Raw genomic sequence first — 143,667 nt, forward strand, 5'->3', positions numbered from 1 at the left:
CAATAACCCACGATACTGATAAAGTCATACAGGAAACCATTATTTAAAGTTATTACTGATAAAAGGTGGTTCTACTGAATTATGGGGTGTACTTAGTTTTCACAGCACTTTATAATATAAACACAGTTTAGCACTAAGCACAATCACAGGTGATATTTAATAGGAATGCTTCTGCTTTTGCAGACATTTGGTTGTAAAGTTGCAAAATAGCCGAAAAACCTAAATGTTGACATAGTGATGGCGTTCAGGGGAAGAGCAATGGTATATCAAACTCTGTTAAATGCTGTAATTAGAAAATCAGTGCTGAATTTCAAAATGAAAGCACTGCAGAAGAAAAATCAAATTTAAAATGTATTAAAATGTTTCTTCTTTGTTGTTCATATTAGTAACTGGAAATATCTGACACATAGACAGACACATCAGAGATCAGTATCTAACCACTGAAGGCGGAAGTAAACTGAAAAACACCCAAATAACTAAGAAATTAACTGGAAGAAAGTTAATTATATGTGAAATGAAATGAAAGATTAAAATGCAGTCAAGGCTCAAGGTTCTTTATCTGACACATGCATAGTTATACAAGTATAACACACAGTGAAATGTAACCTGACACACTCCTCGACATGTGCAAAAATGGGGAGGGGGGGGGGGGGGGGCTAGAGGAAGAACATTATATATATAGCATATACATTAGGTGAATGTTCAGTAGTAGCAGCAAGCAGGTCATTCTGTACATTAATAAGAATAGACAATCTTACTATTTTACAGAATAGACAATATAAACATATTTAAAATTAAAGGAATTTGAAATGTACATTGTGCCTGGGTTTAGAGTGTCTGGAAGAGAGTCCTGTCTCAGTCAATTATAGATAATGTGAGAGGGCGGGTGTGTGTGTTTAGGGCCCGGATGGCTTGGGGATAGAAGCTCCTCTTGAGTCTCTCTGTCCTTGCTCGGAAGATGCGGAACCTTCTACCAGATTGCAGAAGTTGGAACAGTTTGTTGCCAGGATGGGACGGGTCCTTCAGTATCTGCGCTGCTCTAGTCCGGCATCTCCTGGTGTAGGTGTCCTGAAGCGGGGGGAGAGCAATCCTGCAGCAGCGTTCTGCTGTACGGATCACTCTCTGGAGAGCTTTTTGGTCCTTCACACAGCTGTTCCCAAACCAGGATGTGATGTTCTGTGTGAGGATGCTCTCCACAGCGCCTGTATAGAAAATCCTGAGGATCTTTGGAGAGACCCTGAACTTCCTCAGTTGTTGTAGGTGGTACAGGTGCTGCCTAGCATTTTTGGTCTGGACCTGAATGTGGGCAGACCATGTCAGGTCTGAGGAGATGTGGACACCAATATACTTGACTTGACTTGACTGCACCCTCTCCACTGGAGCTCCATTGATGATAATGGGCTTGTAGTCTCTGTGCTGACTCCTTCTGAAGTCCACCACCAGCTCCTTGGTCTTGCCGACGTTCAGCTGGAGGTGGTTGTCCTGGCACCATGATGCCAGATTCTTCACTTCGTCCATGTAGACCACCTCATCGTTGTTGGAGATGGCTCCCAACACCACTGTGTCGTCAGCAAACTTCACAATGGTGTTGGAGCCATGGGTGGCCACACAGTCTGAAGTGTAGAGGGAGTAGAGCGGTGGTGAGAGGACACATCCCTGTGGTGCTCCTGTGTTGATGGTGATGCTGTCAGAGATGCATCTACCCACCCTCACCACCTGAGTTCTGCCAGTGAGGAAGTCCAACACCCATGCACACAGACGGCTGTTGAGTCCCAGATCCCTGAGCTTTGTGAACAGTCTGCAGGGCACTATTGTGTTAAATGCTGAACTGTAATCAACAAACAGCATTCTCACATAGTTACCCTGTTTCTTGTCCACGTGGCTGAGGGTGGTGTGCAGGACGTGGGCGATGGCATCCTCTGTGGATCTGTTGGGTTGGTAAGCGAACTGCAGCGGATCTGTGGTGTCTGGGATGGAGGAGGAGATGATGTTCTTCAGCAGCCTCTCAAACACCTTCATTATTACCGAGGTCAGTGCAACTGGCTGGTAATCGTTCAGGGATGAGGGTTTGCTGTTCTTGGGCACAGGGATGATGGTGGATCTTTTGAAGCATGTGGGGACCACAGACTTCGCCAGGGACTCGTTGAAGATGCAACTGAACACACCTGCTAGCTGGTCAGCACAGCAGCGCAGCAGATGGCCGGTGATGCCGTCTGGCCCCGCCGCTTTCCTTGTGTTCACTCTCCTCAATGCCGCTCGGACGTCATGCTCCGCGATGCCGGTCACCGGTCTCTCGCTGATGACGTCACCGTCCTCGGTAGTCAGGGAGTAGATAGCATTAGCTGCCTGGCTAACCTCGAAACGGGCGTAGAACTGATTCAGCGGTTGGTGAATGCAGAGTCGGCGTTGATAGGCGCAGTGTCCCTGGCTTTGTAGTCCGTAATGGTGCGTAGTCCGTGCCACATGCTCAATGTGTCTCCCTGGTGGAAGCGGGACTCCACACCCTCCCGGTACTGGCGTTTGGCATCTCTCACCGGGCGCCGCATGCCGTATGAGGCCGCTTTGTAGGCGCTCATATCGCCAGTGGCGAGACCCGCGTTGTAGGAGGCGGTCCTGGCGTTTACTGCAGTGCGGATCGATCTGTCCATCCACGGTTTCTGGTTTGGGAATGTGGTGACTCTCGCAGTGGGGATAATCTCCTCCGCTAGCATATTGACGAAGCATACTGCTACTTCCGTAAACTCGTTGATGTCGACTGCGCATGATCTGAACATGTCCCATTCGACGTCGTTATGTGCGTCCTGTATCGTAGCTTCTGATTGGGCAGATCACCGTTTCACCTCCCTCGTGGTTACTTCTTCCCTCCGTATGTTTTGTTTATACTGGGGAATGAGGACTTCCCAAAAGCCAGGTGTGAGACAGCTTTGTAGCCCTGCTTGTATGGCATGTAGCAGTGATCCAAAATTCGATCCCCCCTCGTTGGACACAAGACATGCTGGTAAAAGTTTGGCATGACTTGTCCGAGGTTCGCTTTATTAAAGTCTCCTGATACAATGAGGGCTGCGCCCGGGTCCTTGTTTTGAAGCGAACTCAGCACATCATGTAATTCGGACAGAGCCATACCTGTGTCCGCTTGGGGTGGGATGTAGACCACTGTGGCGATGACCAAGGTGAATTCACGGGGAAGATACAAAGGGCGGCACTTAATGCTCAGGAATTCCAGATGTGGCGAGCAGCCGTTGGAAAGAGTAGAAATGCTCCTGGCATCACACCACTTTCTGTTTACCATGAAACACACTCCTCCACCTTTGGTTTTGTTCGACTCTGCTGTTCTGTCCGCGCGGAGCACAAAGAATGAATCTGATGGAGTTACGGCCTGGTCCGGCACGGTCCAGTCAGACAATGACCCTTGAGCCCTGATGTTTAAATGTGACACTGCAGATCTGACAACTGACATGATAATCTTTGAAGGCAGCTAAAGAATTAAAAATTAAGGAAGGAAGTTATTGTAACATCAGTGAGAGTAAATAGTGCGTTAGAGAGATCTGACACTAATCTGGTTATCTGGGTGGGAGGATATCGGTGGTTCAAAGCTGTGTTGCTAATTTTCATGTATTAAACACTTACTAAGATTTCTTTATCTGTTATTCTGTGTAATTACAGAGAGAACGGCCTGTAAGCCATGTGAGCATTTGCATTGCTTTGTGATTTGGAGATAAGTGACTCTCAGCTGTTTCACTACACATTCAGAGAAACTCCATAGCACCTGGGAGGAGAGTCGTGCAAATACAGCAGCTCAGAAACCAACTCAACTAAACTAAGGCCTTTATAGTCAACAGCCTGTGTTGTTTATGTTTGTTGAATAAAAGTTTAAGGGAAATGCATCACTTTCTCCTGTATTTTTATTAGGGTGGAGATTTAAGCTTGAGTGGACCCAGAATTTAAATAGACAAATCAATAACAGCACACACCTTGAACATGTGATACATTATGACCAAAGATTCAAAACAATGCGCAATACAGGGCATAACAGCTTGGTGTGTGCTGAAAACAGAAGGACTGGAGAGTAAGTGAAGCCTACCAAAACAAAAACATTAAAATAATCTCATTACAGCGAGCACTTGAACTAAATGAGAAACACACAACTAACTATTTAAAAAAGGAATAGGAAAAGGACTTGGAAGGTAATATTGGAGATAAAGACTGGTGAAACGTGTACACCATACAACCACCAGTTTAAGGTCCTGGAGGGAATTTGCCTAGAAAAACATGCAAGATTTTATCATTCCAAGATTCAAAAGTAAACAAAGAGAACAGAGAAATGGTGGATAGAATGTGGGAAACATAATGTTGGACATGCACACATATTCTGGAAATGCCAAAGACTGAATTCTGTGGAGAAATATGCAAACTGTTGAAACAGATACTTAAAATACTGTACCTCAGCTAGCTTAGGGAAGGAGTTAGCTCAGCATTAGCATGCCGTCTGTGCTGTTGTTTGCAAAGAGCCGAAGGTGTGTTAGCAGCACAATGCAGCTGTTCCTGTCCTTGAGCCGTCTCCACTTTAACATCATGCTCTCGTCCTTTTGTGCAATAAAAATAAAACTCCATAATAAATAATAAATAAATGTCCACACTGCAGATTGTGCCACTATTTTCCTTCTTAGATACAGTGGGACAAAAAAGTATTTAGTCAGCCACCGATTGTGCAAGTTCCCCCACTTAAAAATGATGACAGAGGTCAGTAATTTGCACCAGAGGTACACTTCAACTGTGAGAGACAGAATGTGAAAAAAAAATCCATGAATTCACATGGTAGGATTTGTAAAGAATTTATTCGTAAATTAGGGTGGAAAATAAGTATTTGGTCACCTCAAACAAGGAAAATCTCTGGCTCTCACAGACCTGTAACGTCTTCTGTAAGAAGCTTTTCTGTCCCCCACTCGTTACCTGTATGAATGGCACCTGTTTGAACTCATCATCTGTATAAAAGACACCTGTCCACAGCCTCAAACAGTCAGACTCCAAACACCGCCATGGCCAAGACCAAGACCAAAGAGCTTTCGAAGGACACCAGGAAAAGTATTGTAGACCTGCACCAGACTGGGAAGAGTGAATCTACAATAGGCAAGCAGCTTGGTGTGAAAAAATCAACTGTGGGAGCAATCATCAGAAAATGGAAGACATACAAGACCACTGATAATCTCCCACGATCTGGAGCTCCACGCAAGATCTCATCCTGTGGGGTCAAAATGATCATGAGAACGGTGAGCAAAGATCCCAGAACCACACGGGGGGACCTGGTGAATGACCTGCAGAGAGCTGGGACCAAAGTAACAAAGGTCACCATCAGTAACACACTACAACGGCAGGGAATCAAATCCCGCAGTGCCAGACGTGTTCCGCTGCTGAAGCCAGTGCATGTCCAGGCCCGTCTGAAGTTTGCCAGAGAGCACATGGATGATACAGCAGAGGATTGGGAGAATGTCATGTGGTCAGATGAAACCAAAGTAGAACTTTGTGGTATAAACTCAACTCGTCGTGTTTAGAGGAAGAAGAATACTGAGTTGCATCCCAAGAACACCATACCTACTGTGAAGCATGGGGGTGGAAACATCATGCTATGCGGCTGTTTTTCTGCCAAGGGGACAGGACGACTGATCCGTGTTGAGGACAGAATGAATGGGGCCATGTATCGTGAGATTTTGAGCTAAAACCTCCTTCCATCAGTGAGAACTTTGAAGATGAAACGAGGCTGGGTCTTCCAACATGACAATGATCCAAAACACACCGCCCGGGCAACAAAGGAGTGGCTCCGTAAGAAGCATTTGAAAGTCCTGGAGTGGCCTAGCCAGTCTCCAGACCTCAACCCCATAGAAAATCTGTGGCGGGAGTTGAAAGTCCGTGTTGCTCGGCGACAGCCCCAAAACATCACTGCTCTCGAGAAGATCTGCATGGAGGAATGGGCCAAAATACCAGCTACTGTGTGTGCAAACCTGGTAAAGACCTATAGTAAACGTTTGACCTCTGTTATTGCCAACAAAGGTTATGTTACAAAGTATTGAGTTGTATTTTTGTTATTGACCAAATACTTATTTTCCACCCTGATTTACGAATAAATTCTTTACAAATCCTACCATGTGGATTCATAGATTTTTTTTTTTTCACATTCTGTCTCTCACAGTTGAAGTGTACCTCTGGTGCAAATTACTGACCTCTGTCATCATTTTAAGTGGGGGAACTTGCACAATCGGTGGCTGACTAAATACTTTTTTGCCCCACTGTACATGTACTGGGATTAGCTGATTGTTGCACAAATGCAAGTGGAGCTGATCTACAGGCGAACAGACTAACAATTCCTACTCGCAACTGACTCTTTGCAAGAACTGGTTAGCAGTGCCGGTCAAGGAGAAGAAGTCAAAATCAGAAGCAAAGTGTTTTTTTCTAAAAATTCTCAAACTGTCTGTCCAGGACTGCCTTAGGTCAGGTGTTTCAGGCATGTCCTACTAGGAGGAGGCACCAGGGTAGACACAATGGAGAGATTATGTCTCACCTGGGTTGGGAACTCCTCAGCAGGGCTGGAGGAGGTGTCTAGAAGATGGAGATCTGGACATGTCTAGGTAGATTACTCCCTCCACAAGATTTCCAATGAAGTCTCTTAAATGTTGTCAAATGTTTTCTATTCTAAGTTTTTCCATTTTTGTGTTCCAAACAGCAAAAAGGAGGTAGACAATAACTAAACCACAACCATAACCTTCAAGCTAGACAGGCAGGCAGTTACCTGGTGGATGCAGCAGGTTCCTTCTAAAAGTAAGATTACCCAGTGATTTTACAGATGGGGGGCCTTAATTTAAAACCCAGAGGCATGTTTGATGGAGCGTTTCATCTCGCCCTGCAAGCAGTCCCAACATCAACAAACTATTTGATGCACATTTTATTCTCCCATGGCTGTCATGTGTTTAATCTTTATCCACACAATAATGTGGAAATAGAAATTCTATTTTTGTTTTGTTGCTGTTAAAATTATTACCATTAACATGAAGACAGACACAGATGGCCCAACTGAGCTTTTAAGTCAAACTTGTTTTTAGTGCATTTCATACAGAATGAAAACGTCATTTGCATGCATCACGTTAGAGTGGAGGCGATTATTTTAATGGGGTAAAAAAGAGGAAGCCTATCTGCCCTTTGAGGCCAAAGCTCGTGCATTTTATTCCGTGAGAACGTGAAATAAAAAGATGATTCAGGCTTCTTCCCACTTTGTTTTTAATTTGTCTCAGGATGTTTCACGGTTTCACTGAAAATGCTGACTGTTGAAAAGAGATTAAAAAAACGCATCATCTAAGTCCCATTATACACACACACACACATACACACAGAGCTCATTAGCATATAACACTGAAACTCATTGTGGCATTTCCATGAAGTTGTGTGTTGTTTCTTGCTGCAAAGGAAGCTCGCAGTGGGTTAACAGCAACCACACACACACACACACATACACTGAACTTACGTTTAGTTTCACATTAACAGTTTACAAAAGTAAACTAGAAATAAGAGTAATTTGTTGTATTTGCACCCAAAGCAGGTTGATGTTGGCCTGTTGTTGACCTCAGGCAGACCTACCACTGTTTAGCAAAAGTCTGTAATTATTATTATCATATTATAATGCAACAGCAATATTTTACATTGCGTGGACATGCAGCATGTGAGTTCCTGTGTTACTTCACTATTTATTTATTAATTTTCACTGTCTTACTGCTAAGTTCCATCAGTTCTTGTCAATGGCGTCCCAGAGTTAAGGGACTGCTTTTATTTTGAAAAACGTACACAGGAACAAGGCCTACGTGCAAAATCAAACTGTGTTTGCAGCAACATCAGGGGCTGAAACATTTAAGCCAACATGCAAAAAAACCTAAAACTGCAGATCCTCTCGGTGTACCCTGCAGCTACAGGTGTGAGTCAGTGCTCACAGATAAATGTCCAACATGTTTACAGCGGATACAGAAACCATTTTATCTCTGAGGATAGTTTCTGTGTTTTCATGTTTCTTTTAATAAAAGGTGTGTTTCTCCTGATTGACAGGCTGTCCACCTCAGCTAACTGGAGCCCCTGATTATCTACTGTGTTGTTGGCTGTACTAACAGGCCATCCAAAAAGTGTGTGCTCTGTTGTTAGGGAGTGCAATCTTAGCTCTAAACCTTTGATCCACAGCTCCTCCAGTCTGCATGCTGCAGCATCCTTGGGTCAGATGTTTCAAGCACAGCTTTAATCTGATGGGAGGCTTCCTGGTTTGGACCTCCTGGTCGGCTGGGCTCTTTCTGTGTGGGTGCTCTGGCTTCCTCCCACAGTCCAAATACAAACATGTTAACTGGTGATTCTAAATTGATCGAAGGTGTGAATACAACTGAAGTGCAAAAAACAGTTCTGGATGAGTATGTGTGGAAAATGTAATGTGGCTTGAGTGGTCAGTAAGACTGGAAAACCCCTAAAAACAAAGCTGCCAGTCTACTCCTGATGTTCTCTGAGAACTCAGTGCAGATCAGAGGAACCCTCACAGACACAAAATGACTTTAACATGCAGTTCCTATAATGGTCTAAGGAGCTTGGAAAGAAAAGTGTCTGGACTTCTTTAAGTTGCTTGTTTCAAGCAACTTAAAGAAGTCCAGTTTCTTTCCAAGCTCCTTAGACTACGATGACCTGGATGACTGAGAACCTTCATAGACACAGTTCCTATAATGACCACTAGATGCTGCTGCCAGAGAAAGTAACAAAAAAAAAAAAAAAAAAAAAATCCATCTCCTCTCTATAAATATGTAACCCCTAGCAGTTGATTGCACTTGTGTTTGTGATGATGTTTTTAGCATCAGTGAACATATTTTTAGAGAAACGGCTTCCTGGCGTGGTTCAGTCTGCTGCTTAGAAGTGACCAGAACGGTGTCCTTATTCGCTGCTTCCTGTCCCACATTTTAACTGGCTCTTCTTTAGATTCCTCCCCACTGGAACACAAAGTGATTACCAGACAGAAAAGCAGCTAAAATAACGGTTTTGAAAGATATTGCAATGGAAAGTGGGATTCACATGTGTGCAAAGACCTTAAAAACAAACTTCTCTGTCCTCCACATGAACCTGCAGAGTCTCTGTGTGTGTTGGTTTTTGTTTTTATATGTTTTCCTCTTGGTTGCACATCTCTCCGTGGGGAGATGTCTTTTGTCCTGTCTTCCTTTTCTCTCCCCAACCGGTCACAGCAGATGACCTCACCTCTCTGAGCCTGGTTCTGCCAAAGGTTTCTTCCTGTTAAAGGGGAGTTTTTCCTTCCCACTGTCGCCAAAGTGCTTGCTCAGAAGGGGTTATATGATTATTGGGTTATTCTCTGTATGTATTATTGTAGGGTCTACCTATAATATAAAGCCCCTTGAGGCAGCTGTTGTTTTGGTTTGACGCTGTGTAAATAAAATGGAACTGAATTGAACAAACATACTTCTACCCACATTCAGTCTGTTAGAATCTGATCACTCTCGCCAAACTCAGACTTCTTCCCTGCAGAAATCCGAAATGCTCCAGCACCATCGGGAATGTGGACAAACTTATGACTGAAAAACACTGAAACACCAGGATTTTTGTGCTTTTTCTGCTTAAATGCACTCAGTTCAAATAGTTAAACAGGACCTGACTCTCTACAGCAGGGGTGTCGAACTGCAGGCCTCGAGGGCAGGTTTTCAATGTGTCCTTGATCCAGCACAGCTTATTTGAATTGCTAAATTACCTCTTCAACATGTCTTGAAGTTCTCCAGAGGCCTGGTAATGAACTAATCATTAGATTCAGGTGTGTTGACCCAGGGTGATATCTAAAACCTTCAGGACACCGGCCCTCAAGGCCTGCAGTTCGACACCCCTGCTCTACAGGGCCTTATAGGCTCATTCATCTGAGGCTACATTGCAGTTTTTGATCTTGAGAAATTAAAAGGAATCAAGGCTCAGGTTTATAGACACCAAGCTACTTCAGCTTGAAGCCTGGTGAGCTTAGCTTGGGTTAGATGTTTGCACTTGTCTTTTAACCACATAAGACGTGATGTGGTTAAAACCACTTTTATCAAGAGATATCGTCTTGGATGAATTATGGCAAGTCAGCGTCTGGTTTTCGCAACACCACGGGCCTGAGGGTCTGAGAGTCTGAGTGACGGTGAAGGCCTCCCGGGACGTTCCTGTTCTGGGGTCGTGTGCAGCAGGTCGTAAACCGGTGTTTTGAAATTGGACCTGATGGTTTACTGAGCATAAATCCTCAGCCTGGTCAGTTTAAAGATGTAAAGGTGGTCATTTTTATGCAGCTTTTAACACGAAAGGAAATTTAGCAGATGAAAGGAAAATGATGGAGGTGTTCTTCCTGCGTCAGAGATTTGCCTGCACTGTCAAACCCTTAATGGCCCAAAGCTGTCACATTAACAGACATAACTCAGTGTAGGTATGACATGAATAACACACACAGTGAACGGAGTCCTGCTGATGAGATCTAACCAAATTCCTATCACGTCATAACATAAATAATCCTTAATTTGAAAATTCTCAGAAAAAACAAACAAGAACCACAGAAAACCCAATTTATCTGTCAACCTATCTGTCAACCTGTCAACCAAGAGTCCGAACATTAGTGTGTCAGAGCTGTTCTGGAAACACTTATACAACGTATGAGTAACAGGTCAGACTGATTGTGGCTCATTGCTGTGAAACTGCAACGAGAAACTTTGACCTGAGACCAGACTGACGATAATAATGACATGTGGCTTAAACGTGGTCCCTGGGCCTATTTGAACCATTTATCCAAAGCTTCCGGTGACATCTAGTGGACATAATGTGGAACAACACCCAGAACACACCAGGGAGATCTACAGCAAATAAGAATGAAACTATTTGTTAGTAATAATAATAATAACAATAATAATAATAATAATAATAATAATAACAACAACAACAACAACAACAACAACAACAACAACAACAACAATAATAATAATAATAATAATAATAATAATAATAATGACAGCAACAACAACAACATGCTTCACTTTAAGGGCAAGACACAGTCAGTGTGCTTAAACAATACACCAGAAGTAAAAATTAGTTGATTAATCTGCCTCCATCTCTGGTTTCAAATCATTTGTAACTGATTGCAGTCACGTGATAACTTTATTAGTTTTGTGAGATGTTGTAGAAGTGAACTAAAAGAACAGTACTTGTTTGCCAGATGTTGCTGTACTTGAATAAGTTTTGATGGGAAGTATGTAGGTATGTAGCAGTTTCTCAAAGATGCATCAAGGTTTGGGTTTCGAGGCCTGAATGTGTTTGTGAACACCTCAGTGGTTTATCTGTGCAAAATACAGGTCCGAAAATATTCATTGAGTCCCTCATACAGATATGAAACATATTTTGGACCAGTGGTGTAGGTCACTCACAAATTTGTGATGAATTCATTTATCAATGAATTTTTATGGACAGGATTTCTAAGCGCCAAGTGGCGGAGGGCTTTCACTTAGGTGGCCTCAGAAGCTCATCTCTGCTTTTCGCGGATGATATGGTTCTGTTGGCTTCATCGGGTGATGGCCTCCAGCTCGCACTGGAACGGTTTGCAGCCGAGTGTGAAGCAGCGGGAATGAGGGTCAGCACCTCCGAATCTGAGGCCATGGTTCTCAGCTGGAAAAGGGTGGAGTGTCGGGGACAGGGCTGGACTGGGACAAAAAATCGGCCCGGGCATTTTGACTAGAGACCGGCCCACCAAAAATGTGACGTCATTCAGGGGTAAAACCGCAAAGGATTCTGGGAACTTGTGGCAAGAGGTACTAGCGCATGCAGGCTTTCAATTGAATTTAGTTACACAGCGATAAAAAGAAACACAAAAAATGGCAAGAAGCTGTTGTATTATTAACTGCAATAGCCGGTGTTGTGCCAAAAAGTGATTGTCTGCCAAAAACTGACATAAAGTCATCTCTCTTGCTCCATCTCTCTTTGCTGCTCTTCTGTCTCCTCTGTCACAGACTTCTCCACTTTTGATGATAAATCAGCCTGGTGCAACATGTAAGGATTGGCACAATTTGTTAAGATTTTTGAGGAGTTTGAGAAACTAACCTTAAGCATAAAATAAAATTTACTATCAGTAACTTCATAGCACCCGCCCAGCAGTATATAAACTCCGTCATGCTAGTACGCAGTACCAGTTATTCTAAGCGACTGTAAAAAGTCAGCACAACGAAAACAAACTACAACTAAACTTGGTTTATATCTGACACAGATAGACAGCAGGGCCCTGTTTCAGGAAGCCGGTTTAGAAAACTCAGAGTGAAAAACGATACGCAGGGTTGAGTAACCCCGAACTGTCCAACTCGGAATATTTGGTTTCAGAAAGGCTGATAACAATTAGTTCAGTCAATGCGGAGTTGCTTTAACCCCAAGTGAAGCGCGCGGACGAGGATACATAAAGCCCTGATAAGCGGAGCACAGATTAAGCGAGTCACCATGGAGACGGAGGGAAAGAAGGCGCGGTCAATGTATTTCACAGCGCTTGAGGCCGAAATTCTGATGGCAGTATATGCCGATAACATGCAAATTCCGCGGAAAAAAGTAACACAGCCACAGCTGCAAAAGAAAGGGAGCATGCATGGCAAAACATAGCCGACAGAGTCAATGCGTGAGTGTTAATCTAAACATTGATCTAGGGATTTCCACCCATTTAACACGTTATTTTATCATATGTTATTTTATTTGTTATTTTATACATTTTATTTTGTGATGTGATGTGAGCGCAGGTGCAACCCAACAGGCCCCAAACGTTCCTGGCAGCAAGTAAAAATGAAATATAAAAATATAGTCCAAACAGGTAAGGTGTAATTGTATTATGAGCCATAGTGCTTGGTCTGTTTGTCCCATGTAAATCAATTGCAGTTAGAGGCTACATTAATTTTCTTTCTGTAAGCACTTATTGAAATTATCTGAGCACATTACAAGTACATATTTGCTTACTCTGTATGCTCAAATGTGACCCGTTATAGCCAACAGAAAAAAAGCGGAGGCCCGAAAAACAGGTGGGGGTCCTCCACCACCACCACTCACAGAGGCTGAGCAGTTGCCCTCAGCCAAAACAGTGGGCGCCCTGTGGCCGAAGGCATCTCTGCGGGGACATCCTCTGAGTCAATAACCCCGCAAGACACAAGTGCCTACATAAGGGGTAAATCCAAAATAATACATGATGTGCATACATCCTTTCTTCACAGTCACCTTTGCAGTGCTACTCATTCATTTGATAAACTCTTTACCATAATGGATTATTTTGTAGTGGAGTAATTTTCCGACTGATTTTGCCTTCCCTCAGTCTTGGTTGTCTTTGAGAGCATAATGACAATGAAGTGTAAGGTGATTGGTATGTTTGTTAATTGCCATTTGGTCCCTTGTAAGTTATAAGTGACCTGTATAAACCTCATATTCTATCAGTTGATGGTGGTGGTGTACTGCATCTGGTGCAGCCTCCTGTTGAGCCAGACCAACATGCAGTTGTGAGTAATACTCCACAGATTATATGAGTTTACAGTAGAACAGCAATGTTGTCTATTTCTTTACTACAGGAAAATAATGAAGAAACATTGACAGCTGTTACAGAGGAGGAAGCAACAGAGACACTTTATGAGGTTTACATCTTTTAATACTTTGTGTACAGGAAACACAGGCGACCAATAAAGCCAGTTGAACAAAACATCTGTTTATTCTTCTTTCAACATGTTGAGGTGATGGGTCAAAAGAAATGATTGTGACATATGGTGTCTCTGACTGCGCTTCCATCTTGTATGTCCGTGGGAGGGTCAGGATGTTCATGGTTTGGATCACTGCTGATGTTTGGTTCAGAAGGACAGTGTTCTCCTCTAATTGTGGCAATGTTGTGAAGAATCACACATGCCACAATAATGTCACATGCCCTTTCTGGGGTGACCCTGAGTCTTTGCAGGCACTGGAACCGGGCCTTAAGCATTCCGATAGTCATTTCAATTCTGGCTCTTGTCCTGCAATTAGCCAGATTATATCGCTGCTGTGGGCCCGGTTCAGGGTCAGAGTAAGGGGTAAGCAAATAGGGTAAACATGGATACCCCCTATCACCAAGCAAGTAGCCAGTGAACTCTCCTAAGACAGAAGGATACACTTCAGTTCAAATGTCCCTGAAGCAATTGGTCTTTATATATTTTACAGTATTCTCAACTCACCATGTCCAAATTTTGTGCTCAGTGTACATTCACGGAATATTTGTGAGTCATGGACAGAGCCTGGCCACTTGGCTTCCACATTTGTGATAATGTTGGCAGCATCACATATGATCTTCACAGTGCAGAGAACACAAATTAGCATCCATTACTATAATGAAATAATTTGTTAGTTTGAAATGCTACAGGGAACTATGTACCTGTACATTGATGCTGTGGAAAGACTTCCTGTTCACATAGTCTCCTTCATTTACTGAAGGAGCAATGATTGGAATGTGAGTGCCATCTGTACAGCCAATCACGCCTGGGAACCATGGAAATAAATGTAAAATTTAAGTAGTAGTTCAAGTATCACCACATCATGAATTAAGTTTTGTTCATCCTGCTACCTGCAATTTTGTGGCATCCCTCTTTGATAAATCTTGTGGGTCTATGACCGGGGAACACCACAAACGAGTGCAGGAGACGTTTCAGTGCAACTGTAACATTCCTGACTGCCCGACAGACGGTAGCCTTGGAAACGTGCTCAGCGTCACCAATATTATACAGAAAGCTCCCGTTTGCAAAAAACCGAAGTGCAATACAAATAATATGTAATGAACTGAGAGCATGTCCGCGATGTGTCACATGCGTAATATATGGCCTGAGGATGTTATCCAAATAACTTAGAGATTGTGCTGAGAAACGGTAACGTTCGCACAGAAAATCATCAGGAAATGATAAAATGTCCAAACGCGCTCTAATCACTCTCTCCCAGCGGAGAGCTCTGCGGAGAATTTGTGCTTCACAATCTACTGGCTCTTCAAGGAAGGGGCACGCCATGTCTGACACTTCCTACTGTCAGGTTTCCGACAAAGAGGCGGGGACAGTCAGGGTTAGTTGTAGTAAACCTGCTAGGGGGCAGGTTAGCTTCACGGAGTGTGTCGTCATAGTGACTCACTGAGGCTTCATCTGAACTCGCTTTGTGAAACCGAAAACCCAGAGTTTTCGTTAACTCAGGGTATACTTACTCAGTTTTTCCACTAAACCGGCTTCCTGAAACAGGGCCCTGGGCCCTGTTTCAGGAAGCCGGTTGAGTTAACGAAAACTCTGGGTTTTCGGTTTCACAAAGCGAGTTCAGCTGAAGCCTCAGTGAGTCACTATGACGACACACGCCGTGAAGCTAACCTGCCCCCTAGCAGGTTTACTACAACTAACCCTGACTGACCCCGCCTCTTTGTCGGAAACCTAACAGCAGGAAGTGTCAGACATGGCGTGTCCCTTCCTTGAAGAGCCAGTAGATCTTGAAGCCCAAATTCTCCGCAGAGCACTCCGCTGGGAGAGAGTGATCAGAGCGCGTATGGACATCTTATCATTACCTGATGATTTCCTGTGCGAACGTTACCGTGTCTCAGCACAATCAATAAGTTATTTGGATAACATCCTCAGGCCATATATTGCGCATGTGACACATCGCGGACATGCGCTCAGTCCATTACATATTCTTTGTACCGCACTCCGTTTCTTTGCAAACGGGAGCTTTCTGTACAATATCGGTGACGCTGAGCACGTTTCCAAGGCTACCGTCTGTCGGGCAGTCAGGAATGTTACAGTAGCACTGAAACGTCTCCTGCACTCGTTTGTGGTGTTCCCCGGTCACAGACCCACAAGATTCATCAAAGAGGGATTCCACAAAATTGCAGGTATCAGGATGAACAAAACTCAATGCATGATGTGGTGATACGTGAACTACCACTCAAATGGTACATACATTTCCAGGGTTCCCAGGCGTGATTGGCTGTATAGATGGCACCCACATCCCAATCATTGCACCCTCAGCAAATGAAGGAGACTATGTGAACAGGAAGTCCGTCCACAGCATCAATGTACAGGTACATAATTCCCTGTAGCATTTCACACCAACAAGTGATGGCATCATGGTAATGGATGCTAATATGTGTTCTCTGCACTGGGCAGATCATATGTGATGCTGCCAACATCATCACAAATGTGGAAGCCAAGTGGCCAGGCTCTGTACATGACTCACGAATCTTCCGGGAATGTACACTGAGCACCAAATTTGGACATGGTGGGTCGAAGTTACTGTGAAATATACAGAGACCAATTGCCACAGGGACGTTTGCACTGACATGTATTCTTCTGTCCTAGGAGAGTTCACTGGCCACCTGCTTGGTGATAGGGGGTACCCATGTCTACCCTATTTGCTCACCCCTTACCCTGACCCTGAACCGGGCCCACAGCAGCGTTATAATCTGGCCCATTGCAGGACACGGGCCAGAGTTGAAATGACCATCGGAATGCTCAAGGCCCGGTTCCAGTGCCTTCGTGGACTCAGGGTCACCCCAGAAAGGGCATGTGACATCATTGTGGCATGTGTGATCCTACACAACATTGCCACGATTAGAGGTGAACAGTGTCCAGCTGAACCAGACAACAGCAGTGATCCACACGATGAACATCCTGACCCACCCACGAACGTACAGGATGGAAGAGCAGTCAGAGACACCATATGCCACAACCATTTCCTGTGACCCGTCAACCCAACATGTTACAAGACAAATACACAGATACTGTGGTCAACTGCCTTTATTGGTCACCCTGTATGTCCTGTACACAAAGAATAAATGCGTATATTAGTATGTTGTACAAACACTGACATGATTCGTCCATCTATGATCACTCCACCCACCCTTAACTGTTGTTCCAGCAGTACAATCTCCAGCTTCGACTTTTGGATCTGCAGCTGGAGGTGCACCATTTCCATGTCGCACTTTCTTATCTTCCTGGCCAGATATGTCTTATACAGCTGCTTCACAGGGAGCTATTGCAACAAGGGACATAGCATTGGCATCCATAGTACATGCCTACTTAGGTTGGTTGTAAATCAGTGCTGAACAACCCACTGTGGAAAGGTTCGTTGTAGGAGTGGCTGGACCCTCTTCCTCTTCATTTCCAGCATCACTCTGCCGGGGACATAGTAAGTCCATGGTGTCATCATAGTACCACATTGTCGTCAGTTGTTATATTTTCCACTGTACACTGTATACCTCATAGTGTGGCTCTGTTGCGGTCTCCTCTGTAGCAGCTGTCACTGTTTCGTCATCATGTGCCTGTGGTGGAGACATTTAACAACATTGCTGTTCTACTGTTGACACATGTAGTCTGTGGAGTATTACGAGTACTCACAACTGCATGTCGGTCTGGCTCAACAGGGGGCTGCACCAGATGCAGTACACCATCACCGTCAACTGGAAGAATATGGGGTTCATACAGGTCACTCATGACTTATGTGGGCGCAAATGGCAATTACCAGACATACCAATCACCATACACCTCATTGTCAGTATGCTCTCAGAGACAACCGACACTGAGGGAAGGCAAAATCAGTAGGTGTCAGGGTGGAAACGCTTTTATGAGCTTTATGTTGCATTGAGGTATATGTTCATATGTTACACTTATTGGGAAAGGTACGGAATGTACTACTCGCTCTGTCTCTGGGAACAGGGAGCTCACCCTGTGGGAGGTTAACACACACACACGCATGTATGCAAAATTAAAGGACACTGCTATGCTCATAATAAAGACGTACCACTGCAGCTCGGTGTGTGTGAGTCTCTCCCTGGGCCCTCACCCGTGCAGCACGTTAACAGTTTCCAAGTGTCTCAGTGTTGTTTATTCACCTAACTGTTTGATGACTGTCATTCTCTGTCAGTAGGACAGTAACTTCACTACGACATAGTTCATTTTGGTCAAGGTGACTGTGCAGAATGGATGTATGCACGCCATGTATTGTTTTGGATTTACCCCTTATGTAGGCACTTGTGTCTTGTGGGGTTGTTGCCACAGAGGATGTCCCCGCAGAGATGCCTTCAGCCACAGGGCGCCCACTGTTTTGGCTGAGGGCCAACTGCTCAGCCTCTGTGGGTGGTGGTGGTGGAGGACCCCCACCTGTTTTTCGGGCCTCCGCTTTTTTTCTGTTGGCTGTGACAGCACACATTTGGGCATACAGAGTAGGCAAATGTGTACTTGTGATGTGCTCAGATAATTTCAATATGTGCTTACAGGTGGTATATTACTGTAGCCTCTAACTGCAATTGATTTACATAGGACACACAGACCAAGCACTATGGCTCATAATACAATTACACCTTACCTGTTTGGACTATGTTTTTATACTTCATTTTTACTTGCTGCCAGGAACGTTTGGGGCCTGTTGGGTTGCACCTGCGCTCACATCACATCACAAAATAAAATGTATAACATAATAAATAGAATGACATATGATAAAATAACGTGTTATATGGGTGGAAATCCCTAGATCAATGTTTAAATTAACACTCACGCATTGACTCTGTCGGCTATGTTTTGCCATGCATGCTCCCTTTCCTTTGCAGCTGCGGCTGTGTTACTTTTTTTCTGCATGATGTGCATGCTGTCGGCATATGCTGCCATCAGAATTTCCGCCTCGAGCGCTGTGAAATACGTCGACCGCGCCTTCTTTCCCCCCGTCTCCATGGTGACTCGCTTAATCTGTGCTCCACTGATCGGGGCTTTATGTATCCTCGTGCGCGTGCTTAACTTGGGGTTGTAGCAACTCCGCGTTGACTGAACTAATTGTTATCAGCCTTTCTGAAACCGAATATTCCGAGTTGGACAGTTCGGGGTTACTCAACCCTGCGTATCGTTTTTCACTCTGAGTTTTCTAAACCGGCTTCCTGAAACAGGGCCCAGGTCATAACTTCTTACCTGAAGTTCAGTTCCTCTGCCACTATGACCGGTGGCCGCCTCGGGTCTCTCCTCCTCTTGCCTCCCCTTTCCCTTATCCACCTGCTGGCCTCCACCACTTGCTGATGTTGCTAAATCTGTGGAAGCTATGCCATAGCTACCGCCAAACACTTCAGTTATTTTTACACATTTGGCAGCGTCTGCCTGAAGGGCTTGTTTCTTTTTGGCCCTAATTTTTTCTGCACCTCCTTTCCTTTTTTTGTTCTCCATTTTCTTTAGTTGCTAAACAAGGGGGAGGGTGCATCCGACCTCCTTGGCTGTAATTGGTCCAGCCCAGAGTCGATCATGACCAATTGGCCAATCCAACACCTTTCATTATTTATACCCTTCCAAAAAAAAAAAAAAAAACCGATCAGCCCATAAAAACAAAAAATCGCCAGCGGCCCACCGGGCAAATGCCCGGTATGCCCGATGGCCAGTCCAGCTATGGTCGGGGATGAGTTCCTGCCCCAAGTGGAGGAGTTCAAGTATCTTGGGGTCTTGTTCGCAAGTGATGGGAAAAGACAGACGGACTGGTGCTGCAGCCGCAGTGATGCGGATGCTGCACCGGTCCGTCGTGGTGAAGAGGGAGCTGAGTGTAAAAGCGAAGCTCTCTATTTACCGGTCAATCTACGTCCCTACCCTCACCTATGGCCACGAGCTGTGGGTAGTGACAGAAAGACAAGCGGAGGAAATGAACTTCCTCCGAAGGGTGGCTGGCCTCTCCCTTAGAGATAGGGTGAGAAGTTCGGCCATCCAGGAGGGGCTCAGAGTAGAGCCGCTGCTGCTCCACATCGAAAGGAGCCAGCTGAGGTGGTTCGGGCATCTGACAAGGATGCCTCCTGGGCGCCTCCTGGGTGAGGTGTTCCGGGCATGTCCCACCGGGAGGAGGCCCCGGGGCAAACCCAGGACACGCTGGAGAGATTATATCTCTCGGCTGGCCTGGGAACGCCTTGGTGTTCCCCCGGATAAGCTAGAGGAGGTGGCTGGGGAGAGGGAGGTCTGGGCTTCTCTGCTTAGGCTGCTTTCCCCGCGACCCGGCCCCGGATAAAGCGGAAGAAGATGGATGGATGGATGAAATTATCCATCCATCTTCTCCAGCTCCTTTGGGGAAACAGCGTCCCCCCTCTTGGTAGGAACACCTCCACTGTGGAGCAGCAGTGGCTCTACTTTCTCTGAAGCTGCGCCCTGCCACCCTTCAGAGGGAGCTCGTTTCCATGAAATATCTAGATTCAAATTACACAAAGCAAACCGGACAGAAGGCGTTTTATAGTTCAACAGCAACTTCGCTGAAAAGAAGCAGAAAGAAACTGGCTGCAGGAATGCATTTAAACCACTCGATGGCAGCAGAGTTCTCCTCACGTCACAACATGAAGCCATAACTCCAAAAGATGACTTTAATCTCCAGAAAATGTCCTCAGCACAATTCACAGCTAAAACATCTACCTCGGGGACTTCATGCTCTTTTAGAGGATTTTATTTACAAACAATGAGATAATGCATTTTACAGCTCTTTAAAATAAAAATAAAAACTTGCACAAATCACGTGTGCAAACAAATCATTGTGTGTTTCCAAGCTGACAAACTCAGAGGCTGCCTGCCTTTAAGCTGTAGTCTGTTCGTAGTTTTAATGATTGTTTATTTGAATTCCTGGAGTTTCAGTTTATCCCGGCCAGTCCGTGTTCTTTTGTGAGTCACTTCCTAGTTTTGGTCACCTGTGCTTTTAATTGTTTAACTTCTCTTGACTCATTATTCCTAACTTGTGATTCACGCATGTTTTCCCCTACACTATCTACCTTCTGTTGGCTATTTATTGTCTGAGTCTCCCCTTTGCTGCAGAGCAATGTCGTCCCACATTGCTCCGTGTTTCCTGGTTCCTGGTTTTTAGTTTTCTGAATTTTTGAACTTTATAGCAATAAAGCTGCGCTTCACTCTCTGCTTCTCCAGTCTAGCATTTGGGTCCTTATCTCGTCTGACACTTGATAATACTTTAAACGTCTTTCCTCCAAGCTCCAAAACTCCAAAACAGTTTCCATCAGCATCATCAGTGCTGCAGATTTGTCCAAATGTAAACTGCATTTAAACAGAATCACTAGGAGACAAATGATGGTTAGACTGTAGAGCTGCTCTTCAATTTCCACATTAAACATCCCGCTTTAAAGCTTCCTCTGACGAGGAGTTTAAGGTTCCACCAGCTGTGATTCCTGCAAAACATGACATTCATTCTGCACATGCTGGGCAGCTTTCATCTAATCTCTGTGTGTTATTATTCACCACGTTATTCAAACAACAAAAGATTGACTGTCAATAAAAAACACACCTGAGTGCAAAGGTGTGACCAAAGTCAGACCCACCCTGGAGACTGGGGTCATTTTTTAACTGCTAGAGTTTCAGTTTGGTTATGTCTAAGTGATACCAAAACATTGCGGTTTGGGTTAAAATCGTGGCTCAAGAGTTGGGTGTTCGTCTTGTAATCAGAAGGTTGCCGGTTCGAGCCCCGGCTCAGACAGTCTCGGTTGTTGTGTCCTAGGGCAAGACACTTCACCTACCGCCTACTGGTGGTGGCCAGAGGGGCCGATGGCGCGATATGGCAGCCTTGCTTCTGTCAGTCTGCCCCAGAGCAGCTGTGGCTACAACTGTAGCTTGCCTTCACCAGTGTATGAATGTGAGAGTGAATGAATAGTGGTATTGTAAAGCGCTTTGAGGGCCCCGAAAAGCGCTTTATAAATGCAATCCATTATTATTATTATTAAAATAAACTCCTTGTGATGATTAGCACATGCACTTATTCATAAGACTGCACAAAGTGACAGAAGACACAAACGTCGACTGCTTTAATTCTTTTAAACCAGGAGAGGCTGGTTGTTATTACTGTTAATCGAAACTCATTCAGTATAATTTTTAGTAGAGCCATGAATGACAAACTGATCTGCGTGTGTGTGAGAGAAAGCTGCCTGATGAAGAGCAATGCTGGAAATAAACTGACCTCTGGCCCGACAAATTTGACACCCTGTATACACGTGCGCACACACACACGCGGTTTTCCATTTGTCCTGAACTCAGAGACCCTCTGAGCAGATCAGTGTGTGCCTGCTGAAGTCTATATTCAATTATACAGACAGACGGGGACAGAGGCAGGTAGAGAGACAGTTTCCATGGCTGGTTTTATATTTAGGGGTTTAAACCCTCGAGGGAAGGTAAAATATTTGACTGAGACCAGAACGCACAAACTCCACTGGTCACTCGGAACGTCAGAGACAATACTGAGTTGAATAGTTTTGTGTCTGCACTGAAACACTGAGACAGAAAGTAGACAGCATAGTTTTGTGCTGCAGAAAAGCATGGCTGCTTCTAATATTACAATGCATTCAGATTACAATGGGTTTGGAATTGGTTTAGATTGGGACAAAGGTTATAAGATATCCAACCTTTAAGAGCTTTTTAGTTTAACTTTTGTATTTAGTAAGCAAAAAAAGCAGGCAAGCACATACAAATAAGTCTTGAGCTGCTCTTAAAAAAATTTCACAGATCTCAAATGTAATGGTAGTTCCAGTGTAGAATGAGGAACCACCAACAGATTCCATCGGTGACTCGTTCCTGTTCCACAGTTTCCAGCCCTTCTAAGCAAAAGAGAGTTCTGGGGTCAGTTTTGGTTCAGAATGGCAAATAGCTATACGGAAGAAATATAGTGGGGTTAAAATGTGTTTACAGATTGCAGGAAGGGCTGCGCTGTATCATATCATCACATCAAGGGTTTAAACTCAGATAAAGGCTGGGAATAATGGGTTAAGAAACGTGTAGGGAGTCATGTTGGGGGTTGAATTGGTTAGCTTTGGTAAAGAATACATATAAAGAGGTTATGGTATCAATTTAATGGCATTAAAATGGTTTTAGAGGAAGAAAGAGTTAGAGCACAGAGGAGGTTCATGGATGTAGTGAAGGACATGGTTGGTGTAACAGAGGTGGATGCTGGGATAGGTGATGGAGGCAGTGATTCATTTATTTATTTATTTTTTCCTGTCCCGTTTGGTTCTTTTGCCATCAGAATTATTGTCTAAAGGCAAAGAAAGATGCCCAATGGATTTACTTTACCAAATGGACCATCCCAGCCTTGCTGTATTGGTCTATTTGATTCACCTTTGCTTTTATTGTTTATTTTATTTTATTTTCACTTTGCTAAACACGGGACAGACTTGCCTGGGGAAAGTAAAGGGAGAAAGAAAGAGGGAAAGAAAAACAGCAGGGAAGAGGAACGGTCATAAAGGGCAAAAAACAAAAACCAACAAAACAAACAGACAAAAAATACACATATCAATCACCTGGATCATCTGTTGAGAAAGAAAAAAGAGAAAACAAGCAAAAATAAAAAGAGAGCAATATAATAAACATCATCGCGATGATCTATGGGAATATAACAGTAAATACTAAATATTGAATATTATTGTACAGCACGTAAGATCGACAGCGCACAGTGTGCTTTGAGGTAGGAGCCAAAAAGGGTGTAGTTTGTGTGTGTGAGCACCCGTGTGTACACCTGTGAGCATGAGCGCGCTTGTATTTAAAAGGTTCCTTCATGTAATGATCTGCTAGAGGGTGTGGGGAGCCACAGCCCCGTCCTCCAGGGCATGAAGCAGGTATGGAGGAGATCCAGGCTCCAGACATCCAGAGACCCCCAAAGCACAAGAGACCAAGGAAGACCAACGGAGGGGCACCCGTGCCACTATCCCTGAAAGAGCTGAGGAGAGTCCAGTGATTCATTTAAAGACCACTAAAAGAAGCAGCTCAGTGCAAACTGAGAGAATGGAATGCTTCTTTTTTTTTTTTTTTTTTAATGTTTTTTAATAGTTTTTTTTATGACTTTTGTGAGAATGTACTTAATTTCACTTTGCATGTTGCATGTTATAGTCATACTAAAGATATTCTCTTTTATGCTATTCCTTAACTCTGAGCTCAGACCTCATTCTTTCAGTGATCACCCAGAGCTTATAACTGCAGCTGAGTCACAGGTGAGGGCTGGTGTGCAGGTCAGCTGGCGAACTGAAAGCTTTTCTTGCAGCTCTTTCTTCATCTGAATTACTGCTGGTGCTGAAATCCAATGCCACACTTTTACTTCACCTTTCCAGCCTTGGGAACAAGATCCATCCAAACTATTCAACTCTGTGAAGTGCAAACCTTCACCTCTATTGAACTACTTGTCTCACATGAGCCACGCCAGATGCACACAACAGGGGGCGCTGCAGAAAGAGGTGAGCAAGCACCTATCATGGCTGAAGGTTAGGGTTTGTTCTGCATGAATTACATTTTGGGGTAATGGGATTCAACAGATTCAGATTAGATTCAGTTATCATGGTTACACTGGAAATAAGAGGGTTTTACAGTAGTATGAATGGTTAGTTACCATGGCAATGGCAGGACAGTGGTCACAGCACTGGCGTCTGTTCAAGTGTAAGAGCCGTTACCAATCCTCATCTGACTTGAATCTGCTAACTCTACTTTTCTCTCCCTTTTGTCTTCGTAATGTAGGTCTGTGGGTCAGAGACCCCCACCTTCTCCACCTGCTCATTTATCAGCCCAGATCATGCTGGGAGAGCTGGAGGGCTGAGGGTGTGGGGGCTGCAGAGTCATCTTTCTGACATCTACTCATATTTCTGCCTGCAGAGCGTCTGCATTCAGGATCAGTTAGGATGAAGCTCACATATACACCAGCTGTTTGTCCCAAAGCAGAATGTAAAGACGCCTAAAATACAAGATGGAGGCAGAACCTGAACTCACGGCTGATTTAAGGAGAGAAAACATCCTGTTGGAGGTCTTCATTGTTCTGCTCAGAAACAGGAAATGGTCTGAAAGGTGAAACAGTGTTGTTAGGTTGAAGATTATTAAATACAAAATGACATCCAGTTTATAAAATACATTTCAAAAGTGCATAAAGCAGGTCATGCCCGAGGATCGGCTTACTTTTCTTAAACTTAAACTTACACACTACCCTGCCCTTCCCTTTAATCTTATCTGTGCAGGAAAGCATGTTTCTGGTAGTCCGTGGACTGTGTGCTGATGTCCAGGTCACTGTGCACATCCACTAGATGTTGACATGTTCCAGTCTGAACCTCACCTAGTTTAAGTGAAAGGTCTGATCAGAAAAATCCAAGAAGGAATTCATGAAGTTTAAAAACCTGGTTTCCAGTTTTCCAATCTCTGGTTCAGGGTGATTTTCTCAGTCATGTTGAGACTGCTTCTTTCTTCAGTTCTCCGATACTCGCACTCTGCTTTCTGTGATTTCACAACACCACAAACCTCTGCAGAAAACAAACATTACCTCTTGTTTAGAAACTGAGCTGTATTTCACTTAAAGGATCATTGCTGCTGATGAGAGCTGGGAATCCAGATAGAAATGAGATGTTTTCCTAGATTTTATCTGAAGATTCCAGCTTCCAAGTCTGAGAGAAGTGAGACCAGGAGAATGGCTGCTGTGCTTCAAGAATTCATTCCTAGGATGATCCCTTCAAAGTTGATTTCTTCTGTAGAGCCTGAGAACATTCAGAGGAAACGATCTGATCTGTGCAGGCATGACATCATCCCTCATCAAACTTAGCTTGGGTGGGTACTCCTTCACTAGCCACCCTCGGACGTCTAGTCGAGAAGGGGGTCTTGCTGTGGTGTATCGAAGTCGGATCTATTGTCGCTCATTAATGGTCAAGAATTTTTCATCGTTTGAACTACAGCTGGTTAAAATTGGAAATAAAGATCCGTGTTACTGTGCTGTAGCCTGTAGCATATCGTCCACCTGGAACAAATGGTCAGTTCTTAAAGGAGTTCAGTGGCTTTTTATCTTCCACCCTGAAGCTGTCCAGACTGGTTGTAATTGGGGATTCTAACATACACATTGATGATGACTCAGACCTCTTTGCCAGAGGTTTTTTTTTTTTAACATCATAGACTCTTTTCATTTTACACAGCATGTGTCTGGCCCCGCACATACCAAAGGACACACACTGGTCCCTCTCTCCTTTTCTGATGTTTTTCATTTAGTCTTGCCTGTCTCTAATGATGTTGATCTTTTTAATAGTCATTGTCTCTCCATTTTAGATAATATTTGTCCTGTTAAATCCAGATTAGCTCCTGTCTTAAAATCATTCCCCTGGATAAACGAAAGCATTTGCTGCTTAAAGCGTGCATGTGGTAAAGTGGAGCATTTGTGGAGAAAAACTCAGTTACAGGTTCATCTTCTTCATTTAAAAGACCTTTTAGCTTCTCTTAACACTTCAGTTCGATATGCAAGGGCTGCCTATTTCTCTGACTTAGTCTCAAAGAGCTGAGGTAACCCCAAGGTACTTTTTGATGCCATTAGTGATATTGTTGCTCCTGCTCCACCTGCTGTCCCAATTTCATTGAATGATGACTGTGAAAACTTTCTTTCATTCTTTGTTGGAAAAGTTAGCAAGGTGGGGAACAATATCTCTCCTTCTGTGTACCTCTTGTCTGCTCCAAATTCTTTTAGGCCTGTTACTTTAGAAAGGTTTTTTATTAGTGTCCTTACCTGAGGTGGTCAAATTAGTTGATTCAATTAAATCGTCCTCCTGCCCTCGTGATGTTTTATCTGGACCTTGGTTTAAAAAGGTCTTTCAGTCCACTGGTCCTAGTGTGCTTACAATGCCTCTCTGCTTTCTGGTCAGGTCCCTGTTTTTTGTAAAAGCGCTGTTATTCACCCAGTGGTAAAAACAAACAAACAACGAAACTTGATGCTCCTCTGCTTATCAACTATAGACCTATCTCAAAATTACCATTTATTGCCAAGATTTTAGAGAAGGTTGTGGCCAAGCAACTCACAGTGGTTTTTGATGAACATTCTTGATCATTTCCAATCTGGGTTTCATAGAGCTCATTCCACCGAAACTGCAATTCTTAGAGTGTCCAGTGATATATTGATGAATTATTATGCTGGCGAGTGCACTGTTTTACTGTTGTTGGAACTGACCCCAGCCTTCGATACTGTCGGCCATCATATTCTGCTAGACTAAAACACTGGGTGCATATATCAGGAACTGCTCTGGAGTGGTTTAAATCCTAGAATCCGTTCATCTTGTGTGCACGATCCTTCTCTGTGGCTACCTCCATGTCCTCTCTCACCTCTCTTGCCTATAGTGTGGCACAAGGTTCTGTCTTGGGACCCATATTGTTTTTGTTGTATTTACTCCCCCTTCAGGAGATTCTTAGCACTGTTAAAGTATCATTGCTATGCAGATGATATTCAGCTATATATCTCCTTTAGGCCATATGATGTTTCTAAACTTCAAATCTTGCAGAGATGCTTAGATTCTATCAGAGGTTGGATGGCTGATAATTATCTTCAACTTAATGCTTAGAAAACTGAAGTCCTAGTCTTTGCTCCTGATAAATTTGTACCTTTGGTAGTAAAAAATGTAGGCCCACTCGGTTCTTCTGTTAAATCTTCTATTAGGAATCTTGGTGTTACCTTTGACTCGCTCTGTCCTTGGATATTCATGTTAAATCTCTGGTCCGCTCCTGTTTCTACCACGTAACAATCATTGCTAAGCTGAGTCCTATTGTGTCATGTTCCAAACTTGAAATGATTATACATGCTTTTGTTTCATCTCGTTTACACTATTGTAACTCGTTGTTTACCTGTAAGGCCTCCTTGGAACGTCTGCAGGGTGTTCAAAATGCTGCTGCAAGGCTTTAGACCAAGGCTTCCAGGTACTCCCATGTCACTCCCCTGCTGATCCAGCTGCATTGGCTTCCCATTAAATTCAGCATCCATTTTAAGATTATAATTCTGACCTGCAGGGCTCTGCACGGACTAACTCCAATTTACGTCAGTGATCTTCTTCATCCTTATATTGCCAGCAGGTCCCCGAGGTCTTTTGACGAGAGCTTGCTGGTTGTCCAGCACACTAGATTGAAAACAAAAGGTGACAGAGCCTTTGTTTCTGTGGCTCCCAGACTCTGGAACTCTCTTCCATTGAGTTTGAGATCTGTAGACTCTGTAAGTTCTTTTTAAAAAAAAGTTAAAAACCCATCTTTTTAAACTTGCCTTTGGTTGATGCTGTTTTATGTTCTAGCGTCTGTGAAGCACTTTGTGATTTTATCTTGAAAGGTGCTATATAAATAAAATTTTACTTTACTTAAGACCCATGCAGAGTGATCTGAAACTAACAGCTGCACTGAAGTCCAGAGGTGCACAAGAATCTTTCACTGTATTTTCCTCAAGTTATCGTTCAATATCCCTTATAAATGTAGGCTCTCTCAAGAGATTACAGACGATAACCCCCCTTTTAATTCATCCTGACCAAACCAGTTTCATAAAAGGCGGGCACTCATCAACAAATACACGTAGATTACTTAATTTAATAGACTACTCATGCAGTAAAAAACATTGAAAGCACAATATTATCTCTAGATGCAGAAAAAGCGTTAGCTGGAACAGTTAACTTGAAATTTTTATCTAAAAATGTTTGCTATTTTTATCGAGCCACTAGCAGCAGCAATTAGACTGGCTATAGCAATTAAGGCCATAAGATGCAAGAACGTAGAACATAAAATCAGTCTCTATGCGGATGATGTGTTGCTTAATCTCCAAAACTCACAAACCAACGTTTCTGAAGTAATTACGCTAATAAACTCTTTTTCAAGAGTTTCAGTTTATTCAGTTAACTGGTCAAATTCTACAGTTCTTCCAATTAATTGCTCCTTCCATAATTCTTCTTCTACCCCACTGCAATCTTGAAATATTAAACATTTAGGTATTAATGTCTCTCCTAAGCTTGCAGATTTAACTAAATTAAACCACATCCCACTTCTAAAGAAAGTAGAAGGCGATTTGGCTTGATAGAAATCTCTACCCACATCACTCATGGGAAGGGTCGCCTCCATAAAAATGATGGGACAAACGGGACAGACAAAATATAATAATAAATAAGCTATGAAAAAAGAAAAATTAATACAGTTATACAAACTATGATTAATGAGATAAAAGGCTTGGCGGAACTAATTCTCCAACTGGGTAACATCAAACTGACTGTAGAAGAAGAAGAGCACATTAGAATAAGACACACATGCACTATATGGACAAAAGTGTTGGGCCATGCCTCCCAATCTTTGCCACAGATGTGTAAGATCAAACATTAAGCCATGCTGTCTTCCTTGTCTTCCAGCTTGTTCTAAATAGCTTGGTGCTGTAACAGGATTCTATGCTGAGGTGTGCAGTGCAATAAAGCTGCCAGCATTGTCTGGCATTAACATCAGCACAAAAACTGAGTGCTGGGAGCTTCATGTGTCAGTAGGGATGGGTATTGAAAAGATTTTCACGATTCCGATTCCATTTTTGATTCTGTTTAACGATTTGATTCTTTATCGATTATTTTTTAAAAAGGAGAACACTGAGGTCAATTAGCTTAGAACTTTGTTTGATATCTTCTCTTTGAACAAGATAGAAATTTAGGAGTAACATGGCCTTACAAACCCAACAGTGAGATCTTAAGAGATCCACAGCCTATGGCTCTTCAATGGGGTGTCACGGGGTCCCCAGGAAAAAATTGTAAATGTAAAACAATAAAATAAATATTCGTCTGTAGCAATAACAAAGTATAACATAAATTATTCTGTAGAAGTTACACAAGAATATCCAGTAATGTCCAGCCTACAATTAAACACATTCACTTACCGAAAACCGGGGGCATCTGCTGTGGCAAATGGGTGCAAGCCTTTGACCACAAACTTAGTCACTGCTCAGTGACATTCGTCTATCCTGGCCTGAAAGGAGACGCTACTGGTAGACTGCAGCGAGAACTGCCAGCATCTGAGCCAGCCAGACTCTGTCTCTCTCATCATGGTCACCTAAATGCACAGTAATGGCAGGTTTTGTAATAAGGCAGATTGCGCTAACATAATATGCACTGTTAGTTGATTATTTACCTGCCGCATTAACGGGAGAGGACGTGCAAATGTTACCGCTGCTGCTGGGTTGAGATTCACGAGTCCGGAGCGAATTAAAAACACGACATTCATTTAAGGTTATCGCGTGTTTTGTGAGCAAATGCTTTTGCATATTTGTAGTGTTTCCTCCCTTAAATGAAATATCTACTTAGCAAGTATTGCAAGTTGCTCTGTTGTCATCCATTCTTGTAAAGTATAACCAAAGTTTTGAGGTACCGTGTTTACTGCCAGGTAAATGATGCTCCGCAACGTGGTGACGTCATTCGGGGCGACTGGAATCGATAAGGGAATCGTTTGCAAAAATGGCAAACAATTCCAAGGAATTGAAACAGTGGGAACCGGTTCTCAACAAGAACTGGTTTTCGATACCCATCCCTATGTGTCAGCAGCTCCATATAGCTTAAAAAGCACAACCTATACAAAGGTCAGTGCCATTTTTTGTCATTTTAAATAAAGCTCCTTGTTACGTCCCTCTGCAGCTTCTAATCGTCTCAGTGTTTTCAGCTGGTGCTAATTGGCCACACCTAGTCAGGTGTGGATAAAAGCATACCTGAGGCAAGCTTTCCGGCAGTGCACTAGTCTTTGCCTTGGTAGTACCAGCCATTTTAGCCAACCTGGTTTTCCATTTTCAGATGAAACCTCTCCTCACCCACACTCTGTTGTTCGTCTCCTTTTTTTGTGTTGCGGCTTTTGAGCCGGGTCGTAACATAAGTGGTGGCTCGTCCGGGATCTTTGGACATTTTAGTGGAGACTGAATGTCAGTTTGTTTTGCTTTTAAGTGGGTGAGTGATGGTGTTCAGTGTAATTGTGCAAACTCCCTTTAGTAAGTGTGTTTCAGCTGGGTGGCTGTGCTGCCCTTCCATCGAAGCACTTGTTTGTTGTTTTGCTTTGTTTTAGTTTATTGTGTTTGGTGGCTATCCTGGGTGGGGGTACGCTTCAGAGTTTGGTAGGAGACTATATCTCTGGTCTGCTGCCTGCTCTCGAGTTCGCGTTTAAAGTTGCCTCGAGCCTGGTACACCACTGAAGACTAGGGTAGGTAAAGTTAGGGTTTTGTTGTTTTTAGTGTTTTAGGCTGGGAGTTGCACATAGTAAATCAGTGGCACCAAACTCGTTGGCATTGTGTGTACGCCATGTGTGTGCATATGTCAGTGTTGATGGATGCTAATGAGATCCTTGTGAGGTGAGTGTTTTGATGTGACCTTTTAGTGTTGTGGGGAATATGGCTATTTTGTTGGATCACTTGTGAGTGTTGTTGGCCAGGTGATGGCAATAACACTGTGGGGTGCTGAGCCACCCTTGATGTGATCATTGTGTGGCCATAGCTCTCCAGTTTGTGGTTGGTCACTAGTGTGCTTGATTTACTGAACTCCTTGGATTAAAGTAACTTGTTGTGGTATAGGGCCACTTGTATGTGACTGTTTGTGTGGTGGAGACAACAGATCACTTAGTTGTGATTATTTGTTGCTACTTTTGGTTTTGTGTTGTAGCAGATCAGGTAATCATTTTGGGTTTGACTGTTGTGCTCCTTTGTGTTGGTCACATGTTACTTTTTGTCTGTTCAGTGTGGCAACTTCAAATCCTCATGCCCATCCATGCTTAGAGATGCCAACTATAACGTGAACACTGTGCTTCTGTTAGCTTTAACTTTTATTTATTTAATTATAAGGAACTGAAGGCTTCAGAGGGGCTTTTAATAAATTTAAGGGTCCTAGAGGAACCCTTTTAAGGGAGGAGGTGTTACGTCCCTCTGCAGCTTCTAATCGTCTCAGTGTTTTCAGCTGGTGCTAATTGGCCACACCTAGTCAGGTGTGGATAAAAGCATACCTGAGGCAAGCTTTCCGGCAGTGCACTAGTCTTTGCCTTGGTGGCACCAGCCATTTTAGCCAACCTGGTTTTCCATTTTAGGATGAAACCTCTTCTCACTAGGGATGGGTACCGGTGTTCTGACATAAACGGTAGTAACCAGACCGAAAAGCAGCGCAGATTTCGGTGCTTTATTTCGGTACTTTTTTTCCTGAGCTGTGATACACTTCTAGCCAATCATTTTACGTTTCCGAGGATAGTAGGCGGGGCCAGGTACGTACGTTCTTTTATGCAGAGCTACAGATTAAAAATGCCCAAGGCGAAGCGGTCAAAAGTCTGGCTGTACTTCACAGCAAAAGATGCAAACTCTGCAGCCTGCAACAAGTGCTTTAAGCTGATACTGTCAAAGGAGGTAACTCCTCAAATCCGATGAAACACCTGGCGACGCATAGCGGGTTTTTTTTGTTTTTTTGTTTTTTGTTTTTCTTTTTTTTCCCAAAAACCAAGAAATGCACTGTATTTGATAGCTTGCTGCGAGACCTCACACCGAGCGCATTTACTGCGGTGTGGTGCCTGTTATCGAACCCGGAGTTAGCAACATATCCAAAAACACGAAGAGGAGAGTCCTGGCCCCTAGCCCTGCCAGTGTAGCAGAAATGATGACGGATGATGATGGCAGCAGCAGCAGCCGTTCTTCTCTGCGTGAGTAGCTTAATGTTGTTCGTAGGCTAACCACGTTATTACATTAATGCATGTAAGGTGAACTAGCAAACATCATCATAGCTACATGCGGCTGTCTTCTTGTTTGATGGCAGATACTCCCTTCACCCTGGCCAAAAAGGCTAAAATGACCAAAGAAAAAGAGGGAAACAGCTGAACATGAGCGGTTTTTGGACAAAGTTTGTGGTTTTTTTTTTTTTTTTTTTTTTTTTTTTTTTTTTTTTCCCCATTGTTTATGCACTGCTTCCAGCCAAGAGTGATACCATATATCCCCTATAGCTGCAGAAAAGGCTAACATTGTTATCTTTTTACAAAAATCAAATCACTTTTATTGTCACATCACATGTGCAGGTACATTGGTACAGCATATGTGAGTGAAATTCTTGTGTGCGAGCTTCACAAGCAACAGAGTTGTGCAAAATACAATAATGTAAACAAGCAAAATACAAGAATGGCTACATCTGAAACTAATAAATATATGTACAATATATAATAGTATATGCATTTCTGGATGTGTATAGTAAATATTTTCCTGTGTGTGTGTGTGTACACATATTTTACAAATTAAATAGAGTAAACAATATATAAAATATACAGAGTTGAGACATGTGCAAAACAGTGGCATTACTGTACAGTATGGAGTGCATAATGTTAAAGTTCCAGTAGTGAAGCTGAGGTGTCTATGACGTGTTCAGCAGTCTGATGGCCTGGTGAACCAGCTGAACATGAGAGGTTTTTGGACCAATTTTGTGTTCTCCATTCTTTAAGCACCGGCACAGTTTCAAAAGTACCGATTTGGCACCGGTATCGGATAAAACCTAAACGATACCCATCCCTACTTCTCACCCACACTCTGTTGTTCGTCTCCTTTTTTTTTTTTTTTTTTTTTTTTTTTTTTTTTTATGTTGCGGCTTTTGAGCCGGGTCGTAACACTCCTCCTCTCCTACATGTGTGAAACTTGTGCCCAGTAGTTTTTATGTAATCTTTCTGATAAACATCAGCAATGAGATTCTTTGTCTCTCGTCTGGGCAGAAACATAATGCAGGAATGGCATGTGGGGTAGTTTCTTCATCGCTCCACAGAGAAATTTGATGTTTTTAATTTCGCTTCTCGTTTTTCCGGAGCAGCAGCATAAGTTTCAGTAGACGTCATTATCTGCCACATCTGTTCCCATCGCACTTTCTTTAACGCTCAGACAGTTTCACCGCAGTCAAAAGCTGTTTGGATAATTTCATGCAAAGTACCTAAAAACAGCTGGATTGAAACCCAAAACTAAAGGCCTAAAAGGTGAAGCAGTTGAAAGGAGGTGGAAACAGAGACAACAAAAGAATTTACAGCAAGCCATGAACGTCATGCACGAACAGCTGCTGCATTGTTGAGTATGCCGTCTGTTTGGGTGAACATTTGTACAGTAGGCGATATTAATTTAGACCCATAATCCTTTTCAGCAAGTCACAGCCTCTCAGATTACCTGTGTGTGTGTCTGCGTGGCCTTCATGACCTCCTGCAGAGTCCTGAGCCACATCCAGTTTTAAGCAGACGCACAGACACTCTTCTTTATTTGGTTCCTGCCGCAGCCACGTCTGGCTTGTCAGGCTTGAAACAAAAACAACAGAGTCCAGATTGACCTCCATCGCCACATCCCTGCTTGCCAGCTCAGAGACGTTCACTGACTCAGCAGCCACTCGGGGAAACTGTGACGGAGGTTTCATGGAAGATAATCAACATGTGTAAAGTTCCATGTGTCTTGCAAGCTGCCCGTTAATCCAGACATAAGACTGTAAACACGGAACAGTGTGGTATGCAGTTTAGTGATGTTTCGATAAGAATTGATTGAGCAATAAACAGAACAAAGTCCAAAATTATGAGCAATAAGAGAGGGTTAGAATGGAAAAATTAAAATGGACAAACATAACTCCATTTAGGTCATTTCTTAGCATTTTGAGTCAACTTTAAAATATCACATATTTCACCATAAATGAAGTAAAACAGAGCTTAGTCATTATTTATGGAACTGTACAGTCTGTGTTTTTCCCATTCGCTTCAGTAGTGTTTTTAATGCTGTGACGTCACTGCTGTCTTCTGTTTCTTGTGCATGCCAGCTGCACTGTGTAATGCACAAACACGTACATGCTGACTCACCTGCACCTCTCACTTTGCTTTTCCGACTACCACCAAGTCTGATTGGCTGATCTGGCGGACTGGGCGGGTCCAGGTAAACAATGCCACGTTTATTTTGGAGATTAATCCGACGGCTGAGAGGGTGAGTCACTTCCCTCCTTCTCATCCTGATCCTCTCAAGCACCTGTCGTCTTCAGCAAAGAGAGACTCGTCACTCAGGGTGAGACCGAGCTCCTTAACTCACCTGTCACACCTGAGAACCTTTAATTAACAATCACTAATATAACTTCATTTTGAGGTTGTCAGGGTGTGAAAAATGTGACTCCTGGTGAGTCATTAATAAACGTTCCCAAGTTTTCAACGTGCCGATGAACAGTTTAGACCTGAGACGTCTATTGGAACTGAATCCATGAGTCAGTCAATGACTCACATGATCAAAAGCACCTGCAAAGATTTTGACAATTATTAATTTAAGTACTTATCTTGCAGTAACCATGTGGTGAAAAAGGTAAAAATGAGAGTAATTCTCCATTATTCAACGTTTGGGAATCACATGTTGTAGTTTTTCAAAGTCAGTGACGTCACCAATATTTGTAAAAGGTGTGCGTTGGCGTTGTGATACCAAATCCCACGAACAAACACTTTAGTTTGATAGCGCATCAAAGGACTCGGTGGCACCTCAGTAAGGTGCCACGCCTGTCAAATAAGAACAGGAAACTGAGCCTAGAATTCACACAGACTCACCAAAACAGGGCAACAGAAGATTGGAAAAGTTGCCGGGTCTGATGAGTCTTGATTACTTTTATGACATAATATTGTCAGAATTTGGTGTAAACAGCATCAAAGCATAGATCCATCCTGCCTGGTATCAAGAGTTCAGATTGCTATTGGTGTAATGGTGTTCTCAGTGCACTTTGGGCCTTTTAGTACCAGCTGAGTGTAACTGAATGTGTGTCCCTCTGTCTATAAATAGATGATCTATACTGCTGGCCCAAGTGCAATGTCTACAATATCTGAATCTAGGGCTCGTATCAGAAATCTCAGACCTAGGGCCTTCTACTTTAGAGTCATCACAGGTTTCCTCAGATTTGCGCTCAATGATCTACTAGGTTTGGGAAGGAGATTGGCAGTAGCAGACTCTGTAAGAGCAAATAAGACTTCCAACCCACATAACACGCATAACCCCAGGTTTGTGAAACAAAGTTTGAGATAGATAGATATAGATATAGATCTATATCTATATTCATATATGTATGTATGTGTGTGTGTGTGTGTGTGTGGGGATGGGTACCGGTGTCCGGTGCCATAATGGCACCGGTTCTGACATAAACGGTAGTAACCAGACCGAAAAGCAGCGCACATTTCGGTGCTTTATTTCGGTGCTTTTTTTTCCTGAGCTGTGATACACTTTAGATTCTAGCCAATCATTTTACGTTTCCGAGGATAGTAGGCGGGGCCAGGTACGTACGTACGTACGTTCTGTTAAAGCAGAGCTACAGATTAAAAATGCCCAAGGCGAAGCGGTTAAAAGTCTGGCTGTACTTCACAGCAAAATATGCAAACTCAGCAGCCTGCAACAAGTGCTTTAAGCTGATACTGTCAAAGGAGGTAACTCCTCAAATCTGATGAAACACCTGGCAACGCATAGCGTTTTTTTTAAAAGCCCAGAAATGCGCCGTATTTGATAGCTTGCTGCGAGACCTCACACCGAGCACATCTACTGCGGGTGGGTTGCCTGTTATGCAACATCCCCCAAAAACACGAAGAGGAGAGTCCTGGCCCCTAGCCCTGCCAGTGTAGCAGAAATGATGACGGATGATGATGGCAGCAGCAGCAGCCGTTCTTCTCTGCATGAGTAGCTTAATGTTGTTCGTAGGCTAACCACGTTATTACATTAATGCATGTAAGGTGAACTAGCAAACATCATCATAGCTACATGCTGCTGTCTTCTTGTTTGATGGCAGATACTCCCTTCACCCTGGCTAAAAAGGCTAAAATGACCAAAGAAAAAGTGGAAAACAGTTAAACATGAGAGGTTTAGGACAAAGTTTGTGTTTTTTCCATTGTTTAAGCACTGCTTCCAGCCAAGAGTGATACCATATATGCCCCATAGCTGGAGAAAAGGCTAACATTGTTATATTTTAACAAGAAACAGCTGAACATGAGAGGTTTTTGGACCAATTTTGTGTTCTCCATTCTTTAAGCACCGGTTTGAGCACCGGCACCGTTTCAAAAGTACCGATTTGGCACCGGTATCGGATAAAACCTAAACGATACCCATCCCTATTCGTGTGTTCGTGTGTGTGTGTGTGTGTGTGTGTGTGTGTGTTCGTATATATTCATCTTCTTTGGATCAGTTCCCTTTGCTCATTTTCAATGTAGAGATACCTTCAAGTGCAGTAACAATCTCAAATGCATCACAAAAATAATTGAAACAATCAAAATAGATGTAAGACAAGAAAGAAAATACAATATTTCAACACCCCCAAAGAAAAGGAAAATGTGGTACCACTAGACTTTTACTGGTTGTCAACCGTCAGTTTTTATGATATGAGTTTCATTTGTTACCAGTTTATTTGGGTTTGAGAACAAAAAAGAACCAGGCGAAGAAAAAATAAAAGTAGCAAAAGAAAATGATAAGGTACAGTGGGGCAAAAAAGTATTTAGTCAGCCACCGATTGTGCAAGTTCCCCCACCTAAAATGATGACAGAGGTCAGTAATTTGCACCAGAGGTACACTTCAACTGTGAGAGACAGAATATGAAAAAAAAAATCCATGAATTCACATGGTAGGATTTGTAAAGAATTTATTCGTAAATCAGGGTGGAAAATAAGTATTTGGTCACCTCAAACAAGGAAAATCTCTGGCTCTCACAGACCTGTAACGTCTTCTGTAAGAAGCTTTTCTGTCCCCCACTCGTTACCTGTATGAATGGCACCTGTTTGAACTCATCATCTGTATAAAAGACACCTGTCCACAGCCTCAAACAGTCAGACTCCAAACTCCGCCATGGCCAAGACCAAAGAGCTTTCGAAGGACACCAGGAAAAGTATTGTAGACCTGCACCAGACTGGGAAGAGTGAATCTACAATAGGCAAGCAGCTTGGTGTGAAAAAATCAACTGTGGGAGCAATCATCAGAAAATGGAAGACATACAAGACCACTGATAATCTCCCTCGATCTGGGGCTCCACGCAAGATCTCATCCCGTGGGGTCAAAATGATCATGAGAACGGTGAGCAAAGATCCCAGAACCACACGGGGGGACCTGGTGAATGACCTGCAGAGAGCTGGGACCAAAGTAACAAAGGTCACCATCAGTAACACACTACAACGGCAGGGAATCAAATCCCGCAGTGCCAGACGTGTTCCGCTGCTGAAGCCAGTGCATGTCCAGGCCCGTCTGAAGTTTGCCAGAGAGCACATGGATGATACAGCAGAGGATTGGGAGAATGTCATGTGGTCAGATGAAACCAAAGTAGAACTTTTTGGTATAAACTCAACTCGTCGTGTTTGGAGGAAGAAGAATACTGAGTTGCATCCCAAGAACACCATACCTACTGTGAAGCATGGGGGTGGAAACATCATGCTATGGGGCTGTTTTTCTGCCAAGGGGACAGGACGACTGATCCGTGTTAAGGACAGAATGAATGGGGCCATGTATCGTGAGATTTTGAGCCAAAACCTCCTTCCATCAGTGAGAACTTTGAAGACGAAACGAGGCTGGGTCTTCCAACATGACAATGATCCAAAACACACCGCCCGGGCAACAAAGGAGTGGCTCCGTAAGAAGCATTTGAAAGTCCTGGAGTGGCCTAGCCAGTCTCCAGACCTCAACCCCATAGAAAATCTGTGGCGGGAGTTGAAAGTCCGTGTTGCTCGGCGACAGCCCCAAAACATCACTGCTCTCGAGAAGATCTGCATGGAGGAATGGGCCAAAATACCAGCTACTGTGTGTGCAAACCTGGTAAAGACCTATAGTAAACGTTTGACCTCTGTTATTGCCAACAAAGGTTATGTTACAAAGTATTGAGTTGTATTTTTGTTATTGACCAAATACTTATTTTCCACCCTGATTTACGAATAAATTCTTTACAAATCCTACCATGTGGATTCATGGATTTTTTTTTTTTCACATTCTGTCTCTCACAGTTGAAGTGTACCTCTGGTGCAAATTACTGACCTCTGTCATCATTTTAGGTGGGGGAACTTGCACAATCGGTGGCTGACTAAATACTTTTTTGCCCCACTGTATCTCTCAGGTGGACTTCCTTTTGTTTTTTCCCTACCGCCCTCCTGGTACGGCAGGTATCACGTGTCCGCGTCCTGATCCACAGAAGACCTCCACAGCAGTAATGGTGCCTTAAATCTGCGATGGCAGCTCCTTACACAGCACACATGGAATTGTCCCTCAAAAAAAAAACCAGTCTGCACAGAAATATGCAGAACATTAGATGTCCACATTCCTTAAATGTCTTTGTTCCTAATGTCCTTGGTTCTTTTTAAATATTAAAATAAATTTGCATCTTGTGGCACATAAAAAGTAAATACACTGGCATTACTCTGCATCACCCGCAGTTACAGCTACAGCACAGCTATCGCACGTGAACTGCGTATAACCACTTAGCTGGCAGCGGCAGAAACTAGCAGGCCTAAGAAAGGAAAAAACAATAAACACTCATAATAAACAAAACTGTCACAACATCGCAATACTATGAAAACACATCTTAAACATCATTAAACAACATTTTCTACTATTCTGACTGGTTAGTTATTTTTTTTTTTTTAGTGCATTGAACTGCAATTGCGGTGCTAAGTGAGCTAGGCTAACTCACAGAATAGTTCAAAAAGTTCGAAGAAACACTCCGACTCCTTCGAGGTAGGTACCCGTCTGCGGTTCACCGCTAACGGCAGCTCTCTCACAAATGTTAACCTCTTTTTTTTCCTTTTAACTGGGAAACCGTGCTTCGCGGCAGCATGGAGTTTTTCCTTGCCATCCTTTTCCCTCTACACCACACCTTCACGCACACTCAGTGTTGCCAACTCCTCAGTAAGGAAAATCACTATTGCAAGGCAAATCCAGCATGTCCAAATTAACACTGTCGGATTTGATTTCAACACTATTAAAGTGTCTATATGGGTCCACACCAGAGAGTGTTAATTTAACTCTTTTTGGAGAGTTGGTACGTTAACTCTGATTTAGTGTTAAACACCAAATCTGTCTGGAGTTGATAATTTAACACTTGGTGTTAAGAGTTTATATATTAACTCTCAAAGAGTATTTTCGTTTAACTACGTAAGAGTTATCTTCTAATTCATTCTAAAAAGCGGGAATTTTACTGTTCTGAACTTCTAGAAATTTCTTTTGGAAATAAACATTTACTAAAAAGATGCAATGGTTTTTGAAAAACATTTATTCTGAACTGTGCACCACAATTTCAAAACATTTTCTGAAAGATGTAACAGTATACATGTTCTCACTTTCATTAGAATTTTGTTTATCAAAAGGTCTGACATGGTAAATGCAAATAACAGCATTCTCATCACTTATTTCTTCAATACAATATGCATGTCCTTCATTCATCCCTTTGTGGAACTTCAACGCACTTCTGCTCTCCCCCATATTCCATCTTCACAAGCATATCCTGTGCGGAGATTGAATAAAAATTAGTTGACACTAATTAATGGCACAAATAATCCAGTAAACAATTGCAGCACAGTAAAAAAAAAAAAAAAAAAAGGAATCCTCTTTGAGCCATTACTTGTGTAAAGTATTTTCCCAAAAAACAAGGACGCAGGCAACAGGTAATACTGAACTAAATGTAAAACCTCAACCTTTTTCATTTTTACCTAATAGAATAGAATAGAATTCAACTTTATTGTCATTGCACATGCACAGGTACAGGGCAACGAAATGCAGTTTGCATCCATCCAGAAGTGCTTTAGTGATATAGATATATTACAATATATATTAGCAATAGTATAGATATGTAAGTATATTACAGAAATGGGTCTATTATGGTATGTTATAATGTACACGGTATGAAGTATGTTGTGAATATTCTATAACTATAAGTATGTACAGGCTGTAGTGAGTACAAGCTATGAACAGGATATAAATATGAAAAACTATACAGAATATGAAATAAATAACTTTACAGAAATCTGAGATATACAGCTATACAGAAATGTGAACTATGGAAGTTGTAAACAGTTGTAGGATTAAAGATTATCGAATGTACAGAATGATTATTTACACAGAGCTATACAGTAGTGCAGTTAAGATAAGTGAGGGTGTAGATAGTTTCTACAGAGGCTATATAAAGTGCTAGTGGTTGTGAGTGGTGGTTCAGTCCATGTTATTATTGTGTGTTTGAGGGTACAGTTGTCCATTGTGGGTGTGTGTATGTTCAGTCCATATGTTAACGTGGGTCAGATGTCAGGAGGCAGAGTTCAGGAGTCTGACAGCTGTGGGGAAGAAGCTGTTCCGGTACCTGGTGGTCTTAGTCCGGAGGCTCCTGTAGCGCCTCCCAGAGGGCAGGAGGGTGAAGAGTCCATGTGATGGGTGACTGGGGTCTTTGATGATTTTCCCAGCCCTTTTCAGACACCGCTTCCTGTAGATGTCTTTTATGGCAGGAAGTGGTGCTCCGGCGATGCGCTGGGCAGTTTTCACGACCCTCTGCAACGCCTTCCGGTCCGAGGCAGAGCAGTTCCCGTACCAGACTGTTATACAGTTGGTCAGGATGCTCTCGATGGTGCAACGATAGAAGTTCACCAGGATGTCTGAGGACAGGTGGTTCTTCCTCAGAGTCCTCAAGAAGAAGAGGCGCTGATGAGCCTTCTTGACCAGCTTGGAGCAGTTGGTCGTCCAGGTGAGATCCTCGGAGATGTGGACTCCCAGGAACTTGAAGCTGCTCACACGCTCCACAGCCGTCCCCTTAATGTGGATGGGTGGATGTGGGTCAGCATTCCTCCTGTAGTCCACGATGAGCTCCTTGGTCTTCTCGGTGTTAAGCAGCAGGTTGTTTCTGTCGCACCACTCAGCCAGACGATCCACTTCCTCCCTGTAGGCGGCCTCATCGTTGTCACTGATGAGGCCAATCACCGTGGTGTCATCTGCAAACTTAATGATGGTGTTGGAACCATCAGCAGGTCTGCAGTCGTGGGTGAAGAGGGAGTAGAGGAAAGGGCTCATCACACAGCCTTGTGGTACACCGGTGTTCATTGTGATGGTAGATGAGCAGTGGTTATCCAGCCGGACATGTTGGGGGCGGTTGGTCAGGAAGTCCAGTAACCATTTGCAGATGAGGGAACTGATGCCCAGGTCTGTCAGTTTCTTGATGAGTTGTGAGGGGTGGATTGTATTGAATGCTGAACTGAAGTCTATAAACAGCATTCTGGCGTAGGTGTTGTTGTTGTCCAGGTGTGAGAGGACAGAGTGCAGTGCGATGGAGACTGCATCCTCTGTGCTCCTGTTCTGGCGGTATGCGAATTGGTGGGGGTCCAGGGTGGGGGGGAGACAGGATTTGAAGTGTGCTAGGACCAGCTGCTCGTGTGCACAAAACTCTGGAGGGATCTATGCTAACGTAGAACCCAGTCAGGACGTCTGCTACTGCTGTTTGCTCGTTTTTGGGGGTTTTTTTGTTTTTTTTATGGGCGATCGTTTTCAGGCTTCAAGTAGCACCATTATACCAACATTTCACATTCTAGACCTTGTTTTAGGTGTATTTGACCAAAAGTTTGACTGAAAATTCACATGCAAGCTTTTTTTCAAGGCTGTGGTATTTGCCCACAAACAATACCTTTCAGCTAACTAAAACAGAATATTATGCTATCAGCGAGCAACATGGCTAATGCCTTTCACACAGCTTTGTCTCAACTCCAAAGAGCCACAGAAGTAAAAGCTCATAATAATAATTGAAACAATCTTTGAAAAAATGACTTACCAAGCATGGCAAACAACTCAAATATGTAGAGCAAAATGTTCTGAAACGGCTTCCCTTCAGCTTCGATTGGAGCCGTGCTGGGGGCGGAGTCTGTGAATTTACTCTATTGGTGTCATAGCCCCTCTAGGAGTTCAGAGTTAAGAGGTCAAGAGTTAATGTTTCCATTGTAACACCTCCAGATTTGACAGAGAAACACTCATTTTTAACACTCGATTTTAACTACTATCATTTTACACCTCAGGGTTACATTAAAAGAATGTGACTCTGCTTAGAGTAAAATTAACTCTACTTTTGCAAGAAGACTATTAACACCAAAACATTTAACACTTTTGAATTTGCTGTGTGGTTGTCCTAAAAGTCGCTAGAAGTCGCTAAATGACGTCATCGCCTAATTTGCATAATTGGTCATGTTAATCCAATTGTAACCTATGTTGTTGGAGAGAGAAATAACATCGTGGAAGAGACATAAAGTGAGTAAAAACGTCCTAAATGCATTTAGAGTTTATTTAGAACTACAAATTAAATTTCTTTTAGCAATTATTGGTTTTTTAATGTCACAATTCCAACCCTGCTCCTTTACCCGGGCTTGGACTGGTAAAAGTGACCCGAAATAGGCACTCTGGTGGAGTTACTTTGTGTGTGTGTTTATAAGTAGTTTTAAACCTTGTGATGCACAAAACAGCATAAGAGTAAAAGAGTAAAAGAAGAACTGACTGCGTTACAGCACCCGCTACTTGTTGAGAGTAGAGATGGCACGATACCACTTTTTTATGTCCGATACCGATACCGATATCATAAATTTGGATATCTGCCGATACCGATATGAATCCGATATAGTGTTTTTTAATCAACAAAACTGTTTTTTAAAATATCTTGCTGCATTTTGTATAAGTTCATACTCAAGTTTAAAACAACAACTACACTAAAGCTATTCTGTTATACCTGTATACAAAAAAAATATTTCATAGTTCAGCAATACTGATCAATCTAATAAACTTAGACCTACACCATCCTCCCTATTCTGGTATTTTAAAGAGTACTTAGCATAAATATTAAGCAACCTAACTAATAGGGTTCCAACTCCCAGCAACAACAAAAAGAAATAAATAAAAAATAAGGAACCACCCCTCACGCTCCACCTCATGATGCTTAATCGACGTAATCAACCTTAATTTGATGCAGTGTGAAAAAAAATGCACAGAAATCAATTATTTTTCAAGAAATATTAAATAGATTCAACATCTTTCTTCAACAAAATTGCAGACTGCACAGATGGTACCTTCCCAAAGTAAAAAGTACTATAGCTTACTAGGGTATATATTAGACTTAATAGTCACTATATACAGTAATTGACTTCTATTCATTTTACATCAAATTAAAACTTTGGGTGTCAGATAATTATTTATTAAAAGCTCGGCATTTTAAATGAGGATAAGAAAGAAAAGTATGTCTTTGTGCCCCCTTTTCCCAGTTAATGCCCTATCGGCCCCCCTGGCTAAACTTTGCTAGATCCGCCCCTGCACAGTTACCAGCCGTCAGCTACGTAGAAAAAGATCCTGGAGTAGAAAGTAATATTAAATAAATTCTAACAACAGCTGATCAAGCTTAAACGTTCTGCTGTTGTTCAGCCGCTGGTTTCCTCTTTCTGGTGCAAAGTGGGCCAAAAGCAAACAAGAGACACGGACTCGCGACAGAAAAGCCGATCAGCTGATCATTTAAGCAGTTTCACGATTGAAGTAGCAGCCGGAGAGCGAGAGGCAGTCGCTTGTTAAGCTTAACGCAGGAATGCTTTACAAACATTCAGAGATGGACTTACACACTTGCTTTACTTCTCTCGGGGATAACTTTGTCGGAGATGAAATGCCGGGTTGCTAGCGAAGCTCCACATGCTATCCAGACCACCGACAGGTCCCGCATGCCACAGCCGCTCTATCACGTGATGCATACTGCTCCGACTGCTAACGTTCTGAGGTGAGTTACGGCGTGTTGCAAGTTTTGTCAGGTGCTTTCGTGATATTTAATGGATCGGATTACATTTTTTATTTTTCTCCGATATCCGATCCAGTAATTTAGGTCAGTATCGGACCGATACCGATACGTAATATCGGATCGGTCCATCTCTAGTTGAGAGTAAAAGCGATACGCACTTTCACGTCTTTTTTTAGCGACTTTTTTCAGAAAAAAACAAACAAAAAGTCGCTAAGGAGTCTGAAAACTCGCTAAATATAGCGACAAAGTCGCTAAGTTGGCAACACTGCGTACACCGAGCTGCAGGTGATGCCTTCAGGGCAAGCCCGGAAATTTAACGATCAGACAAGAACTACGATGCGTTCAAAGAACCCTGTACTTCTGAATGCTGTAAATCTTACCAGGGTTACATGAGCATCATTTAAAATGCTACAACCTATCTGAGTATTGTTGCTGACCATGCCCATCCTAAGACCTTTTCTCCCTGGTCTACAGTGGTGAAAAGAAACCTGGAGTTGTTTGATTGATTTTTATTCTGAACACTAAAGAAAATGGTGCTCAGTCAATAAGAAAAATGAGATTTAAGTTATCAGCCTGCTGTCAGTCAGCGAAAAGTCAACCTTTCACATGCTTTAGTTTGTTTTGAGCAGCAACCCCTCCCAGGTGGTGATATAACTGTTTTAAGTTTATCCAGAATGCACGTTAAGTTTTGAATTATGAGGAAACCACTCAAACATCCAGAGTAGACCTTGATTTGAGTCCATTTCAAAGTAAATGAAGAGAAAACCAAGCATCAAAACTTCCACAAAATTTTGATTTCTGGTTGACTTCCACTTGCATTATGGCTTCTCTGAACACCTGCCCTTGAGCCAGGCAGCAGCTGCTCCTGCAGGACTTCTTTGAGCCATTAGCATGTTAGCCTGTTGCTTCAGCTGCTATAATTAGCAGCCATGTCCTTCCTGCTAATCTCCCCCTGCAGCCTTAAACAGAGCACAGCTGCTCCAATCACATGGTTGTACTTCGTTACCATGGCAAACTAATTATCTTGTTAATGACAGGCGAGAAAGAAGAAGTGTCGAAAATAGGAAATGTGTATGCATGGGCGCAGATGTGACAACCTCTGTGTGTGTGTGTGTGTGTGTGTGTGTGTGTGTGTGTGTGTGTGTGTGTGTTTGTTTAATATCATTATAGGGACAAACATGCTTTCTGGGAACATGGTGATTAACTCAAACTTAACTTTTAAAGAGTCTACATGGGTGTACTGTGAAAGACCTGGAGACGAACCAGCCACGTCCTCAGAATGAACAAGGATGCCATTAGAGAGGTGGGCAAACAAAGACTAGAAAGACCAAAGCAGACAGAGAAAGACAGCTGAAGATGAGATAAAGCCATTGGGTCATATGTGGGCACCTATTGGGAGGCTGGCTAAGGAAACGCCCAATGAGCAACTGGAGTAATGGGTGAAACCAACCTCTGATTTCATTGGGAACTTGCGTAACAGCCAACTGTAAAGACTGAGAACATGACTCTGGGGAGATGAGTTGAAAAGAGGCTCTGTCTATTAGTGGACGTTTTTGAACTTCATTGTGTGTTTCTTCTGATCGTTTGTGGACATTATGTGCACAGCTGGTTAAAAGGATTGGCTCCATAGCCATTTCCTTTGTATAGCTCACTGGGTATAACTAAGCTTTTGTTAGACTTCAAGCATCCATCAGTCAGTATTAACTTGCCAACTACTCTGTACTGCTACTGTCTGGCAGCTTGTTTCAGATTAGAAAGTTCTTAACAAGAAAACCTGTAACAACCAAAAACCAACACATACTGTTACTTGGTGTAAAGAAATATTTCACACTCAAGACATTTTGTGCCCTTTGTTAAATTACAGCCTAACAAAGACATAGTTTCTGTTTGTGCTGCATATTTCCTCGTTCTGTGGAAACGTGTCTTGTGTGTCCCACACCCAGCAGCAGGTTACAGAGTCTAAATGCATCTTTTCTGGAAGCATTTCGACATCAATAATCTGTGTGGTGTAAAAATCCCCAAAAAAGCCTCCAGCTACCAGAGGGCAGGAACAGCTGTGCTTTCAGTGAACATGCCCAGGATTCTGTGAGTCACGAGGGAGGCAACAATGGGAAAAATGTCCAATCTTTACACCTTGTTGGACACGCCCATTGATTGTTACTGGAAAGTTACAGCTCTGTTCATACCAAGAATGCCTTTAAGGTTTTAAAAACTGAGTCTAAAGTGTTCTTGAGACCCAATATTACAAAAAGAAACAAAGGAATCGCTAAGATTTCGATCACGACTCTTTCATAGGAAAAAATCCAAACAGTGCAGCAACCTATTAATGACTTGCCTGGTGTTGTGGATAGATCATCTCAGACTTTGTCATCACATGATGGTGTTTGTCTCCGCCCACCAAGAACTACCATTACTTTCATTATGAACTTTTTTTTGTTAAACACCTGTCCTGTCAGGCAGTTGTAGCAAGCAGAAGCATGTTCTGAATAGTTTGTTGTGCCAAACACATTTGCTTTCCAAAGAGAAGCATTAAAAACAGTCACCCTCTATTGTCCTTAAGCTAATGTGTTTATATTACTCTAAGCTGTGTTGCTAGCTACCAGATAGCATATCATTATTGAGGTTTTGCAGTCATGTGACTACTTACCACACATCAATAATTTTTTTCCACTATTTTGGACATGAAACCGTGTGGAGTTAAGACTCCAAGAGTCCAGTCTGCAACCATCTGGCAACCACTTATTGCTAGAGAAGAAAATACTTTTGATTGCTTTAGTCCAGTGGTCCCCAACCCCCCGGCCGCGAGAGTTGAGGCTCAGGTGTGAAATGTATGGTTTTCAGGGTTTTTATCGTTAACTCTGTTTTCCTGGGTCTTTTCACGTGTGTTATGAATAAATCTTTTTTTCGGTACCGGTACTAGTTTTATTTTGTTGTATTTATCTGCAACACCTTAAAGGCCAGTCCGTGAAAATATTGTCGGGCATAAACCGGTCCGTGGCGCAAAAAAGGTTGGGGACCGCTGCTTTAGTCGACTAATCTGAAAATACTCAGAAACTATTCACTGAGCAGGAGTGAAACTGGAATTGATAACATTTAAAGTAATGCTAAGGATCACATTTTACTTTGAAAAGTAAATTTTCTTCCATACAAATTACAGATGGCCGCTGCGATCGGCATCCAGTCAAAATCTTAATTGTGCAATAAACCAATACAGCCAAAGGTTCTACTATTTTAGGAACTAAAGAACTTGAAGAAGCATGTTGGTTTCATTTTTTCCCCCAGACAAAACAAACAAACAAACAGCCAGTAAATGGTTAATGTTGATTAGTTATCATAGATCCTCTTGTTTAATGTGAATTTGGAGGTTTGACGGGTTTTTATGGAGGTAATTAAGATATTTTGGTCCAACAGAGTAAAACATGAGAAGTACCGTGCTGGTTTTAGGCAACAATAATGGTCATTTTTGAGCTGTCTGATCATTTGTATACTTGAGAATTCAATTAATTATTAATATCAGGTGCATTTTGGATGAAAACTATTACTTTGTGTGAAGGACCTCCAGTAACTACAGGCTCTAAAAATAATTCTGTTCAGTCTCTACAAGGCCACAGCACAGAGGATCTGATGGCTGATATTATGAAGAAGAGGGGTAAATCTTCTCTTAACTTGCTGCTTCTTGGCATCTGTCCTTCACATGGCTCTCATAAGTAAATTTAAATGTAAATAAAGACTATTTTTTACACCTGTGACACCTTTACATCCTGTGTGTTCTGTATTCTAACACTTTGTGTTGTCGGCGCTAATCTAAACAGCGCTAATAACGCCGAGCTGGTTGCCATGACAGCGTGCCTCACAGTTTCCTGGCTCCTTGTCGCATGTGATGTTACGTCCTCCTTGAAAACTCTGCATTCATTAATACTTTGGAGACTGTGTTGTCATGGCAACCCCCTTCTAATCGCTCAGCTTCCTCCACAGACTCCTGCAAGTCATTAAGTGTCTGATGGATTTCTACCTGAGATGGAAGAAGAGGAGAAACACTCAAACTCCAAGCTGAATTGTTCTCTGTTTCCAGACTGGAATAAAAAGTTTGTATAATTCTAACTAGCTTGAAATGGATTTATTAGGACCATTCATTCTTTAACACAATATGGACTCTTAGGCAGATGTCTTGCGTTGTCCAGCCTTCTAGAAAGACATTCAATCCTCTTCTTTGCACATTTCTGCCTTTTGTACTATTTTCTGTCACGATGATCCCACATTGGTCCAGTAATGTTGAGGTCCAGGTTCTGGGGAGGCCAATCCAAGACTTTTCCTGCATTGGCAACTCAAATTTGATTCTTACGTGCTTTGTTTCTAGTTTCCATTTCTTACCTCATTTTCCTTTATTACTTTCAGCTGTTTTTTGTTACTCCGGAGTTTCCACTCTACAGAGGCACTGGGGTTGTCAGACAAAGTCTCAGTGTGCTTGTGCACCTTGTGGGGTTGTACTACCTTTTAGTTTAACTTCTAAATAACTCTTAGTGTTCTCATGTTTTGTGCCTTTTTTCCATTTTTTGTTTGCAATTTAAAAGTGGGCAGAAAGAGGCACATCTATCCCATTCATTACACTCCGACTCACAAAAAGACAGAAACCTAAAGACGAACAATAAAACTGTTTTATTAATAATAATCCTTTTCTTGCACCACAATAAAATTTAACAAAGGCTCACTAGAAAAGTCAACTTCTGTGTTCTGTACAGTAGATACAGTACGTTGTAAAACTGGCTGCGGCGTGGCACATCAGCGCATTTAACCCCCCCCCACCCCAAAAAAACAACTATTATTCAAACACTTTGCACATTATTTACAGATAAGATCCACAATAAAAACCAGCTGGCAAATATCACAGAAATACAGTGCAGCTTCAAGCTATCAGCCGCTAACCTCTGGCTGCAAAGACTCCCGAAGAGAACCTAAATGGCTAATGGGATTGTACATTAACTGGCTAGTGTAGCATTGAGCTAGCAAGATAGCCAGGCTATAGTTGCTGTCCCCTCCAAAATAAAAACAAACAAACAAAAAACCCAACTGGTTGCTACCGGAGGTTATTTAAATCAAACATCATGAGCGTGACTGCAGCCAGTGACAATATTTAGAAAAACAAAACAAAGCAATTCATGCTCTTTTGATCTCAATAACAACAGCTGCTTCTCACTCAATCGCCTTTCTGTCCACTTCCCCTTTGCGTTCTTTCATACTTCCTGCCTACCTACCTGCGTGTCTATCTGAGCAGCTAGCTCTGAGCTAGCTTTGTAAAGGAATGCACTTTGGTAGAATCAACCAAATGCCCTGGGTGTTAGTGACAGCGGTTATAATAATAATAATAACTGAGCGATCTGAGGTACGAATATTTAAATTTAAAAAAAAACAACAACAACAAACCTTTAAAACCACATTAATGCTAATGCTAACAGCTTGCACGAGCACCCTCTGTGCAGAGCTCAACGCTAGCAGGTAAAAATGTGCTACTAGCATTTATTTAGCAATAGGCTAGTGTTAGCATCACTGCAAAGAAAACAAACGTCAGTGCAGCAGCTAGCGGCTGGGCGCTAGCAGTCGAACGGCTAGTGTTAGCTTAGCCCTCTTGTCAGCAGGTGTCACTGGTCTGTACCACAGTGACAGATGGCGACAGTGGGCTGATATGTGTCTATACATTGTGCAGCCATGTTATACATCCCCTGCCCACCCCAAAAATCATCTTATCACACACACACACACACACACCTGTGGATGTCGGTACAGGTTAGCTTAAAGCTACTTTGGCTGGTAAGTTGGCATGTTCTGTAATGCAGCAGATAGCAATAACAGGGAAACCATTCACAGGTGGATACAGGTACTGAAATATGGTGGCACTAATTTAGTATTACTACATCATTTTTTGATTCATTCACAACTCCGGGCCCCATATGGTCTTACCTATGGCAGGAAGTTTGCCATTTATAGTGGGTCAGGACTCAGAGTGACTATACAGAAAGCTATAAATCTGACTTGCTTACAGTCAAAAGTATTAAGAATCAAGAGTAAAACCTCTAAAATGTATCCAGGGCTTGGGATTTGAGCAAAACAGCGGTTTCCTAGATCAAAATGAAAGCCGGACTGATTTTTCACAAGAACACCTCCACAGGGTCAAATGTGGGCGTTTTGGTGTTTGTGTCCACTGTTTGAGCTTTCTGCTGCACTATTGTTTGCTCTGTAAACTGTGCTAAACATGTGTTTGAGTCTCCACTGACCACAAAACCATTGTATCAGATCAGTGAAGACAAGCTGGGGTTTAGAGGTCAAAGGTCACACGGGTTCACAAGGTATCTTTGGGCTTTACTGAAACAAACCAGGAACTGATCAGCATCCAGACTCTAAGCCATTAAATCTCACCATGCTGGTGTGATTGGCACCAAAGGATACTGACGGACTTCCTGGGAGGTTTTGTTGTTCATTTTTGTTATTGATGCTATGACATCACCTCTTTAAGAATGTGTGTGTGTGTGTGTGTGTGTGTGTGTGTGTGTGTGTGTGTGTGTGTGTGTGTGTGTGTGTGAGTGAGAGAGAGAGACATGGCAATGAGATACTGAAGGCACACAGTTATGACTCTCTGCACTTCATCTCACTGAATTAAAAAAATAAAATAAAACTCAACCAATCAAGTCCTCAGAAAAAAAAAAAAAAACCAACATCAGAGAGGATCCCCCCCTTTATCCTCCTCTTCCTCCTCCAGAAGGGGGACAAAGCTTCCCCTGAGATGGGTGGAGCAGGTAGTGTCTGTTTTTTTTTTTTTTGTTTGTTTTTAAACAAGAGTTCCTTCTGAGCATCATCGTCCACTTCCTGCATGCTACATTACATCACCAGGCTGATGGTGCACACAGCCAACTGTGGGCCAGCTTTTCTCCTAGTCGTCATCTTCCTAAGTTTTAGAGTGCGTTCAGATACAGCTGTGTGTGTGTGTGTGTGTGTGTGTGTGTGTGTGTGTGTGTGTGTGTGTGTGTGTGTGTGTGTAAGTAAAAGTATGCAGGGTTGAGGGAACAAGCTTTAGAAAAAACCCAAACAAACAAAAAGACCCTTTATACTGCGCACGCGCATACACGCACAAGTACATACATCCAGCTCACACACATTCAAGTATACAGTATAAACTGCACGTAATACATAGATTAGATTAATAAATATTAACGTGTCGCAAATAAATAAAAATCATCTCCCGTCCCATTATAAATTTTTCAATAATTAACTCTGATCCGTGTATCAGCAAATGTACTTCTTTTTGGATCTATATAATCAATAATCATTAAATTAATCTGTAATTTTACTGCGTCATTCAGGGCCAGATGCAGTGGCTCACTATGCTTAGGTCCCATTGGTATTCACCTTTAATCGCTCACTGACTGCCGCAAGTTTAAAAAAAAAAGAAAAAAGAGAAAAAAAAAGAAAAGGCTGAACTTTAGATGTTATTGCTCGATCCATTCTGACGTAGATGCTCCTTAACTATTCTTTGTTACTTTTTTAAAAGGGTATTCACTACATATCATGCTCCAAATGGCTCTAAAGGCTGTGGTTTAAAACAACCTCGCCATACTTTGAGAAAAACCAAATGGAGGAGCTTAGTAAACCTATGGTACTTTGAAAATCAAAGTTGCTTACACTCATTTTGTTGCACATGAGGATTTGTGTACAAGTTAATTTTAGATAAACTTTTTTTTCTGGGCTCAGGTGATACGTCTACCGCGTAACGGTCAACAATCATCTTTTATTTTCTCTATACAATGACAAATTATTATTAAATACTATTTAAAATGGCTATTTAAGAAAATTCTTCACTGTCCCCTTTGGTTTACAACATTAAATGTATTTTTTTTTAATCCATGCTCTTTGCTGTGAGGTTTATAATGTTACTATTAAACCAGCTCCTCTCCCTCAAACCCCATTTCGTGCCCTCAGTGCTCAGTTTTGATTCATTACAAAAGGAAAAAACTGGTACTTGTTTACTTCAAACATTCTTCTTTTCAGGCATTATTTTATCCCCATCAAAAAACAAAGTGTAGATATTAAAAATCTTTTTCATTCTGTCTGTGCTTCGTAAGGCTGGGCAGTGAAGAGCTAACGAGCTATGGCTAAAAACCGGCTAAGGCTAGCCGCCAGACTGCCAAAAAAGGCAAACGTGGAGCCAGCTATAGCTAGCTGACAGATTTAAAATTTGTTAAGCTAACTGCTAGCCAGTCAAAAGGTAAATAGCTAGCAAAGGGACAGCTAAGAAACACGTAGCTGTCCAACAACAAACAGTGCCAGCTAGCAGTTAGCCAGCTGACAGGCACTATGCTAGCACGGTAAAAAAAAGGCTAGCTACACTGTAAAACAAAAGCTAACTAACAAAGTTAGCTACCTAGCAGGGAGTGGGTTCTGCTGGGCTTTTAACAAACACCACCAATCTACCCCTAACTAAAACCCAACAAACTTTTTTTTCCACTCTGACATAAAACAAAGACTAGAAAGCTAATCACTGCACAACTATACCTTTAGAATTAAAAGGATATATCAAACTTAACTGTCAGTTAACCTCATAAACCTCCTTCATAAGGCCCTACACTGTGTTTGGATATAACCTTGTAAGACTGAAGCTGTTAAATTGATTAATCAAACCAGCTAAAAAGATTCTGTACTAAAAATGCTTTAAAAACAGCCTTGTTCCCCCGTCAGCACCATGTTGTTGATGTGTTTGTGAGTTTGGAGCTACAGAGCGGTATAGTGAGTTCTGATTGTCTGAGTGGCGCTGCAGTCGGGTCCAAACAATGTGCGGTTACTTCGTGTCTCACTGCTCAAAATGTAAAACTGAGGATTTGAGGCATTCCTGAACGCAAGCAAGTTCATCTAACTGGGTTTTGTGCGGCGGAGTAGCCAATCCGCACATTTCCATGCCGTGTTTATTCTGAATGCACCCCAACAACGCTGAAAAACCAAACGTTTGTCAAACTGGACGAAACCATTTTATTCGGCTGGTTTGCCATCCTCCCTGCAGCGAGTGGGGTGCATTCACTCTCAGCTGACCAGTTTGGGCAGCACTGTCCTCGGCTGGATGTTTCCGTTGGCGTCCGTGATAGCTGCTAAGTTAGTCCTGGTTTTTGAGGAGGATGACGTGGTGGTGAGCTTTGAGATGGAGGTGATGGCGCCATCAGTAGTGGTCGTGCCACGTTTGGACGATGAGGTCTTTTCTCCAGCCGTGGTTCCTGACGGAGGCTTTGGAAGCCGCCTCCTCAGCCACGGGTGCCGAAGCGCATGACTGGGCGTGATCCTGAGTGCCGGGTCCCACTCTAGACACTGTTTGAGGAAGTCGATGAAGTGCACGTCATCGCAGCCCTTCAGCGCCGTGCTCCAGTCCTTACTGCCCGGGGGGCCGCGCATTTTTCCCCGCCGCGAGCGCCCGCTGTTCAGCACTGTGGTGCCATCGGGTAGCGTGGTCACGGTGCAGTACCGTGGGTAGCCTTTTGATGACACAAAGTTTTTCGCTCTCTTGGAGCCGTCAAGGAGCTTCTGAGTGGGCATTCCCAGGAGTTCGATGATGCAGGCAAGCTGGTCAGCTTCATCTTCGCCCGGCAGCAGGGGGTAACCAGTGAGCAGTTCGGCAAGGATACAGCCCAGAGACCACATGTCGATGGGCATCCCATACCTGGAGCCTGGAAGAGAAGAAAGAGGGTCACCATCAAATCCAGCCTGTGTCATTATTGGCTAGTCGGTCAAACAAAAAGTAAAGCAGTCACATTCAGGAAGTCCAAAGACCGTTTCCTGCGATGAACTGCTTTCAAGAGTTTCCTGAAACATCAGAATGCAAGTAATAATAACTATATCTATTATTAAATTGCAAAGATAACTTGATGCACATTAATTTTAAAGGGAAACGTTCGTTGTTGGTTTTTTTTGTTTTTTTAAGTCGCTGGTTGGTTCTCATTTAAAGTCAGAATAACAAGCTTTTATTCTGTACATTATCTTAAAAGTGAAAAAAAAAAAAAAACCTCTGCTGTCAGAGCTCAAAAGCGATGACTAGTTTGGTTAAAAACCTTTTTTAAAAAATTAAATACGTAATTTTATATATATTTTATTACTATTTATTTAAAATGTTTAAATCAGTTTCCCTAAATTCAGTCTTCTTCTATATTTTTAATATTATTTTTTATTTAATGGCTTTTATTCCTTTGAGTAACTTATAACGTGCCAGTTTATTTTGTCTTCCATATGCGAAAGGAAACGCTGCTCTCAGTGTTTTTCTTACCCAGAATAACCTCCGGTGCTCTGTAGAACCTGGACTGGATGTAGGTGTAAACCCTCTGATGTTCATAACAGCTGGAACCAAAGTCTATGACCTGAGGAGAGAAAGAGAAGCAGTTTGAAAGGGTCTGTGAAGTGAAGAAAGGGGATTTTCCTCTGATTTGTTTACAGCAGCTGACCTTGATGCCGCTGCGTCCCTGCTGCTTCAGTAAAATGTTCTCGGGCTTGAGATCGCAGTGGATGATGCGATTCTTGTGCAGTGCATCCAGACACTGTAGGATGGAGTGGGCAAACTTCCTGACCAGCGGGAGGCTGAAGCCCTGAAACTTGTTCTTCTTGATGAGCTCGTACAGGTTCATGCTGAGGAGCTCGAAGGTCATGCAGATGTGGTTTCGGAAGGTGAAGTTCTCCAGCATGTGAATGACGTTCATGCTCGAATCCTTGTCCTGCTTCTTCAGGTGCTCCAGGATGCGGATCTCCTCCGCTGCCTGCCGGTGGAAGCGCTTCTCGTTGCGGACCATTTTCAGAGCCACATGTGTCTGAGTCTTGTGGTCAAAGGCCTTCACCACCTGCAGGAGGAAAAGGAAGCATGACGCCGTCATTAATCTTAGATTAGATATTCTTGATGTCAAAAAACAAAAAAACAAACAAAAAAAACCAAAAAAAAAAACCCCAAAAAAACCCCACCAACTAAAGTCTCGGAATAGAGGAGTATACAAAGATATTTTTAATATTCATAGTTTTCCTGGTTCTATTCTACAACTGTTATTTCTCTATTAAAAAATTCATATTAAAATTAAACATGAAGACTCATAACCTGATAACTAAAAGCTCCTTTTGTTGTGGCATTCCTTTATAAAGCAAACAAAGCTCAGCTGCTAAGCTGTGTAATAACCATGTCTACTGTCTTTGCTACAAACTACAACATCTGGAATCTTCTGCAGGCATTAAGGTTAAAAATTATTACCACAAAGACGCTAAAACTTGTCATCACTCTTAAAAAGTCAGGAACTAAACATAACCGCAAACAAAATTTAATAAAAAGTCAACAAAAATAATCTTAAAGAAAAAAAAAAAGAAAAAAAAATTCAGAGACTTAAAAACAGGAAATTAGGGGGGGGTCAGCAGTCATACCTGTCCAAAGCTGCCCTTGCCGATGACCTTCAAGACCTCATAGCGATATGCGATGTGGTCATGTGGTACATGGATGTAAGACCCCTGATCATCGTCATAGCCCCCGTTGTTGGCTCCACCGAGGACCCCCTGCCTCTTCTTGGCATTCTGGCCAACAAAATACACTGAGGAGGAAGCAGATGATTGATCAGTTATTGGTGGTTCTCTCCTGTCAATACACCCGACCTCTAATCAATCAGAACGACCATCTGCAGGCGGAGTGGTTAGGGACACTCACCCTCGGGATAGCTGAACATCTCGTGTTGCTCGAATGACGAAATTTTGGACATGAACTGCTTCATGGCCTGCTCCGGGGTCATGGGGTTGACCTTCGGCTTGCTGTCCGTCGACTTGTTGGAGGCTGCGCTGCTCTGGCGGTGGTGGTGGGCAGGCTCTGACGTCGAGGTCTGCCGGTCTGGCAGCGGCAAGCCAGGTCGGGACGAGCTGATTGGAGCCAGCCCATTGGGCTGGGAGGTCAGCACCAGGCGTTTGTTGGTGTTCTCCTCATAGAGCTGAGTGACATGGCCCTGCGACTGCGATGACAGCTGGACGGCGTCCGACATCGCAACTTTAGAGCCTCCCTGACCGAAAACAGAGGGAAATATTGGCTAAAAATAAGAGAGAGTCCTCTGCAAGTTGAGCCGAGGAAACCGAGGTTTATTTAAAAACAGTAACTAGCAGGTGGCCACTTTATGACCACTTATGTCGTCTTTGGTTTAAGTTTAGATTCTGGGACTTTATTTTTCTCCTTTTAATTATTCATTTTCTGATGCGTGTCATCCAAATATGGACCTGGACGTGCGCTCTCAGAGAAACGTGGATAATTAACACCCAGAAATGAGTGAATTAGACAAAAACTATTCCCGGAAAGATGAACTGTGTCCGGGAAATTATCCCCCTCTGATTAACAGGCGCCTCCGTCTCCGTCTCATTGTCTCCCTTTGTCTCCTGCTCACTGAGTCACTCCCCGTTGCTGTGGTGACCAGCACACCTGGGTCCTTTCAGATAACAGAGGTGCTTTCTCACACTCACACACACACACACACACACACACACACACACACACACACACACACACACACACACACACACACACACACGGCAGAGCGGCTTGGTTCAAAGACCTGGTGCTTAACACAAAAACACAGTAAGTGTGTGTTCTCGTGACCCGGCAGCTGAGGACACGGTGGCACAAACATGAGGATGAAAATCAGGAGATGAAACACTCACACAAACAGGTTTGTGTGTGTGTCTCAGCAGCTACAGTGACATATAAGATGACATGTGGCTCTGCTGACTCCTCCCTTACCTGACTACACCTCGACTCAGTCAGCCAAATGTTGCTTCTTTCCTTCAAGGATTTCCATTATTCATTAATCTGCAGATTATTTATTTTTATTATTAAACATACATAAAAAAGCTAGGTGTAATATTTCCATGTTTTTAAATGGTTTTATATAAGAGGGCTGGGAAATGAGTTCTTTCAGGTGAAAGGTTAGCCACTGGACACCCATCTTGAATTGTGTCCAGGTACATATTCAGGTAGTTATTTTGAAGAATAATCAACATTTCTGTTCATTTCAATCGTTACTGAGAAATAAAAACTGCCGGTACAGAATTATCAGTCAACTGTGATTAAAGAATTTGCCCCAATATAAGATTTTATTTCTTCCAGGGTTCACTTGTCGTTAGGTTGCCCTCATTAATATAATGCAATAAAATTCTTAATGTTTTTATATGCTGAGCTCTAATTTTATTTATTTTTTCTTTTGTGTACCATATTTTTCAGACCATAAGGCACACTGTATTTAAGGCACACTAATGCAGGTAAATTACTTGAGGCTGGAAGATCAGTTTCTGACAATTAATATTTGCTCCTTGATTAAACATGTGACTTTTTCCAAGTGATAAGAAGCCTCCGATTTGCCATCCTGGACATCAATGTTAATGTCTGGTAAGAGATTCCACTGACGTGCCACAGGAAACGTCATTATCGTGTACAAAAGTGGCGATAAAATAAACAGAGCAAATAAATGATGCATTATTTCTTTTATAGCATTAGTCTTGTGTGTGCGTGTGTCTGCTCTTCACACCAGCCTATAAACCATTTAGCTGTTTAAAGCATCCTGGCACAGGAGGCTATTATTAGCCATGTGGCTGCAGCAGGCTGGTGCACAGAAGTGCTGCTTCTTGGCGCTAACAGTATGCTAACACGCCAACACCGACAGATGACTTCACCAGCTTATTTCTCCCAACGATGAGCCAAGATGAACGGGACAAAACCCTGAGCTGCAGAATCTGAATCAAACTCAAAAAAATCACGACCTGCACGAAGCTGCTGACCACAAAGGTCTGAGCAGAACATCTGCCGCTAATCTGTTCATCACTTTTTCTGTTATTCACCTGCTGATGACTATCAGAATAAAACCATGTACCTGAGGCACACTAGCAGACTTAATGTTTATAATTAAACTGGATCAGATTCACATTCTTCTTGGTAACAGCTTCACAGTTACGGTATTTATTTTAAAGTAGGCATTGGTGTAGGGCTGGGCGATATGGCCTAAAATTCATATCGCGATATAATTTGAAGCACGTGCGGTAACGATATATATCACGATATATTATTTTCTTCTGTATAACATATTTTCCACACTATAAGGCACACTTAAAATCCTTTAATTTCCTCAAAAATCGAGAGTGTGCCTTATGTATGAATGCTGGTTGTGCTTACTGATCTCGAACTGATTTTGGCGTGCAGAAATCTGTTAAAAAATGTTTTAGTACAACTTTGGTAAGCCGCACTGCTTGATGGATTGTCAGAGCATTACGGCTGCCGTAGTGAGGAGCTTCGCAGAGCAATCTGGGTCCAAAACTCCGTCCACTTCAGGTCCCAAAGCCAAACGAACACTAAGAGTTAAAAACGGTCTAAATTCTTTCATCTTTAATTAAATCATCAACGTTGCTGCTTTATCGGGTGTAACAATTAAGTTTTACATCCATGAAAACAGAATTTATTAAATTTAACGGAGTTAGAAGTTAACAGGAAGTTAGCTCGCTAGTTTCCACCTAAACATCTCATACCATGTTCTGACTGAGAGATTTTGGAAACTAATTAAAACGTACAGCTCTGCTACCACTTCCGACATAAATGAAGACAGAAAACTAAACAGCAGTGGCGTTTGCAGGGTTACTGAAGTTGGACTACCTGGTATATAATGTTGTGCTACGTGATTGCTAGCGACACAGCTATGTTAGCATAACATTAGCACAGTGAAGCTGGAGGATGAACGCTAACTTTTTTCCCCCACTCAATAAAAGTTAACGTGACAGATTCTGGTGGTCAGGGACAAATGCAATCGCATAGCAGAATGCTATACACGGGCCAAACTTCAGTCAGGAGAACAACTGAGATTATTCATCCACAATACGAGGTTAGTTATTAATATACTGCAACAACGCAGGAATAGAACAGCTGCGAGAGAATTCAACATTAATGAATCAATGTTACGGAAGTGGAGGAAGCGCAGTTTTTGGCTTTCCCCATATTTCAAAAGTGCTTCATCTCTTTACTATGACTGTCGCCCGCCATAATTTGCAGATGATAATGGTTTTAGCCGCGGTGTCACTACCCGATCCGTACCGGAAACCCGATCAGTACCCCGCATGCGCAAATCTTACGTCACTTCCTCTCTTTGCCAACATTGCGACATTCAATATATTTGAATGATACTGTTATCGCCCAGTTAGCTCCTAGCATTTCTCAACAGCTCTGCCTCCTTTTCGACTGCCCGGGACATTTAAACAATGGATAATCCGTATACAAAGAAATTCATGCTTTTCTCCTCAACAGAGAGCGTTCCCCGATTGAGCAACAGCGCCGTAAAATAAGAAGAATGGCGCCTAATTACAGAGTTAATAATGCAGACTTTGTAATATCTCACGTGTAGATTCATCAGCCAGATGAAGTGTTTACTGACAATTGACAGTGATAGCGGACATCATCATCACTATTCCAACAATCCTCTCCTCACAGACAAGCATAAACACACTCGACTATCACTAAATCAGATTTAACACACGTTTGTAATGACGATAATTCAGTTTATAATAGGGTTTATTCGCTCGGTCAGCAGGTGGCGGTATCCTCGTACACTGGGGAGTAAACTGCCATTAAACGAATAGAAGAAGAAGAAAACATCTGCACATGCGCGGTACGGATCGGGTAGACCCGATTTGTACGGTCAGACTTTACACATGCGCAGTAAGGATCGGAGAGTCCTGATCCGTAACTTTCTTTTTATTTTTCGTTTTTGTCTACATTGTACTGAAATGCTTCATTATTGCAAACATTTTAAGATATACTTGTTATTCTTAACATCTTAACAGATACTCTGACTCATAACTATCGTAAAACGCTACGACCGGAAGTAGAAACCTTTCGCGCATGCGGGGTACAGATCGAGTTTCTGGTACGGATCAGGTGGTGACACGCTGCGATGCTTTCGACCAAAACAGGCACAGCTTGATGACATCATCAACATGCGCGATAGAGATTTTGACTATAACGCTCTATCGTTAGCCAAATTTATATCGTTTCTATCGTATATCGTTTATGTCGCCCACCCCTACATTGGTGTAGTTCATCCACTTCCTTTAATCTCCTGATTGGCAGCCTCCCACAAACAGAAGATCTGAACAGCAGGAGGAGAGTGGAGCTTCTATTCAGCTCAGCAGACTGCTCAATTTTAATTTTCATGTGTATTGTAAGGTAAAGAACCCCAATGGTCAGGTGACTGCCTGTGAGCAAGCACTCTGTGATGGTGGAAAGGAAGAACTCCCTATTAACAGGAAGACACTGTTGGAGGGGAAGCCATCAACCCCGATTTGTTGAGAGCGGAAAGAGAATAGGGAAGAAAAAAAAAAAAAAAAAAAAGGAGAACCACACAGTAAAAGAGGATATAAACTAGTCTGAGGTACTCAAATGACCTTATTAGTGACATTCCCTATTCGTGACATCACACAGAGCCAAGAGCAGATAAACAAATATAAAATAATTGCCCTTTAGGGATAAATAATGACTTTCTGATTCTGATAGAGCGATCTGAATGACTTCTGCATGCTACCATCGTTGTTCAAAACCTTGTTAGGCAGCTTTTTTTCAACTTTTTCTATCATCATTATTATCCTGCCCTTGCTCTGTGGTTCATCCTCTGTGCTGATAGACTACCGAGTCTCACCTGCGTTCACATAAAGCCAATTAGGGCGGCGCATGGCTTGCTCTCTCCCCTCGCTCCCTGACAGCCTGCTGCGTGCAGGGTTCATAGTCTTTTTCTTCTTCCGTTTGTTTTACCAGGCGGCTCTTTGAAAGCTTTTGTATAATAAGGGCTTCCTAGAACTGCAGCAACACTGTCACCTCAAACATTAAAAGTAGGTAAAGCATAATTGGCCTAGTTGGAAGAAAAATTTTGTATTTTGGTAAAAGAAAACACAGTTTGAGTACTAATTTCATCAAAGCACATTTACACAGTTTGTGAATTTTGGTTAAACCTAAATGAGCAAACTACTCACAGTTCATCTAAGTTTTAAAGATTCTGAGATCAAGAGGAAGAAGTCCAGATACTTAGGCATGATATCCGCTTTATGCTCTTCACATGTGTTATTTTGAACACAACAATGACAAAGAAGTGAAAATAATAAATGATAAAGCAGTGTGCAGCCATACCGTCAAATGATGGTGGTTACTGTTGCGAAGTGGGGGCAGGGCGGCAGGCGACGTGGCCTGAGAGCCGTTGTGACCGGGAGAGTAGACCGGCTCGCCCGTTTTGCCTGAAAGAGTGAGAAAAGATGATTATATGACAGCTTTGTTATTGTCATGTGTGTTTTAATGCCTTTTACATCATAAAGACCAATGCCTGTGTTTCAACTAGTCCTGCTTGGACAACAAACAAACAAACCAAAAAAAAAAAAAAAAAAGAAAGAAAAGAAAAGAAAAAGAAAATGCTTGAAAAAAAAAAAAAAGTTTCTTAATTTGAGTGTTTTAGCCTCAGGAGGAAGCCAAGATGGATTTTTTTTAAGTCATAGATGGGAAACCTGACGAGTTACACAACCTTTATTGGGCAGTATCACGAAAATGAAGACTAAAACTGTGGTTTTAAGAGGTTTTAGACCAACTCAGCACTGTGCTGTCTACGAAGATAAAATGAGCTGAATTCACACCATGGTGGAGGAATGGGAAGAATGGAAAAACCTCCAGTTATTCCAGCAGCACAGGAGCTACAGTTATTAACTAAATATCTTGAAACAATATCTGTAAACATTCTACAGACGCAGCTTCACATATGTGAAGATCTGCTGATTTTTATGCAGTTTTTGCAAGAAAAGTTAATCTGTAACTTTTCTTGCAAAAAACTGTCATAAAAATATCACCATTTACTTACTTATTTTTAAATCTGAATTAGCTTAGTATATCATTTTCAATTTTTACCTACTTAGACATGCTGATAAAACTGATAAAACTCAAACAGCTTAATGCCCCAGTTCTCAATTTTAAAGAAAGTTATCTGCATTTGATAAGAGCTGTACGAATAAACTTAACTCTTAATCTTCTTTTTTATTTCCTGGAACAAGAGAAATCTGACTCCACAGCTTTTTTCTGTGATGCTGTAGTCTTTGACCTTGTGTACATTTCCTGTTTGTATTGTACCATCTAATCACTGCACCAAAAACCCTTTTCACGCTGCCACAAGGTAACAAAGATGATGTTCTTCTGGTTTTTGCAGTTGAATTGCTGCGAGTAAACTGCTTCTAACATTTATTTTTATTTAATTGTTATCCAATTAGCTAATCACACAGCAGCACCCCAAAGCACTCAGATATGGTCAAGATGACCTGCTGAACTTCAATCAGGAAAGCAGTATTTACTCAAATAACCACTCGTTACAACCAAGGTATACAGAAGAGCATCTCTGAATGCAAAACACGTTGAAACTCGCAGCAGATGAGCTGCGGCAGCAGACCAGCAGATCTTTCGCATCCATTTCTTTAGATCCTGGGATGATTTGTTGCTTTTTGAGATCTTTTAGGCTACTTCACTTTATCATACAGGTTCTATTTAAGCAATTTAATAATTCAACAGATCTGGCAGAAATCAGACAATAAAAGTTAATTTATGACTTAGAGGGGGTAATTACTTTTTCACATGAGATGAGTTAGCTTTGGATATGTTTTTTTTTTCTTAATGAATGAAATAATCATTTAAAAACTGCATTTTGTATAGCGATCGAAAATGTGGCGTCATTTCCAGGGTAAAACCGCAAAGGATTGTGGGTACAAGTGGCTAGCGCGCACAGGCTTTTACAAGACAGCAGTCACACCGAGATAAACAGACACAAAAAATGGCAAGAAGCTGTTGTATTATTAACTGCTATAGCCAGTCGCATGACAGCCACTGGAAGCCAACGGGTAAAGCAATTGGTTTTTATCGGATTCCTTCGTGGAAGAAAAATTGTTCAAGTCATGTTTCCGAAGTCACGAAGAGGCAACGGAGGGCTTGGATTGCGGGGTAAATCCCGAAATGCACGGTGGTACAAGAAATCCCTTTCACTGGAAAAAGCGACTGTCGCTGCCCCCTCTCTCTTCCAGTACTCCAGAGCGAAGATAGCCTTTTCGTCAAGTCTGTCTTTGTACGGACCTGCCGTGTTCTCCTTTCATTTTGTACATAACTGTTTTCAGAGCAAATAAAATGCAGGTAGGGATTAAAACCGCAGAATTAATGGTTACTGGTGCTGGAAATGCTAGCGCTTGATGCAGTATTTTAATTTTGCTGCCACTCGTACTTACAATGCAACGTGCGAAAGTCACGTGGTCTGTCGATCTCTATTTACCCGGGTTATTTTTGTCCAAGATTAATTTGGTACCTGAAACATGTAAAGGTGACGAATGTGTAAAAACTTTGTGTTGACACATACACAAACATACACATGTGCCAAAAATAAACCTGTGGGAAACACTGCAGTCTGTACAGTACCATGTAAATACAGCATAAGAAAGCTTGAAGTGGCTGAAAGCTTAGCTACCAGTCCGCATGTAAACAGCTCATTGACCGTCCTGCTAAATGCCTTCAAATAGCTCTGGACTGGACTGACCCAAAGCAATCCTGTTCATTCTGGAGTCAGTCCTATAGAGTCTAAGGAGGATGAAGGTTTTAATTTAGCCTCGTAATCTCCAACACAGTGCCTACCTCTCTGCAGCTTCACCTTCTTTAATAGCAACATGACGACAGCAACACGATGCACGGGTCAGAGGTCACAGTGTCTTCTTAACTGAAGAGCCAAAAGTTTAAACAGCCGCTGGGTGATAAAGCATGTTGGACTTTAAACAAGACACTTATCAGCTTTTGCCGCTGTCAATGGTTCACGGCCCGACTCAGAGTGACGACGTGAAAAAGGAGAAGCAGGAAATCAAAACTCAGCAACCAGCAGAGTCTGTTAACTTAAGAACTGCCTCTGAGGGAGCAAAGCAGTCACTTTCACATCACTTTTAAAGGGGAACCAGTGATATAAACAAGAGCAGGCCAAACATTACCACATACTGATTGCACAGGGTTAATACGCAGATTTCAAACAGCTCTGACCTGAACCCCCGAAAACGGTGACAGGACTCCAAGGAGTTTAAAGGGAAAAGGTGTCTGACAACAGTCAAAGTTTTCATGTCTTCTCTGCCACTTTGGGTCGTTCACGGGAAACGTAACTAATAAATGAAAACATAAAGCAACAAAGAGAAGTTCAGTGGCTGACTCTTCTCGCCTCCACACAGCCAATCAGGACTTTACGCTGTGAGCTTCAGATTGTGTTTCAGGAGGTTATAGACACAAATGCCTGCAGCACAGATGGACGTGGTACAGGATACTTCCATGTGCTACCTGGGAAATATCACATGTAGATGCTCAACTTTCTCAGGATAAAATATTTTTAAAGCCTCATTCTGAAGTAAAATCAGCATTTATCAGATTTCACAAGTAAAGTTGGTTTCAACAAAAACAGCCCAAACTCTGTTTTAGATGGCTGATCAGTAAGCTAACCCACCCATTATGTTGAGTCGTGCCTGTCAGCTTATTTCTGTAATAATTCAATCATCGGTGAATCAGAAAGCTCCAGATCATTAAAATATTTTCCGAACAGCTGGAAATGAAAATCAGAATCTTCCGCTGGCTCGTCATGGAAACAATAAATGGATAAACAAAGAGGACCCTTGCAGGCCACCGTCCGGTGACTTTATGTGTCGGTGCAAGTTGAAGCAGGCAGATGGACCGTACTGCTGCTCTCCGCCTCTAATCCAAACTTAATCCCGCTAATGAGGATGACATGGAGGGTGAGGCAAAACCACATCGGCAAGCCCACAAGGCATGACGCAGGACGCCGAACAACTGCATGATGAAGTCGGAGACTGTGGACTAATTTTTGTTAGTCCAAAACTAAAACTTTTATGTCACACTGGGATTTTAAAAAGCCGCCATTTTTGCCTATTTGATTACATTTTATTGGAAAAAACTTTTAATCAGTTAGCCAGAAACACTGTAGTCAGATCAGGGCTCTAGACTAACTTTTTGCCACAGTTGCACTGTTGCGCCCAACTTTTTTTTTTTTTTCCCCCTTTCTTAGGTGCACCAGCACAAAAGTTAGGTGCAAACAAATTTTTCATCCGCATCGCTTAACACCGCAGCTTTACACATTCCTTTTTTTTTTTTTTTTTTTTTTTTTTTTTTTTTTAAATTGCTGTCCATACAGAGAATATTGATTTCTAAATGATTAATAATCTTGTCAACTAGGGCTGCCACAAATTATTATTTTGATAGTTGATTAGTCACCAATTATTTTTGCACTTAGTCGACTAATCAGATCATGCATCCATTGGACATAAAACGTACAGCTTATTGCACCAGCATGCATCTGCTCTTATATAACTATCATTAGTTTACAGCTTTAAGTGTTTAAGGTATGTGCTAACTAAAAATAAAGACAAGATGATGGTTTATTAAATTTTAATGACAACTGCAGATTGTTTCGGTGGAGTTTAATAAACTCAGCCGTCTGCTCCTTGCTATCTAAAATATAACTGGACAATGGGAAAGAGCTGGATGAAGAAATCACTGAGAAGGTGTGGTATGAAACATGGAAAGAACATAAGAATACAACTCAATCATTAAAGTGGAGAGAATTCATCTGGAAAAATCAAATTTGCTACTTTATTACACCTAAGATTAAAAATAAACAAACCAATACACAACAAATGGCCTGTATTTATATAGCGCTTTACTAGTCCCTAAGGACCCCAAAGCGCTTTACATATCCAGTCATCCACCCATTCACAAACACATTCACACACTGGTGATGGCAAGCTACATTGTAGCCACAGCCACCCTGGGGCGTACTGACAGAGGCGAGGCTGCCGGACACTGGCGCCACCGGGCCCTCTGACCACCACCAGTAGGCAACGGGTGAAGTGTCTTGCCCAAGGACACAACGACCGAGACTGTCCAAGCCGGGGCTCGAACCGGCAACCTTCCGATTACAAGGCGAACTCCCAACTCTTGAGCCACGATCGCCCCCAACAACAGTGTTGGAGGCTGTGTGGATGGGATGAACCAGACCATACACACATTTTCTGGAAATGCAGAAACATTCACACTTCCTGGGTCAAAATTCACTCAGCTCTCTGTGATATATTAGTTACATAATTCCCAGAACTTGCCTTGTTTTGTATCTAGGATACTTGGAAGGTACTGTAGATGTAAAGGATCGTTACTTGGCTAAGATTCTCCTTTCAACAGCAAAGAAGGCCATCACCAAAAACTGGCTTAAGACAGAGACACCAGGAAAGAAGCAGTGGAGGACATTATGGAGATGGAGAACTTTACATATAAACTGAAACTGACGGAAGAACGCTTTTTGAAGGACTGGGGGAAATGGCTAACGTACAACAAAAAAAAAAAAAAAAAAAAAAAAAAAAAAAAAGCTGAATGAAGATGGACATACAAAAAAGAGAATTTGAAATGAATGATTGAAATGTTTGACACCGCAGGTAGGGTTGCACGATTTTGCATAAAATGAGAATCACGATTTTTTGGCTTAGAATTGAGATCACGATTCTCTCACGATTTTCTTTTCCAGTATAAATATTTATTGCACTTATTAACTGCACATCAACTTCATAACAGTTGAGACTGAACATAAAAACAATAAATAAACATTAAAAACAACAAATGTCTCACGTTTTTCTGTTGCTGCAAAATGTTGTACTGCTTGAAATCCCGTCTCCACCGTTGCTCGACACTGCGTGTATAGAGCAGGTAGTGCAACAAAATAATAGAAAAATAGTTGCTGGACGGCACTGTGTAGCGTTTGTCTAGGGTGTTGATCATTTTCCTAAATCCCTCGTTTTGCACAGTGTTGATGGGAGCCATATCTTTGGTCAGGTGATAAGTGATAGCCTCCGTAATTTCTTTGTGCCTGTGAAAGTTCGACCTGTATAGGGAAGCGCTGTATAAGGTTCCCGTTATTGATGTTTTGGTGGTTGACCGGGACGGATTTTCTCCTGTCACTTTCTCGTCATCCCTGACGTGCTCTCCGTTGTTTTTTCCCTGCTAATTTTAGCATCACACCACAGCTTCTGTATCACGTGGTATAAGGCTCCGCCCTTGTCATTTGTTGAGCAGGAAGAGTGAGCGCTTGTTTTCATGCAGATTACGTCCCGGATCAAAATGCGGTACAATCGTCGTCGTCTTTTTTTTTCTTTTTTTAAATCGTCGTAATTTGGAAATGAGATCGCACATAAGTATGAATCGAGATCGCGATTTTCTAACGATTAATCATGCAGCCCTAACCGCAGGCATGTTTCCTTTTTTTTTCCGATTATCATTTTTGATAAGATAGTTTGTTCCTTCCCCCCCCCTCAAGTCTGTTGTCTGCTTGACGTTTATTCTGCTGTGTAAAAACTATAACTTTAATCTCAGCCAAACCGATTTACTCAGGAACAAATAAAATACTGAAAAAAGCCAAACAATAACATTTTTAAGTTATCTAAGTGACTTGTATATCATGTTTAACCTGAGTAGCGAAAGACGGCGGTGGGTTTGAAAACGATTTGCTGGGAGTCTGGTGTTCTCACCGGCTTTAGTGAGCCTTGAACCCCGGCTAGCCATCGAGCTGGTGGGTAACAGACGTTTTGAAAATATGCGGTGTCTTGATAAACTGAGCAGATATTTCAAGTTTACACAGCTACATCCTTGCCTCAAAATATGTTACACATTTATTTTGTGACCCAGAGAGAATAATAACAGTAATATTAAAACTAACTAGCAGCCGCCATAGTTGAAAATTGAGCAGGGCCACACTATGAATTCTGGGATAGGCTGGGCCACGAAGTATACACCCGACCCATCCTTCAAATCTGGGGAAATCAAGGGCACATTTGTGGGCCGCATTTGTCAGTCTTCGAATTTGGACCGTCTTCGTCGTGTTGCTGTAACGTAATCGGCCTACAAATGTGGGCACAGAAGGATGCGGTTCCTGAATTTGGACACAGCTACGATACCGGACACTGCTTCTTCTTCTGGGTTTAACGGCAGCTGGCATCCTTGTACATGCAGTGCTGCCATCTTAAATCCTACTACTTATTCCTGTGTCTTTTGGGATCTTACAAAGCTTCAAACGACGCGTCGACTATTAGTATTCTATGATTTTGATAGTCGACGTAATCGTGACTAGTCGACTAATTGAGGCAGCCCTATTGTCAACACAAAGTTCTCCTGACTACAGTAGCTGTAATGCTCCAACAATCCATCAAGCGGTGCGGCTTCGTAGCTTACCAAAGTCATACTAAAACATTTTGACAGATTTTTGAGCGCCATGTACTACATAAAATCAGTTTGTGGTCAGTAAGCACAACCAAAATTCATACATAAAGCGCACTTTTGAGGAAATAAAAATATTTTAAGTGCGCCTTATAGTCCGAAAAATACAGTGCTGAAAAAGTTATTGTGCTTAAAGTGCTTCAGTGAGCTGAAATTTAAACTTCAAATATCTCAAGATATATAAAATAAACAGATAGTCCAAGTAAGATATTCAGTTCGAAGCTTTTGAGGCACTTTTAATTTTGACTATCTCTGATTGGTTTAGACCACGATATGGGCATAATGTGTGTCTGTTGTTGGCCACACAGAGACTTGCTGAGACTTTTCAATGATCAGAACATAGCATAAGCATAGCAAACAAAAGATCTCCGGTTCGATTATTGGTTACCTGTCATGAGTAAAACCCAATTAGCTTGCAGAAGTGTCCACAGTCTGAAAAAGTTCCAGTAAATGAACGAAGCTGCTGTTTGAAGCCAAAGATGCTAATAAACATGACATCCTCTCTGTTTGAGTCACAACAGCATTTGAGTAATGGCAAACATGCATGACAGTAGGTAACGTTACACTAAAAATACTTGAGGAATGCACCTTACTGTGGAGACAGAGGCGTCTGTCCCCGAAGCATCTCAAACTTTAACAACCTGTTCTGACTGACAGACCAGGCCCTATGGCAGACACAGCCAACCTGAAGAAATACATGCCAGGGCTACCCACGGCCTCCTGCTACAAGCAATTTGAACAAGCTCAAGGCATAATCACAAACAGAGAAAAGGAGCACAGTGGCCAAAGCTACGCTAACAACAAGAATGGACGGTCATGCTAGCAGCTAAGATAGCAGGCAGCCACAAAAAACAGCTCAAAGTTTAATATTTGTTTCTTAGTGGAAAATGAAAGTGCTTTAATACTACTGTTATTGTTGACTTTTATCTAAGAAGACGCAGTACAACATGTAAAAGTGACAGATTCAGCCATATTTATCACATCTGGCTCATAAAATATAATAAACAGGAAATGAGCAAAAGCAAACAGCAACAACCAGGGATGACAGAAACTGTACAAAAACACATACAAGGCATTTCATCATGGAGAAACAACGGAGCAAAGAGAGCCCTTACTGCACATTATGACAGCATGTACACGGACAGAAATATACCTCACTGTGAAAACTGTTTTTTCTTGCATATAACCATTTTTGACATCCATCAAAGAGACTATGGATTTTACCCAAAGGAAAATCACCACGACTGTGATCACAAAACGACTTTTATTTTTACATACAGTTTAATTTACTGAAGCTTGAAATACATTTATAAATAAGAGGAAACATACGAGGAAAATGCACTGATGGTTACCCCATTTTTATAAGATGGATAGTGTTTTTCAGAGGTTCAGAGCAGATATTGTACAGCGATACTTTCTGAAGCCGACTTGGAAACAGTTTTAGTTTAGCTGCAATTCATTGCAATAAACTTTGCAAACATTTTTTCTTTTACTCTGAACGTGGACAATTAGATTTAATATTGAATGCCAGTGTATATTTGTTATCAGTGTCTGATTACTTATAATCCATGTCTCTGTCAGGCCTGAAAATACAGAAATCAGCTGACTCCTAATGTTTACTACAACTCTTACTTAACAAATTTGAAAGAAACTTAACCCTTTAAGACCTACCATAGAACCAAGTCCGCCAGAGCTTATATTATATTTTTACATGCTGTAGTGTCATTTTCGGGAGCATTTCAAGTTGATATACATCAATACAACCATTATAGCCCAAATTTTAATAATATGTCTGCATTAAGTCCATAGTAATTACATAAATTGCAAAAAAGTGCAATAAACTCCAAAAAAAAAATTGAAAATCGTTTTTTTTTTTTTTTTTTAAAACATACATTTCTAGTTAGAGAAATTTAAGGGGCTTATCCCTCAAAACTGTAAATAGGGCTGCTCAATTAATCGAATTTTAATCACGATTACGATCTGGACTTTCAACGATCATTAAAAATGACTGAGCCGATTATTAGCCCCTCCCTCATTTATCCGCGACACCTTAAAGGCCGGTCCGTGAAAATATTGTCGGGCATAAACCGGTCCGTGGCGCAAAAAAGGTTGGAGACTGCTGATTAAGAGGAGCCGAGGAAGATCTGAAAGCTAAGCAGAAACTATTTGGAGAGGAGAGTGACTGCCGTTGGTTGAAAAGAGAGGTAAAAAAAAACTTCAGTGGTGTTGCACACTATTTTATATTATTTTTTAAAGTCATTGTTAACCCTTTAAAGCCGGTCAGAGCAGCACGCTCCGTTTTGTGTAACTATTTTTAAATCCCCATAGAACCTGAACCGTGTAAGCTAGCGCAATAATTTGTTTTGCATATGAAACCGGAGGAGTTGTACTTACATCTTATGCCATCAGCTTGTCCTCGGTCATGGTTTCCTTCCACATATAGCTTTGCAAAAATTGCATAAAAAGCGCTTGCAGGAACAAAAACATAATATTCCAGAAACACGCTTTGCCGATCCGATCAGCTGTTCGTAACACTTCCCACAGTGAAACAGACGTCAGTGTGAACTATTGCATGTCCGCCATTTCCTGGCCGAAACCGGAAGTGACGTCATTTTCACGGAAATGTAGTTTTTACTTGTAGGCCTTAAAAGCCTATACTGGTCATGTTTGACTTTTCTGAATAGTTTCTGGGATGCTTAGAACTCGAATTGCACTGCTGGAAATAGTTTATTTTGATGCACGTGCTGTTTTCTTTGCAAATTTGCATCATAGGATTGTTTTTTCGTTTTTCCTGCAGTATATAAAAATTGGTGTATCTCCAAAATAAAACTATGAAGACACTCAAAATAAATTTCCTGTTGTAAACTATTTTTTGCAACTTTTTTGTATTTAAAGTTTTGAGGGATAAACCTCTTAAATTTCTTCAAGTAGAAATATATGTAAAACAACCAAAAACGATTTTCAATTTTTTTGTAGTTTATTGCACTTTTTTGCAATTAATGTAGTTACTATGGACTTAATGCATACATATTATTAAAATATGGGCTATAACAGTGGCATAGCAAATTGAAATGCTCCCAAAAATGGCACTACAACATGTAAAAAAAAACAATATAAGCTCTGGCGGACTTGGTTCTATAGTAGGTCTTAAAGGGTTAAATAAATATCGTCAAATAACCGCGATCTCAATTTCAGTGAAAATAATCGTGATTATCATTTTTGCCATAATCGAGCAGCCTTAACTGTAAATACAAAAAAGTTGCACAAAATAGTTTCCCACCACAGGAAATTTATTTTAAGTGTCTTCATAGTTTTATTTTTGAAATACACCAATTTTTATATACTGCAGGAAAAATGAAAATAAATATTACAATGCAAATTTGCAAAAAAACAGCATATGCATCAAAATAAACTATTTCCAGCAGTGCAATTTGAGCTCTAAGCATCCCAGAAATGACAAAGAAAGTCATAAAGTCAAACATAACTTTTGAAAACACCAGTATAGGCTTATGAGGCCCTGATGGTAAAATAAAAATACATTTCCGCGAAAGTGACATCACTTTCGGTTTCGGGCCAGGTAATGGCGGATAGGCGATAGTTCGGGCTGACGTCTGTTCCAACGTAGGAAGTGTTACGAACAGCTGATCGGATTGGCAAAGCGTGTTTCTGGAATATTATGATTTTGTTGTTGCAAGCGCTTTTTATGCAGTTTTTGCAAAGCTATGTGTGGAAGGGAACCGTGACCAAGGACAAGCTGATGGCATAAGGTGTAAATACAACTCCTCCGGTTTCATATGCAAAAAAAATTTTTGCGTTAGCTTACGTGGTTGCAGTTCTACAGGGATTTAAAAATAGTTACACAAAATGGAGCGTGCCCGCTCCGACCGGTTTTAAAGGGTTAAAGTCCTTGCTTCAGTCAGAAAAATAAAATTATCAGCCAATAAAAGCATTAAAAGCAGAGGTTAAATCTCCAGAGCAGCTCAGGCTCTAACTCAGACCATCCAGTGTCCTGCTGGGCTCTCAGCCCTTCATCAACTCTGCAGGGGCTCCTGCAACACGTACTGATAGTGTAACAGGGATCTGTACTGAAGGCGCACACAGCCTGCCTCGCTGCGAGCCCGACAAATGCATGCTACCGGAGTGGAAAAGCAGCGCTCTGAATGCAAACTCAACACCGAGCTGGAAATGCCAGAGAGCCGGCAGGCATGCTCGGCATGCTGCTCAACCGGTCGAGTGGGAAAGTCAGCGCTGTGACGCTCAGCAATGTCACAAGCCAGCAGAGGTGCTGGAGATATAAAAGATGTGGGTAAAAAAAAAACTACGAAGCTCCCAAAGTCACAGCATGCTGTCCCTCACAGGGTCCTGTAGATGACTCACTGACATTTAGTTGAACTTCTACACTATTCCCTACTTCTAACACTGTAAAAATAGTGAGTGAAGTATCATAAAAAATTTTTTTTTTTTTTTAAAAACAGACGCCCATGGCTGGGTGTTAATGACACCCAAATTTAGCAGCACATACAGCTGTGGAGTCAAAGTCCCTCAGTTTTGAAGCTGCCGATTGGCTGTTAGGACTCTGGTTGGGCAATCCACTAATGTAGAGGTGTCAAACATGCAGCCCGGGGACCAAAAGTGCTCAGCCAAATGGTCCAACAGAACCTGGGTGGCTTTACAAAGTGTAAAAATTGCAGTAAAGCCATTAATTACTTGTATGTTTTTATCAACACATGCTGCTGTTCCTTTGGTGGTGTGCTAACATTATTATGCAGGAGGGTAAACAAACTGTTTCAGTCATGAAGATGTAAACTGACTTGTACTGCTGCTGTTCAGTCACACATGTGAAGACTTTTCAAACTGTAATTCATCCAAACTCTACTTTTAAAGAGCAGCGGTTAAACCAAGAGCTGGACTAAAGCATCAACCTATCGCCTCAGGAGGCAGGTATGTGCTGGGTATTCATGTTTCTGTTTAATTATGGAAATCGGATGCCGTCATCATACTTATTCAGGCTGCCTCGCCTTTTTAACTTTTCACTTCCCTTTCAGCAGCATCTTTTTATTTTAAAGCCACAAATTCTGCCACATTTTCACTGTTTGGACTTTGAAACCTGATTTCTGGGTAAAATCACCAAGAAAATTAATATCAGAAAATTCACAATTTCACCTATTTTTGCCCTTTAGAAGTCAAAACTAGTCACTTTATGGCACAGACACTCAGATACATGAAGATAAAGACAGGGAAACTGGGAAAACTCGTGTTAAGAAACAAGAATTAAGCAGTAGTGCATTCAAATGGAAAACAAGAACAAATCAGCCCGATGACATCCAAACCTTTCCATTTCAGAATCACTGTTAATTAGCAGCAGCTGGTAAAAACCCACATTAACGAGGTTTGTCGATCTATCTGCGAGAGTGATGATCAGCACTACTTGTAAACAAGCAGCTGTGATGTTTTCAAAGACAGAAACTCTCTGAATGTGGGTATTCTGATAACCAGGCACCATCTGCTTTGACACAGATAACCGAGACAGTTGCAAACTCCGCCCTCCTCTCAAAAGCACCTTTTAAAACCCCGTGTGCTGCTGCAGCAGAGCCAGTTTAACAGACATTTGTCAGCACGCAGCGTCAACATTACGACATCCACCCCATGCTTGTTGGTGTACAGTGAGAAACTGGGACACAGATCTGGAAACAGTGCATGAACTGGCACAAACTGCCAGCACACAGCAGGAAACAGACTCTGATTCAAGCAGCTAATGAACTGATTATAAAGCAGGTGGTTAGACGAGGATGAGGGATGAGCAGGGAAAGCTTGCTACAAGTCTGACAGTTTAAATGACAAAAACAGGACTGTGATCACAGAGTAATTATACTCTGTATCAGTCACTGTTTAAACTTCATTACTGACAGCACATCGCTGGCTTTGAGCAAATGACAGCAATAATATCAGAGCTATGTTACATCTGGCTGCCTGCCTCTGTTTACATCACTGTAACTGAATACAGCAATGTGCAAACAAACTCAACTGCAATGTCTTAGTTCCTAAAGATAGCATAATACATTGCAAAGCATATACTTCATGCTACTACACATAACACCCTTACATTATCCACAAGACAAGCTTCAAATAAATTTGGCACAACTGCCTGACATACACCTTGCTGTATATATGAGGCCTAAAAAGGTTAAATTACCTGTTATTTATTTCATGAAGGACGTGATATTTCTTTTAAATATGTTTATTGTAGAATTAGAGTGAAGATGAGTTAACACTAGGGCTGGGCCATATTATACCGTTCACGGTAATACCGGTATAATGTTAGGCAACGATAGGAAAATGAAATATCGCGATAGAATGGGAGTAAAACGCGCATGCGCAGTGCCTTTGTTTTCATACGCACATGGCCGATTGTTGAGTGAAACAGATGAACCAGAATTGGTTTGTAAAAATGGTGCAACTTCCGTGATGTGGAACTGGTTTGGTGTTTGTCCGTCAGATACACAACAAAGCACATTTTTTTGCAGAACATGCAAGCAGCCGTCGTTATTGTCGTATTTGTCGGACTAAGATGCTCTTAAATCTGGGAGTAATCTGGGTCCTAAACTCCGTATACTTCAGGTCAAACAACACTGCAGCATCACTTAGAGTTAAAAACTGTCTAAATTCTTTCATCTTTAATAAAATGATCAGCATTGCTGCTTTACCAGGTGTAACTATAAAGTTTAACTTCCAGGCATCCATGAAAACAAAAGTTATTACATTTAACGGAGTTAGAAGTTAGCAGGAAGCTAGCGGAAGTTAGCTCGCTAGTTTCGCTAGTTACCTAAGCATGATATAGCATGTTCTGACTGAGAGATTTCTGAAAAAAATCAAACGTACAGCTCTGCTATCACTTCCAACATAAATGAAGACAGGAAACTAAACAGCAGTGGCGTTTGTAGGGTTACTGAAGTTGGGCTAGCTGGTATATAATGATGTGCTACGTGATCGCTAGCGACACAGCTATGTTAGCATAACATAAACAGTGAAGCTGGAGGACGAACACTAACACTTTTCCACTTATAAAAGTTAACGTGAAGGTTCTTCATGGTTAGAGACAAATGCAATCGCATGGCAGGATGCTGTAAACGGACCAAACTTCAGTCAGGAGAACAACTGAGATAATCCATCCACAATATGAGGTTAGTCATTAATAGACTGCAACAACATGGGAATAGAGCAGCTGCCAGAGAATTCAACATTAATGAATCAATGGTACAGAAGTGGAGGAAGCAAGAAGAATGAGTTTAATAAAGTTTGATTTATCTGACTGCTTTGTTTCGCTTAATGTGCCTTATAATCCCGTGCACCTTATGGTCCGAAAAATGCGTACTGCACACTGCAGTTTAATGTTGCAAAGCACCTCTTTTTAACTTCAGTGGATATTATACATGGTTCTGCTCAGGATATGTCAGCCCATTTCTACTGGAAATGCCTTTTGGTTAAACTTTCAGCAAGGAATTTGCATTTGCACTGTTACATTTTTATAAAGCTTTAATGTACATAAAAACCAGCTTCTTGTTTAAGTGAAAATAAATGGAAGGTTGTCTTTTTGCGCTAGTAATGTTGTGGAGTTGTATTTTGTCTCGCATCAATTATATCGTCGGTTATATCGTTATCGCAAATTTTCAAATATATATCGTGATAAATATTTTTGGCCATATCGCCCTGCTCTAGTTAACACAGTTTGAAATAAACTTGTGAAAAACAACTTAACAGTAACAATAGTTGGGTTGTTATGTAAAAACAAACAGAAACAGGCAGCACAACAAAACCTAGATATTATTACCAAAATGAGGTATATGCCAACACCAATCAAGGAAGTCAAAAGAACTACTACTACTGTGCCAAGTTAATAAGAGCAAATCTTGAAAACAAGAAATACTCGTTTCACCTTGCACAACACATCCCTACGTTATCCTCAGATGCCATAAGGACGTACATACATGCATGTGTATGTATACACATACATGTGTATATATAGCCTGTTTCAGTTTAAGCGTTGTTTTCAATAAATTGCATCCTCAAAAAAATGTTTTGTCTCACTCCCATTTCTTCTTGTTGAAGCTCTACTTGAAACCTTGTTAAGATCCAACAATGCAAAATACAAATCCCACCCAAGTGATCTTAAACTTTTGTCTGGGACTGTAGTTTGTGTATGTGATTCTACTCTTAAACAAGGGTTGTTTGAGACTGGTGTGACTGTTACTAATGCTCAAGAAATCCCACAAGGATTTTTTTGTTTTGTGCTACCAGTACGATAAAGAGTAAAAATAGTATGGTCCACAGTACACGACAGTAAACAACACAGTCAAAATAAAATTGCCACAGGTGACCAGTAAGGGCCTTATACTATGAGAGACTGCAGAAATTGTTCGATTTACAACACTGACAAAAAAAAAACAAAAAAAAACACGTAAAGTAAAAATGAAGTTAAAGGTGTAATTTTTACTTTAAAGGTAAACCTCCATTTACATTTTGTGTCGCACTTTTCAGCGTTTTAGCAGCTGGATGAAATTTGTACACAAGTCAATTCATTTCCACTGAAACTGTGACTGCAGCAATCACAAGTTTTTTGCACACTAGTCGGGGTCTTTTACCCTAGCAACAGGTGAGTTGCCAGGGGACCTACGTGACTGACTTTAGCGATCATTTTTCCAACGATTGCCATAAAAATCCACAAATTGCTCACAAAAATGATATTCATTTTCCACCTCACAACTGGGGTGATCGGGGACTTACTTGATCCCTTCCCTTAGTTATCACACATCTAGAATGGTGGATAAGTTAAGTCACATGGTTAGTGGTCAAGAGTCTCCAAAACCTCAATAAGCAAAACATAAAGCCTGTTTTCCAAAACCCAGTAACCCTGGTTATCACCTTGTCAACCAAGCTAGTTGCTGAATAGTTCCCTAGGTAACCCCTCCTGTGGCTACCATTAGCTTTTACATCCATGTGTGTATATTTAAGGCCCATTTTCACTAGCCAAGATTAGACTACCATTTTATATCACAGTGTGAATTGGTACCTCGCTAACCAGGCTAGCTAACAACTTCCTAGCTCAAATATAAACACATTTTCCATGAGCAAAAGTTAGAACTCCATTTAATATCATGATGCTAGCAAGCGCTAACATCAGCTAACAACTCATTAATATTTTTAAATGCCTTTTCAGCACCCTATTTAACAAGAAAGTAAATTGTACATATTATACATTTGCTCCAAAATAGGGTCACGTCCTTAAACAAACAAACAAACAAACAAACAAACAAACAAAAAAAACAGCAACAAAGGTTTAAAGTAGTAGAGTATTAAAGTAGCTAACCAAGCTAACAATTTCCCAAGTCTGCCCCACATCCGGTTTCAAGAAAACATCTAAATGGGCCAAAGCTGTGGCTTCAAAACAGCAGACCAAAAACCAGCGGCTGTCTATATCCAACATGTCCAAAAGTCTATGAATACACCAGCCAAAAATAGCATCAGTGTAAATAAAGGAGTTTATGGCTAATAAAGCTTCAAAATAACCACTATGGCCAACCTTCAGGCTTCAAAACAACAGTCCACGCAGAAATGGATGGCTACGCCCTTTAATCTGTTTATACCATAAGTAATTTCTGCTGTGACTTCCTCACACTAACAGCATTAATGCAATGCTAATATACCAATCAGGCTCATCACGCAAAATGAAACTGCCTCCAACCATCAAAGTATTTATTGACATTAAGTGTATGATAAAAAAAATAAAAATAAAACCAAGCACAATCGTCAAACCTCTGGAGAGCGAATTAATCTCGTATTAATGGTTCAAACACAGACGCCAGGAGTGTATGAAGAGCTTCCATGCTAGCACAAAGCCACTGAATCCTTATATGAATATAAAGGCAGAATATCAGCTGTAACGCTCAGCGTGAGGCTGTCAAGCTCCTTAAGATTTTAGGAAGTGATAGGAGGGGGAAACCATACCTTTAATGTGGAGCAAACCAACTGACCTCTGACCGAAGATTTATTTCTGTCCGTGGAGCCGGAGGCCAAGAATTACCCGGCAACGGAAAACACGCAAAACACACAGAAACCAGCAAAGCTAACATCACACACAGGGCACCAGGAGAGCCAGGACACCGAGGAGTAGCACGGTGACAAAGGCAGCTTGACGGAGAGCAGAAGGAATAACCGAGCAAGGAGAGACTGTGGGAAAAGCTACTGCTGCTGTCACTTCTCATCTGTTTGCTAAAAATTAACCTGACGGACAGAGCTGATTTTCCTTCCTTCACTTCTCCCGCTGTCAGCCCAGCTAGCTCCCAGCTTTTATGCTTAATTTAAAGAGCAGAGACCGAAAAAGGCGAGCCTGGAGGGCTGCTCGTACTGGAGCCACTTAGCTAGCACAGCCCCCAGCCCTCCCCGCTCTGCTCCTCCGTGTCTCACTCACTACCTGCCGTTAAAGACAGCCAGAGAAACACTGGGGCATCTCCTCAACCGTGGCCCGGCTCAGGTGCCTTCTGTCGGATACAAAGGGTATGCTCACCCGTCGGAAGGACCGAGGTTACGGGCTTCTTGGTTAACATGGCGGCCGCTCCTCTCCTCTGGACTCAACTGTGCAGAACACCTCCTCTTCCTCCATTAGCCACCCCTCCTCTTCCTCCATTAGCCACCCCTCCTCTTCCTCCATTAGCCACCCCTCCTCTTCCTCCATTAGCCACCCCTCCTCTTCCTCTACCTACTCCTCCCACTTCTCCTCCTCTCGCTCCTTCAGACCCCGAGACAATTAGAGACGCATTAGTGCTTCCATCGCCTCATTTAAATATAAACAAACAAAAACAAATAATAAATTAATTTTGTTATTTATAATAGTTTACTGTTAAATCACCGATATATGTTACAGTAGTAGTAGCAATAAATGATGATGATAATAATAATAATAATAATAATAATAATAATAATAATAATAATAGTAATAATAACGGATTATATTAGATTTTCAAATGATAAATAGTACATTGGTGATGATGAATATTAAACACAGTAATTAATCATGTAAAAAACAAATAAAAATGTAAAAAGATAATGTAAAGAATAAAGAAATATATAAGAAATATAAAATGTGAAATAATATGAGATAATATTGAATATTTCTTCATTATATTCATTTTAAAACATTAATCTAATCTAATCTAATCTATTTTAATTTAATTTAACCTCCTAAACCACCCGAACTCTTCCACGGCATGCATTTTTAATTTACCTAATTTAGCTAATTTTTGTTTCTAAGAAAAATGAGAGCCACATATTAGGATATTCATTTAAAATTTCGATAGAACAGTAGTAGTATAATGTCCTCGTAAGCAATGTTCCCTCTAAGCTGCGTGGGTGAGCAATTGCGCACTGCTGACATGGTCTCTGCACAGAAAATCTGCGTTGGGCGCAAAAAATTAAAATTAATACTTTAACAATTCTGTTTTGCAGTGTTAGTCAGTAAGTGACTGGCTGCTCCCGTATGGGATTAGAACGATGCCACCTTATCCCATAGTCCAGCCAATTCACATTCATATATAGGCAGCTAATCAACGTCGTTGACAGGCTATGACAGCGTCCTTATGTGCCGACACTGTTTTAGCTAGCAAAGCAGCGTGGCTGATGTGGAGTGAAGCCACGTGGCTTCTGATGATGACAAGCCTAATGACAATGTGTACAACCAATGGAGATGTGAGCAGGACAGACCGAACAATTGACGGAAAAGTGTGGACTTTATACCAGTTTTTAAATTGTGTTGATAGGCCACATAAAACCAGAGTTATGATAAAAATATTTGCAATGTTTGGTTTTCTTCCTGAATACTATCGTTGTTTATATTTACTTCAGGAGAAACAAACGGCCTTTTATAAGTAAAACGCTCGAAAGCACTCTTCGCCTGTGAGCAAAAACAACGCCCAAAACCCCCACCCTTTCCTATTGGTCGAAAAATGTACCATGTTGACCAATCAAAAAATGATATGGCAACATGGCATTTAGTTGTTTAGGAAGGGGGGATGTTTTAGGAGTGACAGCGGTGTTTTGAGATGTGAGACATTTGCAACGTTTAGCGCAAATCTTGTGTAGTTAGTGTGTAGTGTAGCCACTGTTTTGTTGTGTGTGTCAGAACAATGAGGCGGCTGCTGAATGTTACAGGTGTTACAGGAGTGATACATCTCCTGTTGTCAGGCCTGCAGGTATCAGACTGTTCTCCTTCATCTCATAGTGGAGAGAAATTATTTTTGGGAGTTGCACAAATAATTTGTGTGGCATCAAATTTGATGCAGAACAGCTGATTGTTCTGTAAATAGTTTGAAATGTTTGTTTAAAAAAACGCCTTGGCTGCATTTTTAGGTAAACAGCTGCAAAAAACTTTGTTGTTTGCATAACTCAGTTACTTTTTTGAAGAAGTAACTATATAATTAATTGCCCAACATTGGTCATTGTTTACTGTATTTTGCAGACAGAGAGTTACAGGACTCTCTCCCAGACCACAGACTCATACTCATAATACGAGGCAGAGCTTTTTTACTTCCAATAGTGTTAACATACTGCACAGGTCATGAACAACATTTATTTTAAATTTTCATTGTAAGTGGGCTAAAGCAGTTAATTAAAAGTAGTCTAACATAAATGTAAATGCTGTAATTTGATTATTCTAATAAACCATGTAACTTGGATGGATTTGATGCTGGCGTGACCACAGTGCACACATCTGCTGTTGCTCACAGTGGTCCACGGGATCGTTCAGGGAGTTTGTGTGTTCGCTCAGACACATGAAAAATTAGAGGGAACATTGCTCATAAGTGGATATCAGGCCCTTGTAGAGCAAAGTTGAGTATTTTGGTCTAAGTAACCCAAAATGTGATGTCCACATATGCAGTGTAGGGACTAACGCGTTACAGTAACTACGTTATTACTGTGGTAACGAGCACGGTAACTAGTTATTATGCCAAAATCAGGAACGCGTTAATCATTACTGGGATTTATATAGGGTCGTTATTCGTTACTTCTTGCGGTGGCTATCGCAGAGATTCCACAGAGGCCAGCAGGTGGATGAGGGAAAGGGGAGGTAGGAGGAGCAGAGACCCGAGGTGGCCGCAGGTCCGAGTGTCAGGTGAACTGAACTTCAGGTAAGAAGTTATGACCTGCAGTCTATCTGGGTCAGATATGAACCAAGTTGAGGTGGAGTTTATTTTCGTTATGCTGACTTTTTCGTACTAGCTAGCATGATGGAGTTTCTATACAGCTGGGTGGGTGCTATGATGTTACTGATGTTGAACTGCTGGTCATGATAGCGGTTTGGATATGTGGTGAGAGGGAAACATGAAGATGAAACCAGGAGATGTCCTTACTGAATCATCAGAGCTGAACAGGTGATGGAGAAACAGGTTTACCTTTTAGGTAACATGAATGAGTTGAAGGGAAGTTATGAGCTGTTTCTGAGAGACAAATAACCCCAGGATCATTTTTTAGGTAGCTGACAGCTGGTAACTGTGCAGGTGCGGCTCTAGCAAAGTGTTGCCAGGGGGGCATGTAGGGCATTAACAGGGAGAGGGGGGCACAAAGAAATACTTTTCTTTCTTATTCTCATTTAAAATGTCTAGCTTTTAAAAAATAATTATCTGAATCTTACAACAAATGATTCATAGATTGATGCATATATACCATCAAAACAGTGTACATCACTGTCACAACAGTGTTTGTTTTCATTCAAAGGCTTTACGATTATTCCTGTAATGGTGGGCCGGTCTCTAGTCAAAATGCCCGGGACGATTTTTTGTCCCAGTCCAGCCCTGTATGCAGCTCATCTGCAGTCTGGTGTTACCTACATCTTCCTATTCGGAGGGCAGAATTTCCGAGTTCTGAGTACAATCGAAAGCACCACGACTACAGTTTTCGTGTTGGATGTAAAAAGCGTACATGACGCTGTGACGTAGGCTAGAATCATGGCGGCGGTCAACGACGGTCTAGGCGTGGGATTTCTCTCATGGAAATATGGACATTATTTTTTCCTTTCTATTGGTAGGTGGCACAGTGCACTTGTGGCAAGTAAGCAAGCTAGAAGACTGGCAATCTTGCTGGGTATCCAATTACGGAAGCAACACATTAACAAGAGAATTCTGAGTAAAACCAAAGTTACTTTCCCTAGTAACTAGTTACTTTGAAAGTAGCGAGTAACTTGAAGTAACTGAGTTACTTTTGACAGAAGTAACTAGTAATGTAATTAAGTTACTAATTTAAAGTAACTTACCCAACACTGCACATATTTGGACGCCAGGTCCTAGGAGGTTAGCATAATACAAAATATGCACTGTTATGACTGTTATTTCGTCTTCTCATCATCATTATTATCATTAAAAAATATATATAAACATTTATACTTTATGTATTATTTATATTTTAAAAAAGAAACAACTTGTGTCCATAACTATGTTTTGTTTGTTTGTTCATGTTTTTAATTGGTGTTTTTAGTATTATTTTTCATAAACACAATAAAAAAAATCTAAAGTCCTGGGAATTTGAGGGTTTGGTGCAGTATCTTAGCTGTTACGAGGCCTGTGCTCTTCTGGACAGAGACCTCTGATCCTATTTGGACTTTACCTTCCACATCTGCTCCAGTTGTTCCTTCTGCCCCTGGTACTTTCTCTCTCTCTCTCTCCGTGGCAACAATTTTTTTTCAGTGTATTATGAATACACGGAAGTGTATATGTATAAGTGTAATGTTCTCCTATTTGAAGTTGTGTATAATCCATATTATTGGTAGGTATAGCATATGAGATATATTGTTTATCATGGTATGCTACTTTCACTTTAAATGAGTGATCACTGTCTATGTTACACCTGCACAGTGAGCAGCAGTCTGCTACAGGTCTGTCATAAAAGACAGTGACAGAAATGCGCAATGTTACTCATGTAAACAGAACATTAGAAACAAATCTAAAAATAATCTTGGTCAGATTATGAGATAGTGGGCACAACCTTGTGCACAGCCACCATGTCTTTTACACAGAAGAAGAGAGACAGCCAGACTGAAAGATACTCTTTGTGGTCATCTTTTTTTTTTTCATTTGGTTGTGCCTTTTTGGAGTCATTGTGTAGCTTGAGTCTATGCAACCAGTTTGTATCTATTCATGTACATTGATGTGCAGCTTTAATCAGAGGTTAAAAATAGATCAGTGAAAAAGAACAAGAACATCCTCGAAAGAGTGTCCTTTATCCTTAAGATGCAGATGGACTGCTGAGTCTTGTCCTGTGGACCCATAGTCAGTAGCATAAACTCAGCCACTTATAACATTGCTAAACACCTTGCTACCATCCCTGCTCCTCTCGTGGGGAAAACCCCACACCACATCAAGAACTCCACCGACTTCACCGACAAGGTCCAGAAACTTACCCTGGATCCAGATGAAACCATGGTGTCCTTTGATGTAGTCTCTCTCTTCACTTGCATACCCACCACGGAGGCTGTGGAGACTGTCAGAAAACGACTACAAGAAGACAGCTCCTTGGAGGACAGGACCAACTTCACACCCGATCAGATTTGCACACTGTTAGACCTCTGCCTTACCACTACATATTTCAAGTACAACGAAGGCTTTTACAGACAAAAACATGGCTGTGCCATGGGCTCCCCCGTGTCACCTATTGTAGCCAACCTTTACATGGAAGAAGTGGAAAGGAAGGCTCTTGGCTCTTTCAAAGGAAGAGTACCCAGCCACTGGTACAGATATGTAGACGACACCTGGGTCCTTCACTGCGCACATTAACTCTGTGGATAAAAACATCAAGTTCACCAGGGAAGACACAAAGGACAACTGTTTGCCTTTCCTGGACTGCGCTGTGCACATTGAAGAGAATGGCAACCTCAACATCGAAGTTTACCGGAAGCCCACACACACAGACCAGTACCTCCTCTTTGACTCCCATCACCCTCTGGAACACAAACTTGGAGTAATTAGGACCCTACACCACCGGGCAGAACATGTTCCCTCTAAGCCTGAAGGAAAAAAGAAGGAACACACACATGTAAAGGAAGCACTCAAAACGTGCGGCTATCCTAAATGGGCGTTCTTAAAGTCAGCAAACAGGCACAGAAAAGAAGACCAGACACCAGCGAGGGAGGATAAGAAAGACAGACGCAACAACATTGTCATCCCCTATGTAGCCGGTGTATCAGAGAAACTCAGGAGAGTTTTCTCCAAGCACGACATTTCAGACCCAGCAATACACAGACAAAAACTGGTTCACCCGAAAGACAAAACGCCAAAACACAAACTTAACAATGTGGTGTATGCTGTACAGTGCAGCGAGGAATGCCCAGACCTCTACATTGGAGAGACCAAACAGCCACTTCACAAGCGCATGGCACAACACAGAAGAGCCACCTCCACAGGACAAGACTCAGCAGTCCATCTGCATCTAAAGGATAAAGGACACTCTTTCGAGGATGCCAATGTTCACATTTTGGACAGAGAGGACAGATGGTTTGAAAGAGGAGTGAAAGAAGCCATCTATGTCCACTGTGAGCGACCATCTTTGAACAGAGGCGGGGGTTTACGACACCAACTCTCTGCCATCTATAATCCAGTTTTGAGATCCCTTCCCAGACGCCTTAACGCCCACTCACATCCTGGGCCATCTGACCTCAGGAATTCGCATGATAAGGTGGGGCCAGGTTTCACAATGAACACACCCGAAACTCTGGCTGATTGGGACCCACACCCAGTTTCACACCTTGGCTCAGGCGATTAGAGGATCATCAGGGGGTCCTTTTGTCCCTCTGTGGGGGGTTACTCCCACTAGGTTTATATCTGGGACTCTCCATCATTTGACCTTAGAACTGAAGAAGCTTCTCGGATGAGAGGTGAAACGTCTTCAAGCAACTTAAAGAAGTCCAGACGCTTTTCTTTGCAAGCTCCTTTGACAACAAGAACAGTGAACATTAATAAATGTGATGCCCATGTACTCACCAAGTAATTCTGACCAACTTGTTTTTCTTTGCTGTAAGTCCCAGAAAGCTGTCAGTGATGCTGAGGAGAGCGACGCTCTTCATCAGCCGCAGTCTTCCATATGAGGACATCATCACTTTACAGGCTGTGTGTGTTTATGAAGCTGCTTGGAGACCAAAAACATGTTTATGTGACCGACAAAGAGAGGTTTGTTGCTGCTGCTCCTGGGCAGTGTTGTGTAGATAATAAAGTTTGTTCAGTCACTACGTGAGTGTGTGTGTGCATGTGTGATCTCAGGTTTCATGGCTTTTACTTAAATTACACAGTGTAGCATGCTTGTGTAACACACAGACACACACACAATAGGTCAATTCAGCAGACTGGGACCACACCCAGAATATTCTCAACACCGACTTTACTAATTTTAACCAAGTCTTGCTAATCAGGTCATGATCCCAGACTACAGCTCATTCACCAAAAACAGCCTCCTACAGCAGAGCAGTATCAGTTACCATCAATGAACTGAGCAAAGATGTATCAGAGTGAACTTCCAGAAGAATCGTTTTAAAACACGTTTTTGAAGGAAAGTCAACACTGCTCAACATTAAAAATGGAATTGAATTTGGATCATTCAAAAATAACTGTCCAAATAAGTGCCCGTATTTGTTTCAAGATGGCTGTTGATTCATTGCGTCCAGGTGAAGTGGTTTGATCACATTGAAATGGATCTCCTGATTATCTGCTATACACTTCTAAAATAAATTAAATATGAATCCCTGAGTAATTTGACAAGATTTGCAATAACACAATAGAACTTGTACGGCTTTCTTGAGAATAGAGAATAGAGGTACTTGATTTATTTATTTTGTTTCACACGTGGTACAGCAGTAAAGAGAAATAAGAGAAAGAGTATTAAAAAGCATATCAGGGTGTCAAACTCCAGTCCTCGAGTGCCAGCGTCCTGAAACCTTTCCATCTGTCCCTGCTGCGACACACCTGAATAAAATTAGTAGGTCATTAGGAAGACTACAGAACTTGACTGCATGTTGAGGTGACATGCACTCCCTAATCCTACTCAAGTAAATTTAAATAAATGTAAGTGTTTGCAACAATGTACTTACAAATTACTTTTATTACTCCATGTTCATTCACTGATGAGCTGCTGTAACATGAATCAAATGGCTGAATTGTCACCTCAGCATGCAGTCAAGTTCAAAAGTCTTGCTAATGATTTACTAAATTTATTCAGGTGTGTTGCAGCAGGACCACATGTAAAGATTTCAGGACACCGGCCCTTGGAGACTGGAGTTTGACACCGGTGGCATAGATATACAGGGACCCAAGTGAAGGATGCCATTGTTAGGGGTAGAACAAACTATTCTTATGGCTGTTAGAGCCACCTCTGTTGGGATAAAACATGTGCACAGGTAATGGTAAATGATTAAAAACGGTAGAATAATGCTAAATATTTAAGAAATGCTGCATGAATCTGTGGAGCTGCTTAGCCAACGCGTGGCTGCCATCTAGTGGTAAGGCTCTTATTGTGAAGGTGAGAGCTGTCCGGAAGCCACGGCCTCATTGTGAACGCGGCCAACAGCTTCAAACGGATCCATCATGGCGGAGAAAGAGAGTGAAATTTCCCGCAGCTTTCCCCAGACTCAGAACAAGTGGAACCAGCCAGTTCTGGAGAGACTGCAGCAGGGTCGCGGAAGAGGACGGCCAGGTCCCAGGCGACCGAGCAGAAGACAGACCGGTGGCCGTAGGTGGCCGACTTCAGAGTCCCCAAACCAGAGGCAGTGTGGCGGGAACGAGCCCCGGTAAATACCCCCCCGTTAAGTTAATGTATTACTGAATTAAAATTTTGATTAAAAATGATTATGATTATTTTTCTCGTCATTTTTAAGTAGATGTCGAGAAGCACCGACAGACAACAAAAAAGCAGAATTTCCCAAAGTGAACTTGGTGGAAAGGTAAGCTAACCAGTGTTGGACAAGTTATTTTGAAAAAGTAGTTATATTTACTTTCATTTCACCTTTAGAAACTATTTATCTTGTCTTGTTTGGTATCGTTCTTTTCAGGACAAACGCACATATCTGAATTTACAGTTAGTTTTTCATTTTGACATACTGTATTAACACAATTTGGTCCAGTCAGACTAACACACAAAATCAGAATAGAGAAAATTTATTTTTACTGTAACAACCACAAACATGTTTTAAGAGTCAATAAGATGCCACAGAAATTATTTGAGTCACTCCAAAAAATAATTTCTGTCCACTATAAGATAGAGGAGCACTTGACAGCAGGTGGTGTATCATTCGTACTGTTTCCCACCTTGAGCCAGCGTTTACACCAGGGGTGGGCGATAAACAAACAAGAGAGACAGGACTTGCGTCAGAAAAGCCGATCAGCTGATCATTGATCAGTTTCATGATTGAAGTAGAAACAGGAGAGGGAGGGGAGAGAATGAGAGAAGACGAAGCAGCATAAAGACACAGAATAACTCCAGCTTTGTCTTTTTTCATTCTAGCTGAAGTCCGGGACAAACTGTATTCCTTTACTCAATATGAAACGCGTAATATTTTCTCTGAATACGAGACAATTCCATTTTTTACGGGACAGTTGGAAACTCTACTAACTAACCTTATGAATAAAATAAAGTTCGCACAACGAAAATAAACTCCACCTAAACTTGTTTTATATCTGACCCAGATAGTCTGCAGTCATAACTTCTTACCTGAAATTCAGTTCACCTGACACTGGGACCGGCGGGCGCCTCGGGTCTCTCCTCCTCCTGCCTCCCCTTTCCCTCATCCACCTGCTGGCCTCTGTGGAAGCTCCGCCATAGCCACCACCAAACAACTGAGTTATTTTTACACATCGACCAGCATCTGGCCAATCCACCACCTTTCAGTGTTTATACTGTTACAAAAAAAATAAAAAATCATCGGCCCATAAAAACGAAAAATCACCATCGGCCTGATGGCCAGTCCAGCTATGGTCGTGTCATCAGTTAACCCTTCGCGTGCCAGCTGTGGCACGTGTGCCTAGGGTTGCCGACCCCTGGTTTACACTGTAATCTGTCTTGGTGGCTTTTTGGCAGCAACAGTGACGTTCAACAGTCACCTCATTGTTCTGACACACAAAACAAAATGATTGTCTTCACAACCCACTAACTACACACTCCGAAGATGCTAAGTGTCACAAATCTCTCACATCTCAAAACACACTCTCTCGCTTTCTTTGTCTTTTCCTTTTTTTTTTTTTTTTTTTTTTTTGGTTGCAAGATTTCTTGCAAGCGCTTTTTTTTAGAAAACAGTTTTTCCCTTTTCTTCAGTAGACATAACCATAATATTCAGGAAAAAACATCACAAATATTTTATTTTAATCATAACTCTTTTTTTTTTCCCCAACACAATTTAAAAACTGGAATGTTGTTTAAAGTCCCCACTTTTAACACAAAAAGACACTCAGGGTTGTCTTGGGTTGACATAGCATCTTGTTGCTATGTCATCTTAAACTGGTCATGTGATTGGTTTGCCATGACTACTTTATTCCTCCTCAGCCAATCAGCAGCACTTGTGTGCTGCCAGGAAGCTGTCTTCAGCTCCTAGTTAGCTGAAGACAGCTTCAATAGTCTGTGTGTTGAAAAATAGTAACTCGTCTGCATCACATTTTCTTGTTAGTAACAGTAACTTCATTATAAGTTACTGTGGCGACCGTGGCTCAGGGGGTTGGGAAGCGTATCTGTAACCGGAAGGTCGCCGGTTCGATCCCTGGGCTCTCTGTCCTGGTCGTTGTGTCCTTGGGCAAGACACTTTACCCTACCGCCTACTGGTGTTGGCCAGAGGGGCCGATGGCGCGAAATGGCAGCCTCGCTTCTGTCAGTTTGCCCCAGGGCAGCTGTGGCTACAACCGTAGCTTGCCTCCACCAGTGTATGAATGCGAGAGTGAATGAATAGTGGCATTGTAAAGCGCTTTGGGTGTCTTGAAAAGCGCTATATAAATCCAATCCATTATTATTATTATTATTATTATTATTATTATTATAACAATAGAAATAGTAATTAGTTAAATTACTAGTTTCTGAAAAAAGTAACGCTGTTAGTAACGCCGCTACTGTTAATGCCGTTATTCCTATCACTGAAGTTAACATTGACTCTAATGGCAATAATGGAATCAATACTGTAGATATTTGGATCAATCTGCCCACTCCCAGGCCGCACAAAGCCCAGGATAACATAACTGAGGATATTTGGACTGTGAATCATGCAAAATCATGCACAGTAGGGCTCCTTTAAAAGGTACAGGTAAATTTTTGCGACCGGCACAAAAATCCTAAATTTCTGTGGCCTCACCGTGTTTTCTGCTCATCTTTTCTCCAGGATGCCGTCTGAGATTCTGCACAAGATTCTGTCGTACCTGGACGTGTCCTCGCTGTTCTGCATCAGCCACGTCAGCAAGCTCTTCTACCAGCTCACCAATGACGAGTAAGACGAAGCACACCTGCACAGCCTTGCATCAGATGGGTTCAGCAGTATATCCTGAATTTTACGCGCCCGGATTTCCAGCAGTGCCTGCATCTCAGTTTAGTTTTCATTAAATGTGGACTGTGTTAAATATGCAGGGCTCTATGAAGCAGCTGAAAGTGCTTAATACTTTTTAAAAATGTAAATGCAACAAACAGACCTGTGATTGTTTTCTGTCCTAAAAAATTGGGAGGACGTTTTAAATTCACAACATCAAAACCTGCCGAGCTGCAACATGAACACAGCCTAGAAACACTTGGAGTAATACACCCTTGCAGCCAGCAGGTGGAAGGATTCATCTACCCACCAGGTGGTGAGATTAGAAGCTCCTGCACAAACAGCAGAAACATGCAAAAGAAACATTTTTCTCTCCAGCGTCTTGTGGTACAGGATCTACATGTCAGAGTTTGGGTGGAAGCCAAAAGCGGCGGGCAACGTGGCGGTGAAGATGGAGCCAGCGGAGGATCGATTGACGAGCTGCTGGAAGTGGATGTACTTCAGGATGATAACTGGGCGAGAGATGAACAAGTGGAGAGGAGAGCTGAGAGACATCGGCCCATTCACCGGCCTGCCCCAGCAGACTGAGTGGGTGCTCAGGTACAAGCCGCTACCTCTTCAGGTTATTCCAAAAGTGTTTCTGTTTCTTTATTTCAGGCTCGACTAGTCGGTTTCATGAGTTTGTGACCCATAACTGGATAAATGGTTGTTTAAGTCACTAAAATGGTTCCTGGTTGAACTCCGGGGCGGCCCGTGTTTCCTGTATGTGTAATAAAGATTTATTCACTGGATTTTTGCAGGAACCTGAATGTGAGCTGGGAGCTGATGCTGCACACTCACTGGGGTCAGGTGGTCGTGCTGGAGCAGACCCGAGGGCACTACTTCGAGTCCTCCATGATTGTCCACTGGAGCGGAGGCCGCCTTCCATCCTACCAAGACATCAACAGCATCCAGCTCTACGGAGTCAGGAAGGAGAAGTAAGACGGCCACAGAGCTGTATCTCTGTGTTATTCTCTATATTTAAGAATAATAATAAGACAAAACTGGAACCCAGGGCCGCTTTATACAAAAAGTCAAAGGTGTCAGTGAGCAGGCAGCATTCAAGAGCACTGAAGGCTGTCTCTGAAAGACTGCAGTCTGAGGGTTGAATAGTAAGTTTTTATCTGTGGAAGGTAGAATCTGAGATGGGATGTAAGAGAAGATCAGATAAATCCTGGGAGGCAAGAGCATGGAGGGATTTATAGGTGAGGAGAAGGATTTTAACCCTTTAAGACCTACCATAGAACCAAGTCCGCCAGAGCTTATATTATATTTTTACATGCTGTGGAGCCATTTCTGGGAGCATTTCAAGTTGCTATACATCAATACAACCATTATAGCCCAATTTTTAATAATATGTATGCATTAAGTCCATAGTAACTACATAAATTGCAAAAAAGTGCAATAAACTACAAAAAATGTGAAAATTGTTGTTTTGTTTTTTTTAAACACATTTTCTACTCTAAATTTAAGAGGTTTATCCCTCAAAATTTTAAATACAAAAAAGTTGCAAAAAATAGTTTACAACAGGAAACTTATTTTGAGTGCTTTCATAGTTTTATTTTTGAGATACACCAATTTTTATATACTGCAGAAAAAACAAAAACCAATCCTATAATGCAAATTTGCAGAGAAAACAGCATGTGCATAAAAATAAAATATTTAAAGCAGTGCAATTCGAGTTCTAAGCATCCTAGAAACTATTCAGAAAAGCATAAAGTCAAACATGACTTTTAAAAACACCAGTAAAGGCTTATAAGGCCTACAAGTAAAAAACTACATTTTCCACGAAAATGACATCACTTCCGGTTTCGGGGAGGTAATGGCGGACATGCGATAGTTCGCACTGACGTCTATTTCAATGGAGGAAGTGTTCTGAACAGCTAATCGGATCAGCAAAGCCCGTTTCTGGAATATTATGTTTTTGTTCCTGCAAGCGCTTTTTATGCAATTTTTGCAAAGCTTTATGTGGAAGGAAACCGTGGCCTAGCACAAGCTGATGGCATAAGATGTAAGTACAACTCATCTGGTTTCATATGCAAAAAAAATTATTGCGCTAGCTTACGTGGTTCCGGTTCTACCGGGATTTAAAAATTGTTACGCAAAACGGAGCGTGCCTGCTCCGACCGGCTTTAAAGGGTTAAAGGAAATTTGGGAGTTTAATGACAGTAGGGCTGCCACAAACGATTATTGTGATAGTCAACTAATCAGATCATGCATCCATTGGACTTAAAACGTACAGCTCATTGCACCAGCATGCATCTGCTGTTATAACTATCATTAGCTTACAGCTTTAGGTGTTTAAGGTATGTGCTAACTTTAAAAAAAAGACAATATGATCGTTTATTAAACTTTTAATGAATTTTGCAGATTGTCTCGGTAGAGTTTTAAAGTCAGCCGTCTGCTTCTTGCCCCCTCAAATATAACAGGACACCGGAGTAAATTCGCTACCATCTCACACTTCTGTTTAATCTGTGTTCTGTTTGATTCAGCTATGTGAAAACTATAACTTTATTCTCACCAGACCAATTTACTCAGGAACAAATAAAACACTGAAAAAAAAGCCATACAATAACATTTTTGTGACTTGTATATCATGTTTAACCTGAGTAGTGAAAGACCGCGGGGGGTTTGAAAACGATGTGCCGGGAGTCCGCTGTTCTCGTCAGCGAAGGCATGTAAGACCTCAAAGCAAAGTCCTGAGCTAAGTGCAGCATGTGGAGGGCTTTGATAGGCAGAGCACTCCAGGCTGGAGGTGATGAAGGTGTGATTGAGGGTTTCGTGCCTGAGAGGACGAGCAGAGTCTGGAGATGCTCTGTAGTTGCTAGCAGGAAGTTCTAGACATGAATTTAATGAGGTTCAGACAAACAGGGTTGTGGACCTCTGGTGATGGTTAGATGGAGTATCCACCCATATTAAGGAGCAGATCGACCATGTTCCAGAGTAACGACGCACCATCATTGACCTTTAAAACTGCAACAGTGAGCTGACGTCGTCAACTGATCACAAAAAGTGAAAACTGATACTAAACACCTTCATGGAAAGAATGCTCTGTTAATGTTAAATGCTTTTACTTTTATTTAACTGACTTCATTTTATTTTTTGTGTGTGTGTGTGTGTGTGTGTGTGTGTGTGTAAAAATATCTGGTAGTATGAAGCCCTCACTCTGGGCCTTTAATACTTTTGTGTCATTTATCAAATTCATTCATCCTTTTGAATTCTGTCAGTAATTAAATTTGATGGTCAGGTGTGCTCTCCTCCTCCTCCAGGCTGGCCTGGCGCTCTCTGATTTTAAACCTGGATATGAGGACCCATCCGTATGAGCTCACTGGCAAAGACGGACAGATCAGGCTTGCGTGTCTGTCGCCGGGAGTCGTCATCGGCTTCTGGAGGGTAAATATTTAACAAAACTCTTTAAAGGAACCAAAACGTTTCTGTGGCTCTGGAGTTTTAAATGCAGGTGTTGTAAGTTTGGATGCACATTTTATAATCTGTTTAACATCTCATGTTTATCTGCTGATTATTAAATTACTTTTAAATCAAGGTGGGAATTTAACGTGTCAATTGCAATTAATTTGAAGAAAGGCGTTTTCCAGTTAGGTCCTTTCGAGACGTCAGTCTTTATTCAGTGGCTGATGAGCTGCAACACATCTCAGCTGTGGCTTATGAGGCAGACCTGAAACACAGGAGAAAAAGCTCTCACATGGGGAGAGCCTCTAGAGGTCAGCGACCCTAACAGTCACATAGTAACAAATAGGAGAACTGCACTGAGCTCTGCGAATGTGAACAGTCTAGTTTGTCTAAGTTGACAGTAATTGGCTGAGAGAAGGACCGTAAATGAGAATGGAGGTATTGTGAGTCCAATGGGGTTTTGTTGGTTGTTTGTTTTTGGTTTTTTTTCCACTGAAATGGTCTATGATCACACCGTTTTAACCTAATGTACAAAATAAAGTTGGCTAAGGTTACTCGGAGTTCAAAGGTGAAGCTGGTCAAATACCCTTTTGTTTCTGCGTTTTTTCTTTTCTTTTCTTTTTTTTTTTTTTTTATTAAGAAGAAAAACTGCACTTTATGTTGAAATTTTTATTATTTAAAGACAATACCATTTTGAAAATGTACTTAAAGTATTTAAAATAAGTCTGCTTAATTTTGGCTAGGGATGTTATATTTTTTTCTGTTTTGCATTGAAATGCAGTTTTTCTTATGTGATGAAATGTGATTGTTCAAGATTAATTACTTAATTATAAAGAGTCCCACCCCTAGTTTTAATTCCTGAGTGAATTTCTGTGTGTTTTTAAATGCAGTTTTTCCTGTTAGTGTTCCTAAAATAACAGAACATCTTTAAGTAGTTCTTCTGCAGTGAAGCCTCTAATTCTGTAACGTTAACTTGTATGTTTTTATTAGAATAAAATGAATTATAAAAGTAAAAGAAGATTCTGTGTGTAGGGTCGGGGCAACATAGCCTTCATCATGATCAACCTGCACTTCCACAAGCTGGTGGAGAAGATTCTGCTGGGATCTCCAGTCTGGTAAGTTTAAGGAAGTGGTCCTGCTTTAAAACAGAGGCCAGCATCAGTAGCCTGGCTTTCCTGTGATGCCAAATAATATTAACAATAAATGGGCCGGATTTGTACGTCTGTCATCAGTTTAAGAGAAACTTTGTTTAATATTCAGTTTTGTGTTAATGCTCATTTGTCCCTTCCTGCAGCCCATATTCCGAACCTTTGGACCCGCCCCCCGTGGACGACCGTGACCCTAAATTTGGTCTCCACGGCTACACTCTGCACTTCGTCCTGCACAATACCAGGACCCAGATCATGTCGGGACACTTTTGCCAGCTCTCCTGCAGCACAAGTAATCACGGAGTAATGAGATTACATTCCCTGTTAAGCAGGGAGTCTTTCACAAAAGAGCAGATGTAACTTTTTGTTTGTTTGTTTGTTTTTTTTAATTTAAAACGAGCCAAGAAACTGCACTTTAGACTCTGATCTTAGGATTTACACTCATTTCTGTTTCCTTACATTTGTGCTGCGTTGAGTTATACATTGACTTGTTCTTATAATGTCAGGTAAAGACTAGGGGTGGGCGCCATGTTGTCTGTCGAGGGTTGTTGTTTTTTTTTTTTTTTTTTTTTTTTTTTTTTAAACAGCTGTTTTTCCACCGTATGTAACGACATCGGTAACTTCCATCCTGTCACATGGAGCGCGGATGGTCACACTTGGTGGATTCACATTATGGAAACTCTACAATCAACAAACTGAGGAGTAAGTGAAAAATTTTAAATCACCAACACTCTCTGGCCTGTGGTCAGTTCAACAGGGACTTGCTGAAATGAAGGTCATCAGCAGGACTAATGTGTCCCAGCACCGATCACTGTCTGGAAGCATCCGTGTGCCCTGGAAGTGGGAGAAGCTGGAAGGCTCGGTAGAGGTACAGCCGTCTGACACACATGATTCAGAGATTTATAGTGCTGTGCAGAGGTCTCAAGCTACCTCTCAACAAGGTGACATAGGATTTTGAAATGCCAGTGTGTATTTTTTATTTATTTATTTTTTAAGGCTTTATCTTCCATTTGTCCAGTTTGCTCTTTATTTTATTTATTTATTTATTTTTTTAGAGACTCACTGCAAATCATGCTGAAAGACATTTTTTTGGCTAACAGCTCTCTGGGAATCACCTTGGTGCAAAAATACAGTTTTATGTCAGTTTGTGTTGTGTGTTTGGCTAAAATGGTTTCCTTGCTGAGTTGGATGTAGACACAATACAGCTTCATCCTGTGAGCTTGAATGATTCACAGGTCGGTGTGAATTGCCCTAACAACGGAAAAACCTTATAACGCCAAATTACAAAGAAATGAGGGTTGGCTCAAGACTTCTGCACAGTACAGACAAAGAAACCAAATGTTTGAACTCGTGCAGACGTGTTTTACACATGTGATGTCTGAGTTTAAGCTGCAGTTAAAGTGTGGTGTTGCGTGTGTTAACGTCGTTGTATAAGATAAGATAACCTTTATTAGTCCCACACGTGGGAAATTTGTTTTGTCACAGCAGGAAGTGGACAGTGCAAAAGTTATGAGGCAAAAATTAGAATACAATAAGAATAAATACAGTACACAACTGTACAGAATAGAATAAAATAAAATACTATATACAGTAGAATAAAATAAATATACAATAAGATAAAAATAGAATACAAATACAAATGTGTGATAGGTGGTGTGATGTTAGTGTGAATAACTTGGCGCGCCGTGACGTCTCGCTCTGACTCTGTCTTCAGAACTGCTGCGTCATGACGTTGACCCTGCTGGACGAGTTCCAGAAACCCTTCTGGTGCGTCAGCACCCCGGTTACCATCTCCGTGGTGAAGAAGTCGCAGTCGTTGGGCTACAGCGGCACCAACTTCCTGATGGTGTACCGCAGCTCTGAGGGGCAGGTGAAGATGAAACTGGTCCGGCTGAAAGAGCAGCAGCAGTTCTTCCTCGTCGGCCTCACGCTCTACGTCTCCATCCTCAAAGTCAACGCTCACTTCAGCACCAAGTACAAAAGCTGAACTGGTCCAGTTTCACATGTTTGTCTGTTTTGAATTAAAAGATAAGTTTTTTATTTTAATTTCAGAGAAGAGATTCTGGTGTTCATTTTATTCATTGAGACTGTGTGAGTGCTTTTGTTCTGGCCTATGGTTTGACGCACAGTCATGTGACAGGATCTCATGTGTAGAATAAACTGCACATTTATTTCATTGGAATTGTGTTTTTGAGAAGCACTTTGCAGATTAAATATAATTTACATTAAAACCTTCTGTTGTTTGTCCCTTTATTTTATCCTAAATGACTGAAACTGGGAATTATGGATCCCAGTCAGTGGGAGAAAAGCATGGGGGGGAAACTCTGGACTGAGGACAGGTCGAGTTCAGCCAGATAATCCAGAGGTCATGTCTGAATCAGTCCAGCTCATCTTCCTTTTGCTTCAGACTTCTTTAAGAGCAATAGACTCAAAGGTTTAGCCAGTAAAGCCAGTCAGATGGATGTATGAGTGTAAATGTGTGAAGAACTCGCTAAAGATCCATACAAAAAGCTGGAGCTTCAGATGTGACATGCTCTCTGACCTCCACGTCTTCATCATTGACTGATTCTCATTGAAGGCTTCCCTCATCTTTGGGGAAGTGCAGTCAATCTGATCTTTATTTCCTCCCTCAGAGGTCAAAGGGTTGGTGTCAGCTGCATTTAAAGAACTACAAAAGGCTCTTTCTGGTTTCACGGTCAGGCATGAGGCTTTCTATGCTTTAGCGTCAGCAGGTGCTCCTATCACATCTTCCTGCTTCCTCAGTTTAATGATCTTAGGAGGCAGAATGGAGTGTGCAGACAAACCCTCAGACTGAGGTCTGCAGTTCAAATAATTTGATGAAGCATGGCGTCTGTACGCCTCAGCAGCCCATCTGTGCAGCAGAGTTAACAACAGAAGGCTGACGAATTATTAATATTTTTAGTTTGATTCGCTCTTCAGTTCCTGATCTTACATGAGAGAAGAAAACTGAAGGAATAAGAGCGTACAACACAACTGCAGCAACTTAAAAGTCAAAATTGACTTTAAAAGAAAATTCAACAAAATAAGAAAAGGGGTTTCCAGTTACATGTTTGGATAAATTTCCTGCAGACGTCTGAATTGAACTTTAGTCACACAACTCGCACATGCTGTTACTGGACAAAAGGTGGCGCTGTTCTTAAACCACAGCTCAGCTGGGTTTTTAAACTGTCACACAATCCATGTAGATGTGTAAGAATAGAAAACTGGCTGTGTCAATTTAACAAGTTCAGAGTGTGAAACTTACAGTTTTCTATTTTCTCATTTTTAATGTAAATGCTTTTATTTTCGCAAAACTCAAGTTTTTATTTAATTAAAATATTTTTTTGCATCTCGTTTTGGTTAATGATAACTAGCCTGGTGTTAAACAACAAGCTGGGCTTAAACAATGAATACAGGACAGGAAGTGACTCATATGCATCATTAAATTATTTTTTGGTGAGCAACACTCGATGGTGTTAAATGGAGACCGCTTCGTTTTTGTTGGCAGACGTGAACTTAAAACATCGAAGCAGAAGTTGTAAAAACTCTTTGTGGACAGAGAGAGATGGAGGAGCTGTGAGACTTCACTTATAAACAAACGCTGCTCCAGAGCCCGTTTGTGTACACGAGAGAAAATAATGTACTAAAGCCGAGCTCTGTTTCACTGGCTGCTCAAAATACAGTTTCAGAGACAAGGTTTACCCGCCAAATAAACAAAAATCTCCCTGCATCACTCGATGCTTGTGCTGCAGTCTGCAGCTTGTTTTTCAGAGAGAAACAAAGCTGGAAGAGGCTAAAAAGTAAAAATGTTTCTGAGCTATCACGTGTAATTTAGAGAGTAGCTCTTTATGCAGGGGAAAGTTTAGAAGAATGATTTGTCACATCCACACAGACTCTGTGCAGGTCCAGCGAACTGCAGCACTCTTCATGGCTGTTTTCTCTCACAGGTGATGTGTTTGTTCAAGATGATGAGATATAGATACAACTCATCCAGAAAGTGTTTACAGAGCTTCAGTTTTTCTACATTTTGTTGTATTTAAACCGTATTTTTTATGTTTTATTTTTAATAAAAAGGACGCTCACGCAGACTTTTTTCCGTGTTGTCATTTTGGAGTATTGTCTGGAAAATATTGAGGTGAAATACGGCAAAATGTGGAACAACTGAAGCGCTGTGAGTAGTAGTGAAGGGAAACAGCCATGAAGAGTGCTGCAGTTTGTTAGACCTGATTTCTGTCCCATCACTGAAGTCTGCAGAGTTTTCAGACCTAACACAGAGCAGAGCACACACATGGTCAGTCTTAACGTTCAGCTGTTGTTTTAATGCAACATGAAGTCATTAAAAACATTCAGTGTTTGTTCATTTATGTTTACAACCTCTACTTTTTCAACCTTTTGTAAATACTTGAATCAGGACAAGTGAACTCTGTGTGTTTTCTGGGACTGAGTAGATTTTTAAAGTGACCTTTGAGTGACTCAAAAGTATCTGTAGGATTATTTTGTGTCTGTGTTACAGCCCTAGCAGGGCCTCCTCCTGAAGGTGCCTGTGTGGGCGTGTCCTACAATCTCTTCTGCCTGAGGTGCCACCTTTCTCTTTTACACAGCTGACTCACATCAGTAATTAAAGGTATTTAAGCCCAGGGAAAGGTGAGCTCTGGGCCAGAGTGCCATGTTAGTGGTTGCAGCTGGTGAGCTGTGTTTTTGCTGTTTACTGCTAGTGAGCTGCGTTTGGTGATTGTTTAGTCCTGCCAGTGTTTGGTGACTAAACTCTTTTTTTTTTTTTACTTACTCTTCAGTTTATTGACCAACGCCTGAGTTTTGTTTTGTTTCTTTAAATGGTGATAGCGGCTTGACCGTCTCTTTTAGTTAGTATTTGATAGAAACTTTAATAAAACTCTTTAACCAGTTTGCCTCTGTCTCCTTTTTCTGACCCGGACACTTTTTGTTACTTCCCCTTCATCGCCTGGACCCTTTTAGGGGAACGTAACATCTGCACTAAATCATTGTGTGTGTTTATTAATAAGCTTAAAAAGTTTGGTGTTGTCTTCTATCTAAGGGCTGCGTGATTCCTTCTTGACAAGCAGAAATGTGGAAAAACCTTCAGCTTTTATAGGCTCGAATAAAAACTTTAGATTTAAAATCAGCTTTAAAATCATCTCAGCTCTTTTTGAGAAATTTTCATCGGTGTCGTCCTGCTTCAGAACTACTAGAACGTCTTCAGCTCATCACGTGTCATTTCCTTCAGAGTGTTTGAAAGAAATAGTTTGTAATTTAATTTTCACATTAGTTAAAGTTTACAAGAAAATCCCAAAAGGTTGATTCTGTCCATATGGATGTAGCACAAGTCCATTAATCAAAGACTACTGATCAATGGCTATGAGTACCATTCACACAGTTGGGGAATGGCTGCAATCGCTTCATTGTAAGGTGGCGAAAGATGTACCAGAAGTCATGGCAGAGCCTCCGCCATGTTTAACACATGGCTGCAGACACTCACTGTTGGACCTCCCTCCTGGCCTCCTCCATACATACTGACAATAATGTGAGTCAAAAATTTCAAATATGTTTTCATGACTCCATCAGACCTACTGCCACTGATTTTCAGTCCAGTTCATATATAATTCAGCGAACCTCAGGTCAGAGTGAAGCGGCTTAAACAAACAAAAATAAATAATTCTTCTAAAATGGTCCAGTGTAAGGACTGGAAAGGCAGCTAATGTCTGACAAAAGAAGCTTTGAAAGACCTTCAAAAAGCTGAAGAACTACTGCTCGAAACCACTTTAAGGAATCAGTAGAAAGTCTGGCTCCTTGGACACAAATTATCAAGAGATGAGGGGTGGCTCAAGACTTTTGCACAGCACTGAATACCAAAAATGTGAGTCATCTGCTCAACAGTTGAAGCTTGACTCAAACTGGGTCATGCAGCAGGTGAACAACCCCAAGCAAAGCAGCTGATCTCCAACAGAATGACTGAAATGCTGCAGGACCCTCGAGCAATGCTGTGAACAAGAGGTCCAAAATTCCTTCACAGTGATGTGAGACGAGTCACAAAGGGAAACAGTTTCTGCAGGTAGTTACTGCTACAGCTACTGAATCATTGACTGTGGACTCAGTTTTCCACAGCACTGCAGAGTCCTGTAAGAACAGATTTAATCAAAAATGCAAACGCAGCCCTGCTGAATGACTAAAAGGATTGAAGTCTGCAGTTTGAAACACAAACCAGAGACTTGAATGTCAGTTTGGAGATAAAGTCTCAGATAATTGTGTTAAACTTTCTAATGAGCTTCACTTCAGCTCACACAGGGCTGGTGGGCCAGTAATGGCCGACGTCAAGGACTGCAGGGTGTTTTCATGAAAACGTGTCAGTAAGTCATGGCGGTTAACTGCAATACACAAGACCCAACAGTACTGCTCCGGCATCTAATGATGAAACCACGCTGTATCCTCTGGTTGGTGTTTTCTGATTTTAGTGCTACTCAGTTTACTGAAACATTACATCAGGAAGTGCAGCACAGAGGCTCGTTAGCACAGCTGGTTCCTGTTGATTGAATCATCTATTGCTCCAGCTCAAAGCAGGTAGTTTTTGTTATTACTGTACAGTTTTATGTGTCCTGGTGATTAAGTTATTTTGTAATCAGCTGCCCATCGTGTCTTTATTACTTTAGGAAGTTTGCATACAGGTAACATATCAACGCAGTCACTGAAATGAAAATGAAATACAAAGGGACTCAAATACGAAGGGAAACTGCAGCAATGTGCTAATGTGGGACATAAAAAAAGACTGATGACATTATCCATCTTTATTAAAGTAAAATTCAGTGTGGATCTTTTCTAGTAAACAGTAAAGATGGCTTTCTTGAAGAAGAAGAAAAAAAATGTTTGAAAACAAATCATTTACACCAGGTGTGTCAAAAATAAGGCCTGGGGGCCAGATTAAACTTTTACTGGTCACAGCTTTTCCTACTGATAAAGACCTCACCCACTGCCATTTGTACTCCAAATGAAATGACAGAACACTGCTGTTGTTGATTTTTTTTTAGCATTTATCAGAGAAAAATCTGTATTTAAAAAATTAAAAATCAGAATTTTAACAAAATCTTCACTTTTGAAATTACAGGAGAGTCTGGACAATGAGCTGCCAGATCTTCTGTAAATTTACAAATTTATTTATTCCATCTTAAATCAGCAAACTTTTTAAAATTTTATGTTTGACCATCTCTGATTTGAACAAAAAAATATTATCATCCAAAGTTTTACCGTATATAATGACCACAGAGAAACTTCAGAAACCTTTTTGTCATCCATCAACCCACTTTCATGTGATTTCAGAATGATTTTGTTAAATATGTGTGTCTTTTTTTAGACCACGGTCGTTCAGATTTTAGGATTTTTTTCTGTTGCTCCTGTCGAGCAGAAGATGGAATGACCCAACAGCAATATTTCTTTATCATGCAGAAAAACTGAGGTGTACAGTTAAAACGGCACTTCTTTGCCTTATATTAAGATGTGTTGGTGTAACTGTGTAGTTACACTGACAGAAAGGTCAGTTTCACTGGTCTGATTCACTTAACATCAAAGTAGCTTATGACAAAAGGAGTCTGACATCCCTGCTCAAACACAGAAAGAAAAATGAAAGTAAGCACTAAGTGAGTGGTGGCATTGCACAGTGGACTAGGAAAAATGTCTCTATGAAACACCATCAGAATAAGCATGAGGAACAAGAAGGTGACACTGAAGAAAAATGTTATGGATGAACTGGACAGTCATGATATTTCCTGTAATAATGTATTTAAACTAGTGTAGTGCCATTTTAAAGGCACTACACTGTCTATATTCTTTGATACTATCAGTGGGAAAATTGAAACCATGTCTACTCCATTTTGCAAAAAGAGGGCATTAGAAAGTATGAGATCGCGGATGGTGAAAGACGCGCCTTTGTGAGACCACAGAGTCTAAATGTAGAAAAACCACACCTGCATTTGAATGAGTTTTTCTCCTGCTAGCTGCATGCAAAGTTAGAATGGTTGCCGTCGCAGTTTGGATCCCCCCCACTCGACATGCAAGTAAAACATGATCTGCTGGAGGGAGGAGATGTTTGAAAAATGACTGTCTGTGTGTTAAATAAGACCCTGAAGGCTGAAAACCAGTCTCTCTCTGATTGTGCGGGAAGGTTTTTCTTCTCTAGAGTTTAGACCAAACCCTGAACTTTTAGAGTAAAATATGACACCGAACCTCATGTGCAGTGGTCACCGGCATGGTCTTAAATAAGCTCAGGCCAAAGTTACCTGTTCAACCATGTAACTGAATGCCGAGAATAAATCTGTCAGGGAACACTGTACTGAGCGTAAAACTGTGGCCCTTCTGTGACACCTTCCACAAGATCACGACTAACAACACACAAATCTAAGTTTGAAGGCTGTAAAACTGATGATAAAATAAACAATTCAAACAGCCCCATATGACACCATCTGTTTAACGACTGGAGACCCAATCCTGATGCTGCTGTGTGACATGGGGTCGGTGAAGGGTTGATTACATTTTTGTGCTATTCAGAGGGCCACACTGGACCCTCTGAATACTACAAACTATATTAACCCCTGAACACTCCCATCGGGTTAACAGTGAACCACTCAAATGTTGGCTGAGGGTTTGGTGTGATAAGTCTGTCACAGTCATCTGGACCTTTTGTTTTCAGATGTCCACTTAGGGGTGATAAATAAATAAAGGTGGAGAAGCTGACGACTCTATGACGAGTCTCACGCAGTTGTAAGGATGATTGATCAGATCTGACAGTTGCCGTAGACAGGACAGATGATGAGCGGAGTGGAGTTTTGGCCACCATGAAGAGTCCCGGGGCTGAAGAAAGGGCGGAGTTTCTCTTTGAAGGAGCAGTCAGTGTAGCAATGAATGAGTTGTGCGGATTCAGCATTATAAAAAGAGACCGAATGATTCTCATAATCCACAAACACTCCCACTTTCTTTGGCTGAGAGTCCACACTGAGATGGAGACGTGAGGCTTTGTACTCTCCTGCCCTTAAACATATTATCCAGAAGCCGTTCTTGGGGCTCACATACATTGATCCCTTCCTATTTATTGACTCTTTAACGACACCTAAATCCCAGGAGGTTTTCTCCTTAACCTGAACTTCATAGTAAAAGCTTTCTGAAGAGAAGCTCTGATTTCCCACAACATTAATAGCACGGTCAAATCTTTCTGGGTTGTTTGGGAGAGTTTGTGTTATGTCACCACAGCGAACTTGCTTCCCGTCCTCAGACAGGATGAGGTTGGGATGTGCTGTGTCTGGATCCAGTGTCACATCCACTGCAAACTGCCGGAGCCTGTTCAGCTCAGTCACAGCGAGAAACATCTCCATGTCTTTGCTGAGTTTTTCCTTCAGCTGAGTCACAGTTTCTTTGTAAGATGGCTGGGGGAACCTGGCTTCTGTCAGCATCTCATTTGTGAACGAGAAGCTTGGCAGGAAGTCACGTTGGTCTTTGGTAAGCTGCTCCACCTCTGCGCTCCTCTTGGTCAGCTCAGAGATTTCCTGCTCTAGCTGCTGGATTAATCCTTCAGCCTGTTTCTGTGTCATTTTCTGCTTTTCATCGATCTCTCCAATGATTTTATCCAGACTGCTCTGGACAGAGGCCACCAGCGCTTCAAACGCCCTCCTGCTGTCTGAGGTCTGTCGCTCTGCAGACTTCCTGCTGAGCTCTGCTGTGCGTCTGACTTCACAGATCTTCATCTGCTTCTCCTTGATCCTCAGATCAATTTGGGCTTTCATCTCCCTCAGTTTGGCCCTCCTTGTCTCATCATCACGTGGGAGCGCTGCAGAGATCTTGTGGTCTAAAACAAGCCAAAACAGGAAAAGCTGTAAACAACTTTTTTATTGAGGATTTTTCTCGAGCTGTATTAAATGCAATCATTCATGCAACTAATGTGAACCTTTATTTTTCAGCTCTTCATATTTTTACCTTCATTTGACTGGTTTGACAAATCCTGAACCAGATCATTTCTGTTTATCTTCCTTAAGATCTTCATGGTTTTTTGCACAGCTCCTGGACAGCGGTATTTTTGCACCATCAGATCGATCGTATCCAACCTGTCCGCTCCTTCCAGTCGGGCCTCTGGGATGGCTGGAAAACCGTTTTCCATATCCCCCTCCTTCAGGAACCACTTAAAGTTCTTGAACTGTTCAGCTGTCAGATGCTCAAGAGTGCGCCAAAGAGCTTCTTTAGTAGACGTCATTGTGGCTTCCTGATAAACCAAAAAGCAGAAATAGATGGGATGTTTGTGTTATTCTTGTATGAATATGAGCATTACGCTGCTGTGATAAAAGCTTCTTCTTGTGAATTTGTCTGCTCGCATACTTTAAATAAATATTAGAGCAATATTAAAGTGCAGTTAAGACCTAAAATGATTCAGTTTGCTTTGATTATGTCCTAAGTTTAGCTTTTGCAGTGTTGATAGCCTTCTGGATTCTTAACAAACGCAGCAGTGACACCAGATCACCGGATGCAAACTCAGTGTTTTTAGTCCTTTTCTCGTTTTAGGGGTCAGTCACTGTGCTGCTGTGTGTGTTTTTGTTCACTCCACACGAGTGAACATTTACATCCATGCATGGACTAATTTGATTGAAATTTCCACTAAATGTAGGAAAAATTGCTGTATAAATCAGGTAAATGAGCAAAAGTTTGGGTGTTTTCTTCTAAAGAAAAGAAGACAATCATCTGTGTCGGGCTCTGTGAGACGAGTCCTGACATGCTGAGTCTCAGAGAATCCAGATTATGTTACAGTTCCTTACATTTTTCTTTAATGCTCCACTGAAATGAATCATTACATTAAATATTTAAGTCTTCTTACCACTTCCAACGTGCCCAGAGAAAGTCACCACAGCTTGCTTTCCTTCCCTGCTTCTTACACGTCACATTCACAGCCTGAAAAATGTCAGTATGACATCACTCCGGACCGTCCTATGAGCTGCGCTTCATTTAAACGGTAACTCAGGTTGTTACACCCCACGTGTAAGACGTGTACGGGCAGACCAGACTGCACTATAAGAGTGCAGGAACAGGAAGGACAGCATGTGAGCACATGGGGAACCAGCAGATATTTCCTAAAAATAAGAAAACACTCAGTGAGAAGACAAAGAATGAAACATTTAATATTTCATTAAAGAATAAAGCTTAAAATGACCCCCAGTTCTTTTGACAACGTATATAATCTCCAGCCAAACTTTGAAGAATAGTTAGACGGACCTTCAGCAAAAGGGAGAAGGTCAGGGTGGATAGAGGGTTCAGAAGACCATTGCTGAATAAATGATGGGAAAAACAAAACTGGCAGAGAAAAACCAGCAACGACTCAGAGACTCGAGAAGGCAAAGAAGTGGAGAGCTGATCCAGAGCGGTTCAAGGATTTTTCAAACACCCCAGTTTTATTTTAAATGCTCACATTATTTTCTTTACACACAGAAACACATCGCACATGTCCCGTGAATCTCTCCAGTTCCTTCAGATTCAATGGCCTTCTGGTACGGACCTTGGTCTTCAGTTCACCTCACACATTTTCAGTGGGAGTGAGGGCTTTGTGGAGGTCAGCCAGTAACGTTCACAGTATTCCCACCAGCGTGGTTCAATGTTGGGATGCTCTACTTCGGGTTGTACTTCTCTCGCTTTTCTCTTTAAAAACAACATAAGCTGCGTCTCTGTGACCAAAGAGCTCCAGTTTGAGCTCATCTGAGTAACGTACTCACTTCTAGCATGAATAATCTGTCTCCAGGTTGTCCTTAGCACACTTTAGTCTCTTCTGCAAAAGTGGAGTTTTTCTTGGTCTGCGACCTCACAGTTAATTCCTGTGCAGAGTCTGAGTGATTGTTTTCATTAGCTAACTCCTTCACGAGTGTCTGGGCAGTTACTCTGAAGTCTTTAGATGTCTCTCACTTGTTTTCTTTCCAGGGTCTTTAAATTTTTTTTGCATCCTACATCTGCCAGGCTTGTTCTGTACTGTGTGGCTCTCTTTGAATGACACTTCTCACTCCAGTTCCTGACACTTGGATATCAATCTCCTCCTGTATGAGCATCTATTCTTTTAATTCAAGTCTAAACTGACGTCTTTTGTTTTAGCATTGATGCCTTCTTAGTAACAGCTCAAACCCTCGTGTAATTTTTTTTTATTTTAAAAGAATCCTCAGCAGGGGTGGATCTAGAGAAATTTTCTTAGGGTGGCAAAATCAAAGCCTTTTTTCCCCCAAACACATATGTAGGTGTTTACTTATAGTTAAAATGATTCAAATGCAGTAAGTATACACGTTTTTTCTAAAAATATAGTCTAATTCAATGTGAGTTTTGATTTTATGTACTGTGTAGCCTGTATGATAAATAAATATGTAGACCAATAAGTATAAAATCCAGAAAGCTACACAACATGGGGCGGTTCATTTACAAACACAAGTTCAACTTCAGTTTCACTGTTTTTTGTTAGAAAAAAATCAAATTGTTACATACTTAAATTACACAAAATGTCAGAAATCTGCACTGTCACGAACAAAAATTTACACTTAATTTTTCATGATTTGTTGGATTAACCCACTGAGGTCCAAAATATAACTGGCCATTGTTGAGGCGACTTGATTTTACATTTGTATTTCACCCTCAAATTGTTTTCATTTTATTTTTTCCCCTTGCCTTATTTGGTTTCATTCTTTGCAGCTCAACCTCACGACTTATCACACCAAATTTAGTTGTTTTTTCATTGAAATACTTAGTATTACTGATCTGAAATCACACAGGAAATTTAAACTCCTGGTAGTATTTTTCTACTGTAAAAAAAAAAACCCAGACATGTTGAGTCAGTTATTATTTTTATAACTTGAAATGCAAATATAAATTGTACATTTTGAAAACTTATGCACACATTTTGTAAAAATATACAACTATTTATCTAAAAATGTGTGCTTTTGTGACATTCCCTCAGGGGACATTCGTTAGTCCCCTCACTGACACACAAAACAAAACAACGACTACACGACAGACTAACTATACTAACTTCACACTAAACGTCACAAATCTCCCACATCTAAAAACTGTCTCTCTCTCACTCGCTCACTCTGGCTCTCTCCTTTACTGTCACTCCCAAAACTCTCCCCTCCCTCTTCCGAAACAACCAAATCCTACATGACTTTAAAAAAAATTTGGTCGACATGGTACATTTTTCCACCGATAGGAAAGAAGTGCCTTTTTTTCTTTTCTTTACTGTTTTCGAGCCGTCTTTAGAAAACGCTTTAAATAAACACACACACACACACACACACACACACACACACACACAAAACCGTGTTTAGAAAAAAAGCATGGCTTATATATATTTAACATAACTTCATAACTCCATAACTTTAATTACTGGCCTGTAATTAAAATTTAAAAACCGGTGTATACTTTGAAGTCCGAACTTTCACTATGAGCTGAAAAACCGAGTCAACGTGGCTGCAGCTTGTTGCTGCGTCAGCTTACATCAGTCATGTGATTTGGAGGTGCAGCGTGTCCGTGGACCACAGAGGGTTAATAACACTCACCTTCATTCCATTTCCAGAGTGTAACATCCAACCACCTGTGCGAACTCTGAAATCCCCATGGTGTTGTTCAGAATGTGCTCTGGCACAATCATGAGCATTGCTTACTACTGGAAAAAAAGAAGAAAAAAAAAAAAACGGTCTGCGCGATGGGCTGAACCATTTGTTAATGGTGGAGGGGGGTTACACTATGCAATATATTCAGTTTTAGCATTTATATTCACTGTTAACTGTAACTACGCTCAAAGTGTTAATGCTATCTTATTTTAATAAACAACACTGTTATATGCAAAACTAGGGTGGCACTTGGGATGGTAAGAGATCATTTTGGGGTGGCACTTACCCCATGCCACCCTTCTAGATCAGCCCCTGATACTCAGAACCTTCAGAAACAATGACCAGACACAGGTGTGAGGGTATCTGTGAGCTCACAGACAGTGAAGGGGAAGCTGGAGTTACACAGGTGTGCACTCACTCTGCTGTATTTTCATACAGCTGCCGTTAGATGGCGACTTAAAAGCACATTTTACTGACAGAACTTCTCAACAACTATGTTTAGTTTTTATTTAATTCATTCATACTCTATAAGATTAAAATAGGCTAATGATTCACTACACATTGAATGCCCTTCTTCTAAAGGAATCAGCTGGTTTGATAAAAACTTTAAATATGTTTCGACTGTTGGTGTTTTCATTCTAACACCAACAGTATATACAAATATATGCAAAGTATCTGTTTGCATATATTGAGGAAATTCTTTATTTTTGTGGGGGTTTTTTTCAGTATGTATAGTTATAGTAGTTTATATTATAGTAATATAAAGTGAAAGTGATTGTAGTTAGTTAATTTTTACACTGTCTGCTGGAAATTAATACCAGTCTGAGAGGCCATTAGTTTATCGTTTTCTTCCATTTTCCACTGCTTCCTTTAGGGGATGATCCGCGGGTCACTACCGCGGATCATCTGCCTCCATCTCACCCTGTTGCCAGAATCTTACCCTCTGCATGAACCTCTTCTGGGGTCTTCCTTTTTTCCTCCTGCCTGACAGCTTCATCCTCATCATCCTTTGCCAAGTATATCTACTATCCCTCTTCAACACATGTTCAAACCATGTCAGCCTCACCTCTCTAACTGCTGAAACAGTGACCATGAGGCGGTTTTATCCCAAGTCTCCATTTTTTTGTTTTCATTCTACTTTTAACTTAACCTGATGTTTGGTAAAAGCCCAAACAGGTGCTGAAAATTAAAGGTGAGCTGGGAATGATTTGGACTTTTTAAATTACACTAAAAGGTTAAAATAGTTGTGATGATAATATGTGTAATAATCTACTGACACATAAGGTGGCTGATTCTGAGATGAGTGAGAAAATAAGTTGTACCTCTGTGTGTGGGTGTTAGGTCAAAACCAGAGGGAAAGACTCACTAGGGTAGAACAGAAAATCCAACAGTGACTGGAGAAATCCTGGAGGGGTAATCGGGTACAAGGAGGCAGGTGCACTGATTGGGAAACTGGGAACAGGTGAGGAGTGAAAGCCTGGGGAATAGAGTGTACCTGGGAGAGGCCTGAGTGAGTGAGTGAATAAATGACAGAACGGAAACAGAAGGTAATGTGAATGATTAATCTGCCATCTGCTGGTTTACACTGAGGTGTAATTTGCAGCTCGCTGCTTTGTTCTCATTTATTGTCAGATGTGTGATAGAGGAACCAGGAGGAACACTATGCACAAATTCGGGCACACAAACAAATGAAATAAGAACCTGAAATAAGTTTACTTTTCAGTGTGGTGGCCTGGTGTCTTCAACTATGTATAAAAGAACCGGGGTCTAAATTGTGGTTTGGTGATCTGATTTTACCCTGAAACCAGGCTCCGCTGATGGGGAAATGACTTTGTGAGGGTTCAGGAGTTTATGTTTGAGTGAAAATGTACCAAGCAGCCTCTAAGCTTGGTAAAATGTGGAAACTCCAGAGAAGCTAGGTTGTCGCTTTCCTTACCCACCCACCTAAAAAGAAAAAAAAAGTCCTGCAGCTGGAATCAGAAACACCCACTGTATTATCCCTGCAACTGAAAGCCACCTAATCAGGATTTTCTGGCTTTTGTTACAGGTTATTTAAGACTAAAGAACCTTCTCATGCTTAAACTAATCCCATTAATCTTGCTGGAATTTTGGCTTAGTGGCTTCTTCTTGGGTAAAGTCAGATTTATATTGCTGGTTTTGCTGATGTCGGGCAGAAGATCATTCAGATCATCGGATGCTGCTTTACAAGTATAAAACTGATACAGATGGATGTGAATGTTTGAACACATCTATCCATACAACAGCAGTTGACTTATCAGAAGTCAGAACTTACGGATGAAGTGAAACAGTTTGTTTATCCTCCTTTATCCTAGTTGTTGAAGTATCATTCAGATTCTCGTCTCAGCCGAGCAGTGAGTTTAAACATGAGCTCTTTCCATATGTTGATCTTAATTTTATCTGATTATAGTAAACTGGTGGGGGAAAAAACGAGGGAATCCTGCAGGGAAAATGAAAATATATAAAAATAAAAAAAAAAGAGGAAAAGAGAGAGGAGATGTGGAAGCAGGAGGAGGAGGGTGCAGTGAGGGACACACCCTGAATGGGTGGAAACAGTAGAGCAGGCTCGTGTGTTTACTGATCTGACAGACTGTGTGTTCACTGTGCAGGAAGCTCGAGTCCTCTGAAGCAGGCGGTCGACGTGAATCGAGGGAAAAACCATGGCTGTTAACAAGTGTATCAAATACCTTCTCTTCTTCTTCAACCTTCTTTTTTGGGTGAGTATTTAAGACAACTTGAGTTCTTACAGTTTATTCACAGGTGATGGATTGGGCAGGTGTTTGCAGGTGGCGTCTGAGTTTTTGAGGCTGTTCAACAGATTTCAACTGAGTCTGATTTAAAAGTTTGCAAACCTGCCGGTTTTATTTGATTTGTGTTTGAAGCATTCAGTTTGTTTAATTTGGGCCTCGTCCCTAAATCAGTTTGACAACTGGCACAGTAGGTGTGGCATGCTGGTTTAGGAAGCTGTGATGCAACTTTCAATACTAAAGTTATTATTTATCTATTTATTTATTTCCAATATATTTCTACTTTTTCTAACTTGATTAAGATTTTTCTTAAATTTGGTCTCTTTAACCCCCAGTCTTTCCCTTTTCTGCATTCTTTGTGTGTCCTGACCTCCCTCTGTCTTTCCATCAATTGAGTAAAACTGGTTGTATCAGATTTTTCTGGCTTCACAAACAGGTATTTGTTCAGTTTCTGGGCATGGCTGTCCCCTCCGCCCCTGAGTTGAGCAATTCAGCATGATGGCGCTCCCTGGATGTTTTTGTTTTTTTGTTTGTTTTTAAACATCGCTGTTTGTAGGTCTTTGGAGGTTCACTGAAGTCTTTCTAAAAAGCACTGTTTGCATATTTTCTAAGCAATGTTTGCTCCATCCCACAGATTCTGTGCTGCTAGTAGCCCAACATGTAGCTTGACTGAGTAATTTTTGTTGTTGCTCAACACCAACCTGGTGGTGACAGGAAACATACATTATCTCTTTTTTTTTGTAGGCGGAACAATGGAAGGCCTTTATCAGCTTTGGAGCTGAAGTATTTGAGTTGCCGCTCCCACTAAAAACTTTAAAGACTTTAAGAGCACGTATTTGTGCAAGGCAAGAGTTTGTTTTCCCCGTCAGAGCCAAAACTACAAACGCTGGTGTGCTGGAAACGTAAATCTTAGTCTGACTTCACATGTAATTGTGAAGTTTTTCCCCAACAAGCGAATTGTGCTGTTAGTCAATGAGAACAGCACAAATAACCATAATTTTTCAACCATGACGTGATCAAGATTTACAAAACAGACTTTTTCTTCAGCATCACCATGCAGATAAACCCAGCAGTAAACTGTTCACACAAGTCTGGTCAAAAACTCAGGTTTCCTATAAACGTTTTCAGGCCTCGAAGTCTTTTTGAAACCACAGCTGTCACCACCTGGTGGCCTTCAGAGAGAATCCAGATCTAAAAAACTTCTTCAGTGACTTCAATGGCTAAGCCATGTTTTTATTTTTTAAACTGGTCTTTGTTTGACAATGAAAGCCAAGGCTGTTGACAATTTAATTTTATCGTCAGTTTGAAGATCAGGCAGATTAAACTGTGTGAAATAAATGACTGCAAGTCTTATTGTCTTCTGAGTCACTTCAGGTGTGTCAGCAGACCGTAGTTTCAGTGAAATCTGTGGGTTTTTAGATTATGGTGTAAGATGATGAACACTGCTCATAAAGCTGGCTTCATATGCTGTACATGATCTGCACTTATATCCGTCTGGCCAGCCCGTTCTCACTCCCGGGGCGTACCATACCGAGGTTTTGTTGCGTCCCGCGGTGTTCCTGAGGAACGCAAAGGTTATCTTCCGCGTTCTTATGGTACGCGTCGGGTTGTGGGTGAAATCCAGTGGAAGGACAGTCCCGTGGTAATACATGTTCCAGCCCTATTCTTAACCTTAACCAGCACAGAAATGACATAAAATTGTGTTTTCCAAAGCGTTTTTAAGAAAATGAACGAACATGTGTAGATTGAGTCCAAGCGGTTCTTGTGTTTTCTCATTTTTACAATCTCGTCATTTAGGAACGTGTTGGGTATCCGAAAGCGTAAAATGTTGGCGATTTGTCACCTAGCGTAAAATATTACGCGTAAGGAGTAAGAACGTGTTGGTCTGGCCGAGTGGCCCAGTTATGAAGTCATTTCTGTCGTTACAGCCTGACGAGTCGGATACGTCATTGTCTTTGGAGCACAGCCAGTCAGAACAAGCAGAAGCATGTTATCATGTTCATCTTGTGTGTGTGTGTGTGTTTGCTCGCAGGTTTAAACGTTATTCGGTCATAAACTCATGCATGTAGCTTCTGGCATTTTGTAATCCTCATCAAGCAGTGCGTCCTGTTTGAAAGGTTTCCACCTGCAGCCTGCTGTGGTTATTTTCAGGTCTTCTCTCAGATTCCCAGAACTGAAGTCAAATCGATCCCAACTTAATTACAGCCACTCAGCGGACGTGATGTGTTTACCTAATGATGGTGGCGAGGGTTGAGCAGGCCTCTTATTTTCTGTGGCGCTCGTTTAATGCTGGTTTTCATATTGTGCTCTGCTGAGAAACATCAAAGAAAGATCCTCTTTCACCACCTATCTGCTCAAACACGACTCCGCCTTGTCCTTCAAGGAACTTTTAAGGTCTTTCTGTACAGCACTCAGCCACAGAAACCACTGCAGACCAGCCCTCAGGAAGCATTACTGCAGCACTCAGCACCGACCAGAGGCACAGAGCCGAGTGGCATTAGTGTTGAGCTTTATCAATGTTTTATGTATTTTTCATAACAAAGAGGACGCTTGTATACATTATTATTAAAGCAGCTGTCAGTAAACCTGCTGCTAGAACTGAATATTTCAAAGGAAATCTAATAAGCCAGCCGTGGATAATGGTGAAGTGAGGCACAGATATGGTACCACAAAATGGGTGACCACTCTCCTTTGGGTTTTTTTTTTCCATCTTATAGATTGAATAAGGTAAAAAAATGATTAGATGATGATGAGATTTAGAACATCCTGAATGACCACAGAGACGAACTAGAGGAAGATCCAAATGCAAAACGGCCACACAGCTGGCTCTCCCCTGGGTTCTGTGTCTGTGAGGCCTGTTTTGTGTCCTTCCTCTATTATCCTTGCCACCAATCCAGCTGATTCTCTGTGAGCACTTTCTGAATTTAATTTAATTGAGTTCAGAGACAACATTTGTACAAATCAGTCCAAGTGTCACCTTTTGTTGGGATGTTTGAACAAGTAAAAAAGAGGAACTGTACTGTGTCATTTTAAAATGTTGCTTCCTTGTTTATGTGAAGAGCTTCATTATTTCCTGAATAATAATAATAATAATAAAAAAACTTAAATAACTGGAAGTTTGGGTGGGTTACCATCGGATATGACTTGACAGTCCACTTGAAGCAGTGTCTCAGAAACCTCACTGAGGGAGGCGTTTACAGTTTCGGTGGTCACATGGCATTGCAAAGCTCTGTGGTTACTAGTAGCCACACTGCAGTGTGTGTGTGTTGTGAAATGACGATGAGTCTCCAACTGTGAATCAGTGCTAAGGAATTAACCACCCTCATTCCTTGCTTTTGGGAACATGCCCAATCATGACGTACTCACTGCTTTTACTCCTGATTTAACCATCTAAATTCTTTTAGTCGGAGTCGATTAAATACCAAACGATTACTGTAGACTAAATCTAAAGTGTAGAAGTCTGTCATGTTTTTACTGATGAGTTGCTCCACATGGTTTATTCTTCTTGTCTTTGACATTGAGAAATGTGTTCACATGTCTCTCTTCTCTTCCTCCCACGCGTTGACATTTTGTCATGCTTTTATGAGAAACAACTTCTGATTTGCGGACTTCCAAATTCCTCTCACCTTTCTGCGTAACATAATTACTCTAGGTGGATCTTGTTTGTCTAGAATATGTTTGACTCGTTTTTCTTCAGTGACAAAAATGTCAGTACATAGATCCAGCACGTATCAATTTGATATGATACCGACGTTTGTATTTGTTTTTTCTATAATATTCAGCACTAATAGTCTGAGGTCAAGATTAACCTGTGTGCATGCGCCCTGTCACTGGGATCTCTAATCTTAATCTTTGTTGGGTTTTTCCCGTTGTGGTGGAGTAATGGTAAATAATTAACAGGCAACGTTACCCTTGAAAGGCACTTAAAGGTTAAGTTGTGCATGTCGTGAAATTACTCATAAAAAGGACAAAACTGTGTGACGACAACAACACGTGAACAGACTTCAGTGGTTTCCCATTACATTAACAGAGCTAAGAGGGCCCCACGTGTCTGCCTCTGTGGGTTGTGGTTAAAAAGGTTTTAAATCAGAATCTGAGTACTTTATTAATCCCTGAGGAAATCGTGTGGTAAATGTGAGAAAGAATAAGTTGGGATGAATTCCTGACGTAGTTTATAGTTCATATAGGCTTCGGCCTTTATTTCTGCTGCTCCCTGGGGCGGGTTCGTCTCTGATAGCATGTTGCTCTGCAGGTTTTCTCCTAACAGAAAGTCTCTCTGCGTGTATGTGCTGTGATGATCCCCTGCAACCGTCGCCAACGCCTCCCAAAGAAAACAATGACTTTGTTTGGGTGTGTTGTTCCACTGATAAAGCAGGTGAAACACTCCTGTGCTGCACGCCCACTCACCTGACAAAGGACTGTTCCCAGTTATCGGTACTGATTTGCACACACTCTCCTGGAAGTTGTGAGACCCAGAACCAAATGTCTGACTCTGCAGGTGGGACACGTCTGTGTTTTTGGCCTCTATTCGTTCTTTACTACATGAGGGCAGATGTCTCAACAGCAAATGTAGAGTCCAAAAACTGAGTTTTGTTATGTTTCACCTCGGGCAGTATCGCCATCAGCAGGGTTTTGTTTGTTGTTAAACCAGACTGAACGTCACTTTGCTGTCATCTGCCCAAAAGATGTCTACGACTTGTTTGTGTGTGATATCGAGGACGATTGAAAGCACGGGAAATGACACAGAGCGTTTTTTTTTTGTTTTTTTTTTTTTTGGGGGGGGGGTTTGAGGAGCTCCGACTTGTTTTAATTCTGCATATGTTATGAGTTTGTCATTTTTGTTAATCTCATAATGATCTGTACAGCTTTCCTCTGTGCACTTGGTCAAGACTTCTCCCGTCACAGATTTTCAAACAAAATGATTTTAAAAGGGGAAAGCAGCAGCCCAAATATGACAAAACTGTAAACCTTCTCAAGCTTTCACTGCTTCTAATCACCAGTTTTACTTTTTAAGTGAATTAAATGACTTTGTGTGTCAATATGCAGGGGTTACAGCTAAAATGCTTTATGAGTGGGAATATGAGAATATTTTAAATGCTCAAACACTTTTCAGTATAGAAAATGTTTGTGCAGAAAAGGTTTCCCCATAAAGAACTTGAAGTGTGTGTCCTTCCTGCCGTTATGACCTTTTAATGACTTTGTTCTTAGAAATGAGCACGTCCCTCCGACTTCATCTGAAAGTCCATCTTTTGTCTTTTAAATCTAATTGTAGCCACAAGGAGAAAACAACCTCAATGTGTTTTTCAGTGTACAAAATGTACTATAGGAAACAGACGATCTAGGAAGTCAATGCTATGCTGCTGCTTAACATTCCTGTGATTGACTAGGAACCTGACCCTGCTGTATATCTGTGACCTTTTTAATCACGGAAATCTACTTTCCCCCAGCTGGGCATGTTTTCGAGGAACTGACCCAGAACACGTGCACAGGGAAAGAGCTGACTCTAACTTTAAATCACTAATTGTGACCTTTTTAAAGTTAACCAGGGTTTTACTTTTAGAGATATTTGAGCAATGTTTGTTCCAGCCGCCTAAATCCTAGACACAGTCCACACAGATCAGTACCAGGGAGATAACACTACTAGCTGTTATCTCAGGTGCAGTTTGAGGTGTTGCATCCTGAAAAAAAAAAAAAAAAAAAATACACACACACACACACACACACACACACACACACACACACACACACACACACACACACACACACACACACACCTTTTGTTGGAGTGTAAAAGGGTTTTTTCATTCCTTTTTGCTCAGTCCCATCTCCCTGTTCTTCAGTTAGAAATATGTGGTTGGCGGCGAACGTTATCAAACTAACCAGACAGATGTGGCTTAATTTGGTTCACAGCTGTGACAATCTCTGCTTACTTATGCACATGTGATCAGGACCTCACATAAAAAACTCTGGAAACATGAGAAGTGTCAGATTTATTTATTTATTTGGGGGGGGCGGCAGCTCAAAGTAAGCTGGATGTGACAAAGGATCTTATGGTAACTGGTAGATGTTTTGGTAACCCTAGTCAAACCATTTATTGATTTTTATTTATTTGGACTCTGTCCCTCTATTCCTTCTGTAAGTGTTCTCTTATGATTTTTATCAAATGTATTTTAAATGTATTAATCTTATTCTAATCAGTATGATTGATGAAAATAAAGGACAATGTTGTAATTTTTACTTTAACATGATTAGGCAGTGCTGTGTCATGTCTAAATGTGATGCTGCTGCATAGCTTTGACTCTCATTACTGGAGGACATTGATAATGGCAGAATCAGAAAATCAAAATTAAAACATTAAAAGGTAGATATAAAAAAAAAAAAATTTTTTTTTCGTCATTTGCACCAAAATAAGCAATTTCAGCAACACTACACAAACAATCTTGTATTTACAAGAAAGTCACCTTTGAGTAGATGTGTCCATTTTATTCCTGCTGGTAATTGTCTGCCCCATGTTAAATATTATCATGTGTATATACCTGGAAATATTGCCATGCATTACAAATTCTGAAAACTTTTCTTTCCCCTGACTTGGATGTTAAAGGTAAGTTTTAGAGCTTTTTCCTCCAGGGAGGATTGAAGTGCTTGTTAAATGTCACAATGTCTATTTTGTTATTGCGCTGCTGCAGAGTTTCACCACCAGATGTCGCCAGATTCTGTAAAATTGGCTCATTCGGTTAATCTCCATCTTCTTCTCCCTCCAGCTGAGCGGTTGCCTCATCCTAGCCGTCTCCATCTACCTGAGAGTCAGCAAGGGTGGAAACCAGGTGAGCCAGTGATGGACTTTAAAGAGACTGCAGTATTGCATAGATGAGCACAGAAGTGCATGTTCTAAGGCTTTGTGCAGGCGATGGTGTAGTATAGTGGTGTGACAGTGGGTCTCTTCAATGGATTCCAGATGATGTGTGGACCTCTCATACAAGAATAAGTCTTTACTGTGTTTATATCATCTGTGGTAACACTCAAAAGGTGACTTTGTTTCATTCTTCAGGGAGAATATGTGGTAAATAAAACTTACTGTGATTCCAGCTTTGCCTTCAGAGCTTTATGTATCGCATCAGAGCTACTCTCATGGTCAGCAACCAGGACCAGTCATCTGAAACGTGCACTCACTTCACATTGACTTTATCCTTGTGTATTTTTCCATCTGTCACTCAGACATTCATCACATTTTCTCTGATCACACGTAAACTATTCCATAAAGACAAACTTCAACATCCTCTCTAACACATATAGGTGCTTTTAAAACTTTAGATCAACCTTTGACTTTGCCTTTGACTTCCACCTCATCTGTCCACAGATCACCGATCAGTACTTCCCTGCAGTCAACCTGATGATTGCCATCGGCACGATCATCATGGTTCTCGGCTTCCTGGGCTGCTGTGGAGCCTACAGAGAGAGCCGCTGCATGTTGCTGCTGGTGAGCATCACATTTTGATTATTTTGGGAATGTTTTTGGAGGGAGGCGAAGCAAAACACATTACTTAGTTAATGAAACCTACACTGAGGGATTGTACCGACACACATACCTGATGTTCAGTAACTGAAACTTTTGCCAACTGCTGGTGGGTTTCTATCTATGTTGAAGTTATTTCAGCTAAGTTGTAAGATTAAAAAACTGAAATATGTTGGTTTGTTACTATGACACAAATGTTTTTGTCGATTAAAAAGATGTGTGAACTTTAGGTGGACAGAACACACATTTTGCTTAACTTTTCGCCTCAGCAAGTCTTACAAAAATTGTTGATCTATATCATGTGTGTTCCCTCAGTTCTTCATCTTCCTTCTCATCATCTTCATCCTCCTGGTGGCAGCAGGCATCGCAGGAGCTGTGAGCCAGAATAAGGTAAAAATAGCGACTATGTGACTACTTAATTTTATTTTTGATGAGGCTCAAACGTCAAGTTGCGTTTCTGTTTGCAGATGGAAGACTGGGTGAACAAGCAGTTGAAAGATATGTTGCCACTTGCAAAACAACCTGACACGGTGAAAAGTGACCTGAAGAATCTGCAGAAAGATGTAACTAACACACACAGTTTTTCTTCAGTAATACAGAAAGACTTTCCTAGACGCAGTCAATCAGATACACGAGTTAACCTAAATCTTGAAACACACTTGTGGTATTTGAATGTGCTGGTATTATACAGGGTATCTCATTGTATTTACATTTCCTGAAGCCCAACATGTAACCCAAAAATGAATAACCAGTTGCCTGCTGCTCACACATGACCAGGGGGAATAAACTAAAATGCTGGGACATCAAATTTAAGATGAACTGTGCCTGAATACAGATCTACACGTCATGAGATTGACTGTGCATACTGCACACATCCACCAGAGGGCACTGTGCATTCAACTGCCTGCAAGTCTGTCAGTGGTATGATGCAATGTAAATACATGGTGACAAATGTCAGTTTCCCAACCCTGAGGCATCTCTATGAGGTCTTGAACATCCCACGGAGCACTATTCAAGTGATCATTCAGAAATGGAAGGAGTATGGCACAACTGTAAACCTACCAAGACAAGGCCGTCCACCTAAACTCACAGGCCGAACAAGGAGAGCGCTGATCAGAAATGCAGCCAAGAGGCCCATGGTGACTCTGGATGAGCTGCAGAGATCTACAGCTCAGATGGGGGAATCTGTCCATAGGACAACTATTAGTCGTGCACTGCACAAAGTTGGCCTTTATGGAAGAGTGGCAAGAAGAAAGCCATTGTTAACAGAAAACCATAAGAAGTCCCGTTTGCAGTTTACCACAAGCCATGTGGGGACACGGCAAACATGTGGAAGAAGGTGCTCTGGTCAGATGAGACCAAAATGGAACGTTTTGGCCAAAATGCAAAACGCTATGTGTGGCGGAAAACTAACACTGCACATCACTCTGAACACACCATCCCCACTGTCATATATGGTGGTGGCAGCATCATGCTCTGGGGGTGCTTCTCTTCAGCAGGGACAGGGAAGCTGGTCAGAGTTGATGGGAAGATGGATGGAGCCAAAAAAAGGGCAATCTTGGGAGAAAACCTCTTGGAGTCTGCAAAAGACTTGAGACTGACCCTAAACATAAAGCCAGGGCAACAATGGAATGGTTTAAAACAAAACATATCCATGTGTTAGAATGGCCCAGTCAAAGTCCAGATCTAAATCCAATCGAGAATCTGTGGCAAGATCTGAAAACTGCTGTTCACAAACGCTGTCCATCTAATCTGACTGAGCTGGAGCTGTTTTGCAAAGAAGAATGGGCAAAGATTTCAGTCTCTACATGTGCAAAGCTGGTAGAGACATACCCTAAAAGACTGGCAGCTGTAATTGCAGCAAAAGGTGGTTCTAGTATTGACTCAGGGGGCTGAATAATTACGCACACCCCACTTTTCAGTTATTTATTTGTAAAAAATGTTTGGACTCATGTATGATTTTTGTTCCACTTCTCACGTGTACACCACTTTGTGTTGGTCTTTCACGTGGAATTCCAATAAAATTGATTCTTGTTTGTGGCTGTAATGTGACAAAATGTGGAAAAGATCAAGGGGGCCAAATACTTTTGGAAAGCCTCTGTATTGTGACAGGCTGAACAGCAATAAGGGCTTTACTAGAACTATTACACTAGTTCCAATCCTATTTGTATTTTCTTCCCAGCTCAAGTGTTGTGGTCTTGTGAACGGAAAGACAGACTGGTCTCCAGATCCATTCCCAGAATCCTGTCGCTGCAACGTCACCAACAGTCCCACCCCTGTCCCCGGTGCTGAGTGTGGCTCAGAAGGTTACTACAGCACGGTAAGGCTGTGACTGCTGAACACTGGATTGAGCATCCCAGCAGGAATCTGATTTCACTTTATATCTGAACAAGAAATCCACACTCTTACTTTACTCTCATCGCTGAGACACAGTTAAATGAACCATAATAACCCACGCTGCTCTGCTCTCACCCTGCAGCCCTGCTCCACCCGAATCGTCAACCTGATGAAGGAGAATATGGTGATAGTGCTGGGAATTGCCTTCGGCATCGCCGTCCTGCTGGTGAGCTGACACATACAGTCACCACATCACTTCAGGGGACATTTGAGTTCACTCGATAAAAAGTCATACTCTAATTTTTAAGTTTTTTTTTTTCTCTTGATAGAAAAATTGTAGAACATGCAAAAAGCAGATTAATTAATTGGCATTAAGTCAATTTTATTTATATAGCGCCAAATCACAAAAACAGTTGCCTGGGGGTGCCTGATTCCTCTTGTAGAACCAGGTTTAGGGAGCGCCAGCTGTCTGCTGCGACCAGCTGGGGGTGAGGGGGAAGGGGATGGGGCAAAAGACCCGCCATGTGGAAGAGACCCAAAGATTAACAATTACCATTTTTATATTTTCTTTTGTCTTATTTTATTAAAGTTTTAATAATGAGTCATTTGTTGTTCCTGCAGATTTTCGGCTTGGCTTTCTCCATGGCTCTCTACTGTCAGATCAGCAAGAAGGACGGACCTACCACCAACGCCTGAGGCACCATCATCTCTGCCCAAATGTAACCACAATATATCCTCTGCTAATCTAACTCATCCTGTGCTTTCACTGTGAAGAAGCGCACTGAGATTAAAGCCTCTTATACACTAGTATGGAGTCCCAATGGTTACCAAAAAATACACTCTATATAATCTGTATTTTGTGTAAAAGGCATTATGTTACCTGAAATGATAAAATAGTTTGTGTCTGAGAAGCGGGCAGCTTTAGAAATTACCCAGTAAATGCAAAGTAAATAACTGTAATATAATTAACTGGTGTTGATTTAGAATTTCCCAAACCTTTAACTGTTATGAGTATGTTGGTTATGATTTGATTGTGTATTTGACGATGTACGGAAGCCAATTTAAGCCAAAAATATTTAGTCAATAGCCAAGTTGGTGCACAAAATAAAAATTAGTTTCTCATGTTCTCTTAAAAGTGACTTTTTGCTTGTTTGTCACGTTTCCTTTTTTTTTTTTTTTTTTTTTTTTTAAACTTTTGAAAATGTCAATCTGGTTTATATGGTTTATTTTATTTTTTTTAAGGTAAGTGTATAGTCTGGATTTTTCATTTTAGTTTTTGTCTGTTTTTTTTATAATCATATTTCTGGTTGTAACTGGCTTCCATATTATTTATATTCTTTTGTGTGTGTTTGTTTGTTTGTTTTTTTTTTTTGTTTTTTTGTTTTTTGAAAATTATTGCAAAGACAATCCTCAGGAAGTTGAAATTGTTCTAACATAACACTCTCAGTAAATCTCGCACTCAATCATGGTTATTATTGATATAAAAGTTGTTTCTTCTTTCTCCTGTTAAAAAACTTTCACTGGGTAATAAGGCATGGTGGGATTTAGGTTTGGTTTTTTTTTTTTTTTTTTTTTTTTTTTTTTTTGCGCGGGGGGTGTCTTGTTTGTTTTTATATCAAATGTCAAGCTTCTCAAGTGTTCCAACATTTGCTTAATTTGCTTCATTTATTTTGTAGTCCATTTTAGGAAAGACGTTTAAAAAAACAAAACAAAAATAAATTCAGCCAACTAAATAAAACTTTCACGTATCCCATAATTATTAAGAAAAACTGAATCCCGAGAATTTACAAGTTTTTGTTTTGTTTTCCCATGGAAGCATGAACGTCAAAAAAAAATGTGATTGATTTTTTTTTTTTTTTAAAACCAAAGATTAATGTCCTCAGGGCCCTGTTTCAGGAAGCCGGTTTAGTGGAAAAACTGAGTAAGTATACCCTGAGTTAACGAAAACTCTGGGTTTTCGGTTTCACAAAGCGAGTTCAGCTGCAGCCTGAGTGAGTCACTATGACGACACACTCCGTGAAGCTAACCTGCCCCCTAGCAGGTTTACTACAACTAACCCTGACTGTCTCCGCCCCTTTGTCGGAAACCTGACAGTAGGAAGTGTCAGACATGGCGTGCCCCTTCCTTGAAGAGCCAGTAGATCGTGAAGCCCAAATTCTCCGCAGAGCTCTCCGCCGGGAGAGAGTGATCAGAGCGCGTTTGGACATTTTATCATTTCCTGATGATTTTCTGTGCGAACGTTACCGTTTCTCAGCACAATCTATAATTTATTTGGATAACATCCTCAGGCCATATATTACGCATGTGACACATCGCGGACATGCTCTCAGTTCATTGCATATTATTTGTATTGCACTTCGTTTTTTGCAAACGGGAGCTTTCTGTATAATATTGGTGACGCTGAGCACGTTTCCAAGGCTACAGTCTGTCGGGCAGTCAGGAATGTTACAGTTGCACTGAAACGTCTCCTGTACTCGTCTGTGGTGTTCCCCGGTCACAGACCCACAAGATTTATCAAAGAGGGATGCCACAAAATTGCAGGTATCAGGATGACCAAAACTTAATGTATGATGTGGTGATACTTGGACTACTACTTAAATTGCACATTTATTTTCAGGGTTCCCAGGCGTGATTGGCTGTATAGATGGCACTCACATTCCAATCATTGCTCCTTCAGTAAATGAAGGAGACTATGTGAACAGGAAGTCTTTCCACAGCATTAATGTACAGGTACATAGTTCCCTGTAGCATGTCAAACTAACAAATTATTTCATTATAGTAATGGATGCTAATTTGTGTTCTCTGCACTGTGAAGATCATATGTGATGCTGCCAACATTATCACAAATGTGGAAGCCAAGTGGCCAGGCTCTGTCCATGACTCACAAATATTCCGTGAATGTACACTGAGCACAAAATTTGGACATGGTGAGTTGAGAATACTTTAAAATATATAAAGACCAATTGCTTCAGGGACATTTGAACTGAAGTGTACCCTTCTGTCTTAGGAGAGTTCACTGGCTACTTGCTTGGTGATAGGGGGTATCCATGTTTACCCTATTTGCTTACCCCTTACCCTGACCCTGAACCGGGCCCACAGCAGCGATATAATCTGGCTAATTGCAGGACAAGAGCCAGAATTGAAATGACTATCGGAATGCTTAAGGCCCGGTTCCAGTGCCTGCAAAGACTCAGGGTCACCCCAGAAAGGGCATGTGACATTATTGTGGCATGTGTGATTCTTCACAACATTGCCACAATTAGAGGAGAACACTGTCCTTCTGAACCAAACATCAGCAGTGATCCAAACCATGAACATCCTGACCCTCCCACGGACATACAAGATGGAAGCGCAGTCAGAGACACCATATGTCACAATCATTTCTTTTGACCCATCACCTCAACATGTTGAAAGAAGAATAAACAGATTTTTTGTTCAACTGGCTTTATTGGTCGCCTGTATTTCCTGTACACAAAGTATTAAAAGATGTAAACCTCATAAAGTGTCTCTGTTGCTTCCTCCTCTGTAACAGCTGTCAATGTTTCTTCATTATTTTCCTGTAGTAAAGAAATAGACAACATTGCTGTTCTACTGTAAACTCATATAATCTGTGGAGTATTACTCACAACTGCATGTTGGTCTGGCTCAACAGGAGGCTGCACCAGATGCAGTACACCACCACCATCAACTGATAGAATATGAGGTTTATACAGGTCACTTATAACTTACAAGGGACCAAATGGCAATTAACAAACATACCAAGCACCTTACACTTCATTGTCATTATGCTCTCAAAGACAACCAAGACTGAGGGAAGGCAAAATCAGTCGGAAAATAACTTCACTACAAAATAATTCATTATGGTAAAGAGTTTATCAAATGAATGTGTCGCACTGCAAAGGTGACTGTGAAGAAAGGATGTATGCACATCATGTATTATTTTGAATTTACCCCTTATGTAGGCACTTGTGTCTTGCGGGGTTATTGCCTCAGAGGATGTCCCCGCAGAGATGCCTTCGGCCACAGGGCGCCCACTGTTTTGGCTGAGGGCCAACTGCTCAGCCTCTGTGAGTGGTGGTGGTGGAGGACCCCCACCTGTTTTTCGGGCCTCCGCTTTTTTTCTGTTGGCTATAACGGGCCACATTTGAGCATACAGAGTAAGCAAATATGTACTTGTAATGTGCTCAGATAATTTCAATAAGTGCTTACAGAAAGAAAATTAATGTAGCCTTTAACTGCAATTGATTTACATGGGACAAACAGACCAAGCACTATGGCTCATAATACAATTACACCTCACCTGTTTGGACTATATTTTTATATTTCATTTTTACTTGCTGCCAGGCACGTTTGGGGCCTGTTGGGTTGCACCTGCGCTCACATCACATCACAAAATAAAATGTATAAAATAACAAATAAAATAACATATGATAAAATAACGTGTTAAATGGGTGGAAATCCCTCGATCAATGTTTAAATTAACACTCACGCATTGACTCTGTCGGCTATGTTTTGCCATGCATGCTTTTGCAGCTGTGGCTGTGTTACTTTTTTCCGCGGAATTTGCATGTTATCGGCATATGCTGCCATCAGAATTTCGGCCTCAAGCGCTGTGAAATACATTGACCGCGCCTTCTTTCCCTCCGTCTCCATGGTGACTCGCTTAATCTGTGCTCCGCTTATCAGGGCTTTATGTATCCTCGTCCGCGCGCTTCACTTGGGGTTAAAGCAACTCCGCGTTGACTGAACTAATTGTTATCAGCCTTTCTGAAACGGAATATTCCGAGTTGGACAGTTCGGGGTTACTCAACCGTGAGTGTCGTTTTTCACTCTGAGTTTTCCAAACCGGCTTCCTGAAACAGGGCCCAGGCCTGAGGATGCTCAGTGTTTGCCTGGATGAATCTGCTTTGTTCCTGATGCTGTTTAAAGTGGTTTTAATCACTATATCACCTGTCAAACACAATTTAAAATAAATAACAATTTAAACAAATCAAGAAGGGAAATTCAGATTGAAGATAAATGTTCTTCTCATGGGCCATATACAATCTAACCAAAGGTAAGTTTGTTTGTTTTTTGTTTTATTTTTTATTTTTGTCATGAGTTTGAGTTTTATGGTAGTACCAGCTGATTTGCTTTAATTGTATTCAAGAAATGCAGAACATTTTACTGTGACAGGAAGTGGCCTGTTTCCGCACACTGCTCACATTTCCTTCCTTCACTTCCTTCTCATTATAATTGCAAGGAACAGAAACCTTCCTAATGTGTTTTTACTTTTACTCACTCTAATCAACTATCAGATGGGGAGATCAAAGTGAGTTAATGATGGACTTGATCTGAGAAAGAAAATTCTAATATATTAAACCATTTTTATTAATATCATTATGGAGTTGTCACATTTTTGTGTTTATAAACACAATTTATAAAAAATGTAACAATAGAAATGACATTTAGAATTCCAAGTGGATATCACACAGATTCTGGTTACTCCCAATAATTCTGAAATCGGATAAAGAAAAATCTACCTTTGTACATGGACAGAAACAGGACTTTTAAACCCAAAATAAATTAAGTTGTGGAATGCATTTCCAAAGCTTGATGCCTTAACTATTTACCCAATAAAGACAAAATCTGACAACCTTCCCTGTGAGTTCTGACACCTCAGTATATAGAAACATTTGTTTATTTAGCTGCATGTTCCATGCGAAATGATGTGATAGCTCTGTTTAGCTTAGCAATTCAGTTATACTTGTATAGTGGCAAATCACAACAGCAGTCGCTTCAATGTGCTGTGTTGTAAGTTAAAGACTAGGAATGGGAATCGACGAGAACCGTTCCTAGTAGTCAAATTCCTTGGAATCGTTAGTCTGTTTGCCTATCGGTACTGCTTATTGGTTCTTGTACTTGCGCTGCTATCAGCTGATTTCAGTTATCGAGGGAGGAAAATAGCAGGATAGTTTATAGCTGTAGCTCAGGTGGCAGAGCAGGTCAGCCACTAATCAGAAGGTCGGTGGTTCAATCCCAGGCTACCTCCTGGCTGCATGCCAATTATCCTTGGGCAAGATACTAACCCCGTGTTTGCCTACTGGTGGTGGTCAGAGGGCCCGGTGGCGCCAGTGTCCGGCAGCCTCGCCTCTGTCAGTGCGCCCCAGGGCAGCTTTGGCTACAACGTAGCTTGCCATCGCCAGTGTGTGAATGGGTGAATGACTGAATGTAGTGTGAAGCGCTTTGGGGTCCTTAGGGACTAGAAAAGCGCTATACAAATGCAGGTCATTTACCATAGCATGGATGTGGACCTTACTTTTATTTTTATTGCACAAAAGGACAAGAGCATAATGTTGAACTGCAAACTGCATCCAATGACAGAAACAACGGCATTATTCTGCTAACTAACACTTTCAACTATTTTTCTCCCTGGAGTAATTAAATAGCGTAGTGCATTACTTTTAATAAATGTGTTCTGTGTAATATCTGTAACCGGAAGGTCGCCGGTTCGATCCCTGGGCTCTCTGTCCTGGTCGTTGTGTCCTTGGGCAAGACACTTTACCCTACCGCCTACTGGTGTTGGCCAGAGGGGCCGATGGCGCGATATGACAGCCTTGCTTCTGTCAGTCTGCCCCAGGGCAGCTGTGGCTACAACTGTAGCTGCCTCCACCAGTGTGTGAATGTGAGAGTGAATGAATAGTGGTATTGTGAAGCGCTTTGGGTGCCTTGAAAAGCGCTATATAAATCCAATCCATTATTATTATTATTATTATTACATTACTTTTTTGAGTAATGACCCAACACTGAGGAAATGCATCCAAATGACAATGACAATGTGCAATGACAATAAAGTTGAATTCTAATTCTAATTCTAATCCTAATTTGCACAAATGTAATGTTTGATATGCTGCTTAGTAATGGTGGTAACGCTCAAAGCGGAGCGGGCAAGAACCCAATGAGAATCAATAAGAGAACTGATAAGGAATCGAATCCTTAAGTGATATCGGTAAAAAGGTATCAGAGTCGTTAAATTCATCTAAATTCCCATCCCTAGTAAAGTAATAACAATAATACATAGAAAATCCCGACAAATATATGATGCCCTGTGAGCAAGTGTTTTTTGAGAATTAAAGTACCATCAAGAAGAAACTTCCAGCAGAACTAGGCACCTTAAATAACTTAACTCGTACCTCGGGAAGGATGGGGTTTGTGGGTGCCTTTTTAGGTGATGAAGTTTAAAGTTAAATATTGGATTAACTTCATACAGCATTTGGTTACTGTTTAAATTACGGAACTTACTTTTCAGGCAGATCTTCAGTAGGATTATGTTAACATAACTTAAAGATAACGAGTTAAAATTTTGTTTTCATGTTACTTCAGCTCATTACTGTTTTCTGGAGACCCGTGAAGGTTTTACTTTAACTTAACTGTAGAGAGCAGAGGTGATGCTCGAGTCTGTTGGAAGCTCTGGACACATCACATATAGCAGAGCTGGACACACTGGCTTTATGCTAGCTAATTTAACTAATGTTAACCTTCAAAATATATGATGCTAGTGGACCATTTAACGCTCATGCACCTCCTGAAGCTCCATTGTTCCACTGAAGGAAAAAGCACCCCAGATTAGTGATGTGCAAATCATGAAAAGTTAAGTGATTCTCAATACTCGAGAATCACTTTACTGACTCGTGAATCATGTTTCACACCCCAACTGACTCACTGACTCATCCCTGTTGCTGACTAATTTTATTAGTAGAAATATATCTAGCTTACCATTAAAATTGTGGGGAAAAAACAACAGCAAGTTTCTTAACAAAAACATTTCTGCTCTGAACTGGAAGAAAAAACCCTCCTTTCCTGAGCTAAATCGTAGCATAAACAAATAACTCACTTACTCACTCACTCACTCCTAGGGTTGCCAACCGTCCCTTAAAAAACGGAATCGTCCCGTATTTAGAAACAAAAGTACACGTCCCGTATTGAGCTAATAAGGGACGCACTTTGTCCCATAATACAGTGAGAATCAAAAGTAGTCTATAACTTTTAATGGAATTAACGCTTTGTTTTAAAACATAATTCCCAGCCCCTCTCCTGCTTTGTGACCAATGAGCTGGCAGCACACTTATGACAATTCGAGTATGACAATTCAGATTACCGCTCATCTCATTGGTCGAGGAAAGGTCGCTTGCGGAGAAAATACCGGAAGACAAAAGATGACCACAACAAGAAGCATGGCCAACAGGGAAACAAACGCCGACACTGCGGTGCAAGTCTCGGATGACAGTACACCTAATGCTGGGCAGACACTCGCTTGTGTCCAGATCACGCCGTCTTTTTCACCGACGTTTACGTGTTTGCGCGTGAGCAGTGTGAGCGCCTGTGGTGACACCCTCACGAGCGATTGATGATCGGGAGCTGGTCGTGAGGTGTTAATCACTTCTCGTTACCCCACGTATACTACACGACGCACGATGAAGGCCAAAATCGGTCCAATCACTCAAAAATCGGCTCAAAATGGGCCTAAAACCGCACAGTGTAAGCCCAGCATTAGAGCAGCAATGTTTGTTTCCCTCAGAGAAAGGGAAGAATGGGAAAAGGAAAACACCTGGCTGGAAAAAGTTAATATGGGCATGTGCAGTGAATATCAGCGCTATGTGGCCAGAAGTGTGATAATATAACTTATTTTGTGTAATAAACAACTGCAAGGATAGATGATTACAACAAATTGATGACTAATACATAAAAGTAATACATAGATGAATAATGATGATGAGTTAAGATGCGTAATCATGGGAACAAGCGGGTTTACAAACAGGAGCAGCTGATTAGCATTAGAAAAGCTGAAATAATACCTCAACTGAAGCCAATTGTACTAAATGCACTAAATGTGCACTGTTACAAGAATATTTTTCTTTCTATTGTTTTCTATTATTTTAAGTTAAGCAGGACAGAGTTCTTTTAAAGAAAGATTTACTTATATTCTCAAAAGTTAAGCATGACAGGCTTCTGTTTAAGAAAGAGACCTGTTTTACTGTGTTAATGTTGTCATTTTGAGCTAAAAATAAATGGCTAAATGATCATTTGTTTCACATGTGTTCATATCACAAAGAATAGAATATGCATCTACTTAAATCAACTTCAAGTCAAATGGTTAAAAAAATAATTTCACACACAAAAAAAGAGCTAGAAAATTCACCACACTGGGAAGGGTGAAGACAACTGGGTCGCCCGGCCCTGGCCACGAGGTGTCCCTTATTTATTTTTCAGGGAGTTGGCAACCCTACTCACTCCCTTCTGTGATGAATCGTAGCATAAACGAATCACTCAGGACTCACTCAACGTCAGTCCTGGCTCACAGCTCCTTCTTCTTCTTGGTTGGCAACCAATGTTAAGGCGCATTACTGCCCCCTGGCTCACAGCTCAGTGGACATTTAAAAATATATATATATTTGACACATTTGAGGAAAATACAAATAAAAATAAATAAAAATAAATAAAATAAATGTTCCCTTTAGAAATCTTTTTTTGTGCTTTTTTTTACTCTATAAAAATAGTTGTTTTTCTTTTTCAATCACTCATCTTAGCAGTAGGATATACATGAAAAGAGAAATAAATTAAGTTTGAGTGAAAATGTACATTTTTTGCACTCTCTGGGCAACTGCCTCAGTGACTCAAATGACTCAAAAGAACCCGATTCACTTTGGTGAGTGACTCATTGAAACTCAATTCAGTAAAAAGAATCAAATTTACCACCATTACCCCAGATCATTATGGCGCCCCCGTGCAGGATGGTGCGTAGAAAACATCTCACGTTGGATCTGCTTGTCTTGCCATGTTGGAAACCATCAGGACCATCAAGGTTGCATTTTTTCTCATCAGAGAATAAAACTTTCTTCCACCTTTCAATGTCCCATGTTTGGTGCTTTCTTGCAAAGTCCAAACGGTCAGTTCTGTGGTGTTCAAGGAGACAAGGCCTTTGGCGTTTTTTGTTTTTGAAGCCCTTCAGTCTCAGATGCCATCTGATGTTAAGGGGCTGCAGTCAGCACCAGTAACAACCTTAATTTGGGTCAAGGATTGCCCAGAGTCTTGACAGACAGCCAAATGGATCCTCCGACTCAGTGCTGTGGAAACTTTTTTGTCTTCCACTTGACTCTTATATTCCATAACCCATTAAAAAAATTCCAAATGACTGTCTTACTGCTTTCCACCTCAGATGCGATGGCATGCTGCCAGAGACCCTGCTTATGCAGTTCAACAACCCGACCACGTTCAAAAAGGGAACTTAATTTTGTTTTTGCCATCAGAACATCATAACAGTGTGACTATCAGACAGAAAATGAAAATGAATCCATATTTTTGCACAGATTTGTCGAAATGGAAAATCTGTAATTGATGTTATATAAAAATGCTATCATTAGTCTCATTATATATGAGCTTATTAATCAAGGCTAAACCATTTAGATCTGTATCTATAAATTACATAATAATAAGGCATAATGCTTTATAAATGAAGTATTCACCATTATCTCACTAATGCTTAATACAGTGCGGTTATGTGTATGTTTCAGTGTATAACTACCATCGGGTTAGATATTTAGCGAGGGATTGCAGATGAAAAGAAATAACAGTGTTTATTAATCTACACTGTGCCTGTTAAAAATAAACAAATAAAAATCAAAATATGTAATGTAATATAACAAAGTAAGGAATTTTTTTTAAATATTCATTTTATACTTTACACTTTCAATCTGAGTACTTCGGGTGTTTAAATTGACAGTGAAGTTTTTATCTATTTCTTGACATCCATAATTAAAGAAAATAAGATAGCTGACTACCAAACACAAATGACAGGACAAGCAACACCACTGTTCTTAGTGAGTCAAAGCCAAACTGTGTGATGGCGTGAAATTTGGAAACTAAACCTGGCCCCTCCCCTTCTGCATAAAATTTAAATTCCTCAGAAAGAAAACCACCTGCGTTCAGCAAAAACAATCAGGAAGATGTTGCAGAAACAGCTTGGAACAGTCAGAATAACAAAGCAGCCAAGCCTTATGGTATTAATTGCTCATAGAACAAGAGTTACGTCTGGTATCTCACAGCCGCAATGGATGTTTACACTGCACACGTCATTACCACTGTTTTGGCTAATGTGGCTGATTCCAGAGATATTTTTATATTTCTGCCCAAATCTGTAAATGTCTGCTGGGAAACAACCAGGGACACTGTTTATGACTGTTTCTCTAACACACATAAGTTTGGCCATAAACACACTCTGCTGGTCCATCCCCTGCAGCTATTTTTAACCTAAAGTCAACACAGCACCCAGTTTAATGACTCTGCTGGATTCCAGTCTATTTTACTCCCGTCCTGGTACAGCACTTACTACAAAATAACACTGATATGAAATTGAAATATTATTTTGATAAGTCCAAGCAAATAACTTGATCACAAATATACAAATCAAACTGAAGCCAAATTAACATCTTATTGTAGCTGACTTTGTGCATCAAGATCATGGAATCCAGTTTTCCATAGCAAAACTGCATCAATCACAGCTAGAAGATGTTCCTGGTATCAAAACATAGGTAAAAATAATGGAAAATGTCCAATTTAACTTCGGCTAAAACATCCTTCCAAAAAAATCCTGGAAGCAGTGGTCTAAATCAGTTCAAAAAGATAATCACTTTTGGAGGTCGTATGTGCAATGGCCCATAACAGTATTTCTTAAAGACACACACAAACTGATCCACTAATATAACAACCTTCTGGTGTGTGCTGAGAGTTTGTTATGTGTGAACACATAATGACAATAAAGGATACTTCTTCTTCTTCTTCTTCTTCTTCTTCTGGGTAACGATAATTGCAAGAAATTTAAGTTTGCAGCTCACCTCTCCAGGTAGAACGATGATTTATGCTCAGTTGAGATGCTTTTGGCCCATCACATGCTGTTCTGAACAGTGCTGAAAGGACAGAAGGAAAAGGTGAAGGAAGGAGTTGTGGAGCAGGATTGTTGGGTCTGCAGTTGCCATGCAACAATGAAGTTGGGCTGTTGCTGCTGTGTTTGTTTATGGTGTAAAAATAAACACGTTTTCACATTAGAAATGCTATTTGTCTTCCCTGTGTCCTTTCATCACACTTGTTACTTATTTTCCTCCCTTTCCTCCTGTCACTTTCACTTTCTTTTTCATACTTCTTTGTCATTTACCTTCCTGTTTTCTTACTGACATTCATATCTCTATTTCAATCACCCTCCACGCTTAATTAGTTGTTATTGTTACCTGGAATAACCTCTCCTCTCCTCTTCTCCCCTTCTCTCTTTTCCTCTCAGCCAATCTTCCAAACTTGGTCATGTTATTCGTTCTGCCGCCAAACACGGAGCTTTAAACAACATCCATCACACAGGAGTGGGCTCTGGACTTTACTCTGTTTCTATTTTAACTGGACTCGCTCAGACAGCAGCCATGGCTCGCTGCAGGAGCTACTTGCGAGGACTTGCTATCTGTGTTACTGTGTTGCTACTGGTAAGCACACTGCTAATTGTTAACTGCATGTTTGTGTGGGCTGTCGGAGGTGATTGGATCTTTAAAAAATGAAAATTTTAAAAAGGTAATCTTAAAAAATTCTAATGGTCTAAAATCTTAATCTACTATTTTTGAAATACACAGTGTGTCATTCAGGTGTTGATTACATGTGCTAATTAATGAAGTTCAATGTAACTACAGTCTTGTAAACAGAAGGTGAAAAGCAGAAACAGTATGTTTGTTTTTAACTTTTTTTCTTTTACTTATAATTTTGTAGACATGTAATTATTTTGCGTTGAGCACGTACAAAATTTAGTTTCATTCTGGGTTCAAATACATATTTGTGATAATTGTGGTAATAACTAGCAACTGCTTTCTGGTAGCAGGTGCAAGATTATATTTGTCTAATTTTTGGCAACTATTATATGTTGCGTTTAAATCCAATCAATCTTTATTTATAAAGCACTTTAAAATACCCAGCACAGGACCAAAGTACTGTACATTAAATATGTTAAGAACAATAAAATAAAACAAAACAATAAAAATAAAACACATAATACATAAAAACTTAAAGCAGCCCTATATTTAAAACGAGAGAAAACAGCATAGAATCAACTTTTTTTCTTGTTTTTTTGGGTGAAGTATTTGTTTTCATGTATTCTTAATACTTATCTAAACATTAAAATATTTTAGGTGGTGTGTTATGTTGCCAAAATCTTGCACTGTGTGGTACTCAAAAAGATTTTCTTTTATTTAAAGTAAACATTTAGTCTTGATTTAATCTTTTTACTAATAAATCTCTCTTCACTACACTAAAACACTAAAATAATGTGGAGGTCTTTTAGCAACAATTTTAGAACCTTCACTTTTTAAGTTCATAAGAGGAAGGAAGGAGGCAGGGGACTAGGGAGTGTCATAACCACGGTCTAGGACGAAACAACAAAGATCCATGAGTACATCAGGAAGATGGCCTCACAACTGATAGTGTGCTTAGTGAATACCTCAGGCAGCAGAAACCAGAGAAAGGAGAGGAGCAAGAAGAGGAACCATCATGGGAGGACAAGCCCCTGCATGGTACATTTTGCATCTCTGTGGTTGTGAATGCTGGGGCTCAAACTCAGGAGCTTACTTGGTGCTCCACTAAGTTTAAGCAACATCTAGAAATAATAGAAATAAATGTGTGAGTGTTTTTATTGTTTTTTTCTGTTCATTTAAACTGCGTAAGACAAGTTGCAGAGAGAATATTCACTAAGTAAGCCAACAGAGGCTGGGAATGTGGAAGTCAAAGAATGAGACAACCATGAGTGTTTAAGGTGTAGTTGGACTGTTTTGGAAAGTTTCAACTTGCTGACTGTGAGACAGATTACATTTGTGATATAAAGCTGTCAGAGTTCCCAGTCTCTCTGGGGAAGAGAAGGCATTTCACAGGAATGTTTCTGCTGTTAAAGACTTCCTGATCTGTGAACCCAACCAACAGCCACTTTTGTGTAAACCAGTTTGAGTCATTGCCTTTTACTATTTTTATTCTTTATTCATTTTTATTATGCAGGTGTCTGGGTTTGTGATGATTGGTGCTGCTTTTTCCCCCATTGATGATATACCTGTTGCAGAGGTAAAATGGGATTTTTTTCACCACACTTTTTTATACAAGAATCAACTATGTAGTGAAACAGCTCTAATTTCACATTATATTTCCTCAGACTCATAGTTGACATTTTATAACACAACTTCTACTTTCTTGTAAGATTCTGGTGCATACATTATCCACAATGCAACTGTGAGCCTGCCACTTGTAATGTAGCTTGGACTCTAGCACAGATAGATAGATAGATAGATAGATAGATAGATAGATAGATAGATAGATAGATAGATAGATAGATAGATAGATAGATAGATAGATAGATAGATAGATAGATAGATAGATAGATAGATAGATAGATAGATAGATAGATAGATAGATAGATAGATAGATAGATAGATAGATAGATAGATAGATAGATAGATACATACATACATACATACATACATACATACATACATACATACATATATACATACTAATCAACGTGTATGATTTCCAAAGTTCTTTCTATTTTTTGCTAAAAACAGACTATGGTTAAATAAAGGCATATTTGAATATATATAATAATTATAATAATATAATTGTGTATTGCTGTGCTGTTATTAGTTACTGCATTTAGTAGTTATTTTATACATTTTCATTTTTACATATTTTATCTTTTATATTATTGCTAAATAGTACCCATCCCCCGTCATTTGGTTATAGTTTGCTTCCAAGTAGCCAGACCTTCTTGAAGTCTTTAGAGTGGTCTTTAATATAGTTTCCCAGGATTTCTGAGGGTCTTTCAAAGTTTTCTTTGGACACTGGCTGCTTTATCCTCACTTTCATTCCAGCCAGTATACTTGACAATTTTAGAGGATTGATTTCTTTTTTTAGCCACAGAAAACCAACTTAAGAATAATTCAAGCACAAAAAGGCACCTAACTCGAACAATGAATCAGTGTTATGTGACAATCAACTTCACCAATAAATTAATTTTCAGTAGCATCTTCAAGCACTTCATTACCGGAAGTGTGTCACAAACATGTCACTTATTCCTATTTCTTTTGTTGAATCTATAAAAATGCCAAAGATGGCACAGTTTTACAGACATAAAATGATATTTTTGCACCAACAAGGTGATTCCCAGAGAGCTAGCAGCTGAAAACTTGGCATATCTCAACATGGTGTGCTATGTGTCCTTAAAATATCTGAGGAACCTGGACAAGGAGTGGGCAAAAGAAGTGCCAGGCCTAAAGACTAACAACAGCAGATGAGTGGTATCTCAAAGTCATGTCCTAAATAGGAAAAGGACTTGCAAGGATCTGGCACATAATCTAAAAGATGCATCTGGACCTTCTGCTCCACACTGCATCACAAGTGTGTGATTGTGTGTGAATGGGTGAATGACTCTATGTCGTGTAAAACACTTTGGGGTCCTTAGCGACTAAGTAAAGCGCTATACAAATGCAGGCTATACCATTTACCATTTCTGCTGATCCTGTTCATTGCCTCATTAGAAATGGTCTCAGATACTGTTCTGCATATTCAATAGTTGTTATTATAAATATTTGTTATTTATTCCTTTTGTTTAGGTTAAATAAAATATATTTGTTATCTGACGTTCTCTCTTTCAGTTGTTTGACCAGCTGTCCATTAGTAATGGCTTACTGGTCCTGCAGGTGTTTGGTCCACTCACAATGGTTTTGTCTGTTCTGGGCATATCTGCTGCCTCTTTGGACTACAAATCTTTGCTGTTGGTGGTGAGTAACACAAATTCATACATGTGTTTGTTAAAATAAGATAAGATGAGATAAGATAAGATAAAATAAAATAAACTTTATTAGTCCCACGCATGGAAAATTAGTTTTGTTAAAGCAGTAAAGCAGATAAGATAACATAAAATAAATTTGTACATTTTTTCTATGTACAAAGTTGCATAGAAAAAAATAGAGAACAAACACTGGAATAAGATATCCATAAGATACTGTACACAATAAAATAGAATAAAATAAAATACTATATGCAATCGAATAAAATAGAATACAAATGCTATATACAATTGAGTATAATACAACGATGCCAGAAAAAGAGTAATGCACTTAGTGTTGTTGCTATTGCACATGTGTGGATGTGTGTGTTTGTTCAGTTGAAGTCTTTGTTGTGGAGTCTGACAACAGTGGTGAGGAAAGACCTGCAAAATCTCTCCGTCCCACACCGTGGGTGACGCAGCCTGCCACTGAAGGAGCTGCTCAGTGCTGTCAGAGTCTCCTGCATGGGGTGAGAGATGTTGTCCAACAGGGATGACAGCTTAGCCACCATTCTCCTGTCACTCTCCACCTCCACTGGGTCCAGAGCGCATCCTAGAACAGAGCTGGCCCTTCTGATCAGCCTGTTCAGTCTCTTCCTGTCCCCAGCAGAGATGTTGCCGCCCCAGCAGACCACACCATAAAAGATAGCTGAGGCCACCACAGAGTCATAGAAGGTCTTCAGGAGTGGGCTCTTCACTCCACAAGTTCAAATGTAGCATCTTTGTGAGGATCCTAGCTGATACAAGTATTCCCAACCCCTAATCCCTAATTGCATATATACGAAAACATAATTTTAACCCAAATTCTAAAGCTAAGTTTGAAGCTGCTGTCCCTAAATGAGGCTGACCCCCAAATGCCCCTGTGTTCCAAAAATGTCCTCACTACAAAGGTTATTGGTCCAAAGTGGTCCCCCAAAACATACACATACAAGTACAAACACACACACTAGAGTAGTGGCATTAACCTGTAATCTTTTTTCCAGTTTTCTGCTCTGACATTTGTGGAGTTTGTGGCACTAATGATCGTTGCCTCACCCCTGGTTCAGGTTCAAGCTCAGGTAACTACCTGTTCGTTTCACTTACTGTATTTTTAGACAGTCCTTGCTTTCTTGTCACCAGTGCCCCCTGGAGGTATGCAATGACTATGAAATATGAAACCGTTATCTTTGGGCTGTAAACTGACTAAATAAGTAATAAAGTAATACAGATGAAAGTTAATTACTCTTAAAACTCTGCTTGTGTTTGTGTATCACTCTTCAAACGTTTATATTATTTACTGTAGATGGACTTTGCCGTGGATGAATTGTTTCTCAATGTGACACCCCTACACAAAGCAGCAGCTGACATCCAGAAAGAATTAAATAAGCTTCAGACGTCGGTAAGTGAAACAAAGAAAAAAAATAAGGATAAAGAAATGAAAAAGTGATATAACTTTTTAGTTTTTCCTGTTGTCCTGTTGTCATAGCAACAACTATGACCTAATTTTATAGACATATATGACCTGAATGAGTAATTCAACACCAAGACTAATGATAACCTTGAGCTTTAACTGATGATAATATTTGTGTGTTTTCAAGGACTCCTGTTGTGGTTTGAGGAAATTTGAAGACTGGGATAATCAGCTTCCTTTTTCCTGTATCTGTACACCTCCTACAACCACCTATACCAGTGAGTCAAGGTATGTTAAGACTGGATTTTAGATAGATTAGCTGAATATTGAATTGTAGAGTCATTTTTTATCTAATTTTTTAAAATAATTTCTATTTCATACGTTTAGAAAATGTGTAATTTGCTTGAGTTTTTAGCTGTTTTTCAGAATAAGGTAGGGTACACCCTACAATATAGGGTCACAACAACAGAGGCGACTGTTGTTGTGATTTGCCACTGTATAAATAAAATTGAAATGAACTGAATATTTAAGTTTAATACATTTTTAAATTATTTAGCTGTCGATCAACGTCCCTACCCTTACCTATGGTAAAGAGCTGTGGGTAGTGACCACTCCCCCTGCGGCCCGGCCCCAGCGGAAGAAGATGGATGGATGGGTTGTCTTGGCTCTTAAATTTTGGCTTTCTGTTTTTGCCCACAGATCTCAGCCTGGTAATTCCAGCTCATATGAGCCTTGTGTGATGGTGGGAAGTAACCAGCAGTTTGTGCACTCCAAGGTAAATATTTGCTTCAGGGTTTTGTTCTTCTTCTATCATTAATTTTCACACAGTTCTACTATTTCCTCAGCATCTTTCTTTCTACAATTCTCCAGTGTTTTCTCCCTTTCTCTGGTTATTTTTTTCTTTTTTCTTGCTCTCCTTTACTAGTTTCCCTGATTATCCTTTTTTCTTATGTTTTGTTCTATTTTACTATTTTCTATTATACTTTTAAATTTACATTTTCCATCTTCCCACTGTACATCTTCGATCCAGTGGCAGTCTGGTTTAGTCTTTCTATTCTTTAGTTCAGTTAATCTTTTATAATGTTGTTTAGTTATAAAGACAAACAGAAGCAAATAAACGCAAAGGGAAATTTGACTTATGTACGCCAAAAACAGACGTTTTTTTAATCATGTTGATTCTTCACCTTTATATTTTTGGCAGCCCTGTGGTCCCATCCTAAAGAGCTACCTGAGTTTCCCAGTCAAGCTCAGAATAGGAATCATTTCAGCTTTCGCCACCATTGCAGTAAGAAAAAAAACACTCAGCTTTTTTTTTTATCTTACTTTAAAACCAAGATCCATATCTTTTTTTTTAATATATAAAGAGTTGAAAAGAGAACAAACTCCAGCTGCTTGAAGAAATTAACAAATGCATGAATGCAAAAATTCTAAAATCTAAAAGTTATGATTGTAGATATGTTTGCATGATTGAGGAAGAGGCTATATGGTTGTTCTATACCCATATAAACGTGGTTTATATGGGTATAAAAGGATTAGAGGAGAAATTTAAGTTCATAGAAGTTCCCAAGACATGAATTTTAATTTCTGGAAATGTCTAGTTTATATATGTGCTTGTCTAGAATTTCTGGAAGAGTTTCTCTGATAGTGTCCATCCATTCTAAAACACTGGAAGTTTCAAGAAAAGCTTTTACTCTATGATTTCATTGCAAAATTGATTGTTTGGAAACAGGTTGACCCTAATGGTCCACCTGTGCAATCGCCTTGCAATCAAAATCGTTTGCTCAGATTCAGGGTGTTACACAGAAATTTGATTTCAGTCTCAACCAGCCAAAAGTGCAACAAGAAAAAGTCACCAGGCAACCACTGATTTTTCCCTTTTGCAAGGCAATTGCAGTGCAATTTTTACTGTGATGAATAATGATGTATAAAATATTATACACAGTGTGTGTGTGTGTGTGTGTGTGTGTGTTGCAGATAACAGCCATTGCTCTGTGTCTTGCTTTGGGTCTGGAGAAATACTGGAAGAAGCCTCCAGTTGAAACTACAGTCGACGACTACGACAGAGTGAAATACCAACCTAAACCTTCCCTCACCTGACCTCTGACCCCCTTTCACCCAAAATTAAGACAACGATACTAATGCGCTTCCACTCTCTGGGCTTCTGGTGCTGATGAGATGGTCCAGAATGAACACATGGTGCTTTATGGAGCTGTTGCCTGAAAATGCTAATTTGGTGTATATGGTGTAAAACATTTCCTTCTTGAAATGTTCATCTTGTGTTTAATGGAAGGGGATCAAAACAATAGATACTTAAACTTTTCATTGTAGCAAAATACCTTCATGTATTCAGTAGCAGAAGCAAATTTCTAACAGCAGCATCCTGATGGCATCAGCTTTAACCACTACAGCTGCTTCCCATATCAACATGGAAATTTCTGTTACTGTTTAAACATGCTTCTGGTATCTAGTTAGCACAAAGCAGGTGCCATCATTAATCATTAATCTTTAGCAGCTAACTTGTGTTTTTGCAGAATGACAGTCTTTTATGGGCATAATCATTGTTTTTTGGAGGAAAATCTAAAGGATGTTAGTCTGTTTTAGACATTTTTAAAAAATAAATTGGCAATCGCTCTATTTGCAAAAACTAAAATAGGAAGTCTGGGTTTTTGGGTCTAGAATCAGTTATAAATAATTATTTTAGTCTTTTAACTCCATTCAGAGGACTGCTTTAGGACTGTTTTGCAAATGCCTCTGGACAAATTGCCACCATTTTCAGAACAATCACAGTAACAGAGGGTGTAACGGCTCTCCTGGATCTGCTCCATATTAATTCTGATTGGTTGTAAAACTACATTTTTTGGGGTAGGCAAATGTTATTACAGGAGCATATTTAAACAGTGGCTTATTTGTCTTGTCTCACAACTATTTAACGGAACTTGTGACCAGTTGTGATGGCATGCCACACATGGTAAGCTCCACACCTCATCACCCGTTGATTCACTTTAGTTTAATTTACAGTCACTACTTTAAAATATTCTATTTATTGTTCAATATCGTTTCTTTATTAAATATATTCATTTTTCCATCACACCTTCCAATGTTTATATGGCGTGCACACATATTAACCTTGCAAGGTCAAAGTTCTGTTTTATGTTATATTAATACATCTTTCTTTGTTTGAGTTACCTGGGGGTTGGTGTCTCCTCCTGTCTGGCAAAAGGTGTGGCAAAGGGCTGGGAGACCTGAAGTACTGCTGACAGCCTAATTGGATTGCACCACATGCTTCATTGCCTGGGGGGTGTTTCATGTTTGTTTAAATGTTTTGTATTAGTTGGTTATATGGCAGCCATCTTGTTTTCCCCCGTGTGTGTCATTTGGTTTAGCTAAACCAGTATTTAAGTCCCCCTGTGTGTCATTTCAGCAGGTCAGTTTACCATATGTTTGTTTGAGGTTTTGTTAATTATTATCTTGAGTTTAGTCTGTTGAGTTGACCTCTTTTATTGGTCTGCCTGTTTAAGTTTTGGCTTTGTTAAATATATTTTCATATTTTTGGGTCAATAAAACCCGTTTTTTGAATTAAAACCACCGGTGTCCTTTATGTTTTACTGCTTGGTCCCTGACACCAGTGTTGGTCAAGTTACCTGAAAAAAGTAATCAGTAACTAATTACTGATTACTTCCCCCCAAAAGTAATCCCGTTACTTTACTGATTACTTATTTTCAAAAGTAATTAATTACTTAGTTACTTTTTAAAAACACAATTTACAACCTGAATAGGTAATAAAGTGATAGATCTTTCAGCCCAATTCTACTTTTTCTACATAATCCATCATACAAAATGTAATCAAATGGAAAAGTCTCCTTTTTTTAACTTGTGAATTTCCCATTACGTCGTAGCGCACTCGGTGCTTGCTTGGAAGTTTAGGGTTTTTTTCGCTATAAAAAGAAGTTTTCTTCCCACTCACAACGGACACTAATGTTTTTGTCACTTTTTACGGAATCAAACTCAAAGTAAGGTCAGTACTTCCACGCTTTAAACGCTGCATGCTCATACTCTCTCCCGTACTCGATATATTATCCATTGTTGATCTGCACACAGCTGTTGTCACGAACGTCGCACTCGCTTACGTCATTGTCATGAGACATTATCGCAAAAAAATCACGGTTTTAGTAACGCAGTAATGCAGCGTTCCTACAGGAAAGTAACGGTAATCTAATTACCGTTTTTGCGAGAGTAATCCCTTACTTTACTCGTTGCTTTAAAACAGTAACGGGTTACTGCCCATCTCTGCTTGTGACACATTAATAAGTCTCTAACAGACTATAATATTTTTGCTGTCATTTAACGGTATGCGCTAGGTGTAAGTTTCTTTTCTCTGTATTTCAGCATGTTTGAAAACTTTCTCCACTTGTGGTATTTATGTGATGTTTGCAAAATCAGTGCCAGTAACACAATCAGCTGTACTGAAAGACTACTGGGGCACAAACATACCTCTAAATAAGGAGGCAGATGCTAAAAACAGCTTTTATTTTCAATATTTGAAGAGTGATTATTATTATTATTATTATTTCCAGTATACAGGAGTTCTCTCCTACTCGCCTGATAGCCTGCATCATCTGCGTTTGTTTGGCATTTCAAGCTGCAACCTGAAGATGGCAGCGATGGACATTTTGCAGCAAGTCAATGTGTGGGTGGTGTGCTTTGTAAAATTAAATTCTTAAATCTGAACTTGTTTCTAATCATCTTCAGTGACTAAAACCCTCAAGGAAAAAAGTTTGAAAGTAAAATGTTAATTCCACATTGAAACATTTCTTTATAAAGAACATTACCACAAACAGACATTTACTATTTTATCCAACTGGAAGCCTCTCCTTTTATATACAGGGCTCAAAGAAAATGGGAACACTTTTTAATCAGAGTTCAGCATTGAGCCAATTAAACTTGTGGATTATTGACCTGGTTGGTTAGGTAGTAGAAGTTTTTTTTTTTTTTAATCTGTTTAAGCTGCTTTGGTGCAATAGAGAGACAACAGTGAGACAACCACCAGAACAGGAATGGTTTTACAGGCGGAGGCCAATGAGTCTTTTTTCCTCCTCATCTTTTCTGACTGCTTTTTGTTTTTACTAGTTTTGCATTTGGTTAGGCTCA

The 143,667-nt window shown here is 41.0% G+C and overlaps 6 protein-coding genes and 1 long non-coding RNA gene across 13 annotated transcripts; 4 read left to right on the forward strand and 3 right to left on the reverse strand.

Moving 5' to 3' along the window:
- Positions 1-16,805: 16,805 nt before the first annotated feature.
- LOC146689355 (uncharacterized) lies at positions 16,806-18,939 on the reverse strand. 2 transcript variants are annotated; one of them, XM_085437268.1, is made up of 8 exons: positions 18,577-18,939; positions 18,388-18,458; positions 18,039-18,215; positions 17,421-17,482; positions 17,282-17,344; positions 17,138-17,197; positions 16,924-17,055; positions 16,806-16,841 (listed from the first exon to the last, which is right to left on the reverse strand). In XM_085437268.1, exons 1-8 carry the CDS (start codon positions 18,747-18,749, stop codon positions 16,821-16,823), a joined length of 759 nt encoding a protein of 252 aa, XP_085293394.1. In that variant the 5' UTR covers positions 18,750-18,939; the 3' UTR covers positions 16,806-16,820. The 2 variants fall into 2 exon arrangements, with proteins under 2 accessions (XP_085293394.1, XP_085293393.1); XM_085437267.1 differs by having other exon boundaries at positions 16,806-17,055.
- Positions 18,940-49,168: 30,229 nt separating this feature from the next.
- dyrk2 (dual-specificity tyrosine-(Y)-phosphorylation regulated kinase 2) lies at positions 49,169-79,709 on the reverse strand. 4 transcript variants are annotated; one of them, XM_085435854.1, is made up of 7 exons: positions 79,462-79,709; positions 61,713-61,816; positions 56,226-56,568; positions 55,949-56,112; positions 54,994-55,383; positions 54,819-54,909; positions 49,169-54,225 (listed from the first exon to the last, which is right to left on the reverse strand). In XM_085435854.1, the coding sequence occupies exons 1-7, from the start codon at positions 79,499-79,501 to the stop codon at positions 53,591-53,593; spliced, it is 1,767 nt and encodes a 588-aa protein (XP_085291980.1). In that variant the 5' UTR covers positions 79,502-79,709; the 3' UTR covers positions 49,169-53,590. The 4 variants fall into 4 exon arrangements, with proteins under 4 accessions (XP_085291980.1, XP_085291981.1, XP_085291983.1 ...); XM_085435855.1 differs by lacking the exon at positions 79,462-79,709 and adding an exon at positions 78,903-79,170; XM_085435857.1 differs by lacking the exon at positions 79,462-79,709 and adding an exon at positions 78,929-78,960.
- A 7,725-nt stretch (positions 79,710-87,434) lies between these two features.
- LOC146689357 (F-box only protein 15-like) lies at positions 87,435-97,252 on the forward strand. Of its 3 annotated transcripts, none has more exons than XM_085436959.1 (10): positions 87,435-87,714; positions 87,802-87,867; positions 90,283-90,387; positions 90,802-91,023; positions 91,224-91,400; positions 93,732-93,855; positions 94,906-94,988; positions 95,168-95,313; positions 95,609-95,723; positions 96,736-96,826. In XM_085436959.1, exons 1-10 carry the CDS (start codon positions 87,512-87,514, stop codon positions 96,749-96,751), a joined length of 1,257 nt encoding a protein of 418 aa, XP_085293085.1. In that variant the 5' UTR covers positions 87,435-87,511; the 3' UTR covers positions 96,752-96,826. The 3 variants fall into 3 exon arrangements, with proteins under 3 accessions (XP_085293085.1, XP_085293083.1, XP_085293084.1); XM_085436957.1 differs by lacking the exon at positions 95,609-95,723 and adding an exon at positions 95,771-95,889 and having other exon boundaries at positions 87,437-87,714; positions 96,736-97,252; XM_085436958.1 differs by lacking the exon at positions 95,609-95,723 and adding an exon at positions 95,771-95,889 and having other exon boundaries at positions 87,438-87,714; positions 87,805-87,867; positions 96,736-97,252.
- Positions 97,253-101,803: 4,551 nt separating this feature from the next.
- Positions 101,804-108,679, reverse strand: LOC146689358 (putative E3 ubiquitin-protein ligase TRIML1). The gene is made up of 4 exons (XM_085437402.1): positions 108,587-108,679; positions 105,880-106,132; positions 104,991-105,273; positions 101,804-104,862 (listed from the first exon to the last, which is right to left on the reverse strand). The coding sequence occupies exons 3-4, from the start codon at positions 105,262-105,264 to the stop codon at positions 103,799-103,801; spliced, it is 1,338 nt and encodes a 445-aa protein (XP_085293528.1). The 5' UTR covers positions 105,265-105,273; positions 105,880-106,132; positions 108,587-108,679; the 3' UTR covers positions 101,804-103,798.
- Positions 108,680-111,233: 2,554 nt separating this feature from the next.
- On the forward strand, positions 111,234-122,394 carry LOC146689359 (tetraspanin-8-like). The gene is made up of 8 exons (XM_085436701.1): positions 111,234-111,375; positions 118,167-118,229; positions 118,763-118,882; positions 119,234-119,308; positions 119,386-119,481; positions 121,101-121,238; positions 121,398-121,481; positions 121,877-122,394. The coding sequence occupies exons 1-8, from the start codon at positions 111,319-111,321 to the stop codon at positions 121,949-121,951; spliced, it is 708 nt and encodes a 235-aa protein (XP_085292827.1). The 5' UTR covers positions 111,234-111,318; the 3' UTR covers positions 121,952-122,394.
- A 743-nt stretch (positions 122,395-123,137) lies between these two features.
- LOC146689360 (uncharacterized) lies at positions 123,138-124,699 on the forward strand. The gene is made up of 4 exons (XR_014915987.1): positions 123,138-123,176; positions 123,873-123,985; positions 124,071-124,182; positions 124,263-124,699. It is a non-coding gene; the product is annotated as an uncharacterized LOC146689360 (long non-coding RNA).
- Positions 124,700-133,661: 8,962 nt separating this feature from the next.
- On the forward strand, positions 133,662-142,101 carry LOC146689361 (uncharacterized). Its single transcript, XM_085437340.1, has 9 exons — positions 133,662-133,758; positions 135,308-135,370; positions 136,957-137,082; positions 138,113-138,187; positions 138,412-138,507; positions 138,707-138,807; positions 139,219-139,294; positions 139,721-139,804; positions 140,494-142,101. Exons 1-9 carry the CDS (start codon positions 133,699-133,701, stop codon positions 140,614-140,616), a joined length of 804 nt encoding a protein of 267 aa, XP_085293466.1. The 5' UTR covers positions 133,662-133,698; the 3' UTR covers positions 140,617-142,101.
- Positions 142,102-143,667: the final 1,566 nt, after the last annotated feature.

This window comes from Copadichromis virginalis, linkage group LG17, assembly GCF_057382275.1.
Source record: "Copadichromis virginalis isolate Kocher_CV1m ecotype Utaka linkage group LG17, C_Virginalis_male_GT1.1, whole genome shotgun sequence".
Taxonomy (NCBI): domain Eukaryota; kingdom Metazoa; phylum Chordata; class Actinopteri; order Cichliformes; family Cichlidae; genus Copadichromis; species Copadichromis virginalis.

Excerpts from the sequence above, each read along its gene's own strand:
- LOC146689355 (XM_085437267.1), bottom strand. The coding sequence starts at position 18,749 with ATGGAGACGGGGGGAAAGAAGGCGCGGTCGACGTATTTCACAGCGCTC. Across the intron at positions 18,459-18,576 it reads ATAGCCGACAGAGTCAATGC|GTGCAACCCAACAGGCCCCA; the intron begins GTGAGTGTTAAT and ends ATGTGAGCGCAG. Across the intron at positions 17,483-18,038 it reads CACAAGTGCCTACATAAGGG|TTGACGGTGATGGTGTACTG; the intron begins GTAAATCCAAAA and ends ATATTCTTCCAG.
- dyrk2 (XM_085435854.1), bottom strand. The coding sequence starts at position 79,501 with ATGTTAACCAAGAAGCCCGTAACCTCGGTCCTTCCGACGG. Across the intron at positions 56,113-56,225 it reads GATGTTCAGCTATCCCGAGG|TGTATTTTGTTGGCCAGAAT; the intron begins GTGAGTGTCCCT and ends CTTCCTCCTCAG. Across the intron at positions 55,384-55,948 it reads GCAAGGGCAGCTTTGGACAG|GTGGTGAAGGCCTTTGACCA; the intron begins GTATGACTGCTG and ends TTCCTCCTGCAG.
- LOC146689357 (XM_085436957.1), top strand. The coding sequence starts at position 87,512 with ATGGCGGAGAAAGAGAGTGAAATTTCCCGCAGCTTTCCCCAGACTCAG. Across the intron at positions 93,856-94,905 it reads TCGTCATCGGCTTCTGGAGG|GGTCGGGGCAACATAGCCTT; the intron begins GTAAATATTTAA and ends TTCTGTGTGTAG. Across the intron at positions 95,890-96,735 it reads AGCTGGAAGGCTCGGTAGAG|AACTGCTGCGTCATGACGTT; the intron begins GTACAGCCGTCT and ends CTCTGTCTTCAG.
- LOC146689358 (XM_085437402.1), bottom strand. The coding sequence starts at position 105,264 with ATGACGTCTACTAAAGAAGCTCTTTGGCGCACTCTTGAGCATCTGACA. Across the intron at positions 104,863-104,990 it reads GTCAAACCAGTCAAATGAAG|ACCACAAGATCTCTGCAGCG; the intron begins GTAAAAATATGA and ends GGCTTGTTTTAG.
- LOC146689359 (XM_085436701.1), top strand. The coding sequence starts at position 111,319 with ATGGCTGTTAACAAGTGTATCAAATACCTTCTCTTCTTCTTCAACCTT. Across the intron at positions 118,230-118,762 it reads TCAGCAAGGGTGGAAACCAG|ATCACCGATCAGTACTTCCC; the intron begins GTGAGCCAGTGA and ends ATCTGTCCACAG. Across the intron at positions 119,482-121,100 it reads TGAAGAATCTGCAGAAAGAT|CTCAAGTGTTGTGGTCTTGT; the intron begins GTAACTAACACA and ends TTTTCTTCCCAG.
- LOC146689361 (XM_085437340.1), top strand. The coding sequence starts at position 133,699 with ATGGCTCGCTGCAGGAGCTACTTGCGAGGACTTGCTATCTGTGTTACT. Across the intron at positions 138,188-138,411 it reads TGGTTCAGGTTCAAGCTCAG|ATGGACTTTGCCGTGGATGA; the intron begins GTAACTACCTGT and ends TATTTACTGTAG. Across the intron at positions 139,805-140,493 it reads CAGCTTTCGCCACCATTGCA|ATAACAGCCATTGCTCTGTG; the intron begins GTAAGAAAAAAA and ends TGTGTGTTGCAG.